The sequence below is a fragment of the Crassostrea angulata genome, chromosome 2 (assembly GCF_025612915.1).
Source record: "Crassostrea angulata isolate pt1a10 chromosome 2, ASM2561291v2, whole genome shotgun sequence".
Taxonomy (NCBI): Eukaryota; Metazoa; Mollusca; class Bivalvia; order Ostreida; family Ostreidae; genus Magallana; species Magallana angulata.
In genome coordinates, this window is record NC_069112.1 from 58,066,971 (window position 1) to 58,187,404 (window position 120,434).

At 33.6% G+C, this 120,434-nt stretch overlaps 5 protein-coding genes, 1 long non-coding RNA gene and 3 pseudogenes across 6 annotated transcripts; 4 read left to right on the top strand and 5 right to left on the bottom strand.

Annotated features, from left to right (window-relative positions):
• Positions 1-17,815: 17,815 nt before the first annotated feature.
• LOC128173724 (uncharacterized) lies at positions 17,816-19,274 on the top strand. The gene is made up of 3 exons (XR_008242548.1): positions 17,816-18,191; positions 18,824-18,879; positions 19,051-19,274. It is a non-coding gene; the product is annotated as an uncharacterized LOC128173724 (long non-coding RNA).
• Positions 19,275-36,017: 16,743 nt separating this feature from the next.
• On the bottom strand, positions 36,018-36,395 carry LOC128174564 (tigger transposable element-derived protein 6-like). Its single transcript, XM_052840085.1, has one exon. It carries the CDS (start codon positions 36,393-36,395, stop codon positions 36,018-36,020), a length of 378 nt encoding a protein of 125 aa, XP_052696045.1.
• Positions 36,396-50,121: 13,726 nt separating this feature from the next.
• On the bottom strand, positions 50,122-51,298 carry LOC128173702 (uncharacterized). Its single transcript, XM_052839371.1, has 2 exons — positions 51,196-51,298; positions 50,122-50,917 (listed from the first exon to the last, which is right to left on the bottom strand). Exons 1-2 carry the CDS (start codon positions 51,262-51,264, stop codon positions 50,381-50,383), a joined length of 606 nt encoding a protein of 201 aa, XP_052695331.1. The 5' UTR covers positions 51,265-51,298; the 3' UTR covers positions 50,122-50,380.
• Positions 51,299-56,670: 5,372 nt separating this feature from the next.
• LOC128173705 (uncharacterized) lies at positions 56,671-58,211 on the top strand (annotated as a pseudogene).
• Positions 58,212-63,675: 5,464 nt separating this feature from the next.
• On the bottom strand, positions 63,676-66,937 carry LOC128174565 (uncharacterized). The gene is made up of 3 exons (XM_052840086.1): positions 66,932-66,937; positions 66,366-66,470; positions 63,676-65,737 (listed from the first exon to the last, which is right to left on the bottom strand). The coding sequence occupies exons 1-3, from the start codon at positions 66,935-66,937 to the stop codon at positions 65,390-65,392; spliced, it is 459 nt and encodes a 152-aa protein (XP_052696046.1). The 3' UTR covers positions 63,676-65,389.
• Positions 66,938-71,791: 4,854 nt separating this feature from the next.
• Positions 71,792-73,543, bottom strand: LOC128173711 (uncharacterized; annotated as a pseudogene).
• A 4,164-nt stretch (positions 73,544-77,707) lies between these two features.
• Positions 77,708-83,289, bottom strand: LOC128173707 (perlucin-like protein). The gene is made up of 4 exons (XM_052839374.1): positions 83,149-83,289; positions 82,771-82,856; positions 82,470-82,557; positions 77,708-77,925 (listed from the first exon to the last, which is right to left on the bottom strand). Exons 1-4 carry the CDS (start codon positions 83,207-83,209, stop codon positions 77,708-77,710), a joined length of 453 nt encoding a protein of 150 aa, XP_052695334.1. The 5' UTR covers positions 83,210-83,289.
• Positions 83,290-86,316: 3,027 nt separating this feature from the next.
• On the top strand, positions 86,317-88,005 carry LOC128174566 (uncharacterized; annotated as a pseudogene).
• A 3,741-nt stretch (positions 88,006-91,746) lies between these two features.
• LOC128173717 (uncharacterized) lies at positions 91,747-97,327 on the top strand. Its single transcript, XM_052839383.1, has 5 exons — positions 91,747-92,073; positions 93,944-94,043; positions 95,495-95,671; positions 96,486-96,731; positions 96,984-97,327. The coding sequence occupies exons 1-5, from the start codon at positions 91,747-91,749 to the stop codon at positions 97,196-97,198; spliced, it is 1,065 nt and encodes a 354-aa protein (XP_052695343.1). The 3' UTR covers positions 97,199-97,327.
• Positions 97,328-120,434: the final 23,107 nt, after the last annotated feature.

Genomic DNA, 120,434 nt, shown 5'->3' on the forward strand with positions numbered 1-120,434 from the left:
TAATGTAACATTGTTTTTGCAGAAGCGAAAATTGAAAAATTCCTTTAAGACACACCTCCACTATGCGTCTCTAAGCTACAACTTAAAGGCGGGAATAGACGAGTTTTTTTCCAGGCGTGGAAAAACAGGAACATTCTTAGACAACCGAAAGGAGATCTGAAACACACACATCTCATCTCCTGGACTAAAAGTAACGAGAATGTGAAGAATCAATTGTTACATGATGTTATCTGCGGTGATATTTCAGTCAGGGGGTTTAAAGATCGATGTTCAATAGAATCATTTCATGCATATCTTTTACAATTTTATGCTATGCTATGGTATATGATTTTAATGATATGCTATGAGATTTGTATGCCATGCTAGGAGATTTGTATGCTATGGTATTTGAAATTGAAGTGAACCTTGTCAGTATCTTTTCATCACTTTCATCTCAATTGACGTACAACTCATCAACTAATATTCTCTTGTATATTTGTTAACTCGTTCTTGCGATCACTGATACCCATAGACAAAATCTTATTGCTAGCGCTCTCGAGCGCTACCAACTACGTTAGTCTTTTTTTTTTTACTGGAATACACATGTTCGACTCCATAGTATGGAATTCTGGGAATACTGTAGATAAACTGTACCATTTGAATTCCGTTTTCTCATCTTCACATGAAATTTTGTGTTTTATTGAAAAAGTAGCTTAGGTCTTAAAATGCGAAGTTATTTTAAATATTATAAAAATTGCTAATCATTCAAGCTCGGAAAACAACATTTGATATGTTTTCCGAGCTTGCCGGAAAGGCCCGAGAAGATACGATTGCTACACAACAGTACCAATGGTTCTTTAAAATATTCACATCGAAATTGAAACATAATGATTAAGGCACAGTTAAAAAGCTATGCCATTGCCGATGTTAAGCCTTCTCTTGATTCTAAATTGAGACCCCATTTCAGCACAATTCCAGCACACCACTGTGCCTTCTTTTTGTTAATTAATCGATTCAGGAATTCAAACCAATGGTTTTATAAATCTGCTTCTGTGTTTTAGGATGGCGCCGGCGCTCGTCATCAATCTGTTTAAAAGATAAGCTTGTATAGTTCAAGGTCTGAATTCTTCATCAGTTTTTGTACTAAACTTCCCCCACAATCTTCCGGTGATGATAATCGCTTCCTCTTCCTGTAGCACTACCTCTTGATCCCTGGATACTACTAAGGTATGCTCTAACTTTTCACCTGCAGTGGTGTCTGTTTGCAATCTTCTCTTCTTGGCTTTCTCTTTCCGGTAGATGTCTCTGGCTTGTGTCACCGGATCGAGGGGCATTTACCTGTCTCCTGGTGGCCTGTACTTGGTGTTAGCCACCCGAACCGGTAGAGGTTCCACCGTACCCTTATGTCTGAAGTTCCCATGACGGGTTACCTGTTCGGCACTGGAATACGGGCACCCTTCAAAAGGACACCTGTATAAAGAGACATGTGGTATTCTCTCCAGTGCATCCTGCATGGTATTCCACCCTCCTACCGGTCCAGTTCTATCAATCCTTCCCCACTAACATAGAGGACCAGTTTATTGTTTTAACTTATCTGCAAATTATGCACTGGATGAAAAATCAAGTTTCAGGAAAACTGAAACTATATGGAAACTTGATGTTGATGTTTCACTTATATTGTTTTTAATTAGTTTCCATATAGTTCCAGTCTGCGGAAACTAAATATTTCATTTCCAAGTGATTTCCACATTGTAAAAACATTCTAGAAATTCTGATAAAGGCACAACTATAATACAAAATAGTGTCAGTAAATTTCAATCTAGTATCAGTCTGCGGAAACTTAGACCAAGATTCCAAATAGTTTCCGCATTCAGGAAACAAACCTGAAATCTTGATAGATGCATAATTAGTATATCTTAAGAGTTTCAGCAAATTTCAATACAGTTTCAGACTGCGGAAACTAATAAAGTGATTCCAAATAGTTTCTGCTATGCAAAAACTATTTATAAAAATAAAATATCATTTTTAATTAATGTCAAACAGAGAGGTAATTATGTTTAAATCAAATGTACTGAGATAATGCTTTCTTTGATAAAATCAAATGTTTTTTCACTACATCTGTTTAGAAAACAAAAGTTTTATCAATATTCTCATGTTCTTTGTTCCGTTTGCTATTGAGTTTATAAATAAAAGGGAAAAAATCAATTATACATTTTAAATATTTAATATGATCCTACTAAGTTAACAAAGAAGTCATTGATACATGGACTCATTTCACATATGTTATTGGTTTTTATAGCATATTGATATAACAGAATATGATAAGAAATGATGAAAATATAAAATTCATAAAATTTGTGCATTATAAAGTTCTTTTCACATACACATGTATCAGCTTCTGACACACATTAACTAAAATATTTAAAAAAATGTAAATGTGAAGGAATAAAAAAAGTATTGTTCAAATCTATCAGAGGATAATGCATTATATATTAAACTGATAAAGATAGATTGAAAAATATGATTGTTGCCCAGCTCTTGCTACGTGTAGACCTCCTTTTTCAAAAGAATAGAATCAAATCACTAAGAATAGAAAAAATTACATAGTTAAAAGCACTATTACCTAAAGGTTATAAGTTACATGTAACTAGATATAAAAAATCTTATTTTGAAGCCATCTAAAAATAACATACAACAATATAGCAGTTAAATTTGTTTAAACTATTAAGACTCAACAAATTTTAAGTTATCACATTTTACAAATACATCATTATCACTCACCACTGTAAAAAGATCTGCACAAAAACAATGTATTGTAAGAAAAAATTAGTGCAACAACTGAGTTGCTGGGAGACTGAAAGTGGATATATTTAGCGATATGCCCTGTGATTTATTTACATATAGGTACACAATATTTAAATAGCTTAATCCTCATTTCAGTGATACAATAAAATTATTAATATTCTATCTCTGGTTTGATTCCTTTTCCAATTTAGAATACTCACAAAAATGAAATTAATTTTAAATTAATCTGAATGATTTTCACTTCACTGTTTTTAAGAAAACACATGGCGTGGTAATGGCGACACAACAATGAACTTTCTAACACAATGATTCTTTAAGGTGCAAGCACACTTTCCCAGTATCCTCTGAATCGGTATCTAGGATGCAGGCCCAACATTCTGCTCTGCCAACTAGTGATAGGATGGAGGTAACCAAGATCTGCATTTGTTTTCCTGAACCAATCTACAACAGCCAAAAGATGAACTTTAATACAACAATTTACTTCGATTGAATGCATCAGATAGTGTAAAACTTTTCCTGGCCTAATATCACCGAAATCAGGATCAAGCTTGGAATCATCTTCTTCCAATTTAGGCATCAGCATCTTGTAGTTTTTGCACCTGGAATTAGAAAAAGAACCATACATTTCATTAGTCCAATAGACAGTGCTGTACTTTTTGGCTACCCTTGCTATTGCATCACCTGGAAATGAAGTTTCATATAAACACTCATACATTTTCTTTAGGTCATCACGCTCTTTCTGGCTCATGGTAACCAATGTATAGGCCTCCTGCTTCACCTGCAAAAGTGACAAATCAGTCCATACAAGAGGGTCTTGTCTGTTGATTGGTTCCTCTGAAGCCACTTGTAGTTTTGGAGTTGGAATTTTTGGGTTGTCAAGTTCCTCTCTACAAAACTCTGTAAAAAAATATCAGAAAATTCCCCTAACTCTTTGTGTTTCATGTCAGTGGCAAATCCAATCTGCAGAAACTTTCGCTTTATCTTGATTTCAACTGAGCGTTTGTTGGTTGGGAAACCATTAAATTGTTCAAAACTGAGAGCCCAAAACCCATAAATACTGCCATAACACGCAATGTTTCTTTAAGATGACCATGTAGATGTATGTTAATATTATTAATTACATTAATATTAATTTACCCTTAGGATAAGATAGGAATATAAGGTATATATCACATTTGCAGACAAGGCAAGAAGTTAAAAAATATATAAATATAATCAATAAATCATGATTTTTTTAAGTATACAGTCATATAACTGCAGTGATGTGTGCATGAACATTTTCATAACGCGTTAACACGTGTTACTCAATTTGTATGCCCACGCCGCTGCAGTTATGAGACTGTATAAGTATTTCAAAATATCATGATTCAATCCTATTATAGCAGTCACCAAAATTCCTTAAAACTTCAACTCTTCACTTTTGATTTGACTTTACATTATTTTTGCAGATTGTTATTCAAAAGATAAAAATTTCATTTAAAACTTATTTGTTGTAAGTTTTCTGCATTTGATTTCCCAAATTCTATAAGTATAAATTGTTGTTGAGTTCTTTTTTAGAATTTGAAAATAATGGATTGATAACTAATATGGGAGATTATTAGATTGATTTATGAGCAAACTTTACTGCAAAAGACAAATATTTTGTTGTTTTTAAATTTTTAAAATTTAGACTTTTTTATATTGAAACAAGTAAAAGGCATTGAGATTCACTATGGTATGGGGCGTTCATTGAATAATGTTAACCAATTACAATATATGCATGTCTGCAATTTTGCACACATACCTTACAACAGATAGGGCATTCATTAGCCATTTGAACATGGTTTTCATCATAATTATCTCTGTTGTTAAACTGAAATATGTGGAATCTGTATTCATTAATGGAATCCCCAACAAGACTCCCGTATTTATCTTTCACATAAACAACATACATAAGGAACACAGGAAGAAACAAGGAGAGAATATACATTAATATACAGGATATTTTGATACATGTAAAAATCATTTTTGTCATGGGTTTGTTGTTGGGTAAGAAAATTGACCCATATCCAGTGTGATTCATACTCAGTCTGAATAAAAATGTTATTGAACATTGATAAACTGTGATGATATGTCTGAATTGATTTTCATATGCATCATTTGATATTAAAAATGGGGAAAATCTCAAGAATACATAAGAAAATCACATATGTCCCAGCTCTATAGAGATACGTGGACATATCAATTGCTGAAAATATAAACATTAAAATATCCATCGATACAAAGTGGACACAAACCTGCCCTTTTTGTTACCACATGTATGAAGGAAGTCAATATTGTGAAGGACAATTGAATAATATCTATTTCCAAGTTTGTGATGGATAAAAAATAAACATTTCTAAACATGAATATGATCATGTGTCAGAGAACACCAGAATAAATTTTTTTTAATAATTTAAAATATGTTTATACAGGAACATATATCAAAAATAAAGGAAAATTCAGATTACAAAATACAAAAATGTTATTTGATATTCCGGTTCCATGGAGACACGTACAACCCTGTCATAATGGTGTCGCATGAATTAATGAAGTTAATATTGTCATCCGAATGACAAGTAAAATGTGAACTAGCATTGTAGTAAACCTTTCTTGTGAAATGGAAAAGTGACATCTTTTTAAAACTCAAAATGCAGGGTTGAATTTCGACGAGTTACTCGGCAACTCACTAATTGAATACAAAGACATGGGAAGATAAAATAAGAAAATAAAAATGTCCCAGCTCTGTAGAGACACGTGGACATCATTAATTTTTAAAAAAAAAAACATAGTCATAAAATATCCAATTTTGAAAGTGAGTGACATGTCTGATAAAATAATATGACAATGTATCATTCAGTTAATATATTGCCATACAATGTTTATTTGTCCCCCGCCGCAACGCGGTGCGGGGACATAGAAATGCCGGGCGTCCGTCCGGGTGTCCATGTGTCCGTGGGTCCGTCCGTCACACTTTTTTGTAAGCGCTCTCATGCCTACAAATTTTGACGGATTTTCATTAAATTTATACCAAATGTTTATACAACTATTATCTTGGTCAAGTTCGAAAATCAGCATTGGTTGATACTTTTTGTTGGAGTTATCGAACTTTGACCACAATAATGACTCTGTTTTATGAAAAAATTGACCTTGTAAGCGCTCTCATGCCTACAAACTTTGACGGATTTTCATTAAATTTATACCAAATTTTTATACCACTAATACCTTGGTCAAGTTCGAAAATCAGCATTGGTCGATACTTTTTGTTGGAGTTATGGGACTATGACCACAATAATGACTCCGTTTTATCCAAAAATTGACCTTGTAAGGGCTCTCATGCCTACAAACCTTGACGGATTTTCATTAAATTTATACCAAATGTTTATACCACTAATACCTTGGTCAAGTTCGAAAATCAGCATTGGTCGATACTTTTTGTTGGAGTTATCGAACTTTGACCACAATAACTAGAAAACTGACCAGTCAGGAAGGGCCCCGCTATGACAATTAATATAGAGAAGTGAAAAAAACTTTGAATTCCATCCTCTTTATATTAACAATGATGAAAAATAAATGCCCGGCAGAAGATGTAAAGAACTGGAATATATAGGATCTCGTGATTTGTAGTTGGATATGATTTTCATCCAACAATTAAAGTGTTTTTTTCTTGAGCCTTAGTGAGGGGATAAAACACACAAGTTGGATAAAAATCATATTATACTACAAATCATGAGATTCTATTTATCCCATATTTTATACACCGCAATCAATGTTTACACTGTTTATAAAACTCTACATTATTTTTACTTCATTATGCCTAGGCAAATCCCATTGTAGAGTCACAACTGTGGAATATCAAAAAAATATCCAATGAGTCATATCCACGGGATAAAGTGGGTTAACATGGGATGAAATAAAAATTTTTAAAAAAACAAAGAATTGATACCAATGCAATGATACCTAGGCTTTGCCTCTATTCAATAAAACTATCATAAATCATTGTGTACGGTATTTTAACCAGAAAAAATATGAATATTATATTTCAAATCCATATTTCAAAGAATGTACACAATACTACACATCATTCAAAATTGACCTTAACTTCAAAAAAAAGTTCATTTGCAGACACAGGCAGTGCAGTAATTAATCTCAATGTGACAGATAAAGATAAAGCTTAGGATTTTCTTCCTGTGGAAGGTTAATTAATCCCAAAGGACAAATATTGCACAGCCTTCCATGTATACAATGGTAACATTCTCAGCAGTTATCTCTCTTTGCCCATTCATTCTCAGCAGTTATCTCTCTTTGCCCATTCTTCTTATGCATAGCTAGGAATCTACCCCACCACCCCAGCTCCAAACCAGAAGACATAGAGAACCAAACTTAGCATCAAAATATGTATTTCTGCCTACTGAACTACCATACCAAATTTGAACTTGATTGGGCAACCATAAAAAAAGTTATTAGAAAAAAAACAGGAAATTTGTGGACGGAAGAGTGACAGACGGACGGACGGACAGAAGGACGGACGGACAGAGTGATTACTATAGGGCACCCGCAAATCCTTGCGGGGCCCTAATGACTCCGTTTTATCCAAAAATTGACCTTGTAAGCGCTCTCATGCCTACAAACTTTGACGGATTTTCATTAAATTTATACCAAATGTTTATACCACTAATACCTTGGTCAAGTTCGAAAATCAGCATTGGTCAATACTTTTTGTTGGAGTTATGGGACTTTGACCACAATAATGACCCCAGTTTATCCAAAAATTGACCTTGTAAGCGCTCTCATGCCTACAAACTTTGACGGATTTTCATTAAATTTATACCAAATGTTTATACCACCAATACGTTGGTCAAGTTCGAAACTCAGCCTTGGTCGATAGACTCGATACTAGTATACTGCTTGACCGGCGGGGGACCCAGGAATTATATTCTTGTTTTGTTGGTTATGATGAAGGAAACATGATCCATTTTCATGCTTGATAACAAAAACAAAATCCTAAGGTTATATAATTTGCAAATTGCAATAAAATACATTCAAAACATGAAGATATCTATGTACAACATAATATATCACAAATAAAGAATGAGAAAAACAAAGGAAAGAATACACTGAAAAGAACCGTCAATGTACAAAATCTAAATAAAATGTATTCAAATATTGAAGATATACACGTGCAACACCATATATTACCTAAAGAAAACGGGAAGAAATAAGGAGAGAATATACATTAATATACAAGATATTTTGATACATGTAAAAATCATTTTTGTCATGGGTTTGTTGTTGGGTAATAAAATTGACCCATATTTAGGTTGATTCATACTCAGTATGAAAACAAATGTCATTGAACATTGATAAACTGTGATATGTCTGAATTGATATTCATATGCATCATTTAATATTAAAAACAGGCAAAACATCAAGAATACAAAAGGGAATCAAATATGTCCCAGCTCTATAGAGACACGTGGTCATTAATAAAGTGATATAGCCGAAACAACCCTGTCATAATGATTTCCCCATGTATGATGCAAATAAATATTGCCATCCAAATGATAAGCTATATCTGTATTATGTATTTCTTGTGGAGGAAACTTAATCCATTTCCAACCCTGATTACGATTTTGGATGTAGCTGTTCGTAAATATATACAAATCACAGTTGAAAATTGTTGATGCTGCTAAAATTTCTAATTCGGTTGCCCATGTTCTATTTTTTCTCATCAATTCTATATGGTGTTGATATTGATTAGCTCCATTTTCCAGCCATGTTTGGAATGTTTGTTGGTGATTTAGAAGGAAATCGCAAATGATGAATCTAATTAGTCGATGATGATCTTCTGACCCCAATATTTCCTTGCTTATTGCACGAAAAAAACAATTTCCATCTGGCTCTGTTGCATCAATGGTAACATTTTGAGTTACAGATTGTAAATTTCGGATTATGCCAATATATCTGAGATCATATAATGCTGGATTTCTTATTTCATCTGATCGAATATCAACATGTAATTTTTGTGCTATTTCTTTCCTTTTTAAAAAAGATGTCGTATTGAGCTCACGCACAGAAAGGGGATTGTAATTTTCATCGATGATGCTAACGTTCTCTTGGATATTGATATGTGAAGAGACATTTTTGTTTGTTTGAGATCTTTTGGTCGTTTTCTTTGTTTTACGTTTTGGATTTACGGTTGATTTATATACTCTTTTTTCATCATGTGATTTTGCTATTACATCATCATCCTTTTCTTCATCATTGATGGAAATGTGCTTCCCAGAAGGTACGCTATTAGGTTTTGTTGGAATACAGGAGTAAATTGCATCATGGTCAGAGTAATATGTTGGAATTATCCCCGAGAAATAATGAATGATTTCATTGTTTATATAAATATGGTCCAACAGAGAGCCAGAAACATGGGTAGCACCAGATATAATTTGCCGAAATTGCCTTTCAGAACAGAATTTGCTTACTACAGAGTCTCTCTTTTGTAAGAAATCAATATTAAAATCTCCAATAAGCAAACATAAACCCCCCTTTGTTTGACATTTGTGTAATACTAATTGCAAAGTATTTTTCAAAGACGTCATATTGACATGATTTGGTCTATAAAGGGAAACAATTGTGAGCGGTGGCATTTCATCGTTGAAGACTTTAACGACAAGCATTTCAGAAGAGTCCTGATCTGAAGAACCAATTATTTCAGATTGTATGGTATTTTTATCGTACATTGAGACTCCACCTTTCTGGTTACATTTTGTGCATATTTCTTTTGAGCACTTTTGAGATTTTTATAGCTGTCTTTTCTATCTTTCCTATACATGTAAAATCCAGATATTTGTAATGAATTATCCTTGTCTTGTTTTGACAACCATGACTCTGAAATGCAAATTATATGTGAAGATAACAAACATGCATCGTTTTTAAGATCTTGTGAATGACATTTCAATGATCTTATATTAATGTGAGAAATTTTCAGAAATTGAATTTCATCAAAGTCTTGAATTCTCGAGCTTGTAGTAAACGGCATTTGGGTTCTCAGTCGTTTCATTTCTGAATGAACCAGTTGACTTGTTTTTATTTTAGTTTTATCAAAACTAGTAAGACATAATCTATCTATGTCCTTGCATCGACTCAAGGCTACATAGGCTTGACCTAGTCTGAATGGTCCGTCAAATGATACAACTATTTTGTCTGTAGTGATTCCCTGGGTCTTGTGTATTGTACAAGCAAATGCTAGATTTAGAGGAAATTGTGTTTTCGATAACTCAACTGTAGAATGTTTTCCAATATTAAAAGTGTAAAATGTAAAATCTAAACGTCTACGATCAACATAAAATATTCCGGGTCAAAGTTCAGTAATAAGAAAAATAACTGAATTAAATAAGAAATCAATTCTAATCATTATAACTGAGATATATCCAACTTTTAAATAGTTCTGTCCTTAAGTTTTGGTAATAAAAATTAAACTTGCTTTATTAGCGTCTCCGATCAGAGTGACCCACGGAGGGGACGCTATCTAGATCGGAGACCCGCGATTCCCTGCCCAGGTACTGACCAATCAAAATCTTTGTTCAAAACTAATTTCTGAATAGGTAATTCTATTTAATTTGGTGATCACGTGATGTATTTATTTATTCTAAACTGACCGAGGCTCGACTTAGAACCTGACGCTACAGGATAATCCCCTAACAAAAGGTCTAATGGATGGCACTTACTCTCACCACGGAATTAACAAAAGATTAAAGCGAACCTAAAGAACAACTACTAACAGATGAACACCTAATAAATCTAGCAGCTAGAATGAACTAAACAAATAAATGACATCTCTATATATTGGTTACGGATTAACTTGAAACATTCGTGAAACCATAGTATCATTTTACACCTTTTACTTATCAAATAAAAAGATGACACCAAGAACATTCTTCCTTGTGGGAAGAACAGCTGTCTAAACAAATCTTTCCCTTCAATTAATCCGTCTCTTAATGAATAAAAAAGGAACTTATACAAATACATGTATCATAAAAACAACAGACAATGTAAACAAAAAAAAAATATAAATGAAATATTAAATTCTTTTGTACACAAAGGTCATTAAGTTATAACTGTCCTTTCTGACATTTATTATTTTTCAAATAATATCTGCAATATGACTACTTTCTCCCTTGCTATAACTGCTTTCGTCCCTAAAAGCTCAAATTTAAAAGAACATAACCAAAAACATAAATCAACTAGAAAACTGACCAGTCAGGAAGGGCCCCGCTATGACAATTAATATACAGAAGTGAAAAAAACTTTGAATTCCATCCTCTTTATATTAACAATGATGAAAAATAAATGCCCGGCATAAGATGTAAGGAACTGCAATATATAGGATCTCATGATTTGTAGTTGGATATGATTTTCATCCAACAATTAAAGTGTTAAACTGAGGGGTAAAAATATAAGGGTGCAGCTCATGGAATGAGAGTTTAATTTGATTACATTTAAAAAAAGAAATATGAAAATTATAAGTAACAACTGTATTTTTAAAATTTCAAGATAATTCCTGAATGTCCAAAAACTCTAAATAGTAACCTTGTATCTGCATAAAACAGAGATAACCTCATATCTTATAAAAAAAAACTAAATTAAATGTGTATTTAAAACAGATTTAAACAGGTGTTTTATAAAATGCAAGCCTTCAGTGAATGCAAATACATTGTATCACCCAGGGTTGACCTCAACTTCAAAACAAACATCAGTTGCAGACAAAGGTGTTCATTAATCTTCATATGACAGATAGAGATAATCCTCTAAATTTTCTGCAGCAGGCAAGATAATTAATCCCAGGGGGTTAATTGTTCTGCTCACTTATCCTTTCCACTAAATTTACAATAAGATTTGTTTTTTTTTCAGAAATGACAGAATGGGGTTATTATCTGATTACCTGTTAAAATTAACAGCATTAAGGCAGAAAAAAATAAAATAAATTATAATTAAAAAATAAAATAGTGAAAAAGGATATCTTAATATATATCTTGATTTTAGAATTCAATAAAATTATCATAAATCATTGTGTACGGTATTTTAACCAAAATAAAGTATGAATATTATATTTTAAATCCATATTTCAAAGAATGTACACAATACTACACGTCATTCAAAATTGACCTTAACTTCAAAACAAAGTTCATTTGCAGACACAGGCAGTGCAGTAATTGATTTCAATGTGACAGATAAAGATAAAGCTTAGGATTTTCTTCCTGTGGAAGGTTAATTAATCCCAAAGGACAAATATTGCACAGCCTTCCTAGTATACAATGGTAACATTCTCAGCAGTTATCTCTCTTTGCCCATTCATTCTTATGCATAGTTAAGGAATCTACCCCACCACCCCAGCTCCAAACCAGAAGACATAGAGAACCAAACTTAGCATCAAAATATGTATTTCTGCCTACTGAACTACCATACCAAATTTGAACTTGATTGGGCAACCATAAAAAAAGTTATTAGAAAAAAAACAGAAAATTTGTGGACGGAAGAGTGACAGACGGACGGACGGACAGAGTGATTACTATAGGGCACCCGCAAATCTTTGCGGGGCCCTAATTAAAGGTTCAGCTAAAGTTCGAAATATTTTTCTATCACTCTTTACAGCACTAGCTATTTTCCTCAAACTGAGATGTGCTTTCTGATCATTTGCTAACACTTGTGATATAGAATGGTTGTAAAATTTGAAGTCTGGAATTGTCATGTTGACTGGATTAGGTAAGAATGAATTTCCAAAAATATGGCCTAATTTAGACTCGTCAAAAAATTCTTGTTATAATGCCAAATTAACTTGGTGAATAACTGAAAAATTATCTGTTGATAGATAACAATCTACTAAACGTGGGGCATAATTTAATGATTCTGTGGATAACGAACATCGACAAGGAATCTATATGACACAAAAAGCACAGCCTTTCAATACCTTCTTCTCCTCATGACAATCTGGAATAACAGTAGGGGTGTTGTATAACAGAACTTGTGTAGCTGTAAGCTCAATGATATCAGAGCTTAACAATGTAGGTATTTACCTAAAATTACAAAGCTCCTTAACTTGTTTGATATTGTTTGCAAATAAAGCCATAGTGCAGTCTGGAATAGTAATATGATTCAAGGGAACATTAAAATTACACATCCTTACAGAACCTTGTACACAATTAGAAAGATCCTCAGTACTCCAAGAGACAAAATAATCATGATGACTGGTTATAGCAAAATAACTGGAAAGAGATAAAAGTTGGGTGGCCTGCATCTTTTCTGTTACATTCTCAGAAGTTGGTACAGGTAAACTTAGGACCTTATACAGTTGAAGGGGGGTACTTTGGGATGAAATAGGGAATTTAACTGTAATGTACAACTCGTTTTTGATTCTGGCAAAAAGGAATTGTCCATTAGAATAGTAATAGGATGGATCGGTGTGTACCAGATAAAATTTCTGGTAAGATTTTCTAAGCTTATGATTGATTTCCGCAAGAGAAATCTACCAAACATGTGTTTTGAAATCAAAAAGGGAGAAATGTTTCCTTCCAAAAGACTTTGAATTGCGTTTTCTAACTTATCTAATTTTGACTTCAGTGTTGTGGCTTTATGAACTTGAGTAATTAAAATTTCTGACACATTAGCAAAAGAATGGTATAATTCAAAGAGATCCATAAATTCCATTAAATAAACATACATGCATTTCATTCTAGTACACAGACATACTTACATCACCTAATAGTCAGAGGAAAGAAATCACATTAGAGTTCATTGGGGAAATGCGCAACTTTTCACATGCCGCCTGTGGACAGTATTATTTCTGCAACAAATATGCAAATTGACCAGTGGCGAGGAGACGTTTAAAGGTAATTTTAAGAAAGTCAAATTAAAAATTTGCTCAGCATCACTTCCGAACTTTTATAAGCAGCATCTACCTTCCTATTTCCCACCAATTTTTTTTTTTATTTGCAATTTATAAATTCTTTACATAGACATTTATACATACACTCATACAATCTCAACAAGAATATACAATAAATAGCTTGAGGAATATAGTTGATACAACGCACAGAAAAGAAAGTATCCGAGTCTAATCTTGAAAAATATTTCTCCACAAAGTCCATCTTTTGTCAAATATTTTCATTTCAGAATTTTTATAAGATATACATTTTTCAATTTCATATTTCACTTTTAAGTAATATTATAAACCAGATAAACATGGAAGTTTGTTTTGTTTAGAGCAATAAAAAATGAACAGTTTTCCATATAAAATAAGGAAAATCACAACCATGTTTGTATCTAGAAGAGGACAATTTCCAGAAATGACATTTGATATATTGAAACAAACTCTTTCTGAAGTAGTATTATAAATGTGAATACTAAACTGATTCTACATAGCTAATGAATGGGCACAACTAACAAAAACATGCTCAATAGTTTCAGTAGAATTCCCACAGAATGTGCAATCATCGTTATCAGTAGCTTTTATCTTCCTCAGATAATTTTTAACTGAGAGAATTCTGTGTAAAATTCTATTCTGGAACCATTGAGCAGCAGAATCTTTGGTCACATTAAAACATATTTTGAATACATCTTTGGTGGGTTTTTTTCTAAATAACCATTAAGTGACATTTCAGATTTCCATCAGACAACATAAGCTGGAGTTTTGTCTTTAGTGTTAATATTTTTATAGATAATATTGGTACATAAAAGAACAATGGCTCATAATACAATGGTATAACTGGATCAATAGTATAACAATACATTTCTTTGGTGAAACTTAAAAGTCTTAAAAACTTTGCAATGGCACTTAAAATGCTATTATATTGCATTGTACACACATGACTAATGTTAAATTTGTTTTCAAACATTTCTTTTGGTAGAAGAGTTCCATTACTATCTAAGAAATCATTAATAGTTTTTACACCATTTTCATACCAGTATTTTATAAACAAACTTTTCTTACCAACCGTTATCTTAGAATTGTACCATACAGGAGATGAAGTAGCCTTGTAAGAATTTAGCAAGTTACCAATATATGATGCCAGTACATACAATCATGATTTTAAAACATCAACCCAAATGTTGTTGGTTGTCTTATCTAAAAGTTTCTTAATAAAATCATCACCAAAATCCAGAATTTTTCTGACAGCAGGGTCACCATGTATTGCATATGAAATATGAATCCATGATTGTTCATGATTTACCACCAAACTTAACAACCACTGAGAAACAAAAGTATATTGTCTTTAACATATAACAATTCAGAAAATATTGATGAATAACATACATCACATTTTATAAACCGTCGACAAGAGATAGTTAGTAAAAATAATATATTAAAGAGAGTACATAATGAAATCAAAGTACTGAAAGTACTGACACGAGTTGATGATCCAGAACAGGCATTGATTGGTGATTTTATTCGTGTTCTCAGTATGCAGAATTTGATTATGAATTACATGTAAGTTAGTAATGAAGTTTATAAGTACAGTTGTATAAAACTAATTACAATGAAATTCCAAGAAAAGTTGAAAGTATACAGCCTTCGTCAACTTGTCGCATTTTAAAAAAAGAGGCCCATAGGCCACAGTGTTCATTTTAAAAATAGGCAATTCATCTTTAAATAAAATATTATTTTAAAAATTGCACAATTTCAGAAATAGACAAATAAAGTTTTATGAAGGATATTTAGTTCTTTAAATTCTGATATTGGTTTTGGGTGTTAAGGTATTCTTTCAGAACTTTAGTTAAAATTGTGATTTTTTTTCTTTGACTCGCACATACAAAAAAAACCCCAGTTATTAAGTGAACAATTTATTTTAGTCAGTAACAAGAATTTTGTATAAGAATCTGAGTAGTTTGTATAAGCATTGGAGCATTTGGTACATGAGGTAATATTCATGTAAAAATATAAAAAAAATGTTTACACATAAAACAAGACAACTGAAAAAAAAAATGAAAAAGTGACAATAATAATGACAAAATGTAAACAAATACTGTTATGGACATTGGTTACCAAATAAAAACATAATGAAAGAAAGACGTAATATATGGAAATGTATTGTAAAAACTGACACAACATGGACATGAAATTGACAAGCACCTGTGTATTGTTGAAGCTTTGAGATATAAAGGTAATGTGTTTAAATTTTCAGGAAATGTTTGTAAAGGTATATTTGGGACATCAAAATTTATATTAACCTTTATAGTATTGGAAGAAAAATAAAATGATCACAACAATTTTTGTAATGAAAGATAAACTTCAAAAACTACACACACTAATACTTTACAAAATATACATCTTGGCCTTCTACATAAATCTGTATAATTGGGCAAGCAGTTTCATTAAATGGCACCAATTTACGCTAAAATTCTTAATATAGTCAAAATAATTTTGTTTGCCATGTTAAGCAAATGTTTTAAAATACAAAAAGGTTATTGAAATAAAAGTGAGATTTGAGACATCCCAAAATTTATGTAAACCTTCACAGTTTTGGAAGAAAAATTTAATGATCACTAAAGTTTTTGTGATGAAATAAAATCACAAAAACTCTACACACTAATACTTTAAAAAGATTTACAACTTGACATTCTACATGTAAATAAACTTGTAAAATTGGGCAAGCAGTTTTTACACAATTTACATCAATTTACACAAAAACTTCTAATAATGGTACTGCCAGAAAACTTTTTGGTTTTTTAAGCAATGTGTTTTAAAATATAAAGATGTTGTCGAAAAATAAGTGACATTTGTGACATCAAAAAATTCATATTAACTTGTGCAGTCTTGAAAGAAAAATAAAATGATCACAAAAATTGTTGTAATGAAAGATAAACATCAAAAACTACACACACGAATACTCTACAAATACTCTACAAAATTTACATAAAACTGTATAATTGGGCAAGCATATTCATCAAATGGCATCAACTTCTAATACTGTCAGAATAATTTTGTTTAGTGTTAAGCAATATGTTTTGAAATACAAAAATGTTACTGAAAAAAAGTGAAATTTGAGACATAAAAAGTTAAATACTGAAATATGATTGGTTAAGACACAGTTCCTAATCCGTTCTATTACCCTCAGCGTTAGCAACGTACTTAGCAACGAGTAACATTACAAATTGTTACATGCGCGAAAATTATGCGCGTACGGTTCGCTGTAGAATTCACATTATTCCTATATATTTACATTCTCCAGTGTCTTTGCCTGTGATAACACTACGTTTCGATTTTGTACTATAAAACCCATAACTTCAATTGACGCCAAATTGAGGCGCCAGCGGGGTTTGCTTATTTATATCTAAATATTTAATCGTACGGTGGCTTAGAGTTATATAAATATAAGTAATAAGGAATCATTCGTTGAATATTATGAGGTGATAATTTCGGTCGGAGCGTGATCAAATCTATCATAAAGCCCTTCGGGCTTTATTGGATTTGATCACGCTCCGACCAAAATTATCACATCATAATACTGAATGATTCCTTATATAAAAGCAGTAAAATTTTCTTAAAAATTAAGACATTCAGTATAACAAAATTAATAGTGCCTGTTTGGGAGGATAACAGTTGCAATTGACACCCCTCTAAAACCATTGTCAACCTCCGCTTTGCGTCGGTTGACGATGCTTTTCTTGTGGTGTCAATTTCAACTGTTACCATCCCAAACAGGCACTATTTATATATGTTTGAAAAAAAAAACACTAACTATTCACCTTAATTGATGTTTTCAATGTATTGGAAACTGAAGTTTCATCATTAAATGATGTTACTACAACATCAGTAAAGCAGAGGTATTTGCCAACTCCTGATGTTGATGTCAAGTCCCTCCAAGGGACAATTTGACAGTGTCTGTGTCATCCTTTATTGTTAAAGATTTTACCTGGACATCGTTGCCCTTAATTTTAACTGTTTTTGTGATGTCCATCTGTAAATAGCATAAAACTGTAATTCCATTTCACATAAAAAAAAAATATGAACGTTCTCAGCTATGTTAAGGAAGGTCTAAGAATTCTACCACGTGTGATTTAGAAAAATTTGCATAAGCCCCGCCCCTTATTCATGAGATTTTACGAGATATGGGTATTTCGGTAATTAACAAACATCTACCAAAATGAATATGATTAATGATTGGGTTTGAATGGTTCAAGAAAGGTGTACTGAAATAAAATCATAAACTATTCTTTATATCTCGCGAAATCATGAAATTCCTAAGTCGTCTGATGACGTGTCGAGGTTGACTACGTCACATCGGCGCTTGCAGCTGTGATCAGAATAAACATGTGGACTTCAGTGATATATCTCGGAATTTAACTCGTTTACAACCAGCGTTGACAAAAATCGGCATAGGATTCAACTGAACAAGGTATGATTTATCTGTACTTCCCCTAGATATTGTTTTATTTACCTAATATTGTTGGATGGAACGGAAACGAAGTGAAATTCCTCGGCTTCGATTTTGTTTACTTGTTTACATTTGTTTTTCATGTAATATTGTGTTCAAACATCAGTTTGGTGACTCAGTCAGGCAAAGTAATTGTTCTGCATTTCGCTAGTTTTGATCATAAAGAGCATTGAGGCTCATTGTAGCTTTTTACTGGTCTCATATCGCGATAATATTAGATCGCATTTCCTCCATGTTCAAAGTACACAATAAAAAGTCCATGGCCAAACACTGTATGTGCTAGCACTACAAAGATTACTGTGAGGATCTGGAATGATTATAGACAAGATTGCAATGTTGTTTAAGTAAATCGAAATGTGTTATTTTATTCAGTTTTCTTTTATGAAGATCTAATTAATTTTATTTAAGACAAAATTAAAGTGTGTTCAAACTGAATTTCCACACATTTTAGAGAATAAACATTTGATTATGCCTGTTGTAATATCACTGACATTGAAACCGCCATTAATATGCCCAATAATTGAGTATTGTTTCATTTTCATGTTATCTTTAACACAATAGCTAGCTATTTATGACACATTATTCATTTTCAGGGTTACTTAGGCAGTAGATGGTCCACTGAAAACACTTGTTGGGATGTTGATAAAAAGTAGGTACTATATAAATATTTCTTTTACTCACTAACTTCAACTTCATGTGTAGTTTGTTGTTTTTAAATATCATTTTGATAATGATACTAATGTAACCTATTATAATAATTTGCATTGATATCTAATCTATTGAAATGAAATTTGGAATTGATATATATTCATCATTTCAGGTATTGGTTTTCTGATCAACTGGACTACCTCCTAATATCAAAAAGACAGAAGAGAAGAACATGTAGTGTGCAAGAAGAATTGTCAATTTCCATAAATTCCACATTATGACTGAAAAATACTAAAAATCAGAAAACACTAGTCTTCTTGAACAGTTTGTCACAGAAAATCAATCTCTATAGTATTTGTAAAGTTGATTATTAAAATAAATTCTTGGTTATATTGATATATTGTTTCTTCTTGCTTTCTTTAATTAGTACTAAAATATCAATTATAATACAAGTAAACCTGATTATACATTAAAAGAATTCATTCACCAGCATAGTAACATAAATCATTATGAAACATAGGCCTAAATGTGTAAATTACAAACTCATCACTTACACCCCCCCCCCCCCCCCCCCAAATAGAGGCAACTGATGAAATTATTTTCTTCTAATTTCAACAATTTTGTAATGATGATTGGTGTGAACAGAAACAACATTTTAACATTATTTTAGTGAAATTCACAGCGTTTAATTATTTTAAGAATGAAAATTAAAATCATGATCTTAGTCAGTATTGCGTTTGAATTTCACGCAAATGACGCTGAAAGTGAAATGGGTCAGATAAAATGCAGTAGTGCAAGGGCATACACTTGATCAAATATATTGAAAATTTCCATGTCTTACCATTGTATCCCCATTATATCAAAAAGTGCTGGGAGCTGTATGAAATCGCTACGCATTTGATATAAATAAGCGTTAATTGCGGGAAATCCCTGTAAATTGCTGTTCATACACTGTTTACATTGAATTTAATAATTGTTCTTACTTGAATATTTTAAGCTCCCAGCACTTTTCGAAATTTTGAAGGTTCATTTTACAAGTTAGAAACAGAAATAACTATATTTGTTTATGTTATGCCCTTGCACTTTGCATTTTTTCGTATTATTCCTGGTTCATCTATTTTTAGCAGTATCACGTGACAGGGTATTCCCAAGAGACTCAAAAATTGCTCATGCGATAACAAATTATTTAATTTGTATAATCGATAAAATATCACTTTGTTTAACAATTTTTTGGAGTAGAATACCAAGATTGTTCAAAGGCTAACATTTCATGTGATAAATATCGCTATTTTTTTAAGGACGCCCTTAACATAGCTGAGTTAAAATTTATTACATTATTCTACTTGTCAAACGGAATGATAATTTTACTAATTAATATAAATTAATATAAATTGATATATTTATTAAATAACATAAATTCATACTTATATATAACTGTTCCCTTCACTGACACAAGGGACTTAATCGGGGACCTTTTGACCTGTTTTATGGTCAAGGTTAACGTTTCAGCAGGTGGGGTTGGCAATCAATGCCCCCGAATTTCAGTAGGAACATCAACATCAGAGGTTTTCATGACCTTGGTATTTTCGGTGATGATTATTCCTTCTGTAGGCTCAGTTTTATGTATGTAGTGCATCACTATCACTGATGTGCCTTCAGCAAGATTTGCTTTCTTGTCCCCATGGCCATGCTGTGGTCTGCAATTCCAATGACACAGTATTCTTTTTTCTCTCCACTCTCTACTTGATATCTAGCGGTACTGCTTACTCCACAAACTTTTACCTTTAATGGCTGAGAGTATGGTTTGTTCCCTTTGCTAGCCTTTAACTTGGCTAAAGTCAGCATCTGTTACAATGAAAAATACAATCTGAGAATTGAATAGTATATGTTTTATTCTTTTGAATTTTTAATATACATAGCTTTATGGGTTTTTTCCCAGTTGATTTTTAACTTCAAAAGGAAAAAAAAAACAAAGGCTTATGGCCTGAATAATATGATTCTTAGGTACTCCAAGTCAGTATTTTGTCATGCAGTACATTTGTATACATATGGTCTAAAGCAGAAATATAGTCTGTGGTGCTACTTGTTTTCAAATATTGAAGATTAAACTTATCAATCATGTATTTTACAAAATAATCTTCAGCTAATTTGTCCAAATTGAAATCGCCAGCTAAAACTTTTGAATTAGCATTACTTGTGTGAGTGGTCAAAATACAATTGATTCTTCTTCTCACAGTTTCTTTATTTGTCTTTGGAGGGATGTACAAAAATATAATAGTAATAATTTGTTCTCCGACTTTAAAATCAACTGAACTTCTTTAAAAAGATTTTCCCTCAAATTTGCCACTTGGCATGTGATTGTGTTTTAGCTCACCTGAGCCAAAGGGTCCGTTGTCTGTCGTTGTAAACTTTTCACATTTTCATCTTCTTCTCAAGAACCACTGAGCAGATTTCAACCAAATTTGGCACAAAGCACCACTAGGTGAAGGAGATTCGAGTTTGTTCAAATGAAGGGCCACGCCCTCTTTCAAGGGGATATAATTGAGAATTATTGAAAATTTGTTGGTATTTTTCAAAAATCTTCCTTTCAAAAACTATTAGGCCTGAATAGCTTAAACTTGTGTGGAGGCATCCGCAGGTAGTTTAGATTCAAGTTTGTTCAAATCATGGTCCCCGGGGGTAGGGAGGGGCCGCAAGAGAGGGATCAAGTTTTACTTAGAAATATATAGAGACAATCTTTAAAAATCTTCTTCTAAAAACTATCAGTTTCTATGGAAACACGTACACATTAGATGAGTGGAAACAACCCTGTCATAATGGTGTCGCATGAATTAATGAAGTTAATATTGTCATCCGAATGACAAGTAAAATGTGAACTAGCATTGTAGTAAACCTTTCTTGTGAAATGGAAAAGTGACATCTTTTTAAAACTCAAAATGCAGGGCTGAATATCGACGAGTTATTCGGCAACTCACAAATTGAATACAAAGACATGGGAAGATAAAATAAGAAAATAAAAATGTCCCAGCTCTGTAGAGACACGTGGACATTATTAATTTAAAAAAAAAACCATAGTCTTAAAATATCCAATTTTGAAAGTGAGTGACATGTCTGATAAAATAATATGACAATGTATCATTCAGTTAATATATTGCCATACAATGTTTATTTTGTTGGTTATGATGAAGGAAACATGATCCATTTTCATGCTTGATAACAAAAAAAAATTCCTAAGGTTATATAATTTGCAAATTGCAATAAAATACATTCAAAACATGAAGATATCTATGTACAACATAATATATCACAAATAAAGAATGAGAAAAACAAAGGAAAGAATACACTGAAAAGAACCATCAATGTACAAAATCTAAATAAAATGTATTCAAATATTGAAGATATACATGTGCAACACCTTATATTACCTAAAGAAAACAGGAAGAAACAAGGAGAGAATATACTTTGATATACAAGATATTTTGATACATGTAAAACTCATTTTTGTCATGGGTTTGTTGTTGGGTAATAAAATTGACCCATATTTAGGTTGATTCATACTCAGTATGAAAACAAATGTCATTGAACATTGATAAACTGTGATATGTCTGAATTGATATTCATATGCATCATTTAATATTAAAAATAGGCAAAATATCAAGAATACAAAAGGGAATCAAATAGGTCCCAGCTCTATAGAGACACGTGGACATTAATAAAGTGATATAGCTGAAACAACCCTGTCATAATGATTTCCCCATGTATGATGCAAATAAATATTGCCATCCAAATGATAAGCTTTATCTGTATTATGTATTTCTTGTGGAAGAAACTTAATCCATTTCCAACCCTGATTACGATTTTGGATGTAGCTGTTCGTAAATATATACAAATCACAGTTGAAAATTGTTGATGCTGCTAAAATTTCTAATTCGATTGCCCATGTTCTATTTTTTCTCATCAATTCTATATGGTGTTGATATTGATTAGCTCCATTTTCCAGCCATGTTTTGAATGTTTGTTGGTGATTTAGAAGGGTATCGCAAATGATGATTCTAATTAGTCGATGATAATCTTCTAACCCCAATATTTCCTTGCTTATTGCACGAAAAAAACAATTTCCATCTGGCTCTGTTGCATCAATGGTAACATTTTGAGTTACAGATTGTAAATTTCGGATTATGCCAATATATCTGAGATCATATAATGCTGTATTTCTTATTTCATCTGATCGAATATCAACATGTAATTTTTGTGCTATTTCTTTCCTTTTTAAAAAAGATGTCGTATTGAGCTCACGCACAGAAAGAGGATTGTAATTTTCATCGATGATGCTAACGTTCTCTTGGATATTGATATGTGAAGAGACATTTTTGTCTGTTTGAGATCATTGGTCGTTTTCTTTGTTTTACGTTTTGGATTTACGGTTGATTTATATACTCTTTTTTCATCATGTGATTTTGCGATTACATCATCATCCTTTTCTTCATCATTGATGGAAATGTGCTTTCCAGAAGGTACGCTATTAGGTTTTGTTGGAATACAGCAGTAAATTGCATCATGGTCAGAGTATTATGTTGGAATTATCCCCGAGAAATAATGAATGATTTCATTGTTTTTATAAATATGGTCCAACAGAGAGCCAGAAACATGGGTAGCACCAGATATAATTTGCCGAAATTGCCTTTCAGAACAGAATTTGCTTACTACAGAGTCTCTCTTTTGTAAGAAATCAATATTAAAATCTCCAATAAGCAAACATAAACCCCCCTTTGTTTGACATGTGTTTAATACTAATTGCAAAGTATTTTTCAAAGACGTCATATTGACATGATTTGGTCTATAAAGGGAAACAATTGTGAGCGGTGGCATTTCATCGTTGAAGACTTTAACGACAAGCATTTCAGAAGAGTCCTGATCTGAAGAACCAATTATTTCAGATTGTATGGTATTTTTATCGTACATTGAGACTCCACCTTTCTGGTTACATTTTGTGCATATTTCTTTTGAGCACTTTTGAGATTTTTATAGCTGTCTTTTCTATCTTTCCTATACATGTAAAATCCAGGTATTTGTAATGAATTATCCTTGTCTTGTTTTGACAACCATGACTCTGAAATGCAAATTATATGTGAAGATAACAAACATGCATCGTTTTTAAGATCTTGTAAATGACATTTCAATGATCTTATATTAATGTGAGAAATTTTCAGAAATTGAATTTCATCAAAGTCTTGAATTCTCGAGCTTGTAGTAAACGGCATTTGGGTTCTCAGTCGTTTCATTTCTAAATGGACCATTTGACCTGTTTTTATTTTAGTTTTATCAAAACTAGTACATGTAAGACATAATCCATCTATGTCCTTGCATCGACTCAAGGCTACATAGGCTTGACCTGGTCTGAATGGTCCGTCAAATGATACAACTATTTTGTCTGTAGTGATTCCCTGGGTCTTGTGTATTGTACAAGCAAATGCTAGATTTAGAGGAAACTGTGCTTTCGATAACTCCACTGTAGAATGTTTTCCAATATTAAAAGTGTAAAATATAAAATCTAAACGTCTACGATCAACATAAAATATTCCGGGTCAAAGTTAAGTAATAAGAACAAGAGGACAATTGGCCTTAACGGTCACCTGAGTAGCATATATCCAATACACAAACTTGTCATGGAGTCTCATATATGCATCTAATTAATTAGGTTTCATACTGGAGTAGAAAAATTATAAATTTGTAATGACAACCACATTTAATTCAAAAAGAACTGTGAAACCTATAATTTTGGTGAAAAACTAAAAGATCTGGTCTACAAAATAATGAATTTAGTTTTCCTTTCAGATGTGTGGGAGTAAAGAAGATAATTTTTTAACGTTATATGCATTAGCATCTATACATCCGTTTTGGCCCTGCCCTAGAGTCAAAACCCATACCCCAGGGGACATGAAAATTAAAATTTCAGTAGAGGACTGGTAAACATAATTGTTAGTCGGTTTTTTTATACAGATGTGTGAGAATAGAGAAGAAGATTTTTAAACATTATATGCATTAACACTTAATTGCCATATTGCCCCCCCCCCCCCTCATGTCCTGAACCCCTGACCCAGGGGCCACGAATTTCACAATTTAGGTAAAGGAGATTGTGGATATCATAACCATGTATTCAGTTTTTTGCCCACATTTGTGGGAGTAGAGAAGAAGATTTTTTAAGATTTAAATCATTTTTACTATATGGCCATATTGGCCCCACCCTAGAGCATGAACATCTAACAAAGGGGTCATGAATTTCACAATTTTAGTAGAGAGCCTCATGGACATCATAATCATGCATTTAGTTTTTAACAAATATATATGGGAGTAGAGAAGAAGATTTTCTAAGATTTAATACATTTTTACTATTTGGCCATATTGGCCCCACCCTAGAGCCTGAACCCCTAACCGAGGGGTCATGAATTTCACAATTAAAGTAGAGGGCTTCATGGACATCATAACCATGCATTTAGTTTTTAACAAATATATATGGGAGTAGAGAAGAAGATTTTCTAAGATTTAATACATTTTTACTATTTGGCCATATTGGCCCCACCCTAGAGCCTGAACCCCTGACCCAGGGGTCATGAATTTCACAATTTAGGTAGAGGGCTTCATGGACATCATTATCATGCATTTAGTATTTAACAAATATATATGGGAGTAGAGAAGAAGATTTTTTAAGATTTAATACATTTTTACTATTTGGCCATATTGGCCCCACCCTAGAGCCTGAACCCCTGACCCAGGGGTCATGAATTTCACAATTTAGGTAGAGGGCTTCATGGACATCATAACCATGCATTTAGTTTTTAACAAATATATATGGGAGTAGAGAAGAAGATTTTCTAAGATTTAATACATTTTTACTATATGGCCATATTGGCCCCACCCTAGAGCCAGAATCCCTGACCCAGGGGCCATAAATTTCACAATTTTGGTAGAGGGCCTCATGGACATCATAACCATGCATTCAGTTTTTTCCTCACTTGTGTGGAAGTAGAGAAGAAGATTTTTGAAAATTTGGCTTTTTTTTGCATATTTGGCCCCGCCCGTGGCACCCCAGGGGTGGTAGAGCCATAAATTTCACAATTTAGATTCTTCTTACCATAGAGAAGCTTCACACCAAAAATGGTAACGATTGGCCTGGTAGTTTTAAAGAAGAAGTTAAAAATGTAAAATTGTTAAAGCACGACGCACGACGCACGGCGCACGACGCACAACGCACGACGACGGACGAAGACCAATTGCAATAGGTCACCTGAGTGACTCAGGTGACCTAAAAATAACTGAATTAAATAAGAAATCAATTCTAATTATTATAACTGAGATATAACCAACTTTTAAATAGTTCTGTCCTTAAGTTTTGGTAATAAAAATTAAACTTGTTTTATTAGCGTCTCCGATCAGAGTCACCCACGGAGGGGGCTATCTAGATCGGAGACCCGCGATTCCCTGCCCAGGTACTGACCAATCAAAATCTTAATTCTTTGTTCAAAACTAATTTCTGAATAGATAATTCTAATTAATTTGGTGATCACGTGATGTATTTATTTATTCTAAACTGACCGAGGCTTGACTTAGAACCTGACGCTACAGGATAATCCCCTTACAAAAGGTCTAATGGATGGCACTTACTCTGACCACGGAATTAACAAAAGATAAAAGCGAACCTAAATATCAACTACTAACAGATGAACACCTTTTAAATCTAGCAGCTAGAATGAACTCAAACAAATAAATGACATCTCTATATATTGGTTACGGATTAACTTGAAACATTCGTGAAACCTATCATTTTACACCTTTTACTTATCAAATAAGAAGATGACACCAAGAACATTCTTCCTTGTGGGAAGAACAGCTGTCTAAACAAATCATTCCCTTCAATTAATCCGTCTCTTAATGAATAAAAAAGGAACTTATACAAATACATGTATCATAAAAACAACAGACAACGTAAACAAAAAAAATATAAATGAAATATTAAATTCTTTTGTACACAAAGGTCATTAAGTTATAACTGTCCTTTCTGACATTTATTATTTTTCAAATAATATCTGCAATATGACTACTTTCTCCCTTGCTATAACTGCTTTCGTCCCTAAAAGCTCAAATTTAAAAGAACATAACCAAAAACATAAATCAATTAAAGGTTCAGCTAAAGTTCGAAATATTTTTCTATCACTCTTTACAGCACTTGCTATTTTCCTCAAACTGAGATGTGCTTTCTGATCATTTGCTAACACTTGTGATATAGAATGGTTGTAAAATTTGAAGTCTGGAATTGTCATGTTGACTGGATTAGGTAAGAATGAATTTCCAAAAATATGGCCTAAATTAAGATTCGTCAAAAAATTCTTGTTATAATGCCAAATTAACTTGGTGAATAACTGAAAAATTATCTGTTGATTGATAACAATCTACTAAACGTGGGGCATAATATAATGATTCTGTGGATAACGAACATCGACAAGGAATCTATATGACACAAAAAGCACAGCCTTTCAATGCCTTCTTCTCCTCATGACAATCTGGAATAACAGTAGGGGTGTTGTATAACAGAACTTGTGTAGCTGTAAGCTCAATGATATCAGAGCTTAACAATGTAGGTATTTACCTAAAATAACAAAGCTCCTTAACTTGTTTGATATTGTTTGCAAATAAAGCCATAGTGCAGTGTGGAATAGTAATAAGATTCAAGGGAACATTAAAATTACACATCCTTACAGAACTTTGTACACAATTAGAAAGATCCTCAGTACTCCAAGAGACAAAATAATCATGATGACTGGTTATAGCAAAATAAATGGAAAGAGATAAAAGTTGGGTGGCCTGCATCTTTTCTGTTACATTCTCAGAAGTTGGTACAGGTAAACTTAGGACCTTATATAGTTGAAGGGGGGTACTTTGGGATGAAATAGGGAATTTAAATGTAATGTACAACTCGTTTTTGATTCTGGCAAAAAGGAATTGTCCATTAGAATAGTAATAGGATGGATCCGTGTGTACCAGATAAAATTTCTGGTAAGATTTTCTAAGCTTATGATTGATTTCCGCAAGAGAAATCTACCAAACATATGTTTTGAAATCAAAAAGGGAGAAATGTTTCCTTCCAAAAGACTTTGAATTGCGTTTTCTAACTTATTTAATTTTGATTTAGTGTTGTGGCTCTATGAACTTGAGTAATTAAAATTTCTGACACATTAGCAAAAGAATGGTATAATTCAAAGAACTTGTTATTAAATGCATTGGTCATTTTCAACATGAAATTTGAATTGTCTTTGATTCCCCTTATTAAATTCTTAATTCTGTTGTCGGTTAAAGAAATGAATGATGATAAGTGGGCACTATGTTGTTCCAAAGCTTTAGCCATTTTCTCAGTCTTAGTGTTTAAAGCATTTATGTGACCTGCTAATATATTAACATCATCCATGGTTGCTGTGCCGAATATACTTTTTGACAGGGATCCAATAAAGGGTAATCATGCTCTAGCTTGCTTCTTTTTTTAAATCTGGGTTTGAGGGATCATGGGTTCGAATGTTCAAATCGGTTTGATTAAGATGAGCTAAGGTTTCTTCATGTAGACCATGGATAAAGTTAACCATATTATCAAGTAAAGTACAAGAAGATTCTCTTACTCTATTTTGTACATTGCAAAAAGGTACCTTGGACAATTGAAAACGTTTTGGTAGTTCATCATGAAAAGTTTGCAACCAATTTTCCTTGGCTAACTAAAGTTTCGATTCTTCCTTGAAAATTACACCATAATTGATTCTTTGAATGATGATATCCATGGTGGGCTCTATTGGGCTTGGGGTGACGAGTGCACAGAGGGACAGGACGAGGAGCATGCCAAACATGTAATGCTGAGTTCCAAAATTTCCTATAAAGACATTGAAATGGGAAAAGACTTTCAAGAATGCGGTGAAGTATATTTTGAAAACGTGAACCGCGGTATTCGAGCTTTCTAGCACTAATAACTTGTAATTTCTTACAAAGATGGAGGTCTACCATACCACATAAAAACTCTGTATCGTGCTTAACTCAATATATGACTTTTAATTTTGGCCAGACATTAAAAATACCCAAATTAACCTTTCTGAACATAAAGAAAAAATGAAAAATGAAATTTAAAATGTTCAGTCTAAGTCAATATAAAGAATTTTAAATATGCTCCTGTATATAATTACTTAACTTAAAAAATGATCTTTCCACGATTCATGATTTTTTATCTTTGTTATGTTATGGCCTAGTATATGATAAGATACCTATATACTTTATGAAAAGTCGTTGAAATGCGCGAAAGCACTTTTCGCAACAGTATTCGCACCAACCTTTACTTGAAAAAATTAGTAAACTTGAGAAAATTGTCAACAGGTCAAAGTCAACTTACACCTGAACAAGTCATTCAAGCTGTGGTGAATGGCAAGTTATTCGGTATTTGACCATATGGATTATCGTTTGGATTCCAGTCATGTTTGTTATCATAAAGATACAAATATCTTCATGAATTTACAGTAAAGTAGACATAAAATGAAAATAAAATATTATAACTGGGTTTGTGTACTCAAAGTAGTATCAACAACTTAAAAATTAGAACAGTTGTTATTTATAGATCATGAACAGTGAAAAAAGGTAAAATCCGCCCATCTGCCCCATATTTTTTGCAAATCAGGATGAGAATCTAAATATTAATTATACATGGCCTTAATTTTACACCCATGTAACTTTTCTTGCAGTATAAAAGCACAGTTTTGTCAAAGAGATCCATAAATTCCATTAAATAAACAGACATGCATTTCATTCTAGTACACAGACATACTTACATCACCTAATAGTCAGAGGAAAGAAATCACATTAGAGTTCATGGGGGAAATGCGCAGTTTTTCACATGCCGCCTGTTGACAGTATTATTTCTGCAACAAATATGCAAATTGACCAGTGGCGAGGAGACGTTTGAAGGTAATTTTAAGTAAGTCAAATTAAAAATTTGCTCAGCATCACTTCCGAACTTTTATAAGCAGCATCTACCTACCTATTTCCCACCAATTTTTTTTTTTATTTGCAATTTATAAATTCTTCACATAGACATTCATACACACACTCATACAATCTCAACAAGAATATACAATAAATAGCTTGAGGAATATAGTTGATACAACGCACAGAAAAGAAAGAATACGAGTCTACTCTTGAAAAATATTTCTCTACAAAGTCCATCTTTTGTCAAATATTTTCAATTCAGAATTTTTATGAGATATACATTTTTCAATTTCATATTTCACTTTTAAGTAATATTATAAACCAGATAAACATGGAAGTTTGTTTTGTTGAGAGCAATAAAAAATGAACAGTTTTCCATATTAAATAAGGAAAATCACAACCATGTTTGTATCTAGAAGAGGACAATTTCCAAAAATGACATTTGATATATTGAAACAAACTCTTTCTGAAGTAGTATTATAAATGTGAATACTAAACTGATTCCACATAGCTAATGAATGGGCACAACTAACAAAAATATGCTCAATAGTTTCAGTAGAACTCCCACAGAATGTGCAATCATCGTTATCAGTAGCTTTTATCTTCAGATAATTTTTAACTGAGAGAATTCTGTGTAAAATCCTATTCTGGAACCATTGAGCAGCAGAATCTTTGGTCACATTAAAACATATTTTGAATACATCTTTGGTGGGTTTTTTTCTAAATAACCATTAAGTGACATTTCAGAGTTCCATCAGACAACATAAGGTGGAGTTTTGTCTTTAGTGTTAATATTTTTATAGATACTATTGGTACATTTTTGATAAAAGAACAATGGCTCATAATACAATGGTATAACTGGATCAATAGTATAACAATACATTTCTTTGGTGAAACTTAAAAGTCTTAAAAACTTTGCAATGGCACTTAAGGTTTCTCCACCCTCGATGTTTTTATGGTTTAATCTGTGTAATTTTTGTTTAAGTTTGATGATTAATATGCAAACAATCAAATTAAAGTTAAATATTGGTATGTTGCAAATATTTTGTTCATGCTGTAGGAGCTAACACAAGTACACTCTCAGGACAGTTAAAGCAACGACTGCTCTCTTATCAAACATCACATTTATTTTAACTAATTTCGATATAATAAAGCAATTTTTAAAAGAAATTAATCCTTTATTTTAAGTGTTTTAACATTTTAAGGCCATTTAAAATTGCCAGTTTGAAAGCTATCACATTTACAGTGCATTTTTATACGATTTTTCAACCATGAATAAGTACAGATTGGCAACATAAAACGTCTATAACTTTTGAAATAATGGTTCAAACTCACTGAAAATTGGTACATTTGTAATTCATTATATATCCTATCGAAATCTGCAAAGAAATGTTTACCTTGCCTGGTAAAAAATTATGAATTGTGGTCTCTGTCAAGTTTGCCTATATACGGTTTTATCAGTTTTTCATTGAATTCAGCGATTTCAACTCAAACTACTCTCTATGAATTGTTAAACATTGGTGTCATTTCACTTTACATAGCTTAAAATGTGTTAAACACAAGTATAAATCAAGAAATATTGGCAAAACTATGCACCACATAACACTATTATTATAACCGATAACGGTAAAATATTCCAGATTGCTCACAATGACGTCACACGACAATCGAAAGACCTTAAAATGCTATTATTATAGCATTGCATCATGATTTTTTGAAGTATACACTCTCATAACTGCCGCGGTGTGTGCATACAAATTGAGTAACGCGCGTTAGCGCGTTATGAAAATTTGTATGCACACACCGCGGCAGTTATGAGAGTGTATACTTCAAAAAATCATGATTTAATGCTTATATTTACATTTTTTAACTTCTTGCCTTGTCTGCAAATGTGAATTATACCTTAAAATTCCGATCTTATCATAAGGGTAAGTTAATATTAATGGAAGAGCCACAGTAACAGCCACGAGCGTGCACTTTGATTTCGCTTGTGACGTTGCAGTTTACAGCGTTCAACGTTTGTGACGTCATAATAAAACTCGTTAATTTGACCTTTGACTACTTGTTGCATTTAGAGGCATTTGAAGATCACAGAATTTAATGGAAAAACACAGTAGAATGTAAATATATTGCATTGTACACACATGACTAATGTTAAATTTGTTTTCAAACATCTCTTTTGGTAGAAGAGTTCCATTACTATCTAAGAAATCATTAATAGTTTTTACACCATTTTCATACCAGTATTTTATATACAAACTTTTCATACCAACCGTTATCTTAGAATTGTACCATACAGGAGATGAAGTAGCCTTGTAAGAATTTAGCAAGTTACCAATATATGATGCCAGTACATACAACCATAATTTTAAAACATCAACCCAAATGTTGTTGGTTGTCTTATCTAAAAGTTTCTTAATAAAATCATCACCAAAATCCAGAATTTTTCTGACAGCAGTGTCACCATATATTGCATATAAAATATGAATCCACGACTGTTCATGATTTACCACCAAAACTTAACAACCACTGAGAAACAAAAGTATATTGTCTTTAACATATAACAATTCAGAAAATATTGATGAATAACATACATCACATTTTTAAAAACCGTCGACAAGAGATAGTTAGTAAAAATAATATATTAGAGTACATAATGAAATCAAAGTACTGAAAGTACTGACACGAGTTGATGATCCAGAACAGGCATTGATTGGTGATTTTATTCTTGTTCTCAGTATGCAGAATTTTATTATGAATTACATGTACGTTAGTAATGAAGTTTATAAGTACAGTTGTATAAAACTATTTACAATAAAATTCCAAGAAAAGTTGAAAGTATACAGCCTTCGTCAACTTGTCGCATTATAACAAAAGAGGCCCATAGGCCACAGTGTTCATTTTAAAAATAGGCAATTCATCTTTAAATAAATAAACTAGAGGTACTGTGAGCAAGCTCACAATTGATACCCCCCGCTAAGAAAAAAATCATAACGCGTGTATTTTTGCTATTATAGAAAATATTGGATGAATCTATTTCACTGTCAATTTTCTAGAAATAAAAACTGCTTTATTTTTGAAAACTGTTAATTTTTAGCTTCTAATAGTTCCATTAATACAAGACATGACACAGACAGAATTTAGCTTTTCTGAAACAATGACCTGAACATCATCATACCACCAACACATAATACATGTACATGAGGAGCCGTACATGACTAGTTCAGTTTTGTTCAATGACAGAAAACAACTCATTACTACAAACCGATTTCCTCCACATTTCCATTTTTGACCTTACATAAACATGTCAAAGGCATTCTGATCTTCAAGTTGCTCACTAATTCTTCTTCTTTGCAGTGTAATGCCAATATCTTTTGACACTTTTCAACTTCAAAAGTTGTATACTTATCTTCTTCTACTTGAATAAAAATAGAGAACGCATTATCTATGCAATAATGGTGCCCTCTACGCTCGATCCGGGTGGCTCACATTCCTGTGTCAAAAACAAATTACCGGTAATGTACAAGTTGTAAAATGCAAAACAATAACTAAAAATGATACAACTCTCTGTGCATACAATGCTTGAAATAAACAATAAGATAATTACATTCAGAATTTTCTTCTTATTTAGAATAACTTAGTTACTAATTGATTTAATAGTTGTCTATATAAATGCAATAATAATACAAAGTATACATTGCATATATCATTTTCTTCAAGGTTAACAAATAATGTAAAAAACTTGGGTTAAAAAGAATAGTAATACATATTGTTATACTTTCAAGTTAAATACTGAAATCTGATTGGTTAAGACGCAGTTCCTAATCCGTTTTATTACCCTCAGCGTTAGCAACGCACTTAGCAACGGGTGACATTACAAATTGTTACATGCGCGAAAACTATGCGCGTACGGTTCGCTGTAGAGTTCATGTTATTCCTATATAAAAGCAGTAAAATTTTATTAAACAATAAGACATTCAGTATAACAAAATTAATACTGCCTGTTTGGGAGGATAACAATTGAAATTGACACCCCTCGAAAACCATTGTCAACCTCTGCTTTGCGTCGAATGACAATGCTTTTCTTGGGGTGTCAATTTCAACTGTTACCCTCCCAAATAGGCACTATTTATATAATATGTTTGAAGAAAAAAAATACCACTAACTATTCACCTTAATTGATGTTTTCGATGTAGTGGAAACTAATGTTTCCTCATTAAAGGATGTTACTACAACATCAGTAAAGCAGAGGTATTTGTCAAGTCCCTCCAAAGGGAGACTTTGACAGTGTCTGTGTCATCCTTTTTTGTTACTGATTTTACCTGGACATCGTTGCCCTTCACTTTAACTGTTTTGTGATGTCCTCCTGTAAATAGCATAAACCTGTAATTCCATTTCACTTAAAAAAAGATATGAACGTTAAAATTTATTACATTATTCTACTTGTCAAACAGAATGATAATTTTACTAATTGATATAACTGATATATTTATTAAATAACATAAATTCATACTTACAGATATAACTGTTCCCTTCACTGACACAAGGGACTTAATCAGGGACCTTTTGACCTGTTTTATGGTCAAGGTCAACGTTTCAGCAGGTGGGGTTGGCAATCAATGCCCCCTGTCTTTGAATTTCAGTAGGAACATCAACATCAGAGGTTTTCATGACCTTGGTATTTTTGGTGATGATTATCCCTTCTGTAGGCTCAGTTTTAGGTACATGTATGTAGTGCATCACTATCACTGATGTGCCTTCAGCAAGATATGCTTTCTTGTCCTCATGGCCATGCTGTGGTCTGCAATTCCAATGACACAGTATTCGTTTTTCTCTCCACTCTTTTCTTGATATCTAGCAGTACTGTTTACTCCACAAACTTTTACCTTTAATGGCTGAGAGTATGGTTTGTTCCCTTTGCTAGCCTTTAACTTGGCTAAAGTCAGCATCTGTTACAATGAAAAATACAATCTGAGAATTGAATAGTATATGTTTTATTCTTTTGAATTTTTAATATACATAGCTTTATGGGTTTTTTCCCAGTTGATTTTTAACTTCAAAAGGAAAAAAAATCCCAAAGGCTTATGGCCTGAATAATATGATTCTTAGGTACTCCAAGTCAGTATTTTGTCATGCAGTACATTTGTATACATATGGTCTAAAGCAGAAATATAGTCTGTGGTGCTACTTGTTTTCAAATATTGAAGATTAAACTTATCAAACATGTATTTTACAAGATAATCTTCAGCTAAATTGTCCAAATTGAAATCGCCAGCTAAAACTTTTGAATTAGCATTACTTGTGTGAGTGATCAAAATACAATTGATTCTTCTTCTCACAGTTTCTTTATTTGTCTTTGGAGGGATGTACAAAAATATAATAGTAATAATTTGTTCTCCGACTTTAAAATCAACTGAACTTCTTTAAAAAGATTTTCCCTCAAATTTGCCACTTAGCATGTGATTGTGTTTTAGCTCACCTGAGCCAAAGGCTCAAGTGAGCTTTTTCTGATCACAATTTGTCCGTTGTCTGTCGTTGTCGTTGTAAACTTTTCACATTTTCATCTTCTTCTCAAGAACCACTGGGCAGATTTCAACCAAATTTGGCACAAAGCACCACTAGGTGAAGGGGATTCGAGTTTGTTCAAATGAAGGGCCACGCCCTCTTTCAAGGGGATATAATTGAGAATTATTGAAAATTTGTTGGTATTTTTCAAAAATCTTCCTTTCAAAAACTATTAGGCCTGAGTAGCTTAAACTTGTGTGGAGGCATCCGCAGGTAGTTTAGATTCAAGTTTGTTCAAATCATGGCCCCCGGGGGTAGGGAGGGGCCACAAGAGAGGGATCAAGTTTTACATAGAAATATATAGAGAAAATCTTTAAAAATCTTCTTCTAAAAACTATCAGGCCAGAAAAGCTCAAATTAAAATGGGAGCATCCTCAGATAGTGTAGATTCAAGTTTGTTCAAACCATGGTCCCTAGGATAGGGTGGGGCCATTATTGGGGGATCAAGTTTTACATAGGAATATAAAGAGAAAATATTTTAAAATCTTCTTCTTATAAACTATTAGGCAAGAAAAGCTCAAATTAAAGAGGAAGTATCCTCAGGAAGTGTAGATTCAAGTTTGTTCAAATCATAGTTCCTGGTGGTATGGTTGGGCCACAATGGGGGAATGGATTTTTACATAGGAATGCAATGACTCCGGTCATCCAGGCTTTCTTGTTGGCCAGGTATTCCACAGGAAATGACAGCACGTTCTTGAAGCATCGGGGGTTGGCAGATTTCCCGATAATTAGAAGAGGCAGATTTTCAGTCCCGTCCATATTGGCGCAAACCATGGCTGTTAGGCGATCTTTGTTCTTACCACCAAGACAGTTGACATTCTTGAATTCCAGCGTCCTATCAGGCAGCATGCGGAAGAAGATCCCAGTCTCGTCGGCATTAAAGATGTCTTGAGGGGCGTAGTGGGTCAGCAGACTGTTAGGCTTTTCTTTCCAGACTGTCATCTCATAAGACTGCGTGTCAACGGACTTTTCTTCTCCGCAAACTCTCTTAAATGTGATGCCTTGTCGGGATTTGAGGCCTTGAAATCTGTCTAGTCGAGTTTTCCGGCAAATTACTCTGCTATTCTTCAATGTGACTGCGTATTCTTCAATGTGACTATTCATTTATATATATTCGCATGACATTTAGCGATCCACTTAATTTAGCGGAAGCCGCATTTCGCCATAGCGGAAAATATACACAACCAAATGTATTAATTTTAAAGTAAGTTCTAGGAGTTATGAATCAGGAATTTAAGGGCCATTAGCTTCCATTACTTTTAATGGCTAATTATGTAAAAAAAAAATGGTTCAATGTACTAGATATTCAGAGAGCTGTCCCAAGAAAAAAATCAGAGATAAATCATTTTAAAAACCCAATTAAGTATACAAGAGGCTGTGGACAGATCGAAAACAGAGAATTCAACAGTTATTGGAAGTTGAAGGAATTGATTTTCACAACATTAATGTAATCATGCTACAAGTACTATTTATATCATAAGATATCTAATTACATTTAGAATAACATTAGAAATATATCCTAGTAATAATATATGGGATGTAATAATCAAAAGTGAGCGAACTACAAAGATTTTAATGGCTTATTATGTAAAGAAAGAAAACGTTACAATATATTAGATAATCAGAGAGCTGGAGAATTTTTTTTTTCAAAAAACACTAAGTATAGAAGATGTTGTGGAAAAACCAAAAAACGAAAATTTTAACAGATATTTTATTGGAAGTGGAACGAAATGAATTTAAGAAAAGCACGCAGCTACCCAGAAAAATATTTCCCTTTTAAACTTAAAAAAAAAACAGTTTAAAGCTGCTTGATCCAATTTTATATAAAATTTTCTGAATGCTTTAAAAAATGGTTATACTAAGTATTTGTGTAATAAAAGATATTGCAGTTGTTTTCCTATATCTATAATTAGTTTAAGACATTTCGTCTAAAAACTACAAAACGCCTGCATCAGAGTAACTGTTATTCAACACATGTAATATAATGTCCATAAGCTATAATTGAATTTTACTTAATATATAATTATTGAGAAATAAATTTAATACCTACTTTTATTTTTAATGAACTAGCCTGGAATAGCAAAAATGAGAGTAAGGTGGTGGACATGCTTTGGCAGAACGAAGTGAATGGGAGTTCGCATCCAAATATAATTATTCTTGCATTGAAAAAATGATTTTGATATTTTACATGGCAGGAAAACGTCAAAACCCACCCCATTCAGGAAACTGTAAAATATCAAAATTGTTAAAAAAGCCGGAAAAACGTCAGATATTTCAGACTTATTTACTTGGAACTTATTTAGGATATACATAAGATTTGACGAATGCTGATTAAATAAATTTAGTCCACTGATTTCTTAAATGCGCGATTTTAATTATTTGATACACATTTAAATATTGTAACTGCGTTTCTGCAGGATAGTTCTTTTTTATTGAATTAATATTATGCTTATTTTTATGACTTAAAAGCAAATTTACATGTAGAAATATGTTTAATGCCTTTTTAAAACATTACATATTTTTTGTTGTACTCGTAAATGAAAAGTTGGTCATAGTCCGTTGTGTTATACGCGTTTTTATCGAGACTTTATTATCTTCGGAAACTTTCGGAGTTTAACTTTCTTTTCAAACCGATACGGGACATACTAAAGACCTCAAACACGAAAGACCTGAATGAAATGACATTTTATATAAATGATGTATTTGAATTAATTTTAATAGTTAAGGATGACGTTTACTCAGAACGAAAAAAAATTCCACTGATGATAATGAAAAACCAACTATTGTGTGTTATAGACCTTTTATTGTAGTGATAATTTTCATTTTTAAAAATGTAGGTCAATAACCTACTTTTTGAGTCAATGGCCATTGTATATTTTTGGAAAATTAAAGGAAAATCCCTGAAAATTTTACACTATGATTGAGATTTTCTTAATTATGAAAATAATACAAATTGCTCAACACTTTTGAAAATGAAATACTATTTATGAATGGCAATGACATTGAATACATACCAAGCATTAAGTTTTCGTTCAAAATGTTAATATTCCAGTCCGAATTTCCTCTATCACTTTTCAAATTCCTACTTATATTGATCTCATTTTGTTGGCATATAATTTATATGAGGTCAATGATCAAAATTTTGAGATATGGTGTCTTTTCTTGTTTTTAAGCATATTTCAATATTTTTTAAATTCGGGCCATACAGTTATTATAATGAATAAATGAGGTAAAACTAACAGAAAATATACAAAATTATATAGACTAAAATATAAAATCTGAACTTTTAATATTAGAGTACTTCCAAAAACATTTTAGCAGAAAACAAAATCTGCAAAATTTAGTCCGAATTTCCTGTTTGGCTAAAAGTCTATTTTTGATTTGGCATAATTCCATAATATAGTAGAACTATCGAATGTTATGTCAATAATAATTCATTTCACAGATACTTTTTGTGTTTAGAACAAATTTTACTCATGACATTGAACTTTATAACAATCCGAATTTCAGAACTCAAACCCTGAGTAAACAACACCCTTGATAGAAGATGTTGATTTGTGCAGTTGTGAGCTGCAAGAACAATCCAGAATATTACGTTGGTGTGAGTTACAGTTTTCCTTATGTACAGAAGAGGAAAGATCTTTATTCGAAGTGGATACGCGCAGTAAACAAAGTTAACATGGTTTCTACTTCTTCCCCAAAAGACAAATTATGGACACCGAAAAAACAATTCTGTCTTTTGTTCTGAACATTTTACTCCGGACTCCTTCACAAGGAACCCGTACATAGTCGACTCTATGGATCTTACGGGATTTAGAGTGGGATTAAACCCCGAGGTCTATCCCAGCCTTCTTCTTGATCTGCGAGCCGCCATCCCATGCATCAAACCAGCATTCAAGAAGAAGGAAATGCAAACAGTATGTATTACACTTATGAATTTTAAAAATGTTGATTAATAAAAGTCGTACAATTATTTTATACCCTGCTCTCATGGCTACCATATCATCCTATGCAGGCATTTGAGTAGCAAATGTTGACACCACAGCATGTGCACTGTCATCTTCGCTAGCCAAGGGTTTTAATTTATTAGGTCACCTGAGTCACTCAGATGACCTATTGCAATTGGTCTTCGTCCGTCGTCGTGCGTTAACAATTTTACATTTTTTACTTCTTCTAAAAAACTACCAGGCCAATGGTTACCATTTTTGGTATGAAACATCTCCATTGTAAGAAGAATCTAAATTGTGAAATGCATGGCTCTTCCACCCCTGGGGTGCCACGGGCGGGGCCAAATATGCAAAAAAAAAAAAAGCGAAATTTTCATAAATCTTCTTTTCTACTTCCACACATGTGAAGAAAAAAATGAATGCATGATTATGATGTCCATGAAGCATTCTACCAAAATTGTGAAATGCATGGCCTATGGCCATATAGTAAAAATGTATAAAATATTAGAAAATCTTCTTCTGTACTCCCATTTATATTTGTTAAAATGTAAAAAAAAGCATGATTATGATGTCCATGAGGCCCTCTACCAAAATTGTAAAATTCATGACACCTTTGTCAGGGTTGCAGGCTCTAGGATGGGGCCAATGGCCATACAGTAAAATGTATTTAATCTTAGAAAATCTTCTTCTCTACTCCCATTTATATTTGTTAAAAAAAAATGCAATATTATGATGTCCATGAGGCCCTCTACCAAAATTGTGAAATTCATGACCCCTGGGTCATGGGTTCAGGCTCTAGGGTGGTGCCAATAATGCCATATAGTAAAAATGTATTAAATCTTAGAAAATCTTCTTCTCTACTCCCATATATATTTGTTTAAAACTAAATGCCTGGTTATAATGTCCACGAATCCCTCTACCAAAATTGTAAAATTATTGACGCCTTTGTTAGGGGTTCAGGCTCTAGGGTGAAGCCAATTTGGCCATATTGTAAAAATGTTTAAAAGAACTATATATGATATTAGTCAAATTTGGCCCCCAAAATTCGCAATTTTTAAAATGATTCAGATGCATTAATTTGTTGTGTTATTTTATAAAAGAATTGACATGAAATATGTTTTTCACCTGTTTATTTGATTTATATGCACTCACTGGCAGTATGTGACGTCAGTAGTGACGCTATTTTCATAATTTCATCAAAATCAACCAAAAATTGACATTTTTCTGATCTTTTTTCGAATGGGAAATATAGATCGACTCTTTGAACAAAAACGAACTTTTTATCACTTATAAGTATTGGAAGGATACATCTTTGGTGAAAATATTTTGTTTGTTCAAGTAGTCGCTCAAAGTTTCCTTAAAGAAAAACTGCCTCAAAACAGGCCGTTTTATGCTAAAAATGAGAAAATTGCGGGAAAAGGTAAACTTGATGATGTCATATTTTTAAATTGTGGGCACTTAAATCAAAATGAAAATTGTGAAAAAACCTCAAATGTATATATTTGTACAAATGAAACAAAGAATTACCGTAAAATGACAATGTTCATTTTAGGGGGCCATTTTAGGCTCAAACCATATATAGTCCTTTTAAAAAATCTTTTTCTCTACTCCCACGCATGTGGGCGAAAAACTGAAAAAATGGTTATGATGTCCACTAACTCCTCTACCTTATTTGTGAAATTCATGGCCTCTGGGTCAGGTGTTCAAGACATGAGGTGGGGGGGGGGCAATATAGTGTTAATGCATATAATGTTTAAAAGTTTTCTTATATATTCTTACACATCTGTATTAAACACTGATTTATAATTATGTTTACCAGGAAGTCCTCTACTGAAAGTTTAATTTTCATTTCCCCTGGAGTATGGGTTTTGACTCTAGGGCAGGGCCAAAATGTATGTATAGGTGTTAATGCATATAATGTTTAAAAAATTTCTTCTTTACTCCCACACACCTGAAAAGAAAACTGAATTCATGATTTTGTAGACCAGATCATTAAGTTTTTTGCCAAATTTATAGGTTTCATAGTTCTTTTTGAAAGGTTTCAGGCAGGGAGGTGGTCGTCATTACAAATTTTTCTACTCCAGAATGAAACCTAACTAATTAAATGCATATATGAAACTCCTCGACAAGTTTGTGTATGGGTTATATGCTACTTAGGTGACCGTTAAGGCCAATTGACCTCTTGTGTTAATTAAAATATCTTGCAGGGTGCCATACCACAAAATATTTTCATCATAGAAGACTGAAAGAAGACAAAATAAGGAAGGCCAACCATTTTGTATAGCATATGCCCTGACCAGTTCCACGAAATTTGCTTAAGTTTATTGTGTCATCATCCAGGATTCCTTAATGGAGAAAATAAAGAAAGAAAATTTCCTTCTGATAACTATCTACCAGTCCATTGATGATGTGCCAATAAGGCTCACAAAAGAGACAAAAGTATTTTTTTTTAATTAATATTTTGTACCCACCAACAATTAAGACCTTCTTAGCATTACTACGAAATAATATGTTTGGTGCATTTTAGCTCACCTAAGTCAAAGACTCAAATGATTCTCTGTTCTCTTTTATTATTGTTGTTTTCGTCGTAAATATATCAAATATCCCTTTCTCCAGAACCATTGCACCAATTTCAAGCAAACTTTGAGAAAATGTAGTGTTAATCTCTGCAATTTTAAGACCTAGCAACTTGAAGTTCATCATGTATTTTTTTAATTTCAAACATCACTTTTTAAAGTACATGCTTATTACAAACGTTATAACAATTGATTTATTAGTCCTATCAAACAAGCTTTTAGTTTATCTAGTTCAGCGTTCAACCCCATCATTTATGGTTACAATCAAATTACATGTTATATCAAGACGGGCTTGGCCCCTCTGATTGGTATCATCATCAGAGTGTTGTAACCCCTCTTGTTCCCAACATTTTAAACATATTTAAAGTACTTATTATATCTACAGCTCTTGAAAACGGGAAGACCCATGTTAAACCAAGAAGTCATCAGAAAGTGAAGGGATCCTCTTCCCATAAGAGTTTCCTAAGTTGATCACAAGAGGAAAGGAGATCGGGTTTCTGTAAAAGGAACTATTATCAAGGTAGACAATTTTAATTAATATTGAAATAAAAGGGTTCTATTGTGATTGTCTATGCTAACAAAAAATACAATTCATAGTTTCTATATTTCCCCCCGCAAACAAACAGATGTAATGGTGACACTTGATGGCTCAAACTACAATCCCTCGAAACCAATAAACAATTTCTTACAATTTGTATTGAATTCTTGATAATTGATACAAGATGACAACAGCATAGTCCATAATGTTGATCATTAAGCAAAAAATCAGCTATTGCTGCTCATCTCCCTGTTTGATGCCAACCCTAAGATTATAAGCTGTGCTGTATAAACTTTAAGTTCTCATTCCTCAATTATTTTTTTTAGTTTCATTTATTAAAACTTGAGTTATGAAGCAGATTTTAGTACATATATTTTTTGACACATGATTTTTGAATGTTTGATAGAATATTCACTTGTGGACAGGTGACTTCTATTTTGGAAACCGAAAAAAGCAAAAGAAGATTGATTTAATTGGAGGACGACAAACTAATACAAAATTAACTATGGGGACAGAAATCAAACCTTAATCCATTAGATAGAGAAACTGTCTTGTTATTTTGGAAAATCAAGAAAATTGATTTTTTATTAATCTTAAAGAGCTTTATTGTAACCAACCACTACAACACAACTGTAAGTATTCACGGGGTCTAAGGACAAAACTGTGGTGTGAGGGGGGGTTAAGCGCTTAATCTAAATTAGATATCTGAAGACCATACTTGTAGCTCTTGTACTTAAGGAAATCAAACAATTTTTTTTTAATCTAAGGTCGCTTTTCGGTTACCTGCCCCCAACCAATCTAAGTATTAAGGGGTCTAGGGACAAAACTGTGGTGTGAGGGGACGAGGGGCGGGGGGGGGGGGGGGGGGTGCTTAATCTATATTGGATATGTGAAGATTATCCTCGTTGCTCTAGTTCTTAGAAAAAGTAAATTGAATTGAATTTTGCAATCTTAGAGCGCTGTTTGGTAATCTTCACAAACTAATCTAAGTATGTTTGGGGTATAGGGAAAAAATAGGATGTGAGGGGACATAGGGGCCTAACCTTAATAGGATATGTGGAGACTGCCCTCGTAATTTTTTTACTTTAAGAAATCAAAGTGAATTTAGTGTTTTTAATCTTAGACCGCTATTAGTTAACCAGCCCAAACCAATCTTAGTATTTCAATTGTACTTGAAAAAAAACTTCTCTTGTTCCAGGGAACCTCCCGTATAAAGGGTTTGTCAGGACGCGTCATCCCCATCCTCGGAAAAAGTGTCTGGTTCTGAATTACAATTACAAACAATATGAAATAAAACTGAAATTCTTATTTAATTCACATTTATTTGTTTTGGACAAAATATAATCCTGGTGTCAATAAGTTTGATTTAAATGAGGCACTTGCTTTCTTTTTTAATAGGAAACTAGTGGAAGCATAGAGTATATGAGAATAAAGATGAAAAATGACTGATAGAGAGAAAACTAAAACTGTTTTGGTACTCTGAATTTGATCTGTGAACTTTGTTTCAAACCTATTTGATGTGTATAATACATATTTGAGAAGGTTATTGGTTTTTTTTAATATAAATATTTATATAAATAAACTAATTATTTGAAAAAAAAATATGATCTAATTTTACAAGACTAAGAATCCGCGAGTTTTCAAAGCTAGAGATACTTTGCATAAAAATGTTGGGTATTACCATTCGACAAATGTAAAACGATGAAAATGCGATATCTACAATATCTTTTCTTCCCATCCTGCTCAGCAATTAACAAAATTATTTTTTTTTAAAGAAATCTTATTTTATGTTATTTTAGACTAAAAATGTTTGGTTAGATGCCAGGCCGATTATAATTCACTCAAACCCGAGAGCCCCTTTGTTAAGACGGGTATGTATGATTCATTACATTTTATCTCTAAAATGAAATAACAAAACAACATGTAAAAAATTGACTAAGTAACATTGTTTAAGTTACAAATGTTCATTCAAAGAAATAACTGAGATAAACTATGTTAAAGAATTTATACGTATACATTTTCTATAGGTAAGAAGGAGAATATAATTTACAGAGACGGAGGAAGGTGGGGAGGTGAGCACTCCGTTTGATTCACCGGCACGGATGCAGGCGCCTGCAGACGCGGTAAATATATTTTAAAATTCAAATCAAAACTATATAGTAGCAGACCTTGCATTTATGCTGGTGTCGTTGACATTATTTCTTATCAAAATATTCCACGCTGCAGTTTTCACATTTAAATAATTTACCTCTGTGCTCAATGTAGACATGTGCGGTGCGATGAGATGAAAACTTGAACGTCTAGTCGCAGTACAAACATTTGAATTCCGCTTTGCACACCCTAACGTGACGATCATAGTTGTCTTTTCGATTCAGAACTTTTTCACAAATATTTATTAACAGTAAAATTGAGCTAGGTACAAATTTGGTAATTTCCGGGCAAGCTGAAATAAAAAAACCCCCAGAATGTTTCGGGTTATAAATTATGATATTATGTAACATATGGATATATAAGTTGTTCAGTTTAAAGTGTTAAGTTTTATCCAAAAGTATCAAGAAATATTGAAAAACAAAAGAAAAACCTGAAATTTTTGGCAATAAGCTGTACAGTGTCAGCGTAGGTATAAAGAATTTCCCTCATAAATACTTAAAGTTCAAAATGGTCTTGGTATTTTCCATAACAAAGTGTGGATAGATATGAGCTAATTTTTAAAGTTTTATGCAAGATTTATCATGACATCTGTTCCTTATTGTCAAGATATATTGATTCTGTTTCTGTTATGCTGATTTGATCAGAGTTATAGCTGTTGTAAATGAGGTGAGCGATGTGGTTACTGGGCCTCTTGTCAACTGTTTTGAAATTATATGTGAATTATACTCATATCTTTGTTTTTTAATTTAGGTCAAACACATCAATTTTGATTAATGATAAGATGCTTTCCTGCTCAACAGAGCAGCTGAGGGACATTTTCCCAGGTGGAGTTTTTTTCAGAAGCAAACCTGTGAAGGGAAGAAAGAGGAGGAGTGTTGTTACAGTTCTGTAAGAATAAGTTCTATTTTGTATATGTTTTATGAATATATCGTGGTTCTGATTTCTTGAGCATTTATGTGTGTAAGTGATAACATTTGTTAATTGCTGAGCATGATGGGACGAAGCAACCTGCTGTTGTTGTTGTTGTCAATGATGCAAAAACTTCATTTAATAGATGGGGAATAAGAGAATCATTGTCGTAATATAGTTTTCTACAGTAGTTTTGAAAGAATGTTATATTGCAAATGTGTTTATTCAGTGGTGAGCCTCATGATATTTCCTGTTTTGCCAATTTTCTGGATTGCTAGGAAGTGCATTAGTCTTTTTACTGGGCTATATATGCTTTACTTCACAGTAGGGCATTCTTGGTTTACTACTGTAGATAGAGTGTATTGTGTCAACTTCATTTTATCATCTATACATGAGCTGAAGTTTTGTGGTCATTTTTAGTTCAACCTGTACTTGAATGCAAAAATTTAACAGTATAGCGTATATCTTTGAGTGATGTCAGTAATTTCTAAAATTAAAATAGCTATTTTTATTATGAACAACCTTCCTGGCCCTTTCTGTCAAGTTTGGAAAACAGCTTCATATATGTTGTTCTAGCTTGGTTGAAAAAAAACCGACAATAGCTATAAAACAGAGCCATTGTTTCTTGTGCATCATCTCTTTCTCACGTCAAAATTGACATTACAGTTTATACAGGAATGATATAAACACAGTTGTTCAGTATTATCTGTTTTGTTGTAAAGCACAAACAGATTTATCATTCTGTTATGACAAAATCATCACAACATTAATTTTGTGCACTCATGAAAATTATTAATTGTTTGGGATATTTAATGTAATGGGTTTGAAATCTGAATTTTTGTTTTTATGATGGCTACTGTGAGTGTTAGCTCACCAGCCCGTGCATTGAGTTCAATCGGATGAATATTATGACCAGTTTCATAAAAAAATGCAGTCTGAAAATCTTATCTGAACTGACAATCTGTGGATTTCATCGATTTGCTGCAGTGAATCCAAGTCCAAGCAGCTTTAAGGATTTTTTTTAACAGGAGTTCACACATGCATGGTTAATCTTTTGTTTTTTGTTGAAGGAATATTTAGTTGATGATTGTGGTTCACATGTATTACCTAGTTTTTCATCTTTAAAGTTTTGAAGCAGAAGCAGCATCATTAATGAAAAATTAAGATAAATATATATATGATAATTGTTTTAATGATTTTTCATTGGTTTTACCATGGGAGAATATGACGCGTGAAAACTTCTGCATTAAAGTTGCATTATTTTGTTTATAATTTTAGGGAGGAAGATGTCGCAGCCATGGTCGTTGAAGAAGTGGATACGATTGTAGCTGTAGTTGGTGAGGACAAAGCTGTTGGTGAGGACAAAGCTGATGATGAGTTACTTGCTGAGGACAGGGCAGATAAGGAAGTTGATAATGAAGCAGGGGTGGTTACAGAGGACATTGATAATTTACTTCTCAAGTAAACATTGATTCTACGGGTCTGCTATTGACTACTCACACTTGTTTGAATTAGATGCTTTTGAGAACATGTCAAATCTGTTATCTTTAAAATGGATTTAGGGGTCTCTTCTGTTCTGATTTGAACATGTATGTCATTTTAAGATTTTTTTCCAGATTTTGCTCAAACACAAATTTCTCTTTAAATGGAAATGTTTAAATTTGGTTCTAAATACACAGTAGTATTTTGTTTTGATGTTTGTAGTTTGTCCATTTCTATCTTGGGAAAAAGCTTTTCAAAATTGAAACTGTTTGATGTTCATTTATTTTAATGGGTGGTTTTTTTTTGCAGTTTAGGGTGAGCTTTATTTTAATGTGTTTATTTAGGGTTAATTTTTGGATGTTGGTTTCTTTTGAATGTTGTTTTAAAATATGAAGTTGAAATTTTTAAAATTCAGCAAGTTCTGGAATGATTATATATAAGCTCTTCCCAGGTGTTCACACCGGAACTTACTTTTCACTGCAATTGCATGTTGGATTGAATTTTGTACATCAATAAACTAAAGTTTTTATTTTGGTATGTAAGGCTTCATGAGATGATATTTAGTTGTTTGTTAGTATTTAAAGATTTACTTTTTCTGCGATCTCATGTTGGATTGAATTTTGTAAATCAATAAACTGAAGTTTTGGTTTGTGTATGTAAGGCTTAATGAGATGTATATTTCATTTTTGTTTGTTAGAATTTAACGTTTTTTAAGAACAATGATCTGTTTGTGCCATGTTCAAGATTTAGCTCATATTCATCTTATTTGACTGGTCCCTTGTTTGAGAAAGTTTGTGTTAAGTATAGGTTTTACATTACTTTGTGTTTTTCATGATGAAATTGTTAAGAGAGGTAAATGTCGTATTGTTTGCTTTTTTGGTCTCAATGAAAATTTAGCTTTTCATTCGTAATTTGCAAATTCTTTTCCTTACTTTAAAGATACATGAACATTTTTATTTTGTTTTTTTTTTGTTTTGTGGAGAAGTTTTGTGATTGTCATTTGATAGGGGTTTATTTAAAAGAAAGAATGTGAAATGTGGGAAGATTGGTTTGATTGTTAATGGATGTATTTTGGATAGGTTGAAAGCCTGCTTGAGTTGAAATATGTTCCATAAACTAACCCCATTTACCAGCATTGATTCCACACTTACAATCCATATCAGTACCCCGCATACTTTGACAACAGACATCATTACATCACATCATACATGCACCGCACACAGCAGTACACTGTCTACTCGACCCACCATTCTCTGGCTTCAGAGTGCACATTACACGCAGACTATCATCATTTCTACTTTTAATTACTAACATTTTAATACATCACATTCCGTCAACATCAATACTGATAGTCACATAGAACATACTCCGTAGACAGAGGAGGTAACGGATACCACCCAGCCAGGTACAACGACCCACCGGAAAAGAGACAGCGACACAATCCGTAAAAAAAGTACACAATTTGACAAACTTTACTTCTTGTGGTTGTTGACATTATTTCCTTTTGTATCAGCATGCGTGTGGTTTTATAAAATCAAGCGAAATCAAAAGAAAGCTAGAGAAAACCTAATGCATATGTCTGATGACGTCAGCTTGGAGGCTTTTTCGGCGACTAATTCTCATAAAGAAATTTATCTCTGACGATTTTGTTTTTCTGTATTAATACCATGAAATAAATTGGTTTAAAAATTTTCGCAACGATTTCTTAGATTACACTTTTTACAACAAGGAAACGTTATATTGTTTGATTGCATGTTTTCTTTTCGTACAGTGCATGATTTATAAACTGTTTCTTTATTTTTTTATATCATTACTACATTTGCATTGCATGAGGTGAAGTTGCATGATCCGGTTGTTCATATCCATGTAAGTAAATGTGTGAGGTATTCTTGTAAAAAATATTGTTTTAATTGATATTATTTTAGTAACTGAAGCTTATAACATGGGTGTGGCGGCGCTCACCCTTGTAGTGGTGCGCGCACTCCTCAAGCGCTACAACGTACAGTGCCGGGCCCCAGTGCGGAGGCGTCCGCGCCCCAAGGAAGAGTGTAGACTGGAGGAGGGGTCCCGGTCCCAGTTTTTCCACAACCCACCATCAGCGGAGGAGGTCTGAAGGTAAATGATAATTTAATTAAAATTCATTAGATAGTTATATATCTTACTTGATCATACATTATGTAAATATCAGTAGAAATGGTACATGTAATATTTATGGTTATAACACACAGAATATATGATAGAATATTGTTTTAGGTCGAAGAGGTGGAAATGACTACTCATAAAACAAGTGTCCAAACAAGTGCCCCAGAGGAAAAGGACAACTCCCCCCTTAGCGCAAACATGCGCTGCAAGTAATCATAAAGTAAGTACTTTAAACCATTAATATTACAACATATAATTTAGTGTCCAAGTTAGTTTTGTTGGGGTATTTTTTTCAATTTTTTTTTTTGGGGGGGGGGCATATAGGACCTTCGCTTAAAATAATTATTCTGATTTTATTTCATTTGATGCTTTCACTATACTATTATTCTGATTAAATTTTTCAATTTTCTTTTTCAGATGACCAGTGAAATGTGCATTGTTCAAAACATTTCAATAGATCACAAAATTTTGAAAAAAAAAAATTTGTTTTGTTTCATTTAGGAATATTAAAAGGAAACCTTTAAGTGTAAAAAAAAAGGTCATATGTTTCAATGATAAAGCTTACTGGTGTGTAAACAGGTTTTAACATGTGTCAATGACACCATCTCTTCATACGTTAGACCAGATGGATTCGTCAATGAATACAAAGGTAGTATACATTAAATACGGATATGACAGATTAGTGGGGATCACTGCTGCGTATAGGTTTTTTTTTTAAACCAAACAGAAAAATGAGTTATAAAACAGCACTTATTAAGCTGACAATTTTTCAAACTAGGCCTATTGTACGTTAATAGAGACCATCGTCAGTAAAAAGAAATAGTCAATACAATATTTTACTTTATTCATGTGATTGTTCAATTCAACGATATTGTTCGTAATATCTAATCGGTTTTTTAAAAAATGTTTTAACTAGCAAAAATAAAGAAATAAAACATATCATTATTCGTCATTTAACTACCACAAACTTGCAACCGGATAAATGTCTGGCAAATTAAAAATAGAACCAATTCAATAAAGATATATAATTTCCGGAATTTCTTTTTATTGTGGTAGACAATGAAATTGTATAGAATTTATTAACATTTCTTTTATTGTGGCAGTCAATAAAAATAAATTAGATTTACAAACATAGATACATGTACATGTGCTCACGACATAAACCGGTTTTTATCTCGGGCATTATGCCACGTTAAAGTAATCGTCGAGTTTTGACTGCTTTGATTTACTGGCGTGTATGAAATTTTCAATTTCACACAGATAAGTAAAGAGACGTTCTGGGGCCTTGACACTTCTTTCAAGACATTGCCTCAACGAATGAATGGAGTTAATGCCATCGTCCGGATTTGGAAGATCTGTCGATTCTACGACTTCGTCATCATCGTCGCTATCGGCGCTGTTTGGTTCAGAGTTAATGCCAAGAATATCGTTGACGATGTCATCTTCGGATCTTGTCTCAACACTTATCACGTTCTCGTCCACACGAACAATATCTTCAAATGACCCGTTTAATCTCTGAGCATAGAGTGCTAACGGAACATCATCATCTTCATCGAATTCATCATCAGGATCTAAGTTGACTTCAACGCTGTTGTCCTGAAAACCCGCTTTTCTAAAACAGTTTGATATGCACGACACACTTATATCACTCCAAGCCGACTTCAGGAATCTAATTGACATCAACACGTTGATATTGGGCTCAATTTTCTTCTCGTCGCACTGAAATTAATTAATTTAATCAATTTAAATTGTTAGATAATAGTCAGGTTTATTTATCAATTAAAAATGTAACATTATGCTGGGATAGACACACGTGACGAATCAAATCCATAGACCCGGGATACATAACGGTACTTGCACAAGAAGGAAATAAAAGAAATGTTTGTTTATCAATTAATGACAGTAACGTTATGCTACGATAGGCACAGGTAACAACCTACATCGAGTGCCCCGGGATATAAACCGGTACTTGCACACGAGGAAACAATAGATCTTACCTGCAATATGTATTTTATCAGTCGCTGGCGATACTTGATTTTCAGGTTGTTGATTATGTCCTGGTCCATCGGTTGCAACAAGCTTGTTGTGTTAGGGGGAAGAAAATTCAGAGTGATGGACTTCAGGTTGAGCATTTTCGGGTGGGCGGCGCAATTATCGACAAACAAAAGCACCTTGCGTTTATCCCTCAGAAACCTACGATCAAGATTTCGAAGCCATTCCTCAAAAATGAAACTAACCATCCAAGCCTTTTTGTTGGCTCTGTAGATTACGGGCAAAGATTTTATTCCCTTAAAACATCTTGGGTTTTCGAATTTGCCTATTACCAGCAGGGGTAATTTTTCAGTACCGCTCATGTTCGCCGCGACCATAAGAGTTAATCTCTCCTTTGATCTTTCCCCCCCCCCCCCCATGACACTTTTCACCTTTCATTTGTAGGGTTCTGTCGGGTAGAAGTTTATAAAAAAGTCCAGTTTCGTCAGCATTAAAGATATCATTCGGACAGAAGTTTTGTATAATTTGGGGGAGTTTTTCTCTCCATTCGTCAACGATTTTAGGATCTACGACCGCACTCTCACCAGTTATAGCTCGGCACACGATCCCGTGTCGAGTTTTAAAGCGATCCAGCCATCCCGTATTCGCTTTAAAAGTGTGATCTCCTAATTTCTCAGCAAGGTCCTCTGATTTTTGAAGCAGTAACGGACCGCTTATAGGAATGTTCTCATGTCTTTTTTCTTTGAACCACTCAAATAAGGCGGAATCTACTGTCTCGTGCGGTACGGACCGATACCGATGGCGTTTCCGTGATGGACTCATTCCTGTTGATTCGTAATTTTGTACGATGTCATCTTTGTTTTTCAAGATTGTGCTCAGTGTGTTTGGTAAAATTTCAAACTTTGCAGCGACGTCTTTTTTAGGAAGGCCCCCCTTTTCAACCTCTTGTATAATCTCATACTTGGTCTCTAGCGTAATTGCTTTCCTTTTTCTAGACGGCGAGGACATGTTGAAAATGACGATAATCAAGTAAAAACTAACCGTATATATCACCGTGAACATATCTCAAATTAGACTTAGTGTACTGAGAGGAACAATGAACACAACTCAAAACTCCTAAATTCCTTGCAAGTCCGTGAACACTTTACTATTTACATCACTACACAAGATAAATTTAAAATTCTTACGTACATTTTTTAATAAATTTTGTTGAAAAAATATATTCAATATAGGAATATTCCCATATCTTAAATGAATTTTGTAGTGAAAAAAATTCGTTATAGGAATGATAAAAAAACGTTCAAATTTCATCAGCGGGGATCTTAAAATTACTTCGTTATAACCGTAAATTCGTTATAGCCGTGTTCGTTATACGCGACAATTTTATAAAGGATTATATAAGGACTCTGCCGGGACTTGAAAAAAAAATTCGTTATAGCCGTAAATTCGCTATATCCGTGTTCGTTATAAACGAGTTTTGCTGTACATGTAGTTTCTAATTTGTATTTGAATTATGCTCATTTTAATAATATGAATTTTTGGACTTTTTCGACCATTATGTCGTGGAAAGATAAAATTAATTCAATCAAACTATGTATCAGTAATAGAAAAATTTCTCGAAAATTGTATGGATCCAAGCAATATTGAATTCTAGTCTCGTTTAACCAAACGCTCGGCTGACACCGTAAACTCCGACAATCAAGAGAGACTATATGCTTGTCGGAGATTTACGGAGACAGCCGAGCGTCGAGTTGAACGAGACTATATTGAACTCTGGCGTAGGAATACATACGACTACAAAAAATATCTAAATTGTTCGTACCATTTAAAATCTGACTTTTTTCAATGTATTTATTAATACGCTTCCTTGAAAAACAATGCTTTAGCATACAATACATCGAGTTTATCAATTATTTTCAAAAACTAAGTCTTGTCAGCAGCGATGATTTTTGCTGAGGTCCAAACACTGTTTCACTTTCGGTTTGTCTGAGTAACTGCATAGGAGAATTAATTAAAATCTCTCAAAAATTGTATGGATCCAAGCAATATTGAATTCTAGTCTCGTTTAACCAAACGCTCGGCTGACACCGTAAACTCCGACAAGCAAGAGAGACTATATGCATGTCGGAGATTTACGGAGACAGCCGAGCGTCGAGTTGAACGAGACTATATTGAACTCTGGCGTAGGAATACATACGACTACAAAAAATATCTAAATTGTTCGTACCATTTAAAATCTGACTATTTTCAATGTATTTATAAATAAGCTTCCTTGAAAAACAATGCTTTAGCATACAATACATCGAGTTTATCAATTATTTTCAAGAACTAAGTCTTGTCAGCAGCGATGATTTTTGCTGAGGTCCAAACACTGTTTCACTTTCGGTTTGTCTGAGTAACTGCATAGGAGAATTAATTAAAATCAACTCCCAAAAATGGATTTCGAGCTACCATATCATTACCAGAAATATTCAATACATAAAATTAACTTTCAATTTTGAACAAATCATTTCAGGTTCAAGGTGCACAACAGAAAATATATGTGCTGAAAACATCGGAGAAAAGACAAAAGCCTGGAGATGGGACCGAATATGGAATCACAAATGTGCTGTCAAGCACAACAAATTTCACCATGAGCTGTATGTGTCTTTATAACACCTCGCAAAATTCCAACACAAAATGCCAATTGCTGTGAGGCTTCAGCCAACGTGACATTGACAAAAGTATCAGGATAACTGATACTGTAATTACTGATCTTAAAATTATTAAATAGACAAACAAATGCTAAGATATATCCTGATAAAACTATTTAAACATATAATTTCGTCTCGTACCAACTTAAAAAAGTATGATACATAGAATTGTGAGCCTACTAAAACATTCTATAATGATTCAGACACATCTGCATATATGCTATATAAGTAAAGTAATGTGTATCAGTAATACAAAATGCACAAAATCAGCCGAAGCCGGTATTTTGATAATGTTTGAACTGAACGAACTTTCTGCATGAAAATTGCAAAGTTTTGTTCAATGTGATAAACTCTTTTCATATGCATAGAAATAATCTCTGTGTTTTTTGTAACCAGATGATGAAGCTTATGCCAAACAGTGGTGTTTTTGTTTTTCCAAAAGACATCAGGTTAGCTGGAAAGAAAGGAATCGGAACGGCATTTGCTCGATACCTGATGTCTGTTTTTTACACAAATGAAGAGTTGGTCACGAGGGGCAATCTTATGTGAATGAATGGAGAGGATGGTGTAAACCAACAGATAGTGAACACCATCATTGAAATGTATCTGTTCACTCTCGCTAGGACATCTGGCTAAATCTGAGAAAGTTTTGTCTTTAAGCTGGTTCAAATTGTGACTTTATATTTATCGATATTATAATTTTATAAATAATTTTTTACCCAAATTTGTTATCTACCAGCGAAGAGCAATGGGTTCACTACGGACCTGTAAGTCATGAGTTCAAATCTCCCTGGTATTTTAAAATGTTTACTGTTCCAACAATTTTAAAAGCTTATTTATCGTTTAATATATTAAGATTTGAAACTTCTAAACCAGTTAAAGTATTTTAATTATACGTATGTAATGTACTTTAATCAACACTCATATAGACGAGATGTCCACTACCTCCTTAAATGAGAAAGAACATAATTATGCTATATTTAAAACTATACATTCATGTAAAAAATAATTATAATAATAAAACTGTTGAGCTAACGAGCAATTTAAAATCTCTTGATTAAATCTAGAACAAAAAATTATGTTTAAACAAGGTATTTAATCATCATCGAAGATGAATGCATCAGAATGAAAATATGTTAATAATTTTTTTACAGTATCTTTTTCACAACATTTGCTGTCATCAAAGGAAAGGTAACAGAAAGTGCAAAAGTACTCCATGAGAACAAAGATCAGTGCTCTTATTTCCCCTGAGATCAACATGGACAATTAAATGAGAAATTATTTAACATGAAATTTTCCGCGCTCGTGCTCGGACCTCTCTAATTTATAGCTAGTGGATATTTGGTGTCTTTGATGTTTTTGTTTGTTTTTTCTCTCATCAGATTTATGAAATTTTACCATCGAAACGGAGTTATTCATCATGCTCACATTTACAAACTGAAAGCGGTATTATTATTAAATGTTTTGAATCTATGACTAACCGTTCTAATGATTTTTTTTTCTGTATCATAGGACTTAAAATTGGTAACCAGTTTGATTCTTCTCTACCAGAGCTAGTACAATTTAAACCACCTGAATAACAAATTATAAAGATTGCTCTAAAGCTCTTCAATCAGGTACATTGTGTCCAATTAATAAACATGTACGTATACTTTAAAACTACTCTGAATACTATTTACATCCCCATGAACTCCTTGTTCGATTTCGACATTTTAAAATGCAACTTGTGACTTGGGCAATAACTAAGACTAGAAACCTGAAAACAATTTGAAAAGGGGTACTAAATCGCGCACGTGTATGACCAGAAAAGGTGGATGAACACTAAAATGAGGAAGTTGTCTCAACTAACAGGTATGTAATTGCATTTTTTTGTTTGAAAAATTACCTTTAAATATTTGCACTTCTTGTATCAAATATTTTCAAATATATTTGGCATTTCTTTTTAAGGTAGGCGATTACGAAAAATTATAAGATATGTTTAAATCCATTATGTTCTGGATATAAAGAGGCCAGGCATTACGAATCCATAGAAAGCCGTTCAGAACTTCAGTTGAGAGACGCATTTACAACATGTAACAGACAGCTTTCCAAATAAAGAAAAAAGACTATCTTGAAAAATGACAATAACAGACTTTCAACCATCTCAAAAATTCATAAATCAAAATACAAATTCAATGCAGACCAACACAAACCTCTACAAAGATAGAGGTAGGATATGGAGCCTAGGAGTGAGCATTCTCTGAATAATTATCAACATGTGACTGTCTTATTGATATTGTTAATGTCTATTAAATATAGCATTGTATTTAATTGCCTTTAGTTGAGTATGAAACGGGAAAATTCAAATGTATACGAATTGTGAAATATTAGCATGATAAAACGAGTAAATTAGCTATAATATTTAACTTATTTTTCTTATATGGTATTGCTGGCATATCAGCGTAACGTACGGAGTTAGTGAAATCGTTGCATGGGTTTTTTGCGTATTTTAATTTTTCAAATATGTTGTATATACTTTGAATATTAAATTTTCGGTGTTTTATACGATCTTAAAGAGACAGTACGGCGCATGTTATAAAAAAACCGACTTGAAAAAAAATCCGATCGGGTTCGGTATTTTTTGTACTACTACTTTGGAATGTATAAACTTTCAGAAAATTACAAAGTTCTCAGTAATTACGTATAAACTATCACATATTTACATCGCAACGTGCTACGAAGTCTGACTTCTATACTATTACGCATGCGCATTTCCTGTAAACAAAACACATGCAGGGCTCGCGAAAATTCTCCTGTACATGTTGTTTTCTACTTCTCTCGGGTAATAACTGTTCAAAGTTTTTAAAATAACAACATTTATTTTTTTGTAAGCATGTATTATGCGTGCTAATCCTAGGAGTTGACTACAACCTTAAAGGATTTGCATTCACTGATAACACAGAGATAAATGCAGCCTGCTGAGTCCAGAACCTAGCGTTAATGAGCTTTGGCCATGACGTCAGAGGTTCACCAGCACTCCCCCACTGTTATCAAACATCACTCTCCTCTCTGTTATCAAACACACAGCAATTCATTCAAGCAAGTTTAAAATAATGGAAACACTGGAAGATGAAAGGACTGCGAACGATAGCACTGTCCAACCGCCTAACTAAAAGTCATTTTTGGAAAGTTGTCTAATAACAGTTAATTTTTTTTAATAATGTAAACATTTATGTATATTTTCGTTTATTAAAAATGATTTGGTCAAACAAAGAGAGAAAACTTTGTATTTTGGGTTAAAATAGCTCATATCATAATAGAAAATAACAGAAAACGGAAATGTTTTTTAAACCCCCCCCCCCCCCCCCCCCCGTGAAACAAAAAATTTTTTTGAGGGGTTTTAATTATTATTGTGTAGCATTTTTTGTTTACCAAAGGGGTTGTTGTTTCACGGGGGGGGGGGGGGGGGGGGGGCATATGTCTACAGACCGCAATACATTCCCAAAAAAGACTTTTGATTTGTACATTTTTGAAAAATAATTAACAGACATGAATTAATATGACATTTTACTTTAATATATATCGTAAATATGTTATTATTAAGTTTTTATGCACATATTGGCCGCTAAATAATATTTTCCTCACTCATAGAGACCGATTTCAATGAAATTTTTTTTTGACCCCGTGTTAGCAAAACTTTAAATAACAATTTGATTACAATTTTATTTTAATATAAATTGATTAGGATTTGATTATACTTTTTAGTAGAAAACTAAGTTTTTCTATATCTGACAGGAATTCCGATATATTTGGATGTAAAATGTAAGCGGGAAACGGGCGTTAACGTTCGCAGTTCTTCCAAACGTTGATCTTTCTGATGCTGAAAACATTAGACCGTATCAGTTTGAACCTTTGGCCAACACAATTGAAACTCCAAGAAGTGCTAAACCAGATAATGATAGTTTTGATGTAGAAGACTTTCAGGATAGACTAGTCAATACTAATTGGTAAGTTAATTCTTCTGATTTTCATCAGTTTTAATTCAGATAGAAAATAATAATTATGACAATAATATACAGAAAATCTCATAATATATAAAACAAGATTTAATTTCTTAATTTTAGGTGTGAATGTGGCATATGCATTTCCATGGCAACTCAACAAGAGTGCATTTGTTGCCGGGAAATAGCAGCAATTAGTGCAGAAGTTGAGGCAGGGGCCCACCAATGCATAACAGAAAGTCCAATTTTACAGACAATTGTCTAAATCGACACGTTTTACAAGTTTCAATGTATGAATATTTACAAAATGTGGGACAAATCGATGACAATCAACCATCTCACCAGTAAGTTCTGTGAATTTATAAATTTTTCAGAATATATGTACATTGACATTAAACACAAAAAAACACCCAGTTTCTATATGTTATTTGTTTCCAGAGTATACAGACATCTTGCCTATTGACGGTTTGTCAGGTGGATATGGCACTTCTTAGGAAAAACCAACAGAAACAAATTACCTGCATGTGTGGTATCCCAAATAAGAGAGGCATTTCCATCAGAACAATATTGTGGTTTTAGATATGCCAGATGCAAAACAAACAGAAAAGGCACATATCACAATATCAGTCCTATACTTAATAAATAGTAAGACATTTCATCTTGTTTGTGTAGCCAGTGGTCGAAATAAGTCAAGCTTGGGTCGTTGTTATATATTTATTAAAACATAATAAACCTGAAATTTCGTAATTAAACAAATAACACAGAATAGACACAAATGACAAGACAATTAGACACAGACAAACATACACATTAGAAAACGAAATGAAACAGTAATATTACAATTTAGAATGACTTTAATTTATTAAATGAAGTCTAACCGGGACAAACAATCCTAATGCTTAGGTATATTGCTTTACAGCTATAGTTCTGACCCGTTCAAGGGCTAGGCGGAGAGTGCCAGTCCGGTTTTAGATTTTGGCGGGGAAGGGTTCATGCAGAGTTAGTCATGTGACCCTATTGTCCAGTCTTGTCATCGTCCACGTTACAGATATTAAACTCTCATACATAACCACTCACTCTAAACACGTATACCAATCAAACACGCTAGCGCTGTAATTTAATATACAAATTATATACCTGGTTACATTTGTATAATGTAGTTTTGTATAGTGTTCATAATTTATCTTCTTGCATATCTTGATGAATGCCTGCGAATTAAAGCTGCCTTCTCGAAATGTTCAAAATTCTGAGTGAGTGACACTGGTATCTTCATTTAGGACAGAAATATCCAGTGCACCTGATCTATATGATGGGCACTATGAATTTCTACGTCACATAGTCTAAAAAATGGAAAAAAAAAATGCACTAAACAAAATTTATAGATATTTATAATACATGTCTAACGTGTGTCCAGCCGAGCGGTTGCTATTATTTATTTAGACACATACCCGGTTACACTCGGGATTCTGCAGAACCCTTTATTATAAATTGGCCTGTTGTCTTTCAGGCTAATAACAAACTGAATCAATATATTTACGCTGATTATTTTAATAAATTTACTTAATCAAGATATTTACGACGATTGGTACTTAAATCAAATTTTAATTTCACAGGGATTTACCTTAACCCAAATCAACCACAAGTTTTCCCTTGTTAAACATAGTCCAATGTCCCCGACCACTAGCCCAGGCTACCAAACTACTCCTTGACCGATGCCCCCAGACAATTGGCCTTACCAAGGGTTCTGGCTACTGAACTGAGGTCTCTAACCAGTTGATTTCCCCAGCTCCCTTTGACACTGGTGTACAGGCTTATTCGGCCTTTATCGCCAAGTGCCAAAGCTACGGTGGTTGATCAACTGGCGCAACCTATACTATAAGGCTTCTTCAGCCCTACGTAGGCTTTAATCTAATATGGCCTATTCCGCCCTATTACATAGCCGTTACTTCTCAGTCTGGCTACAGTGATTACACTCCTGATACTGCCGACTACCGCTGTTTATATAGTCTCGAGACATTCCATTTTTACTTCCAAGGGGGAACAGGCTATTATCATGGAAATACCCTGTACTACCCTATTTTCTTTAATTGGTACGACCTGATTCGTCACATCACCCCTCCCTTAAAGTCAGACGTCCCGTATGAAAACAACTATTTTTTTATTTTTTTTATTTTAATTTTCTAATGTTTTTAATACAAACAAACACATCAGAATATCTGATTCTATGTCAATTTACTCACCATAGTCATACCGACTTTTATATATACATGTAGATACTTGAAGTACACCTTGGAGATCTTTAGGATCACATTTAGTACCCTCACACTGAGCTTCTGGTTCGGGTGCTGCTTTTCTTCTGCCAGCATTACTTTCATCAAAACAATGCTGTCTTTTGAGATGCCTTTTCAATTTCTTAGAAATCGTTGTGTTGTATAGGCAGTAAGTACAATGCAAGGGTTTCTTGTCGCTTTCACCCTTAAAATCAACTAGTGCGCTATGTCGACGTCTTCTGTTACCTTTCATTTTGTCAACTGGTTTAACTTTTCTAGCTTTCCTGGTTGGATGTTTTACTATGTCTCTGTACAAAGAAATGATTTTAAGCATGCATGTACGTTTACTCATCTCGACCAACATCGCCTTCTCCCTTATTCGACATTTTGGCCAATTTCAGTGTTCTGGTACACCACTTTTGAGTCTGCTTTCACTTTAAACAATTCTACTGCTGCTTTGTTTTCAACAAGATGGCCGTTGGCCGTAGTGTACTGATCACTAGCATCTTCTCTCCATGTCGACTGTGCAGTGCCATGGGAATGCGATTGTCCTTTATTCAAGGTGCATATTTTCTCTGATGCTATTAACTCACTTCGAGGTGGACCATTTACTCTGAAGCATCCGAATTTTCCTTCCCACACCATAGGAATTCTATCATCATTAAATGACAAGATACTTTGTTTTGCATCTATGATCATACCCAAACTTTTGATCATATCCACTCCCAATATGCCTTCTACCTGAAGATCGGCTACCAAAGCCAACGTCATAACAAGATGATTCCCAATCTCCATCTCAACACTGACTTTACCTTCTACGGCCAATTCATCACCATCTGCAGTGAAAGCTTTCATACCAGGTTCTTTGACCTGAATTTCACAATAGTCTTTGATTGCCTTTATTGACGCTGTAGATACCATTGTGACTGTGGCCCCTGTGTCCACTAACATCTTCACTTTAACGCCATTAATCATGACATATATGAACATTCCCGGTTCATGAGAGCATGAAACAAGTCTTCCAGTCAGATGACCATTTGACCCCTTATATTCATACTTTTTCACAGTATCCCGCTCTTCTGAAGTGTTATTACCTTGTGTACTCTTGACCTTTTCTGGACAGTTTTTTTTATAATGTCCTCTCTTATGACATCCGTAACATTTTACTGCATCCATTGCTTTACCTGGTCCAGGTGAGTATTTGAAAGGCTTCCGATCAGACGGGCCTTCGCCCTTTCTGAGCTGTTGTATTTCCTTTTTCATATCTGCTACATTCTTTTCTATTGCTGCCATCCAGTCCTTCAACTCTATCTTGACAGATTCCTCACCAGCTGTTGTATCAGTCATCAACTGGTGTTGGTAGGCCCGATAACCTCGTTTGTCTTCTGCCGTAAGGTATGCCTCCAATTCTACGGCGTGCTTTATGGCATCATTTAAATCCCTTGAACGAGCTTGTTTGATTCTTATCCTCATGTCCGAGTCGGGCAAAGCATCCAGGAATTGTTCCATGGCCAAGGTTTCCCGCACTTCAGAAGGGGCTTTTGGATAGGCAAGATTGGCCAGTCGTCTAACAGCTTGTCCTAGTTCTGGGATGGTCTCTGATGCTCTTTTCCGCCTTTCCCGCAGTTGAACTCTATACAACTCTAATTGGTTGGGCGGGGCAAATCGTTCTTCTAATGTCTGAACCACATAGTAATAATCAGTGTTATCACCTGGCAAATTTCCAAGGACAGCTTGAGCTTGACCACGAAGAGATGCTGCGAGAAATAAACCTTTCTCCTCTTTTGTCCACCCATTAAGTTTACCAACGGTATTAAAATGGGTCTTATAGTCCAACCATGAACCACTTCCATCATAGGTTTCCGCTTTGACCTCCCGTCTATTAAACCTCCGAGTCTCCGTCTCTTTTCCTTGGACAGTTGGTCGACGATAACGCCTCTCAGCGACATTACCATTATTCACCACAGGTCCAATGCCGTTCCCATTTGTTTCATTCCTTGTATCCATTTCCTCATTAAACCTTACTTTGGGACGAGTATGGTCCAATTGTCTATCGGGTCTAACATCAGGAAAATGATCAGCCAAATGGCTCCTGGGAATGATCGAAGAAGGTCGACCACTGGCAATTCCCGAGTCATAGTTATTACGAATCTCCATTTCGCGAGGCCTTGGCGTTGAATGCATGACATTTCCTTGCTGTCGGATACTTTTCTCTAGCTCTCTTATTTCCTCATGTAGAGCCGTCAAATCTCGTTCCAAGTCAGCAGTTGCCATTATTCACAATAAAATATAAACACACTAAACCTTGATTAAAGTACCAGAAAATATCAGAACAAACAAAAATCAATTTCCCTAATCTGCAGAATCCCACCGCTGCCACCAAAAATTATGTAACGTGTGAGCGGTTGCTTTTATTTATTTGGACACGTACCCGATTACACCCGGGATTCTGCAGAGCATTTTATTGCCTGTTGTCTTTCAGGCTAAAAACGAACTGAATCAATATATTTACGCTGAAAATTTACTTAATCAAGATATTTACGACGATTGGCACTTAAATCAAATATTAATTTCACAGGGATTTACCTAAACCCAAATCAACCACAAGTTTCCCCTTGTTAAACTTAACCAATGTCCCCGACCACTAGCCCAGGCTACCAAACTACCCCTTTACCAATGCCCCCAGACAATTGGCATAACCAAGGTTCAGGCTACTGACCCGAGGTCTCTAACCAGTTGATTTCCCCAGCTCCCTTTGACACTGGTGTACAGGCTTATTCAGCCTTTATTGCAAAGTGTCAAAGCTACGGTGGTTGATCAACTGGCGCAACCTATACAATAAGGCTTCTTCAGCCCTACGTAGCCTTTAATCTAATATGGCCTATTCCGCCCTATTACGTAGCCTTTACTTACTCTATTTACTCTATGTTCCTAGAGATTTTCTCAGTCTGGCTGCAGTGATCACACTCTCTGCTTCTGCCGACTACCGCTATTTATATAGCCTCGAGACATTCCATTTTTACTTCCAAGGGGGAACAGGCTATTACCATGGAAATACCCTGTAATACCATATTTTCTTAAATTGGTACGACCTGATTCGTCACATCCAGAAGGGCGGACACTAGAAAATTTTCAGAAAATTAAGAAATCTCCGTTTGATTTTGAAAGATGCCAGTTTAAAGAAGCGATAAACAGAAAAATTTAAAGACTTAGGCGAGGAATATCTGTTCCAGAAAGCGGTGATGAGGAATCGGACCAAGAGTAGACACAGGATAGAAATCGACCATTCAGTAAACTGAATGGTGACTGATTTACTACGGAATGGTCCCTGTACTTTTCCATCAGCAGTCAGTTACAATTCAGTGACCATTCAGTCAACTGAATGGCAGAAACCATTCAGTGACCATTCAGTGACCATTCAATTAATTTTCAGTGACCATTCAGTTACCTTTCAGTGACCATTCAGTTACCTTTCAGTGACCATTCAGTTACCTTTCAGTGGTCATTCAATTACCTTTCAGTGACCATTAAGTTACCTTTCAGCGACCATTCAATTACATTTCAGTGACCATTCAGTTATTTTTTAGTGGTCATTCAGTGACCATTAAGTTACATTTCAATGACCATTCTGTTATTTTTCAGTGACGATTCAGTCACTTTTCAGTAATCATTCAGTCATCTTTAAGAAACAATTCATTGATAATTCCGTCATCTTTAAATAACAAGTTTGTCACCTTTATGTAACTATTAAGTAACCTTTTTCTGATCATTCAGTCATCTTTAAATAACCACTCTATCACCTTGAAATAACCATTCATTGATGGTTCAGTTATCTGTCATTTACGGTTCATTTCTACTTTGGTGACCATTTAATTATGTCCCAGTATTTATCGTATTCCATCATTGTCATTCAATCACCTTAATTATTGATCAGTGACAATGCAGATTAACAGTATTTATGCCTTTGTATTCAACTTTTTTCAACGCAAGTCATTGATTTCATTAGAATTTAGTGTTTCCTTTTTTCTCTTATTCTTGTGGTAATAATCATACTCTGTATTTAAAGCGTTTATTGCAAATAATTGCAAATGCTTCCAAATTCATATATAAACAATAAGCATCATTAATAATTTATTGAAATTTATATAAAAAGGTTAGGCCACACCAATACAATTTCTTGTTCGTCAAAAATTTAGTGAAAAAGGACACAAGCGGGCAGATTGAATAATAAAATTTAAAATTTTTCAATTTGGTAGCGAACATTTTTAGGTATTAATAAATAAGTTTGAGCGGAAGCTTATATTTCTTCTACTTGATTCTAATTAATCAAATTAAATTAGTTCAAAATGCTAAAAATATAGCGGAGATAGAACATAGAACAGTGTAAAATTTCCTGGATGCAGGAAATTAATATTAATATTATTGTATACTTTTATTTAAACATGAGAGCGCAGGTCTGACAAAGAAGAAATTATATTGGTGTGGCCTTAAATCATGTTTACAAAACTATTTACACAACATACACATTCAATATATGTTATGGCAAAATGAATATCAAATGCATATTCTCTATTTTAAAACATGAACCATCCAATAATATTGCATAATATTTCATAAATAAACCTCGAAACTAGTTGAAGTTGTGCAAAATATTTCCTCTTTACAATCAAATCAGATTTTATGAAAAAAAGTCACTGTTCAAGGTAAAAGTTAATAAGCTGAAAAAATTTATATTTAGGTAAAGTACTTTTCATAAGTTGATTACAGGAACAAAAAGGACTGAGAGAGGGTAAGGTATCTTACAAATTAAAAACAGGTTTATCAAGTCTAAAATAGCTACTATTAAATAAAAATTAAATATAAGACAAATTAAATAAGCATAATTGATACCAGTATATTTCAAAATAAATAACCATAATTGTTCATGCATTTATAGCTACTATTAAATGATAAAAGGAAATATAAAAACAAAAGCAGTAAGCAACAAAAATGTGTTAAATAAATATACATCGAGAACAAGGGCCATCTTTCTACGTTGTGTTTAAAGACTATGAAAATTTAACACATTTTGCACAAATTCCTTAACAAAATACTGAAAAGATATCATAAGAAAATACCTACTTTAAACAATTTTTTACTTTAAAATTTTTAAAATTTAGATCAGTCTGTCTTCAAAAACAACTTATAAAAAATGGCTTTACAAATAAAATAAATACTTATGAAAACATTTATAATTTACATTTTCACTTTCACACTCTAATCACTATTTTCATCCTCCCTTCGAATGAACTTTGGGCAGTCCTCTGGTGATGTCCGTTTTGATGGAATGGTAAGGATCCTACGACTCCTCAACTGCCTCCTGTGCTGAGGGCTCAGGTTTTCTTTGAGTTTTGCCTCCAGTTTGTCCTTGAGGGTCTTAAAAGTCTGTTTCTGCCATGCCAGGCGCTGGACAATAAAATGTCGAAACTCTCCATTATCGTCATAGTCTGACTCCTCGGACGAAAAATACTCGGGTGTCATCACTTTGGCAATCTTTTCCCTAGCTACACCCTCTAGAGCTTCTTCTTTCACAGATCTCAAAATCTGCTGAAGTCTTGCAGCTCTCTGACAAAAGAATTAAAACATGAGTAAAGAGGCGCATTCAATAATATTTTGTAATATTATAAATATACTACGTTTAGCTGTGTATTTTATTTTTGGCAGAATGTGGCTTCCACTAAATCAGGTACATCGCTAAATGCCATGCATATCTGTATAAAAATAGTCACATTCAGGAATACGCTAATTAAAATATGCACCAACTTGTTTAAAAACTAATGTCTGCCAAATATAATAAACGCCATATAATATGCTTACAGTAATATGAGTTACATAAAATATTATATAAATGTACCAACTATTACAAGTTAAAAATTCTGTTCATATGGTACCACATGTTTCTAAAATGAGGATGAACTTGTCAGTGACAGGGTTTTGAAAACTGCAGGTATTTCAAATCTAATTTTTCTCCTTAGGAAAGTACTTAAGGAAAGAGTTCTGGCCTTGTGATATAATTAAGAGCTTTCCTCTTACAACTAATGCCATTAGATACTATACTAGATAGTATACTAAGTATACTATCTCTTATATGGCAGAAAGATCAACAATATAAGCTTTAAAATATTAATGTATTATATTTATCATCTAGGTTGCAATTAATTATAACCTTAAGAATTACACAAAATGTACATACTTCCCGTCTCCTGCTTTGCCTTCGGCTCCTTGTCGCATGATCTTTATCTTTTCCACTTTCTTTCCTTCTGGCCTGGTCCCTTAGAGAAATATGTTTTTGATGCTCCTGAAAAATACAGGTACATTTTTAATGTAAGACTTTAAAACATTTTTTACGATTTGTTTGAAATAACTGATGCAAACAAAGAAGAGCAGGGTCTACATAAATGAGACATATAATGTGTAAATCAAAAGAATATATGTTTTTGAATGCATTAAAGTATTACTAAATGTCTGATAGCTTTCAAATCCTTGTATAAAAAAAAATTCAGTGATTATTCTTAATTTTGTTGTTAATATCTGGTAACTTAACATTGTAAATTTAATTTGTACCTGAAAAAGTTAAGGAAATATTTTATTCAAAAAATATACAATCATATAGGTTTATGCATTTGCAATTATCTAAACTATAAAATACTTTCTTTTGTCATTCATGTTGGGTATGAAGGTAGCTACAATGCAGGTTTCTGCAATGATCGCTATTTTCTTAACCAGCATAATTGAACACAGAAACCATTTCATTGTTACATTCATATCTTAGTAAAATTACTAAATTATTGTTGATGTTTGTAGTACATTAGCAAAATGATATAGCCAAGAGTCCAAGACATTTTTTATGGAAATACGACTCTGACAATTTCAAATGGACATCATCATCCTTGGGACTTTTCTTAGACTGCTGAAGGTTAGAACTGGATTGTGTATATTTTAGCCCTGTAATTATCAATGAAATTATGAATCTTTTTTTTTAAGAAATAGAAAGTACTTAGTGAATGTAAATACTGAATACATTTGTAAACGTTTCAAGTCTCTATCTCTGACGGTTAATGAGAAGTAGCGATAACAAGCATTTTGTACAATAGGGGCAATAACTCTGTAATTGTTACATTGTAAGGGTCAGAGGGCTATATTTTAAAATGTCTTAGAATGTCCTACTACATCCATGAAAAAGTATTTCTCTACAACCCTAAACAAAAGAGATCTAAAAACTCATTAATTAAGAGATTTCCAGATGACTTTGACCTTTATGTCATTTTGTTCGGCCACGGTTTAATCCCAAGTGGTCCGAAGTCTCTATGATAAATAATAAAAAAAAAGTTGGAAGTGATTTTATAGAAATGTAAATACTTTCAGGGGCAATAACTACTAGAAGGGGGGCTCAGATCCTTTCGGTATGAATAGATTGGAGAATCCTCTAAGTGTACTGAAGTCATTGGTAAAAGTTCAAAGTTTCTACTCTCTTATGGTTTCAGAGGAGTAGCGATAACAAGCTTTTCGTAAATAGGGGCAATAACTCTGTAACTATTTAAAGGAAGGAGCCAAGGGGCTATATTTTAAAATGTCTCAAGATGTTCTACTACTTCCATGAAAAAGTTTTTCTCTACCACCCTTAACAAAAGAGGTCTAAAGACCCACTAATTAAGAGATTTCCAGATGACCTTGACCTTTGACCTTTATGTCATTTTGTTCGGCCAAGGTAGACGCTTCAATCCCAAGTGGTCCGAAGTCTCTATGACAAATAATAAAAAAGTTGGAAGTGATTTTATAGAAATGTAAATACTTTCAGGGGCAATCACTACTAGAAGGGGGACTCAAATCCTTTCGGTATGAATAGATTGGAGAACCCTCTAAGTGTACTGAAGACATTGGTAAAAGTTCCAAGTCTCTATCTCTAATGGTTTCAGAGGAGTAGCGATAACAAGCTTTTCGTACACAAGGGCAATAACTTTGTAAGTTCTGGGAGTTATCAAGCAAAGGGTCATTTGGTACCATAACTTTTAATGGCCAATCACATAAAGAAAAACTTGTTTCAATATCTCTTCAAATAAAAAAGCTGTCCCTGGAAAAAAAGAGAAGAAAAAAAATAAGAATAACTAGTAGACTAATTGTTTATGGAACAATTAGGAGGTCTTTACACCATTAATTGGTTGTGTTGTTTTGTTCTAATCAATCGCAGGAAATCGGTAAATTAAAAAAAAATCAAAAAATCTACACAATGGGGTATCGATCAGAGAACCCTTCGATTGGTAGGAGAGAGCGTTACCCCCTAGGCTATGTCGCTTGTTACTTTAAAGGGGATAAAAAATGTAAAGTTGTGTAGTGAATTTGGATGAGGATGGAGAAAAGAGATCCAGCGCTCTTCTATCCATCTCAAATTGATACCCAATGTTGTGGAACCTTTAAAATAGATAGGCGACTAGCGATTGGTTGAGGTGACAGTATTTGTTGATCAGTTTATTAATAAAAATCAGTGCTGCTTGTAAACAATGTGGCCGAATAGCGTTGGCTAAGAAATGAACATGCCAGGTCAAACTATGGTCGCGAGCGGCTATTTGAAGGTGTCGGAATGTCACGTTGGATTAAGTGTTGAGCATTTTTCTGTTGATTTGAATGCACGTGCTTAGAAATCTACTAACTGACATGCATTTTTGGATTACAAGTACGGAAAATCTGAAATGAATCAAGGCCTGTCATGTATTTGAGCCAAGTCGGGAAATCAACAAACTGAGAGAAAATGTAAACAAAATTCATATAAAATCGGGGTCTGGAAGGGAAGAGTTATCTTTCGTTGAACTTCAACAAATACCGTCACAGGTTGCTGATAAAAATGCAACAAAGATTTTCAGTGAAATTTTAGCATGAATTTATTAGAAACAAATATCGAAGCGTTGAAATTTTGTTAATTATTTAAAAAAAAATTTATTTTTTTTTTTATCAAAAGTACGAGGGTTGTCCCAAAATAATGTAGACAGGACACATAATTTATAATCTGTTCACTACAATTTCATTAGACTTCTGTGATATCTACAATGACCCTTTGGCAAACAATGCTGAAAAGTTCAAATCTGTACTTCATTTATTTCTCGAGAAAATGAATAATTAGTAACAACAAGTTTTGTCAGGCGGCGCAATGTGCGACGTCGAAAATTTCCAGTTTTACGCTGTTGCTAAACCCTCCACATCGTTCACGATAACATTTTACGTTTTATTTCCGAAAATGTCTTATTTTTGTTTTTATCAAAAGTACGAGGGTTGTCCCAAAATAATGTAGACAGGACACACAATTTATAATCTGTTCACTACAATTTCATTAGACTTCTGTGATATCTACAATGACCCTTTGGCAAACAATGCTGAAAAGTTCAAATCTGTACTTCATTTATTTCTCGAGAAAATGAATAATTAGTAACAACAAGTTTTGTCAGGCGGCGCAATGTGCGACGTCGAAAATTTCCAGTTTTACGCTGTTGCTTAACCCTCCACATCGTTCACGATAACATTTACGTTTTATTTCCGAAAATGTCTTATTTTTTTTTTTATCAAAAGTACGAGGGTTGTCCCAAAATAATGTAGACAGGACACATAATTTATAATCTGTTCACTACAATTTCATTAGACTTCTGTGATATCTACAATGACCCTTTGGCAAACAATGCTGAAAAGTTCAAATCTGTACTTCATTTATTTCTCGAGAAAATGAATAATTAGTAACAACAAGTTTTGTCAGGCGGCGCAATGTGCGACGTCGAAAATTTCCAGTTTTACGCTGTTGCTAAACCCTCCACATCGTTCACGATAACATTTACGTTTTATTTCCGAAAATGTCTTAGAAAAAATATTATCTTTGAACATGTACTCTGCGTGCACATTCAATATATATTTCTAGTTTTGTTTTGTTTTTAAATATTTTCTAAGTACAAACGAACCGTCGGCTCCAAACTTGCCCTGTATTACTTGTTGTCTAACGTCCGTCTTACCGAAATGTGTCGTTCAACATTTTGACGTCCATTGATATCGTTCGGGGTTTCTTTTTTCCACTTATTGTCATCATACTTGTTAAAATATTTTCAATGTTGTTTAACTACTTATTCACAAAACGCATTTCTCATCGATTTTGTTAATTTCATTTACTTCCAAAGCCGCTTAGGATTTATTTCATGGTCTTTACAATATTGTATCAGCTACTGCTCGCCGCCTAAAACGCTGACAACGTCATTTTATTACCAGTTAACTTTTCAACTTGTTACAAAACGCGCTAAAAAATATTTAATAGTTTTGTTATAGCCAAAACATTTAATTAGTAAATAAAAGAATTATTATCAAATATCAGTGTATGTTTTATTTGAATTTTTACATTCGAAAAGTACTTCTCCGCCCAATTTTCAATTCATTATGTTGATTTAACATTTTGTTTTTGACATTGCGCCGCATGTCGAATTTCTGAACTAACATGCTTTCATTTCACTAATTTAATCTCAAACAATATTCAATTTTAAAACATTGTTTGAATGCAAATTTCTTGAAACCTTTGTGGCACAAATTTCATCTTCCTTTGTCTTCGATTAACTGAATAACGCTACTTGTCTACGCTAATTTGGGACAACCCTCGTATATAAATATTGTCTACCGTAATCATAGTACTAAGTAATTACTCGTACTTTATGTCGTACGTTATAAAAGTTATACCGCTGTATGAGAGCGATAAACTTGTATTTGTTTTTTTTTAATGTTAAAGCTGAATACCGCTTATAAATCGGGACTGTCAAAGGTATATATTTACATTTGCAAATATGTTTCCTCATATGAACCTATAGAAAATTCTGTATGAACGTTTTCGTGAAGTCACAATGGTCATAGCACGCGCTTATATATGTCGCTTGGAATATTTTAAACATAAAATTTTGGTAATTTTAACAAATCTAAACGATTTGTCTTTTTCAAACGTAAATATAAGAAATAAACAGCAATGTTAAAAAGTTCACCGGGATATGAAGTTGGTTGGTACGCGATCAAATTTACTGAGAAGCCCTTCGGGCTTCACAGGATTTGATCACCTGACCAACCAACTTCATATCCCGGTGAACTTTTTAAATTGCTGATTATTTCTTAAAAAATAAACTCTTCGATTTCGTTACATCAGATTACACCTACAACTTGTGGCCAACGTATTACCTTTCTTTATCTTCTTAGATTGTGCATTTATTTCTTTGTATTTTGGAAGTATTTTGTCTGCATAGGTAAATAATGTATATGCCTTTTTATTTGATATTTGATGATTTTCTCCTGTCTTACAAAAAGTGCGTGAATATGAAAATTTCATCGCGATCAATTGACATTGCGAGACAATATGCATATTTTCACATATGAGACCTCCATAGCGAAATGGTTTGTCGGGATAGAGGCGATTCAACAGAAATATGGTGGACAATGCTTTTTACGAGCAGAATTCAGCAATAAATATTTTTGCTAACAAAATATTATAAGAAAACTGTAAAAGATTTTTAAAATATTTATATTTCATAATTTCTTCGTCTGTTCTCCTCTATAATATAATCTCCATCTCTCTCTCTCTACATTTCTCTCTACATTTCTGTCTACATTTCTCTCTCTCTCTCTCTCTGTACATCTCTATCTCTCTACAGCTCTCTCTAATCTCTTTCTACATTTCTCTACCCCTCTCTTCCTTTCTGTCCATCTTTCTCTAATCTTTCTTCGATTTCTTCGCAAAGTCTCTGTAATTAAAAAGATATTGTTTTTATGAAACTGATTTGTGTAGCGAATACAAAAAATACTGAAGAATCATTAATATAAAATATTCACCAGGGAACTACAGAAGTTATAGTTTTAGTTGACTTCTCATGTTATGGAACGTGTTAATTTCCAGTTATGGTAAATATAATTAATGTTGGAAATACAATATGTGCTGATACTAATTAGAAGAATTATTTAAAAAAAAAAACAAACTTGCATCTCGCTCACTTCCGACATGCATCTCTTTCCCTTCACATTAATACTTTCATAGCAGTTTTTGGGAAAGAGGTACTTCAACTGCTCGTTAGTAGTTGTGAGCAGAACCCCATTTACTTCGATCAAATTGCTAAAAATGAAAGTGATAATCATTGAGAATAAATATTATAAAATATAGTTTATCAAAGAAATGAATTATAGGAAGATTGTCAAACTAATTTGTTTTGAATAAAAACAAGCATTCCAATAAGATTGACTTTAATTTGATGTGTGTTTATTAACTGAAATTTTTATATACTGATTTATTTTAGTTGCAAAAAAAGTGATTTGACTGAAATTTTATTTTCGGAAAAATATTAAACTTAAGGCTTTGTTAAGTCGTATCAAGAATCATTCGGATTAAAAGGTTTAAGGTTCTTCAAATGGTTGTTTAAAAGTTTCAAACATAAAATGATTTACAATCTAATTGACGGTAATATTTTTTAGGAACGGTTAATGTCTTAGGATATGATCATTTTTTCTTATTTATAATTCATTACCTTTCAAAAGATACGCTCTCTACCACTCCTTCGAAGTCCTGAACTTCGAGGGCATCTTCAATGATCTAAAGGAAGTAAATCATGTTGAATATTATTAAAAATATCATGTTGAAATAAAATGATTAAAAAATATTAATGAGTTTTCAAGGGAGAAATGGTGAATAAGATGTTAGATATATACATTTGTTTAAATATACAGATTAATGTATTATAAACCTACCAAAAATAATGACAAATCAAAGAGAAATCTTATAATCTCAAAGAATGCTATAAATACTGCATGTAAACAGTTGAAACAAATACTAAGGGTTTATTCATTAGCGTGCCAGCTAGTTTTCAATAAATACTATTTAAGTTGTCTTCGATTTTATTTTCGACTGATTTTTTTTTAGACACAGAATTCTTAGATAATGAATTGTGAATCAAAAAGGTCATGTATATTTAGAATTAACTTCCTGATTAAATATTAACTGTTTATAACAGTAGTAACATTCAAAATTTGAATTACTTCAAAGGTGGTGTCCGGTGTGGAATTGTAACAGCGTTGATGGTAAAAGTCGTGTGTGGGGACGATGCATTTTATTGTGTAGAGTACATCGTTTCTGAGGCTAAAAGTGATGGCCTTGTCTCCCCATAACGTTAAGACACAGACTCCGCTGAACCCCGTAGGATGTTGTTGACGCCTCTCCCTCCCTGAGGATGCACAAAGGTTTACGTTTAATAATGAAATGCAATATTATAAGTCTTAAAAACAGCAAAAAAAATGTAATGCAATTACAGTCGTTATGGCAACTGGAGAAAGTGCTATTCGTATCCCATTTGATATCGAGGCGGCGTCCTCCATGCTCAGCATGGGTGGGTTTGTAAAGCCATTGCGGAGGGCCTCCTCTGCCTCAGAGAGAAAAAAGTTTGTGTCCATAATCTACAATATATATATATATATATATATATATATATATATATATATATATATATATATATATTTGTGTGTGTGTGTGCTATAATATAGTTTTAAAAATGTTGAAATAAAATTTTTCCATTTAAATACTTTCAGGGTATGTAAAAATATTTGTCATTGATCTGCTATTTACTTTTCATGGCTCAGTCCCTTCTTTCTGACCCTGTTCTCCAATTCCACCAGACCATAATATTTACATTCTGTTAAGATAGGGGCTAAAGATCCTCTCTCCTCCAGTAAGGTTCTCTCGTCAATTTCACCATTTCCCGAGAAATTTAGAATAAAGGCAAAATGTTTAGGGTCTCGATCCAAGAAATATGAAGCCGCGTTCGCAGATTTCAATGTTATCAATTTTGACAGTTTTGATGGTATTATGACCGGTAGAAATACACAAGTGGGTATGTCGAATAACAATTTATTAATGATCCAAACTTGTCGTTTCTACATTCTATGCAGTCGGCATGGACAATACAAGGTCCAGTCTCCAACTAATGATCATTGTGGATAACGACTAATTTATACAGGTCTAAATAAATAGAGTTACTCTTGACACATATAATAATTAATTTAAAGGATTACTCAAGATATATAATTAGTTAAATAACAGGTGACATCTTAATGTCCGGCGGTGAAGGTCTAATTAGAAATAATTAGCACTAAATTAAAGAAACAGTATGCCACTCTAAATAAGTGTTTCTCACACGGTGACAGTATTCTGGTTAAAGTCTCTTTTGTCGTTTTGAATTTATAACCTCCCACATCTAGTTGAATGGTTTCTCTTGGCATTTTTTCCAAGCTATCCATCACTTTATTTTCTTCCTCTTCTTTCTCAAACTGATCGTCCCCTTCATCGTAGAAACTTGATCATAATCCTTGCACATTATAGGCGATCGTGACCTTGACATAGAAGATGATGACGGCATTGGTCTTGGACTACAAATTTTGGTAAATTCATCGGAAGTATTTCCTTATACCATATCTCCATTTTTCTCTTGCTAATTTTCCTGATGACCGATTATTATACCCCCGCAAACGAAGTTTAGGGGGGTATATTGGTTTCACCCTGTCCGTCTGTCTGTCCGCCCGTCTGTCCGTTTGTCTGTAGACGCAACTTTGTCCCCCCTATAGAATTTTTTATTACTGCATAGAACAGTTTGAAAACTTGTACATATGTTGAACATCATCTGAAGATGTTCACCTGCAATTTTATGACAGTTTTCATTTTCCTCATTCTATATATTGTACACTAATATTGAAAAGTAAGGGAGGTAATCCTTACATATTTTATTAATTAATTAATAGTATTAAAACACTCTAAAATATATTATATAAATACATCCAGATTTGAGTGTTTTTGTCTTTATTAATAAAAAAAATATTTTTTATAAGTATTCTATCAACTGACAATGCCAAGTTTTTGTTTGTCTGAATGATAAATTCTTAGGAGCTAATAAGAACATCAAAGACAAGTGTAGCTGAATTCATTTGTCCCAAGGGAGCCATTATCTGAGCCATGGTTCAGATAGAGCATGTGTTTAAGGGAAATCGATAATCTGTAAAATGGGTGATGGTTTTGGGGCTATTTTAAACCTGTTTCATATAAACCAAAAGTTTCTATCATAAGGAAATAAATAATATCATTATTAATAAAGAACTTAAACTATTTTAAGAAGTTGTTTAAAGTTGTAATTTAAGTAAAATGATGAAGTGACCCAATTGTGCATTAATTTAAATGAAATTCAAAAGTACTGATATGATTGTAGTGTTTTTAAAATTAGTTTTAATATTAAATTTTCTTTTTTAAACATTTTTACATAATATGGTAATTATGGTTATGTTTTGGGAGTTTATTAAATTTAACAAGCTCATAAAAGAAAATCATAGTCCTATGGGATCAATTTTCAAAACACTTTGCTTACAACTACAATTTGCACCTCCAAACACTCGAGAGTTTATCAAAGGGGGTAACTAGGTACCAAGAAATGCTTCAAATATTGAATATATTATGAATTTTTAGGTCTGTATACTTTTTACGTCTTTTATTTGCCCACCAATAATTTATATGTTTTTTAATATTCACAAATTCGTCTTTCATATTAGATTGTCACACTTTATTAAGATGGCTGCGATTATTTGTTTTTTATCTTTTAAAAAACTAACAAAACTAGAAAACTGACCAGTCAGGAAGGGCCCCGCTATGACAATTAATATAGAGAAGTGAAAAAAAAACTTTGAATTCCATCCTCTTTATATTAACAATGATGAAAAATAAATGCCCGGCAGAAGATGTAAAGAACTGGAATATATAGGATCTCGTGATTTGTAGTTGGATATGATTTTCATCCAACAATTAAAGTGTTTTTTTCTTGAGCCTTAGTGAGGGGATAAAACACACAAGTTGGATAAAAATCATATTATACTACAAATCATGAGATTCTATTTATCCCATATTTTATACACCGCAATCAATGTTTACACTGTTTATAAAACTCTACATTATTTTTACTTCATTATGCCTAGGCAAATCCCATTGTAAAGTCACAACTCTGGAATATCAAAAAAATATCCAATGAGTCATATCCACGGGATAAAGTGGGTTAACATGGGATGAAATAAAATTTGTTAAAAAAACAAAGAATTGATACCAATGCAATGATACCTAGGCTTTGCCTCTATTCAATAAAACTATCATAAATCATTGTGTACGGTATTTTAACCCCAAAAAATATGAATATTATATTTCAAATCCATATTTCAAAGAATGTACACAATACTACACATCATTCAAAATTGACCTTAACTTCAAAACAAAGTTCATTTGCAGACACAGGCAGTGCAGTAATTAATCTCAATGTGACAGATAAAGATAAAGCTTAGGATTTTCTTCCTGTGGAAGGTTAATTAATCCCAAAGGACAAATATTGCACAGCCTTCCATGTATACAATGGTAACATTCTCAGCAGTTATCTCTCTTTGCCCATTCATTCTCAGCAGTTATCTCTCTTTGCCCATTCTTCTTATGCATAGTTATGAATCTACCCCACCACCCCAGCTCCAAACCAGAAGACATAGAGAACCAAACTTAGCATCAAAATATGTATTTCTGCCTACTGAACTACCATACCAAATTTGAACTTGATTGGGGAACCATAAAAAAAGTTATTAGAAAAAAACAGGAAATTTGTGGACGGAAGAGTGACAGACGGACGGACGGACGGACAGAGTGATTACTATAGGGCACCCGCAAATCCTTGCGGGGCCCTAATTAACCCAATATAAGAAATTTTGGAATTAAAATTATGATATCTAATAGGTTTAAAATTTAAATAATTAAAGTAATATAATGATTTTGAACTCAATTTATAGGAAAAAAACAAACATGTTTTAACAATTTTCAAAACTATAAATATATTTAAACACTTCATTTCATCCTAAATACACGTTTTTCAAAATTGACAATAAGGCGGAAGTTTGTTCTCAGTTCCCATAGCAACAAAGGACCCTTACAAAAAATTAATTTCACATATCACAATCAATGACATATCCTTACAAAAAATATGTCATAAAGTTGTTTTTTCCTCTTTGCGTGGCCAATCTATTTTGAGACAGCGATATATTTTTTTAAATAAAAACGTTTAAGTTCACTGATTTGGAAAGAAAAATATTGAGATTTTTTTTAAAGCTGGACCAAAACAGAAATTGGCGATCTTTTGTCCAAATTCCTTTACCTGTGTAATAAAGAAACACTTTGCAAATTCTATTGCAATATTATTTAGATAGTGTCTTATTTTACCTCTTTGCACTTGAAAAATAACCCTACTGCACCTGGTAAAATGTTTAAATGTATATGTCAAATGAGTCTATAACTACTTTTACACAGTTGTTAATAATTATGACCAAGGATAGTCAATCTATATCTAGTATGAGTTCGAACCCAAATTAAATTTTGTAAAGAGTTAAACATATTTTAGACGTTTGCTCTACCAACACACTTAAATGAACAATATGTATCTTGTACGTGTAGTTAAAGCACTGCAACAACATTTTTAATTGTATTATTTATTTCTTGCAGATATAATTATACTTCGCTGTACAGTGATAGTCAACCCAGCCAGCGTATTGGAAATGGATAGCGGCACAGTGCTCATTTTTCTGCCAATCGTTTGGTTCTCCTTTATGCCAGTTTTGATAACCAAGGTCCTCTGCATTTGACATAGTCACATAATGTCCTTCCTTCTGAATGTCACTGTACCCTAACCATACTCCTTTAGCATAACCTAAAATTGTATAAAAAGGGATCGCCGTTGATATGCTTTTTTGCTCACCTAAGGGTTTTAAACTGAGATGTTTACTTCAACGTTTAAAATGTAATCAAAGGCTTTGTTTACAAAGCAAAGAATTTCAAGATTTGTAACTCGCTTTACAGTTGCTTATTAAAAATGCCTTTCTACAGCATTGTAAATATTAAAATCGGAAAAATAGGTGTTGGCCAAAATCGTGACAATGCCCCTTTCAAATCTGAGATAATACGATAATAATAACAAAGAAATACGTGGTTAAATTAGTTTATAATTCCATTCCAGGTATTCCATTATTTCACAATCGAGGTTCTATGTTTAGAGCAGCCATGTTAGATGTATTCATATGATAAACGGGTCGATCTGACAAATATGAATTTGTTTGTTGTGCAACAGTTCGTGCGAAAGTAATCTTTGAAACATCCAAAACTCATTGGTGCCGATTTTGTAAAGTAAATTGAGGTTAAATATTTCAATGCGTCGACAGTTTTCACATTTGACGTTGGTGTTGGCTTGTTTTGATTTTATTTTAATTTTCATTATTTATGCTTTGTAACTTAGGAATCTATCGTCTGTATTTTGTAATTTTTATGTAACTAATCAAACATAGTCTTCGGCAAATAAGACAGTTGACTGTTTACCTGCGCAAAGTAAGCAACATCCTAATTCATTCTATTGGTAATTCGGTACAATGTTTTGCGCAATAGTATATTAATGCAAAGTATTTTGTTGAGATGCTCAGCTTTTTCTCGAGTTCAGAATAAACAGAGTTTAGTATCGCTGACGTATTTGTTTCATTTTTAAGAATAAATGCATGTTTCTGTTTACAATTTCTATTTACTGACCATATTTGAGTGTTAAGCTTAAAATTGTAAGCAATATACAGACCTCTGCTCACAACTCCTAGTTTGTACACAGATATGAGGCCATTTTTTTTACATTTCAAATGCTGAATTGGGAATACCAAGTTTAAAATCTTAAGCCGAATGTAATAAACTTATATGAACAAAATATGACTCAAACCTAGCTGAATTGTGAGATTCATGAATGTATCTTGCTTATACTTCTGCGATTGACTCTGAAATTTTAGTTGATCATTAGAAATGTCTCGCTTAACCTTCAATACTTGTACAAAAAAAATTGAAAGATGATGTGCTGTAAATTCTTTCTGGAGCCCCCTCTTTATACTATGAGTTATAAAAAATCTACATCAATTTTGAGAGTTTTTCATTCACAATTAAAATGACACCGATAAAACAGTTTCCATAGTTCTGACACATTTCTGTGACGGGGATAAAGGCATTACCGCTATTTCTAAGAAAATATTACAGCAGAAAATCATCCTGGTTTGTAGCCATTTGTTGTTTTGATCAGAGAAGACAAAATGGATAGGCCTCAGTAAAATAAAGTGATATACCCTCAATGCATTGAGTGTATATGCTCTTTAACATATCACATGACGACATTTTTCATTCGAGTGTATTTATCAATTAAGTGAGTAAAGTTATAAAAGTCACACGAGTTCATGCCAGACAAACAAGTCATTTTTATGGGGAATTAAATTTTTGAATGTTTTTAACTTGAGAAGCTCAGCGCATTTAAATACAATTTTCTTCTTCACATCTATTGGAATTTTTAGGTCACCTGAGTCACTCAGGTGACCTATTGCTATTGGTCTTCGTCCGTCGTCGTGCGTTGTGCGTCGTGCGTCTGTGCGTCGTGCGTCGTGCGTTAACAATTTTACATTTTTAACTTCTTCTTGAAAACTACCAGGCCAATCGTTACCATTTTTGGTGTAAAGCATCTCTATGGTAAGAAGAATCTAAATTGTGAAATTCATGGCTCTACCACCCCTGAGGTGCCACGGGCGGGGCCAAATATGCAAAAAAAACCAAATTTTCAAAAATCTTCTTCTCTACTCCCACGCATTTGAGGAAAAAACTAAATGCATGGTTATGTTGTCCATGAAGCCCTCTACCAAAATTGTGAAATTTATGGCCCCTGGGTCAGGGGTTCTGGCTCTAGGGTGGGGCCAATGTGGCCATATAGTAAAAATGTATTTAATCTTAGAAAATCTTCTTCTCTACTACCATATACATTTGTAGAAACCTAAATGCATGATTATGATGTCCATGAAGCCCTCAACCTAAATTGTGAAATTCATGACCCCTGGGTCAGGGGTTCAGGCTCTAGGGTTGGGCCAATATGGCCATATAGTAAAAATGTATTAAATCTTAGAAAATCTTCTTCTCTATTATCATATATATTTGTCAACAACTAAATGCATGATAATGATGTCCATGAAGCCCTCAACCTAAATTGTGAAGTTCATGACCCCTTGGTCAGGGGTTCAGGCTCTAGGGTTGGGCCAATATGGCCAAATAGTAAAAATGTATTAAATCTTAGAAAATCTTCTTCTATACCCCCATATATATTTGTTAAAAACTAAATGCATGATTATGATGTCCATGAAGCCCTCTACCAAAATTGTGAAATTCATGACCCCTGGGTCAGGGGTTCAGGCTCTAGGGTGAGGCAAATATGGCCAAATAGTAAAAATGTATTAAATCTTAGAAAGTCTTCTTCTCTACTCCCATATATATTTGTTAAAAATTAAATGCATTGTTATGATGCCCATGAGGGCCTCTACTAAAATTGTGAAATTCATGACCCCTTTGTTAGGTGTTCAGGCTCTAGGGTTGGGCCAATATGGCCATATAGTAAAAATGTTTTAAATCTTAGAAAATCTTCTCTACTCCCACACATGTGGGCAAAAAAAAATGAATACATGGTTATGATATCCACAATCTCCTTGACCTAAATTGTGAAATTCATGGCCCCTGAGTCAGGGGTTCAAAACATGAAGGGGAGGTGGGGGCGCAATATGGCAATATAGTGTTAATGCATATAATGTTTAAACATTTTCTTCTCTATTCTCACACATCTGTATAAAAAAACTGACTAATAATTATGTTTACCAGGAAGTCCTCTACTGAAATTTTAATTTTCATGTCCCTTCAAGGATGGGTTTTGACTCTAGGGCAGGGCCAAAATGGATGTATAGATGTTAATGCATATAACGTTAAAAAATTATTTTCTTTACTCCCACACACCTGAAAGGAAAACTGAATTCATGATTTTGTAGACCAGATCTTTTAGTTTTTCACCAAAATAATAGGTTTCACAGTTCTTTTTGAAACGTGGTTGTCATTACAAATTTATAATTTTTCTACTCCAGTATGAAACCTAATTAATTAGATGCATATATGAGACTCCATGACAAGTTTGTGTATGGGATATATGCTACTCAGGTGACCGTTAAGGCCAATTGGCCTCTTGTTAAAAATAAAATACAATAACTGTTATGATATATTTTTTAGATACATTAACTGGTAAGTAGTTGAGAAATGTACCTATATGCTCTCATATATTTTGAAGGCTTTTTAAAGTGGGAGGAGAAGGGAGAACGAAAATAAAGGGAATCGGAAGTTAACAATGTACCCCTACCAAAAGTTTAGTTTTATATCTTGCATAGGATTTTCTTATTTCGTTAAAAAAAGTCCATCAAAGTACAATGTCAAAGATTATATATATGCAAAAAAGTGTAAAAATCGAAAACTTTACCATATTATTTTTATGTTACCTGATTCTGCGGAGGGTCCATGTGTCTCGATATCCTTTTTTAAACGTTCATATAAAGTTATTGATGCTCGGGTGAGCGATGTGACCCCAGGGACCTCTTGTTTTATAATACGAGAGCGCGGGGTCCGAAGAACAAAAAGTTACATTATATTGATGTGGCCTAATCTTATTAATAACCACAAAGAGGTACACACCACATCAATGACTTGTTTAAGACACTTTGTCAAATTAAAGATTTGATACATTGTGGATTATAGTCGGGTTTTGCTGTGAAAAATAGTTCTGGATGAAGGCAGATGAAATCAAAGTACTGCAGTACTGACGGTAGTTGATTTTATCGATTATCATTTATTTTAAAATCAACTTATCTTGCATGGCAATTAGTTTGTAGTCTGTATTTGAATTACGCACTTTCTTATATTAATATGAATCTTTTTTAGATTTTTTTTTGCGACAAGAATTTCGAGAAACACCATATAAGTCATGTTGTCTAAACTTTAAAGATTTTTTTTCCGTAATCCCTCTATACAGTGTGATCATTGTGCATAATTTAAAACAATAAACTAAGAAAAAAGTTTGCTTAATCAAAAACACTGCCAACAAATCCTAATCAGGCTGAAATCGCATTTTAGGTGCAGAAAGATCAAATTTAATTGGCAAAAACTCAGAGGGATGAACACTGACCTTCCATTATCTTTATATTCTTTAAGTGAGTTTTGTCTGCAGATTCTCAAGAAATTCTTGATACAAGAATATTGAGTAGAAAGATACCTTAATGAATAGTTATAGATTTCCATCAACTAGTATAACGATTACATTGAATTCAACCATAATGACTTCATCAAAGCTTGTAAGCCGTAGATGTAATATCACAACACTACCTCTATGTTTTATTTGTAAATCCACCCATGCCTCTTCTCTTTTGTTGTGGAATTCTAGCAGATTAGCACCAATAGAGATACACGATATCTAAATAGGACATTATTTCATATTTAATTAAAGAAGGAAGTAACACTATTAACTATTATTTTTATTCCGTTATAATGACAAAATATTAGAAAATGTTCAAAGAAACATTATTTTACTGGAAATAGAAAATAATCGGTTTTCCGTAATACAATTATATGTACATACAGAAAATATAAATTATACAATATAGATATAACAAACGTATAGTCTCACCATAGCGTCCTTAAAAGTCGCGTCTATGGATGAAAAATAATAGCAATTGCTCTTAAACTGAGCCCATCCGTTTTGACAGTGTCCACCTAAATTAACAAGTTTCAAAAAAGTTTTTTTTAAAAAGATTAAATCAATCTATATATCGGCATCGAAAAAGAAAACAGGCAATCGAGATGATTTTTAAAACAGAATTTCGAATTCTTTTAAATTTAAAACATTTTACTGATGTGTACAGTTATTATAGAAATGAAAAAAAACAGTTTAATAAATACAGTATTTTTTACTTAAAAAACAAACAAATACTCTTCAACCGGCCCTAAGATGTCTTTTTTCTTCCTTCTAGTTTTCCGTGAAATCGATGTATCATTTTTAACATACCTGATGTTGGCTGTACCAGAGCAACAGTAAACACCAAAAGTAGATACCATGGACTATCCATTTCGCAGTTCTGTTACACTTTTGGATATGGATATAAAACAGTTGAATTCAATAACTATTCCAAAGTTAGGGAAGTTTTTTACCCTTGCTACCTTGGTTTTATACATGTACTAATGTTGCATGTCCAAATGAACAGCTTGGTTTTAAATTACAAATAAATTAACAAGTCAACATATGTTTGGTAATATTACAATACTTTCTACCAACAAGCGTTTATCACGCAAATATTGATTTGCAATCACTAACGTTATTATGTGTCATACAGAGAGAAAATTTAATGCATTTTTAGTAAGTGTTATTTAGTATTTAGTAATGGAAGTGACTGTATTTTTCTTGGTTAATAAACGAATATATCATTTCCAAATGAACTTGTTAATCTGAAATAAAAGAAAGAAGAGCCTAATGAGCCACATGTCGCTCACCTGAAAATTAGTTCTAGTATTACTCCATCTTGAAAGGGTTCATTATGAATTATTAAAACAAATTGAATAACTCGATATTTCATGATTATGCCATAATGTAACAATACATAAAAAATCTTACTTTTTGGGGACATTATTTCATGCGATCTAAGATGCTTTAACTGACTTTATATCTAAGGCATCCAAGCGTTATAAAGAAAACACAGTTGAAAAATTAACTGTTAAAAAAGGTCACTGTGACCCCATTCGGGGATATGAAGATATATGGATGCTTACAAAATAACTAAGGTTAGCATGGTATTTATTGAAAACAATAATTTTAAACAATTTTAATATATCTTTTTATGAACATTTAGTATTTTGTACAATTTAAAAAAAAAACAATTCTTATTGGGATCACTTTTTTCAATCAGGTTCGGTTCAAATTTTATAAATTTTGAATTTTTGAGCTTTTTGAATTCTTTAATAAAATTATATTGTTGACTAGTGCGATATGTGACTATTTGTTATTCTTTCGATTTTCTACATATATTTAACAATTAAAACAAATAACAATAAAAAGCTTCTGATATATTTTAATCAAAGGAGCCCGAACCCAAGTTAAAGCGTTAAAATATGCTATAGCAGTCAAAATGATTTTCTTATTACTACGAAAACAGAGAAAAATTACTCATTAAATATTTGAAGGCGGATATTGGTCTCTGTTTCCTATTCGATAACATATTCTTATCAATCCATCATATAATATACAAGTTTGTTGAGGACATTAATGTTGCATTCTCATCAGTTCTATGAAATTTTCATTGGCCTGTAGAACACAGAGAATATGTGTAGGGGGTGACAGCTAGGGTAACCCTTAAGACTAAGACTTGAAACCACAGAAATCAACTAACTAAGCCCATGTTGGGCTGAAATTAAAAATTAAAAAAATCAATTATCTGTGCAAACATGTGCATAGCAAATGTCTGCAAATGCATGGATATTTGTTGAAAAGAAAAACACTGAAAGTGCAGTGTAATAAGTAAAACGTTACAAAATGGCAGTACAAAAACCAAATCTGCATATCAGGTCATAATATCTTAAGTAAAAAAATAGCACATATCAGAGAGAGAGAGAGAGAGAGAGAGTAGCAAACTGCAGTACTTCCCTGAGACCAACATTTCCCCTTCTACCACCTACAAAACAGTTTCCGAATAAAATGGATAAATATATTTCTATGTATTAAAACATAAAAAAATAGATTTCTTAAGGAAGCATTGTGGTATACAAATGTTTGTTGCAAATTGTGGTTTTGTCCTCCTTAACAATGTTCCTAATTTATCATACGCAGTGCTAATAAGGCTACACGTCGCTCTGATATGCTAATGAAGGGATAATGAGATACATGTATGACGTCATAATACATGCCCCGCATCTGTATTTCCATATATGGAAAACACACTGAAAACAGTAGTTTTGGCAAAATATACGGTTGATTTAATACTTCATGGGAAAACCTATAACAACGAATTACACATATGTGTTTATATAAATTTACAACAACGAGAATGTACGAAGAATTTCTATATCACATCTGTCGCATGGGTGTGAATCTGCGTCCCGAAAGCGCTCTTCAGACGCCGTAATTGATGTAAACACGTGTAGCTGGTGTTCCCGATGGTAACGATCTTTTGATGATTTATCAGGTATGTAGAATAGATATACAGTGTATTTGTAAGAGACCAGATGACTAAGTAACTATTTTACTGTGTTTTTATACAGTGGATGAATTTCTGATCAACTTATTGTGTTGTTTCAGAAGAGACTGCATTGTTTACATCTATACTGTACAATGTACATGTAGAAGTTTATTGTCGGTCCCTGAAATTGTCACTCATTTTCTTAAGAATGTTCAATCGACTCGATCGAATCAGTTTATAGAATATGTACAGATAATACTATAGCTTTACACTACACTCAGTCTGACTATACATGCAGCTGTTTGTATGTAAACAAAGTGAGACTGTGAAAACAGCTGATCTGGTTTCCTGAAAATCAGTACAGTACAGGCTAAAGGATTATATACAGCTGATTTGATTTTCTGAAAATTAGTTGACCCGTTCATTAACAGCTGATCAATAACATGTTTCTTCTGTGGTGAAAATTCTTCTATGACAGTTTATTTATTTAATTTTTTTTACAGATTATATTCATCCAATTGATATAAAATGTTCATGCACATTAATTATCATTACTAGCTTTTTATATCACTCAGAACATAACACTGTCTGAAATCTTATAATATACAAATATAACTGAATTGCATGTGACATCACTTCATCTGATTTCTCTAAATGAGGAATTTATATATGGACATGGTATGTTTGTTTAGAATGTGCATGTAAAACTTTCAAATAATAGTTTAAGTGTTTTTCGTTTTACCCATTCATGCAAATTAGACCTTAAACAGAATGCTCAAATTGCTGTTGACATGTAGTCCTATGTATGTGTGTATTTAAAGTGATAGTGTCTACGGTTGTGGTGTTTTTTAAGAGTTAAACTGCAAGTAAAACCCATAAGCGTGGATAAAAACATGAAAAACAATTCAAAATGTGTTCAATTCACACTCTAAATACATATTTTGTCCGTAAACTTGCCGTTCAGACTATCCATCGATCTCATTAATTATGCATCGTGAGCTTTTCCGATGATTGCCGAGCGCTATTGTGAAGTCCCGGATTGCAACACAATGGACGACGAGGTAATAGCACATGACAGTTGTAAAACATTTCTCATCTGTTTGTTATACTATTTTAAATGATTTTTTTAAATAAAGATACACCCTATACTATAAAATTGATCTTGTGTAGTTTTTAGACGAACACACAGTCAAAACGTGGGCTTTCTATGATTTGAGCAAAATATATCGGAAAGGGGTTCCCAAGGGGTTTTTCGTGAAACAAATAAAAACGTCGATTTTACCTCTTTTTTTTGGCCTTTTCATCTTGTTATTTCTTTAATGGTTTACATAATTATAAGAATGTTCATTAAATTACCAATATAACGTTATGACTACATAATACCTGTACGTGTATAGAACTTGCGTGTACTGTATAACGTTGAATCTAATAATTTACTGCAGGTCAATTATTATATTATGCGAGAATTTCAAATGATTTGACTGCGTTAGAAAAGCACAACATTTTGATATTTTCATAAATCACAAAAATAGACACTGTACTTACCATGCATATGTTATGTTTTTCATGCATACATTTTTTTTCAACTTTGACTTCACATATACATGTATACGTATTTATCATTTTCGGTAGATATCTGTCTACTCTAGCAGTACGAGATCAAGATCGCCACTAGCTGAGGCATCCACAACAAGTCCCGGGCAAGGGGAACAGCAGAGGAAGATCCAGAGGCAGGGGAAGATCTAGAGGCAGGGCAAGGGGGAGTCAATCCCGTGGAAGGAGTAGGGGTAGAGGTCCACTAGGCATGACCTCATCCGGCAGCGGAGGGACGAGAGGTTATCCCAGCTAAAGGTATATATTCTTACATATTCTTACATGTATATAACACGTGTATATTTCAGTGGGGTAATACATCAATGACTTAAGTTTACAAATGAGATCACTTATTTCCAGTCTCAAGTCGAGCAGATGTCGGCGGAGGGACTGAGGGAATTAGTGATGCAGGTCTGTGAGAGAGACCCATCACTAATTCTTGACGTTGTCCACCACACGTCACAGGAGCGGGGTCGTGGTGGCTACCACCCACTGCCAGACAGCGACTCTCCATACTGGTATGTTTGCGGTCATTGTCGTGAGATGCCAACAGAAGAGGAGAGAAAGTGCTGCAGACAAACTCCTGTGAATTGCATCTCCTCACAACCGGTATTTTTTTTCTTCATATTATGAAATTCATAAAAAAATAAGATAAGTATGTACTTAGATGCAATTCAAATCTACCAAAGGTGCTATCATTTCAGGATTTTGACTTCATAGTGCTTGATCCTTTGGTTTTATTGATGGTTCGTAGGTACAGGCAAGTATTAATTCGCTGCTACACTGCCCGGGCTTTAAAAATGTGGGCCAGTCATGATAATGTGAATACAGAAAAACTTTTTTATGTACATTTACATTTTATATAGTATTGTGACCAGTACTTTTTTTATTGTAGACAGGATATCCTAGCCGCTGGAGAGGACCAGGATCTTAACAAGAGCAACCGACACGCTGCCTACAGACCGTTTATTCTTTGGCGGCATGGGCATCTAGGGGCTGTAAATCGCCATGTTATTCCTAGTTGTTGTGTTTGGAAAATCATAAATCAATATCCATCCAGTTTCGGCCAATACAGAGGTTTTGTTGGTTGACGTTTGGATTGATACCTGATTTTCCAAACACAACAACAAACAACATATGGAATGTTGTAATTTTTGGTTTGTTGAACATTATCATCCATAAACATCACAATTCAGTATGTTATTATGTTGTTTATCTTAATAAGTTGAATTGTATTGTGGCAAAGTCACCAATTTACAGCAATTACATGTAAAACAAATAACTTTTATTGATCAGCCACAATGTTTGCCTCAAATAATTCAAAATCAAATAATATATAAGTTTGGAATCCTTTCCTTGTTTAATTTCAATGTATTAAATGAGAACACCCAAGATGCATTAAATACAAATTGCACACCTTGTTCATGAAAACATATAATTGCACCCAATTTTTTAAAATGATTGACCCAATTTTAGACCCAAAAGTGTGTCTAAGTTTTACAGTCAAGTATCACTGCACGAAAAGTCGCGTTTAATTTCACCTTAAATGCATTTACGAGCTTTATAGGTATTATATTAAGAACAACACCATACCTTTGTATTACAAATTGTATTATACACCAATATCACAGTAAGTAAAGCAGGAATTAAAGAGAAGTGCCTCAACACATTCTTTCGCCCTACATTTATACTAGGTAATAGTCTAACATAGTCAGGCTCCTATTGGGCATATATTCGGCTCCAAATAATAGGACTTCCTGCTACCAAACGGGATTAGGGATTAAGCCACCATTGGGTGTTAGGCACCAAGCAATATGACCTCTGCACATAACATAATAAGGCCTCTGCTTAAGACACCCAATGTCGTTAGGATGCCATTAGGCTGCCTAGTGACTATTGAATTGTTATATGTTAAAGGCAATATACTTTTGTTTCTCAGTGGTTGTTAAGTTTTATGGTAAATAGGCAGGTAGATGCTGCTTGTAAAAGTTAGGAAGTGAAGCTGAGCAAATTTTTTATTTGACTTTCTTAAAATTACCTTCAAACAATAATAATACATTGTACTGTCCACAGGCGTCATGTCAAAAGTTGCGCATTTCCCCCAGAGCTTACAGACAACCTTTCTTGAACCCTGCACCGACACTAATGCGATTTCTCTCCTCTGGCTATTAGGTGATGTTAGTATGTCTGTGTACTAGAATGAAATGCATGTATGTTTTTTAAATGGAATTTATGGATCTCTTTGACAAAATTGTGCTTTTATTCTGCAAGAAAAGTTATACGGGTGTAAAATTAAGGTCATATATAATTAATATTTAGATTCTCATCCTGATTTGCAAAAAATATGGGGCAAATGGGCGGATTTTACCTTTTCCACTGTTCATGATCTATAAATAACAACTGTTCTATTGTTTTAAGTAGTTGATACTACTTTGAGTACACAAACCCAGTTATAATCTTTTATTTTCATTTTATTTCTACTTAACTGTTAATACATGAAGATATTTGTATCCTTATGATCACAAACATGACTGGAATCCAAACGATAATCCATATGGTCAAATACCAAATAACTTGCCATTCACCACAGCTTGAATGACTTGATCAGGTGTAAGTTGACTTTGACCTGTTGACAATTTTCTCGAGTTTACAGATTTACTGAAGGTTGGTGCAAATACTGTTGCGAAAAGTGCATTCGCGCATCTCAATGACCTTGTAAGCTCGTTTTTTGAGATATATCGTTGCAAGTTTGGTTTTAATTTGCCTCTTTTTAAGAGTTTGTCGTTTTGAACATGGCGAGTCAACCAACAACAATGCCCGTGCCAGTAACATCCATGAAACTGCAACACCGTGTCAGTTGCTTCGTCGTATCCGTCGACTGGAAAGCGTCTTATTTTCTATTCCTTACCCGAATTGAGTTTGTGTTTAATGGTTTTGTATTTCCCACAGTAAGACAACCAATCCAACCAGTCATATGCAATGGTATATTTATCATATATATACATGTAATAAATGCTGCTGCATCTCTGTTTCTTCTTGGGCGGCATGTTCGCTTTCAACTTTGTCAACTATACTACAAAAGCGTCAAAAATGGGCGGTATAGGCCCCCTCTGACTCGCACGAGCACTTGTACCATAGAACGCACAATCGCACGTCCAATCGCATTGGCGCACGTTCAATCGTCCGATCACCTGATCTCTCGCGCGATCCTATCTTATTATCCTTGATGAGTCGCTTTAGACGCAAGATATATTGCAAGATATAATGCATTTACAACGCACAACGCTTGCTTAGATCTTGTGAATTACGTACAAATACTTTTTCAAATGCGATTATGTCGGCAGCAGTTTACGATTTATATCTGAATTTTTTTCGGTCGCACGAATATTTTGTCGCTTCTGCTCGTGCGCCAATTGTGAAAGAGGCTTAAGGGAAGGGGGTATAACAATGCGGGCCTTGTATAGAATAACTCCATCTAAAGGGTGGAGGTTTTTTTCTGAACTGGAAGTATTCTCGTAGGGCAGGGGAGAATTTGTGCCTGGATTCAGGCAAGCCTGATTCGATAAGCTTAAGTAGCTGATGCATGTTGGTATCGCTAGTAGTGGCTATGCGGACTCTGTCCCACGTGACTGATTGAAGGGATAAAGTTGAGTGTTGTGCTTGCTGCAGCGACTAAGTTGTCTTCCATATTGTCGGGGTCATCGTCAGAACCTATACTAGCAAGAAAATGAGATTTTAGAAGGGCATGGCTGATAGAGGCTAAGTCATCAGATAGGTGCAGTTGTTCTGGTTTTCCTGCTGGGTGGCGCGAGAGGCGATCAGCTGCAGGTTGCCCCACGCCTGGGATATGAGTGACGCGAAATCGATATCGCAGGGTTTTCTCCTCAAAGTTTCAAAGTCGGGAATTCGGAATATCCTCTAGGGATCTGTCTCCAAGTATTTTTAAAAAAGGGGTTTGTGATCAACAGTGATGATGAGATTGTCTCATCCAAGTATAAAGTATGGCCTTATCTAAAGCATCTGCAAACGCCAGGGCATCACCCTCTATGTGTGCATATCTTGATTCAGCTTGATTGATGAATCTACTCCCGACAAGTGTGAATTTCTAGCTTGATGTGCAGCAAAGTTGATCTTGTCCAGGGCATGTGTAATGCTTTTGAAACAGCCAAAATCTGAAGCCAGTTTATGCCTAGTCTGTGGCAAAAAACATAAGACGAGTTCAAGGATCCAGGGGTTTTTTTTTTGTTTTTTTTTTAAACCCCGTCATTATTTAACCCCAAGGACTAACAGGTAATTTTTAAAATCTTTTTTTAAAACAAAATGACACCCCAAATCAAGTGCCAAGAGTTCAGCCTGCTGGTTTATGGGATGGAAGAGCAGTTTTTTTAAAAGTAAAACATGACGGACCAGGGAAAAACAATATACCCGAACTTTCTTTAGAAAGTGCAGGTATAATCAGGGAGCTGATACTTTATACCTGTATAGATGAAGCTGTATTGTGAAACTTCTAAAACCAATTAGTTTGTTGCATCACTGAGTTTTTCATTTCACATATTATTTAAAGTAGATATTTACAAGTGGTTTTGTTTAACCACTATGAGGTTTATTGATCAAAGTAAATGAATACGATATTGTCATTGTCACCTTCGCATGTTTTCTGATTATTTATGAAATATTCATTTTAACTTTTCATGCTTACCATAAGTCTACATATCAAGAACGTTTTTTAAAAAAAATCAATAGTAATACAAAATCTAACTGGCCCCAATTTTTTTCTAAAGTGCGCGATTCAAGTTCGTCAAGGTACGAAAAACTACTTTAGTTTACATGAAACCTTATCTTACATGTACAATACAATTCAACTATGTAAAATCTTCAGATATCCGTGGTTTTTATACAGTATCCTTGTGTCGTGTTATGGCAGCCTTAAAACGGGCTTCTCTCTACTTCAGCATGGGCACAGACTGGACGGGAAAGTAATCCAATCCTACGCTGAAATCAGTTTCCTGGACTGTGTGACTGAATGCCTGGTTACACCGCGGTGTAAAGCTGTCAACTATTTCAAAGGGGCTAATTTCTGTGAAAGCAATTACGAAAATAAGACGACAGCAGAGACAAGGTACATGGACAGTGCTGGTTGGGTATACAGTGAAAAGGAGCACTGGCCAAAGGTAAATGTGTTAGAATCCTTATTAACAACTATCTTTACTGTGTCTCAAGATATTTATGCAGCAAGACACATTTTCTTAGATTATTCGATATTATAAACAAATCAGGGGTCAAAAGATGTTTATTTAATAGTATGAAAATATCGGAAGATTTCTCTATACAAACGCCTTTTCTAGCTTGTAAGTTTTTAATACATTGCTTAAAAAATCATAGCAACAGACATGAAAGTACCATGTCCTATTTTAAATCTCCGTAAAAAACCTATATTTTAGATTTTTCCCAATTTCATTGATTTCAATTGCACTTCTTACACAGGTATGTGTATTTTTGTGATCGGTTCCTGTAAAAACTTGAAGTTTGGTTTAGTATTTATATAACAATTTATTCAGTTTTATTTCAATTCATTTACCTTAAGAGATGCAAATATACATAAAATACAGTTCGACCTGTTTATTCAAGAATGCACATTTCGTCTCACGAGGAAGAATTTCGATCGAACGTTTCATTCAGTAATGCAGTTGACCTCGATGAACTGACCTCAATCATAAGAAGATGCTCCATGAACTGACCTCGATCTATTGATGTTGCATAATAGTAGCTATGAAGACGGCTTGATTTATAAAGAGAGTTACGTTATAATGCGACCTCAATAGCAAGTTTTGATGGCATTCAATGTTTTTCAGTCGCATTAATTTTTTTTAATACAACGTACTCTTTCTTTGTGTACGTGTTAATGCTCTTTTAGAGCCCTACTCAGTATTCTGAAGAAGAAGAAGATACGTTAACATTTAATCATTACGTTAAAAATATAAAACTAGACCAGGAGTTTACGAACGGCTTTCCCAAAATTTATTTCAAAATTAAAGTTGACGGTTTATAATGATGAAATTATGGTGTACAGATTCAAAATATTCTATATTTTTTAAAAATACAATACTTTATAAATTATTTTACATCAAATTAATCATGTTGATTGGATCTTGCTAACAATATATCATTATTGCCGATCATTCCTTTAAAAGGAATACTTGTTATTAATATCGTCAAAATATGCGGCATAAATATCTTGGGACAGAACAGAGCTTGATTATGCATGTAGTGTATGGTCTTTGCCACTATTTTAAAATCATATAGATCTTTTGAACTTATTTATTTTCTTGACAAGATAACCCGAAATATCTTTTAAACATTCAATTGTACAACTGATTTTAAAATCTCCGTTGTGGTTTGAATTGTTTCTTGAAATTTACTGTGTTTGACAAACTGTCCGACAAACATGCTCGCATATATTTTCCATCCATTATTGCAATTACCAAATGAGAAAAACTGGTTCTCTGCTAATTTGAAGTGTTTCAGATGTTGATTCAGATTTCACTTGGTAATTATATCTGCCCGAATAAAAAAAAAACTTTACAAAAAAGGATGCTTTTAAAAATCAACCAGGATCCTTTACGTTTCAAATGTTAGGAAAAAAGTGGTGTAGTCATGTTGTTAAAGTGAGAGTTTTAAATAGACGATAACAATAGCATAAAAGAAACTATTTGTTTTTGTAAAAGTGAATATTATGGAATGCCAAAAACAAACAAGATTTTTTGGTAAATGAATACACAATTTTTCTGTTTATTTTTCGCGTCAAATGAAAACATAAAAATTATTCGACAAGCAATAATGCAGGTTTCCATAAAGAAAATGAAACTTCATACGCATAAAAGATTTAGGAGTCATGGAGGTTTTTGCAAATTATAACGTCACATTTACTTTATATGATTGTATTTACGCAAATCAAAACGAAACAAGCAGCAGCTCCAGAGACTAAGTGTGTAGAAGCTATTACAAAGACTGATGATTCAAGAGCTGTATTTTTTCTGATAGGATCTGGCTGGAGCTTGTTTAAACTCAACCTGTCAAATCAGCGAGAAATGTAGACACAAGAGATATTCTGAAGACAAATTCTTTGAATGTGTTTTGTCAGGTAAAATTATAATATTCTTTGTCTTAGGTACAAATAAAAATCAACACGAGTTAAATAATTTGGCAATTTTTTAACCACAGAAAGTTGTGTTTTATAAAAGAATTTACTATCCAATACCAAATTTATAAATGCCCATTTTTTTTAAAAATGTGATCTTTGTTTTATCTTCATATACTTGCAGATATAAAAATTGTTTTATACAAATTGTACTATATAATTTATACCAGATAAAGATTCTTACAAGAGACTGAATAGGTTGACGACTATTTCGCATGATCTTTTAAGAAAGAAGCTCTGATGTATGATAAATTGTTATAATATTCCTAGTGTCAATCTATGATCAATAAGTATTTGAAATATCATTGTACTTCTGACTCTAGTCTGGGATATTTTATTAACCTTGATATTTATCTACAAAATTTCAACGTTAAAACTTATCGTTTACGATATACCCCTTTTTAGCTCACCTGAGCTGAAAGCTCAAGTGAGCTATTATGATCACATTTTGTCTGTCGTCCGTCTGTCTGTCTGTAAACTTTTCACATTTTCAGGAATGTATAGAGTAAATCTTTAAAAATCTTCTTCTCAGAGACTAATCAGCCAGTAAAGCTAAAAGCTGTGTGGAAGCATCCTCAGGTAGTGTAGATTCAAAGTTGTGAAAATCATGACCCCGGGGGTAGAATGGGGCCACAATGGGGGGTCAAAGTTTAACATAGGAATATATAGGGTAAGTCTTTAAAAATCTTCTTCTCAGAAACTAATCAGCCAAGAAAGCTGAAACTTGTGTGGACGCATCCTCAGGTAGTGTAGATTCAAAGTTGTGAAAATCATGACCCCCGGGGTAGGGTGGGGCCACAAAGAGGGGGGTCAAAGTTAAACAAATAATATATAGAGTAAATCTTTAAAAAATATTCTCAGAAACTAATCAACCAGGAAAGCTGAAACTTGTGTAAAAGCATTCTCAGGTAGTTTAGATTCAAAGTAGTGAAAATCATGATCCCCAGGGGTAGGGGTGGGGCCACAATGGGGGGTCAATATTTAACAAAGGAATATATAGGGTAAATCTTTAAAATTCTTCTTCTCAGAAACTAATCAGCCAGATGATTCTTTATAATTGTTAAGACTTTGGCCCCAGGACAATTTGTTGGCATCACAAGAAGGTTCAGAGTTTGATGTAGGTTTATATCCCATATATTAACTTTTGTTAAGGATCTTTTTGAGAACTGCAATACTCAACATATGATATGACTATAAAATCATCCTGTTAGAAAACGGACTAATGATTATAAACATAAGAATTTCCAGGGGGATAATGGATTTTATTTATACAGGATCTACATGTATTATTGTGCATTGTCCATATAGTTTGTATTATGTCTCCATTAAGCTGATTTTATCATACCTGTTGTTCCCCAGGTGAGCGATGTGGCCCATGGGCCTCTTGTTTTAAGATTGTGGAATACCCGATAAAAAAGGAATAGATTTGAGTAAAGCAAAACGTGAGGACGCCATTGGTATACACAGGAGGATACACGCCTCGTGTTCTGACGGATATTCCCAGTCTGGTTCGGGGCGACTGATCTGTCAGTCAAACGGAGAGTGGAAATACGACATTGTCTGCAAAGAAGGTTAATTATTAATGTTTTATTCTTGTTTTAATTGCATAGTACTTTTTCATAATATCACAAATGCTGAATAACGTTTACGGCGCCAGCAATCTCATCACTTATGCAAAGTGCAATGAATTTTAAATCAAGCATCATGTTTGCAATTAGTGACTTAAATCAAATACTCAAAGTACATATACCTGGGCTTATTTTCATGATATGCAATTACTACAAAATAAAGAGACAGATCGATTCATTATTAACGGATTAACTGAGGTTATAAGCATGTTTAAATATATTTTTATTGACGTTGCAATACTGAGTAAATCGTGCGGGGGTAAGAAATTTAACACCCTTATTAAGATTAACTGTTTTATTATATATGTACATAAGACATAATGGAACATTTACTTGAAAATTATGTGTGGATATCTAGCACACATGAAATCGATTCCTATTTGCAGTTGAAAATATTACTTTCTTTAGCTTCTGTACAATAATTGTAACTTATGTTTTACACGTTTAAAAAAAGAAGGATTTTTTAACTTTAAGCGTACAAACTAGGGGTGTATCAATTATTCAGTGCACAAGTCCATATTGAGCAGCATACTTATGTCAACACACACACACACACAGAAAGGAAGAGAGACCAATTATATTTGTTATTTTTCTCCACACAATATTAAACTGTACACATCAAGGAATTGGGTCTTCAATTTTTTAGTATTTGAGTAATAGCTCTAAAAGCCAATAACTTTTCTATTTTTTTACGGTCAGTGTATCATAATTTTCTCAATGTTATCACTAAGTATCTACATTGTTGTTATGCTGACAGCTTCTTCCAACCTTGCATTGAATAAACCTGCAACACAGTCATCAACGTTTCCATGGCCTGAAGGAGGACTGAACTTCTCTGCCAAGTTTGCAGTTGATGGCAACAACGGAACCCACTTATACGAAGACAAATGTACACACACAGAGGTTGGAGACACAAACCCGTGGTGGTTGGTGGATCTGCAGGCTATTTATACAATTAAATCTGTCAGAATATTCAATAGAGGAATGGACAAGTGGGGAGTAGGTAAGGGCACACAGTAACACTGTACAACGAGCTACCGGTATAGTCTACAAGTAACGACATTGTAAAACGACGTCAAGTACAGTATTAGAGCTTTGATTACATCCGTGAAAATAAAACGGGGAATACTCCTTTATCTCTTACTATTTTTTTAGCAAGGAGAAAAAAAACAAAGAAAATAATGGAATTTATGCACTTTTCTGAATTATTACTTTACAATTCACAAATAATATATGTGGATTTTTTTTTAATTAGATGTGTCAGACAGGCTACGGAATGTCACCGTCATTGTAGGGCTAACAGAATCAGATGTCAACACTTCCTGTGGTTTCTTTGCTGGTCCCGGTACTCTGTCACAGCTGGTCGTCATCGACTGTCCGACATTACCACAGGGGAGATTCGTAAAGATCTCCATAATCACTGAGTATCTCACTCTTTGTGAAGTTGAAGTGTTTGGATATTCTGTCTAATTATTATTGCTGATATCTTTTATCTGAATGACTCTCTTTCCTACCAATCAATCTGTAGTATATAGATGTTTAGGTGTACATATGTTTAGTTTTGTGACAAAACTCTTTATTTAATGATTGCTTTTTTTAATTATAAGACTGCGTGCAGTTGATACAAAATGTAAAGCTTTTTATAAAATATTATCAGGATATTTGATTCAATATTTCATAATTAACTTGAATAATATTCAAACAGTATGTGTTAAGTTTTAATTTGTTGCTGTCTTGTTTGGGCAGTGATGTTGTTTACCTTTTTAACTGCATGTTTCGAATTGTTGGCTATAACAGTATCAAACAATTTCAAAATTGATCTCCTTTCAATTTAAAAAATAATGTAATTTCTTCCAGTCACTTAAAGTGAAAGACATTAGTCACCACGTACGTGTGCATGTATATAAAATCAATTTCAATTTAGAGTTTCATTACTGTCCGCTCCTAATAAAATTCAGCCGCTTTGTTTTTGCAGGGTTTTTTTTATTTCAATTTCATAGAATAAGTTAAGAAAAGGGATTAAGTAAAGTTTTGGAAACAGTACATATAAAAATTCAAAAAGATATTGTTCAACATTTTTAGCATGGTATCAAGTTAAAGTGAAGAAGTGTTAATTCCCGTGCTTGCGCGAGATATCAAGTAGTTCTTCGTAAAATGTCAAAGTAAATAAAGCATTTGTTTTTAAATTAATATATGCGCTTAAAACAAGCAAGTTCTACTTGGCTGGATGCAAAAATATCTACTGATCAAAAATGTCTCATATCTTTAACTTCTAAAATGTTTATCTTCTTTCCTGATACAAATGATTCCCCATGCGCGGTAGTTCGAGACAGAAAAGGTCAAAATACATGTACTCGCCGACAATTTAACAAAAAATTGTTTACCTAAAATGTTTGTTTACAATGTTAAAAAGCTTAATTTTAAAGACTATATAAGGATAAAATAAACCGTATCCAAAAAAAACAACAACAAAAAAACCAAGGTACAAACTAAAGACCTTGTATGAATATGTATAACTTAATAAAACTAGAAAACTGACCAGTCAGGAAGGGCCCCGCTATGACAATTAATATAGAGAAGTGAAAAAAAACTTTGAATTCCGTCCTCTTTATATTAACAATGATGAAAAATAAATGCCCGGCATAAGATGTAAAGAACTGCAATATATATAAGGTGGTAAAAAAAAAATTTATGAAAATTATAAGTAACAACTGTATTTTTAAAATTTCAAGATAATTTAATTCCTGGATGTCCAAAAACTCTAAATAGTAACCTCGTATCTGCATAAAACAGGGATAACCTCATGTCTTATAAAAGAACTAAATTAAAAGTGTATTTAAAAAGGATTTAAACAGGTGTTTTATAAAATGCAAGCCTTCAGTGAATGCAAATACATTGTATCACCCAGGGTTGACCTCAACTTCAAAACAAACATCAGTTGCAGACAAAGGTGTTCATTAATCTTCATATGACAGATAGAGATAAGCCTCTAAATTTTCTGCAGCAGGCAAGATAATTAATCCCAGGGGATTAATTGTTCTGCTCTCTCATCCTTTCCTTCTGAATTTACAATAAGATTTTTTTTTTCAGAAATGACAGAATGGGGTTATTATCTGATTACCTGTTAAAATTAAGAGCCTATAAAGGCAGAAAAAAATAAAATTAACTAGACACGATCTCGTTGCGAGCAACGAGGAGGTCTTCCGTCTGATTTAGAAATTGAGATTTATGTTCGATCTTGATTTTGCTATTTAACAGCTATGCATGATTTAAAACAGGAAAAGAGGATCTTCATTTTAAGTGCCTGATACTATTTTGTTTCAGGTGTAAGAGTTTTGTTCAACAAGTGTTTAGAAATTCGTCACCGTTCTTGAGATATCTCAGAAATAATATTTTAGGGGCCGGACCTTATCTCCTTATTGGGGCCGCTGAAAAAAAATTGTAAGGATACATTATTTTGAGCATCTTTTCTTTTATACTACATTTTAAAATATTTTTTTCTTTTTGAGATATAGGTTATTACATTTTTGGACTTTTGACCCCTAAAAATCCTTAATTACGTAACACATGAGGAAAATCATTATAATGTTAGGCTACACAACTGTTAGATAACATATTTGCTTGTATAATCTATTACGAAATACCCCTCGGTAAAGAACTATAGGAAAAAGACTTTAGAGCCCTCTTGGTCCCTAATATTAGGGGCTAGCCCCTTTTTCATGGTATCAAATGAAAGGTCATTTGATTATAAAGACATTTTATTCAACAAGTGTTCAGAAATCCGTTACCATTCTTGAGATATCTCAGAAAGAATATTTTAGGGGCCGGTCCCTTATCTCCTTATTGGGGCCGCTGAACCAAATTTTTTAGGCTGCATGTTGTTAAGGACATCATTTTGAGCATTTTTTTTTATACTGCATTTCAAAATATTTTTCCGTTTTGAGATATAGGTGGTCAAAGATTTGGACTTCTGACCCCTTAAAATCCCTAATTACGTAACATATGAGAAAATCGTTATACTGCTTGGCTTCATAACTGTAAGATAAACATATTTGCTTCTATAATCTATTACAAAATATCCCTCAGTAAAGAACTATAGTAAAAAGACTTTAGAGCCCTTTAGGTCCCTAATATTAGGGGCCAGCCCCTTTTTCATGGTATCAAATGAAAGGTCATTTAATTATAAAGACATTTTGTTCAACAAGTGTTCAGAAATTCGTTACCATTCTTGAGATATCTGAGAAAGAATGTTTTAGGGGCCGGTCCCTTATCTTCTAATTGGGGCCGCTGAACCAAATTTTTTAGGTTGCATGGTGTTAAGTACATCATTTTGAGCATCTTTTCTTTTATACTGCATTTCAAAATATTTTTCCGTTTTGAGACATAGGTGGTCAAAGTTTTGGACTTCTGACCCCTTAAAATCCCTAATTACGTAACATATGAGAAAATCGTTATACTGCTTGGCTTCATAACTGTAAGATAAACATATTTGCTTCTATAATCTATTACAAAATATCACTTGGTAAAGAGTTATGGGTAAAAGACTTTATAGCCCTCTAGGTCCCTTATTTGAGGGGCCAGCCCCTTTTTCCTGATATCAGCACAAAGGTCTTGTAAATATAAACTTTTTTTACATTACATGTTTTAACAAAATATTTTCCAGAAAAGAGATAAAGAGAGAAAAGCACAAAAATTCACGACGCTTTTTTAATGTCAATTTTCGAGCCATAGCGAGCTTTGGCGCCAGTAGTGCTAAACATACAAAACAACAATCATGCAAAATTTCAATTTTTCCTTTACCTACCATAAAAATTTGAGCTTAATATCTCTTATAGTTTAGGAGAACAACAGAAGACAAAATACCCCTATAAAAATTAGAAAAATCTCAATATCTCAAAAACGGATATGACATCATCAATACAAAAAATGTCCAATCAAGTTTAGACCACTATCTATCACATCCTAAAATTTGATTAAAATCGGCCCAGCCGTTTCTGAGAAATTGCGTGCACAAAAAAGGCAGAAAAATAATAATAACTAGATTCGAGCTCGTTGCGAGCAACGAGTGGGTCTTCCGTCTGATTTTTGAATAGATTAGATTTAACTTATCAATTCAAAGATAAAATCGTAGATCTAAGCGAAAAATAGAGAAAAAAAATTTGCGGCGCTCGGGGCTTGAACCCGGGTCGCCTGGGCCATGTCCACGACTATATCGACTGAGCTACTCGGACTCTCGCTTCAGGACTTTGACGCTTAATTTCTGGAGAATGCCTTGATCGATTTTAAAACAAAATACATATTCTGAATCAGTGAAAGGGTCACTATCAGGTGTAAAAATTTCAAAGAAAAATGTTAAAAAATAAAAAAGTCGAAAAATTCAATTTTTCAAAATTTCTTCCGGTGACGACCGGAAGTGACGGCGGACATTCTCTATACCGAGGTGCACCAGGAAATTGATAGATCTATCATCTCTGAAATTCTCAGCTCTCTATCTTTGCTCATTTTTGAAAAACCTGAGAGACAAAATTGACTTTTTAAAATCGTAAACGGACGATAACTTCCGACCGGAAGTGAATTTTCAAAATCTGTTTCAGCGGTATAAATTTCAGATAACGAGGCTTCAGTCCTGAAAATTTGAGAGAAATCGATCGTCCCATCTCTGAGAAATCGCCTGCACAAAATTTGTAAGACAAAAAAAGAATAATAATAATAACTAGACACGATCTCGTTGCGAGCAACGAGGAGGTCTTCCGTCTGATTTTAGAAATTGAGATTTATGTTTGATCTTGATTTTGCTATTTAACAGCTATACATGATTTAAACAGGAAAAGAGGATCTTCATTTAAAGTGTCTGATACTATTTTGTTTCAGGTGTAAGAGTTTTGTTCAACAAGTGTTTAGAAATTCGTCACCGTTCTTGAGATATCTCAGAAAGAATATTTTAGGGGCCGGTCCCTTATCTCCTTATTGGGGCCGCTGAACAAAAATTGTAAGGTTGCATGTTATTAGGTATATTATTTTGAGCATCTTTTCTTTTATACTGCATTTCAAAATATTTTTTCTTTTTGAGATATAGGTTATCACATTTTTGGACTTTTGACCCCTAAAAATCCCTTATTACGTAACACATGAGAAAAATCACTATAATGTTAGGCTACACAACTGTTAGATAAACATATTTGCTTCTATAATCTATTACGAAATACCCCTCGGTAAAGAACTATAGTTAAAAAGACTTTAGAGCCCTCTAGGTCCCTAATATTCGGGGCCAGCCCCTTTTTCTTGGTATCAAATGAAAGGTCATTTGATTATAAAGACATTTTGTTCAACAAGTGTTCATAAATTCGTTACCATTCTTGAGATATCTCAGAAAGAATGTTTTAGGGGCCGGTCCCTTATCTCCTTATTGGGGCCGCTGAACCAAATTTTTTAAGTTGCATGGTGTTAAGTATATCATTTTGAGCATCTTCTCTTTTATACTGCATTTCAAAATATTTTTCCGTTTTGAGATATAGGTGGTCAAAGTTTTGGACTTCTGACCCCTTAAACGCCCTAATTACGTAACATATGAGAAAATCGTTATACTGCTTGGCTTCATAACTGTAAGATAAACATATTTGCTTATATAATTTATTACAAAAAATCCCTCGGTAAAGAGTTATGGGTAAAAGAGTTTAGAGCCCTTTAGGTCCCTAATAATAGGGGCCAGTCCCTTTTTCTTGATATCAGCAGAAAGGTCTTGTAAATATAAACCTTTTTTACATTACATGTTTTAACAAAATATTTTCCAGAAAAGAGATAAAGAGAGAAAAACACAAAAATTCACGACGCTTTTTTAATGTCAATTTTCGAGCCATAGCGAGCTTTGGCGCCAGTAGTGCTAAACATACAAATCAACAATCATGCAAAACTTCAATCTTTCCTTTACCTACCGTAAAAATTTGAGCTTAATATCTCTTATAGTTTAGGAGAACAACAGAAGACAAAATACCCATATAAAAATTAGAAAAATCTCAATATCTCAAAAACGGATGTGACGTCATCAATACAAAAAATTTCCAATGTTCAGACCACTATCTATCACATCCTAAAATTTGATTGAGATCGGCCGAGCCGTTTCTGAGAAATCGCGTGCACAAAAAAAGGGGAAAAAATAATAATAATAAGAATAGGGAAAAAGAAACCGAAGAATAACAAGAAGGTCTTCCGTTGGAAACGGAAGACCTTAATAATAGGGAAAAAGAAACCGAAGAATAACAATAAGGTCTTCCGTTGGAAACGGAAGACCTTAATAAGAAAAGTGAAAAAGAAACAATAGAATAATAGAAGGGTCTTCCGCTGAAGACGGAAGACCCTAATAATTAAAGACTGTTTTTGCCTAAATCTTAATGTACGAGTGTTTTCAACTTGTACTACAGTCCAACAACCCCTTTATGTTGAATATTTTAGTAAGAAAATAAAAAAAAAAAAATTAAAAAAAAAAAAAAATGGAGAGAAAGAAATAGAGAGAAAGAAGAAATTTTAACTCCGGCGAGGCCTTTGCAGGTGTCATAACAGTATTTCAGCAAAGGTTCACGTCAAAACATGGCTGACGCGAAATAATTCCCGAATTTCTCTTTGAATTTGGGGCGTTTCCGCCCGGGAGAGGAGCTGAATTTTTGTATGAGATGAGGAACGATGTGTGAGATGTCTGACTACACAGGTTTGGTAACAGTGCGATGTCATTTGAAATATTGATGCGTGTTTTTGTCTGGAGGGGGGTGAAAAGACCCGAGCTTGATTTTCGTCGTAAATAAATCGAAAGTAGAATTTTGAGGTGTGGATCTCGGATTCGGTTAACGACAATTAGGGGAAGTCAAGTCCTAAAACAATGACTGATGCATTTTACACATGTATTTCAGTGTTGAGATTTTTTTTCGTGTCGTTTATTATTGTGTTTGACTGTTTTATTTCAACAGGATTGATAAAATCATTATAAATGTAGAAATAACGAAATCAGTAACACGTAATTTTATTCGGTAAAAATTTGATGACAGTAATTTCCACAGTTCTAACATTCATAAGTAGTTCACACGCTATCGTAGATACAGACTAAACGGAAAACAAGAAATATACATGCAACAGAAATATTACGCGGCTGCTTACATCCCTTGTACTGTGTACATTTTAAGTCCTCGTACAGGCTATACTTGCCGCTTGATTTCAGGAATTTCTTCTGAATTGTTCAATCCGCTGCATATTTGGCAGATAATAAGAATGGGGTCCAAGGTACATTTACACAAAATTTCATTAGGATTGAGTGAAGGGCTCGAGAGTTAGAATTTTTTTCTAGAGTACATGTGAAGCACGCCAATCAAAACTCAAATGTCAAAAAATTCATAACTCTCTTAAAAGTGAACGAATTGGTCTGGTAATTAGTACAGTAATCTAGAATGGTACTAGGTTGAAAATAAAGGTCCAAGATGAAAGATTCAGTCAAATCAGTCCAGAAAAACTTAATGATTTTGTGAATGGGGGGGGGGGGGGGTCGGTCAGTGCGTGTAGTGTGTAAATTTTATTTCCGCGTATAGGCTATAAGCGACGTTTGATTCTTCTTAATTGTTCAATCCGCTGCATATTTGACAGACAATAAGAATGGGGTCCGAGGTTTATATTCACGAATTTTCATTAGAATTGAGTGAAGGACTCGGGAGTTAGATTTTTTTTGTACAGTACATGTCAAACACGACGATTGAAGCTCAAATGCCAAAAAGTTCATAACTCTGTTAATAATGAACGAATTGGTCTGGTAATTAGTACAGTAATCTAGAATGATACTAAGTTGATATTAAAGGTCCAAGATCAAAGATCAAGTAAAATCGGGTCAGAAAAACTATATTATTTTATGAAGGGGGGGGGGGGGTCGGTCAGTGACTTCTATATTAAACGGAGAATATTAAATTCTAAATATCACATATTACACAATTTTTAAACAAAATACATATGTTAGAACAATGTATAAGCGTTGTTTTAAAGATGTAACTTTTGATTTTTTTCAACATGTTAACTTTATTTCAGTATGAATACATAGCTATGGATCTCAATACTCAAATACGGGGAAAAGCGATATTATTGTAACTTCTTTTACTAAATCAAAACAGAAAAGAACAGAATCCATCATTTTAAAGATAAAAAAAAATCAGATCTAAGCACAAAAAGAGGGGGAAAGAAATTCGGCACTCGGGGCTCGAACCCGGGTCGCCTAGGCACATGACCACGACTCTAACGACTGAGCTACTCGGACTCTCGCTTCAGAACTTTGACGCTTAATTTCTCGAGAATGCCTTGATCGATTTTGAAACAAATTACATATTCTGAATCAGTGAAAGGGTCACTATAAGGTGTAAAAATTTCGAACAAATATATTAAAAAATAAAAAAGTCGAAAAATTCAATTTTTGAAATTTCCTTCCGGTGACGACCGGAAGTGACGGCGGACATTCTCTATACCGAGGTGCACCAGAAAAACGGTAGTTCTATCATCTCTGAAAATTTCAGCCTTTTATCTTTACTCGTTTTGGAGAAACCCGACAGACAAAATTGACTTTTTAAAATCGTAAACGGACGATAACTTCTGACCGGAAGTGTTTTTTCAAAAAATAAAAATTATATATCAGCTTTAGCTAAAAACACGTTTATATTGAAAATTTGAATGGAATCGACCGAGACATCTCTGAGAAATCGTCTGCACAAAATCGGTAAGAAAAAAAAAGAATTATAATAATAAGAATAAGAAAAGTGAAAAAGAAACAATAGAATAATAGAAGGGTCTTCCGCTGAAGACGGAAGACCCTAATAATTAAAGACTGTTTTTGCCTAAATCTTAATGTACGAGTGTTTTCAACTTGTACTACAGTCCAACAACCCCTTTATGTTGAATATTTTAGTAAGAAAATAAAAAAAAAAAAATTAAAAAAAAAAAAAAATGGAGAGAAAGAAATAGAGAGAAAGAAGAAATTTTAACTCCGGCGAGGCCTTTGCAGGTGTCATAACAGTATTTCAGCAAAGGTTCACGTCAAAACATGGCTGACGCGAAATAATTCCCGAATTTCTCTTTGAATTTGGGGCGTTTCCGCCCGGGAGAGGAGCTGAATTTTTGTATGAGATGAGGAACGATGTGTGAGATGTCTGACTACACAGGTTTGGTAACAGTGCGATGTCATTTGAAATATTGATGCGTGTTTTTGTCTGGAGGGGGGTGAAAAGACCCGAGCTTGATTTTCGTCGTAAATAAATCGAAAGTAGAATTTTGAGGTGTGGATCTCGGATTCGGTTAACGACAATTAGGGGAAGTCAAGTCCTAAAACAATGACTGATGCATTTTACACATGTATTTCAGTGTTGAGATTTTTTTTCGTGTCGTTTATTATTGTGTTTGACTGTTTTATTTCAACAGGATTGATAAAATCATTATAAATGTAGAAATAACGAAATCAGTAACACGTAATTTTATTCGGTAAAAATTTGATGACAGTAATTTCCACAGTTCTAACATTCATAAGTAGTTCACACGCTATCGTAGATACAGACTAAACGGAAAACAAGAAATATACATGCAACAGAAATATTACGCGGCTGCTTACATCCCTTGTACTGTGTACATTTTAAGTCCTCGTACAGGCTATACTTGCCGCTTGATTTCAGGAATTTCTTCTGAATTGTTCAATCCGCTGCATATTTGGCAGATAATAAGAATGGGGTCCAAGGTACATTTACACAAAATTTCATTAGGATTGAGTGAAGGGCTCGAGAGTTAGAATTTTTTTCTAGAGTACATGTGAAGCACGCCAATCAAAACTCAAATGTCAAAAAATTCATAACTCTCTTAAAAGTGAACGAATTGGTCTGGTAATTAGTACAGTAATCTAGAATGGTACTAGGTTGAAAATAAAGGTCCAAGATGAAAGATTCAGTCAAATCAGTCCAGAAAAACTTAATGATTTTGTGAATGGGGGGGGGGGGGGTCGGTCAGTGCGTGTAGTGTGTAAATTTTATTTCCGCGTATAGGCTATAAGCGACGTTTGATTCTTCTTAATTGTTCAATCCGCTGCATATTTGACAGACAATAAGAATGGGGTCCGAGGTTTATATTCACGAATTTTCATTAGAATTGAGTGAAGGACTCGGGAGTTAGATTTTTTTTGTACAGTACATGTCAAACACGACGATTGAAGCTCAAATGCCAAAAAGTTCATAACTCTGTTAATAATGAACGAATTGGTCTGGTAATTAGTACAGTAATCTAGAATGATACTAAGTTGATATTAAAGGTCCAAGATCAAAGATCAAGTAAAATCGGGTCAGAAAAACTATATTATTTTATGAAGGGGGGGGGGGGTCGGTCAGTGACTTCTATATTAAACGGAGAATATTAAATTCTAAATATCACATATTACACAATTTTTAAACAAAATACATATGTTAGAACAATGTATAAGCGTTGTTTTAAAGATGTAACTTTTGATTTTTTTCAACATGTTAACTTTATTTCAGTATGAATACATAGCTATGGATCTCAATACTCAAATACGGGGAAAAGCGATATTATTGTAACTTCTTTTACTAAATCAAAACAGAAAAGAACAGAATCCATCATTTTAAAGATAAAAAAAAATCAGATCTAAGCACAAAAAGAGGGGGAAAGAAATTCGGCACTCGGGGCTCGAACCCGGGTCGCCTAGGCACATGACCACGACTCTAACGACTGAGCTACTCGGACTCTCGCTTCAGAACTTTGACGCTTAATTTCTCGAGAATGCCTTGATCGATTTTGAAACAAATTACATATTCTGAATCAGTGAAAGGGTCACTATAAGGTGTAAAAATTTCGAACAAATATATTAAAAAATAAAAAAGTCGAAAAATTCAATTTTTGAAATTTCCTTCCGGTGACGACCGGAAGTGACGGCGGACATTCTCTATACCGAGGTGCACCAGAAAAACGGTAGTTCTATCATCTCTGAAAATTTCAGCCTTTTATCTTTACTCGTTTTGGAGAAACCCGACAGACAAAATTGACTTTTTAAAATCGTAAACGGACGATAACTTCTGACCGGAAGTGTTTTTTCAAAAAATAAAAATTATATATCAGCTTTAGCTAAAAACACGTTTATATTGAAAATTTGAATGGAATCGACCGAGACATCTCTGAGAAATCGTCTGCACAAAATCGGTAAGAAAAAAAAAGAATTATAATAATAAGAATAAGAAAAGTGAAAAAGAAACAATAGAATAATAGAAGGGTCTTCCGCTGAAGACGGAAGACCCTAATAATTAACGACTGTTTTTGCCTAAATCTTAATGTACGAGTGTTTTCAACTTGTACTACAGTCCAACAACCCCTTTATGTTGAATATTTTAGTAAGAAAATAAAAAAAAAAAAAATTAAAAAAAAAAAAAATGGAGAGAAAGAAATAGAGAGAAAGAAGAAATTTTAACTCCGGCGAGGCCTTTGCAGGTGTCATAACAGTATTTCAGCAAAGGTTCACGTCAAAACATGGCTGACGCGAAATAATTCCCGAATTTCTCTTTGAATTTGGGGCGTTTCCGCCCGGGAGAGGAGCTGAATTTTTGTATGAGATGAGGAACGATGTGTGAGATGTCTGACTACACAGGTTTGGTAACAGTGCGATGTCATTTGAAATATTGATGCGTGTTTTTGTCTGGAGGGGGGTGAAAAGACCCGAGCTTGATTTTCGTCGTAAATAAATCGAAAGTAGAATTTTGAGGTGTGGATCTCGGATTCGGTTAACGACAATTAGGGGAAGTCAAGTCCTAAAACAATGACTGATGCATTTTACACATGTATTTCAGTGTTGAGATTTTTTTTTCGTGTCGTTTATTATTGTGTTTGACTGTTTTATTTCAACAGGATTGATAAAATCATTATAAATGTAGAAATAACGAAATCAGTAACACGTAATTTTATTCGGTAAAAATTTGATGACAGTAATTTCCACAGTTCTAACATTCATAAGTAGTTCACACGCTATCGTAGATACAGACTAAACGGAAAACAAGAAATATACATGCAACAGAAATATTACGCGGCTGCTTACATCCCTTGTACTGTGTACATTTTAAGTCCTCGTACAGGCTATACTTGCCGCTTGATTTCAGGAATTTCTTCTGAATTGTTCAATCCGCTGCATATTTGGCAGATAATAAGAATGGGGTCCAAGGTACATTTACACAAAATTTCATTAGGATTGAGTGAAGGGCTCGAGAGTTAGAATTTTTTTCTAGAGTACATGTGAAGCACGCCAATCAAAACTCAAATGTCAAAAAATTCATAACTCTCTTAAAAGTGAACGAATTGGTCTGGTAATTAGTACAGTAATCTAGAATGGTACTAGGTTGAAAATAAAGGTCCAAGATGAAAGATTCAGTCAAATCAGTCCAGAAAAACTTAATGATTTTGTGAATGGGGGGGGGGGGGGGGGTCGGTCAGTGCGTGTAGTGTGTAAATTTTATTTCCGCGTATAGGCTATAAGCGACGTTTGATTCTTCTTAATTGTTCAATCCGCTGCATATTTGACAGACAATAAGAATGGGGTCCGAGGTTTATATTCACGAATTTTCATTAGAATTGAGTGAAGGACTCGGGAGTTAGATTTTTTTTGTACAGTACATGTCAAACACGACGATTGAAGCTCAAATGCCAAAAAGTTCATAACTCTGTTAATAATGAACGAATTGGTCTGGTAATTAGTACAGTAATCTAGAATGATACTAAGTTGATATTAAAGGTCCAAGATCAAAGATCAAGTAAAATCGGGTCAGAAAAACTATATTATTTTATGAAGGGGGGGGGGGGGGGTCGGTCAGTGACTTCTATATTAAACGGAGAATATTAAATTCTAAATATCACATATTACACAATTTTTAAACAAAATACATATGTTAGAACAATGTATAAGCGTTGTTTTAAAGATGTAACTTTTGATTTTTTTCAACATGTTAACTTTATTTCAGTATGAATACATAGCTATGGATCTCAATACTCAAATACGGGGAAAAGCGATATTATTGTAACTTCTTTTACTAAATCAAAACAGAAAAGAACAGAATCCATCATTTTAAAGATAAAAAAAAATCAGATCTAAGCACAAAAAGAGGGGGAAAGAAATTCGGCACTCGGGGCTCGAACCCGGGTCGCCTAGGCACATGACCACGACTCTAACGACTGAGCTACTCGGACTCTCGCTTCAGAACTTTGACGCTTAATTTCTCGAGAATGCCTTGATCGATTTTGAAACAAATTACATATTCTGAATCAGTGAAAGGGTCACTATAAGGTGTAAAAATTTCGAACAAATATATTAAAAAATAAAAAAGTCGAAAAATTCAATTTTTGAAATTTCCTTCCGGTGACGACCGGAAGTGACGGCGGACATTCTCTATACCGAGGTGCACCAGAAAAACGGTAGTTCTATCATCTCTGAAAATTTCAGCCTTTTATCTTTACTCGTTTTGGAGAAACCCGACAGACAAAATTGACTTTTTAAAATCGTAAACGGACGATAACTTCTGACCGGAAGTGTTTTTTCAAAAAATAAAAATTATATATCAGCTTTAGCTAAAAACACGTTTATATTGAAAATTTGAATGGAATCGACCGAGACATCTCTGAGAAATCGTCTGCACAAAATCGGTAAGAAAAAAAAAGAATTATAATAATAAGAATAAGAAAAGTGAAAAAGAAACAATAGAATAATAGAAGGGTCTTCCGCTGAAGACGGAAGACCCTAATAATTAACGACTGTTTTTGCCTAAATCTTAATGTACGAGTGTTTTCAACTTGTACTACAGTCCAACAACCCCTTTATGTTGAATATTTTAGTAAGAAAATAAAAAAAAAAAAAATTAAAAAAAAAAAAAATGGAGAGAAAGAAATAGAGAGAAAGAAGAAATTTTAACTCCGGCGAGGCCTTTGCAGGTGTCATAACAGTATTTCAGCAAAGGTTCACGTCAAAACATGGCTGACGCGAAATAATTCCCGAATTTCTCTTTGAATTTGGGGCGTTTCCGCCCGGGAGAGGAGCTGAATTTTTGTATGAGATGAGGAACGATGTGTGAGATGTCTGACTACACAGGTTTGGTAACAGTGCGATGTCATTTGAAATATTGATGCGTGTTTTTGTCTGGAGGGGGGTGAAAAGACCCGAGCTTGATTTTCGTCGTAAATAAATCGAAAGTAGAATTTTGAGGTGTGGATCTCGGATTCGGTTAACGACAATTAGGGGAAGTCAAGTCCTAAAACAATGACTGATGCATTTTACACATGTATTTCAGTGTTGAGATTTTTTTTTCGTGTCGTTTATTATTGTGTTTGACTGTTTTATTTCAACAGGATTGATAAAATCATTATAAATGTAGAAATAACGAAATCAGTAACACGTAATTTTATTCGGTAAAAATTTGATGACAGTAATTTCCACAGTTCTAACATTCATAAGTAGTTCACACGCTATCGTAGATACAGACTAAACGGAAAACAAGAAATATACATGCAACAGAAATATTACGCGGCTGCTTACATCCCTTGTACTGTGTACATTTTAAGTCCTCGTACAGGCTATACTTGCCGCTTGATTTCAGGAATTTCTTCTGAATTGTTCAATCCGCTGCATATTTGGCAGATAATAAGAATGGGGTCCAAGGTACATTTACACAAAATTTCATTAGGATTGAGTGAAGGGCTCGAGAGTTAGAATTTTTTTCTAGAGTACATGTGAAGCACGCCAATCAAAACTCAAATGTCAAAAAATTCATAACTCTCTTAAAAGTGAACGAATTGGTCTGGTAATTAGTACAGTAATCTAGAATGGTACTAGGTTGAAAATAAAGGTCCAAGATGAAAGATTCAGTCAAATCAGTCCAGAAAAACTTAATGATTTTGTGAATGGGGGGGGGGGGGGTCGGTCAGTGCGTGTAGTGTGTAAATTTTATTTCCGCGTATAGGCTATAAGCGACGTTTGATTCTTCTTAATTGTTCAATCCGCTGCATATTTGACAGACAATAAGAATGGGGTCCGAGGTTTATATTCACGAATTTTCATTAGAATTGAGTGAAGGACTCGGGAGTTAGATTTTTTTTGTACAGTACATGTCAAACACGACGATTGAAGCTCAAATGCCAAAAAGTTCATAACTCTGTTAATAATGAACGAATTGGTCTGGTAATTAGTACAGTAATCTAGAATGATACTAAGTTGATATTAAAGGTCCAAGATCAAAGATCAAGTAAAATCGGGTCAGAAAAACTATATTATTTTATGAAGGGGGGGGGGGGGGGGGTCGGTCAGTGACTTCTATATTAAACGGAGAATATTAAATTCTAAATATCACATATTACACAATTTTTAAACAAAATACATATGTTAGAACAATGTATAAGCGTTGTTTTAAAGATGTAACTTTTGATTTTTTTCAACATGTTAACTTTATTTCAGTATGAATACATAGCTATGGATCTCAATACTCAAATACGGGGAAAAGCGATATTATTGTAACTTCTTTTACTAAATCAAAACAGAAAAGAACAGAATCCATCATTTTAAAGATAAAAAAAAATCAGATCTAAGCACAAAAAGAGGGGGAAAGAAATTCGGCACTCGGGGCTCGAACCCGGGTCGCCTAGGCACATGACCACGACTCTAACGACTGAGCTACTCGGACTCTCGCTTCAGAACTTTGACGCTTAATTTCTCGAGAATGCCTTGATCGATTTTGAAACAAATTACATATTCTGAATCAGTGAAAGGGTCACTATAAGGTGTAAAAATTTCGAACAAATATATTAAAAAATAAAAAAGTCGAAAAATTCAATTTTTGAAATTTCCTTCCGGTGACGACCGGAAGTGACGGCGGACATTCTCTATACCGAGGTGCACCAGAAAAACGGTAGTTCTATCATCTCTGAAAATTTCAGCCTTTTATCTTTACTCGTTTTGGAGAAACCCGACAGACAAAATTGACTTTTTAAAATCGTAAACGGACGATAACTTCTGACCGGAAGTGTTTTTTCAAAAAATAAAAATTATATATCAGCTTTAGCTAAAAACACGTTTATATTGAAAATTTGAATGGAATCGACCGAGACATCTCTGAGAAATCGTCTGCACAAAATCGGTAAGAAAAAAAAAGAATTATAATAATAAGAATAAGAAAAGTGAAAAAGAAACAATAGAATAATAGAAGGGTCTTCCGCTGAAGACGGAAGACCCTAATAATTAACGACTGTTTTTGCCTAAATCTTAATGTACGAGTGTTTTCAACTTGTACTACAGTCCAACAACCCCTTTATGTTGAATATTTTAGTAAGAAAATAAAAAAAAAAAAAATTAAAAAAAAAAAAAATGGAGAGAAAGAAATAGAGAGAAAGAAGAAATTTTAACTCCGGCGAGGCCTTTGCAGGTGTCATAACAGTATTTCAGCAAAGGTTCACGTCAAAACATGGCTGACGCGAAATAATTCCCGAATTTCTCTTTGAATTTGGGGCGTTTCCGCCCGGGAGAGGAGCTGAATTTTTGTATGAGATGAGGAACGATGTGTGAGATGTCTGACTACACAGGTTTGGTAACAGTGCGATGTCATTTGAAATATTGATGCGTGTTTTTGTCTGGAGGGGGGTGAAAAGACCCGAGCTTGATTTTCGTCGTAAATAAATCGAAAGTAGAATTTTGAGGTGTGGATCTCGGATTCGGTTAACGACAATTAGGGGAAGTCAAGTCCTAAAACAATGACTGATGCATTTTACACATGTATTTCAGTGTTGAGATTTTTTTTTCGTGTCGTTTATTATTGTGTTTGACTGTTTTATTTCAACAGGATTGATAAAATCATTATAAATGTAGAAATAACGAAATCAGTAACACGTAATTTTATTCGGTAAAAATTTGATGACAGTAATTTCCACAGTTCTAACATTCATAAGTAGTTCACACGCTATCGTAGATACAGACTAAACGGAAAACAAGAAATATACATGCAACAGAAATATTACGCGGCTGCTTACATCCCTTGTACTGTGTACATTTTAAGTCCTCGTACAGGCTATACTTGCCGCTTGATTTCAGGAATTTCTTCTGAATTGTTCAATCCGCTGCATATTTGGCAGATAATAAGAATGGGGTCCAAGGTACATTTACACAAAATTTCATTAGGATTGAGTGAAGGGCTCGAGAGTTAGAATTTTTTTCTAGAGTACATGTGAAGCACGCCAATCAAAACTCAAATGTCAAAAAATTCATAACTCTCTTAAAAGTGAACGAATTGGTCTGGTAATTAGTACAGTAATCTAGAATGGTACTAGGTTGAAAATAAAGGTCCAAGATGAAAGATTCAGTCAAATCAGTCCAGAAAAACTTAATGATTTTGTGAATGGGGGGGGGGGGGGGGGGTCGGTCAGTGCGTGTAGTGTGTAAATTTTATTTCCGCGTATAGGCTATAAGCGACGTTTGATTCTTCTTAATTGTTCAATCCGCTGCATATTTGACAGACAATAAGAATGGGGTCCGAGGTTTATATTCACGAATTTTCATTAGAATTGAGTGAAGGACTCGGGAGTTAGATTTTTTTTGTACAGTACATGTCAAACACGACGATTGAAGCTCAAATGCCAAAAAGTTCATAACTCTGTTAATAATGAACGAATTGGTCTGGTAATTAGTACAGTAATCTAGAATGATACTAAGTTGATATTAAAGGTCCAAGATCAAAGATCAAGTAAAATCGGGTCAGAAAAACTATATTATTTTATGAAGGGGGGGGGGGGGGGGTCGGTCAGTGACTTCTATATTAAACGGAGAATATTAAATTCTAAATATCACATATTACACAATTTTTAAACAAAATACATATGTTAGAACAATGTATAAGCGTTGTTTTAAAGATGTAACTTTTGATTTTTTTCAACATGTTAACTTTATTTCAGTATGAATACATAGCTATGGATCTCAATACTCAAATACGGGGAAAAGCGATATTATTGTAACTTCTTTTACTAAATCAAAACAGAAAAGAACAGAATCCATCATTTTAAAGATAAAAAAAAATCAGATCTAAGCACAAAAAGAGGGGGAAAGAAATTCGGCACTCGGGGCTCGAACCCGGGTCGCCTAGGCACATGACCACGACTCTAACGACTGAGCTACTCGGACTCTCGCTTCAGAACTTTGACGCTTAATTTCTCGAGAATGCCTTGATCGATTTTGAAACAAATTACATATTCTGAATCAGTGAAAGGGTCACTATAAGGTGTAAAAATTTCGAACAAATATATTAAAAAATAAAAAAGTCGAAAAATTCAATTTTTGAAATTTCCTTCCGGTGACGACCGGAAGTGACGGCGGACATTCTCTATACCGAGGTGCACCAGAAAAACGGTAGTTCTATCATCTCTGAAAATTTCAGCCTTTTATCTTTACTCGTTTTGGAGAAACCCGACAGACAAAATTGACTTTTTAAAATCGTAAACGGACGATAACTTCTGACCGGAAGTGTTTTTTCAAAAAATAAAAATTATATATCAGCTTTAGCTAAAAACACGTTTATATTGAAAATTTGAATGGAATCGACCGAGACATCTCTGAGAAATCGTCTGCACAAAATCGGTAAGAAAAAAAAAGAATTATAATAATAAGAATAAGAAAAGTGAAAAAGAAACAATAGAATAATAGAAGGGTCTTCCGCTGAAGACGGAAGACCCTAATAATTAACGACTGTTTTTGCCTAAATCTTAATGTACGAGTGTTTTCAACTTGTACTACAGTCCAACAACCCCTTTATGTTGAATATTTTAGTAAGAAAATAAAAAAAAAAAAAATTAAAAAAAAAAAAAATGGAGAGAAAGAAATAGAGAGAAAGAAGAAATTTTAACTCCGGCGAGGCCTTTGCAGGTGTCATAACAGTATTTCAGCAAAGGTTCACGTCAAAACATGGCTGACGCGAAATAATTCCCGAATTTCTCTTTGAATTTGGGGCGTTTCCGCCCGGGAGAGGAGCTGAATTTTTGTATGAGATGAGGAACGATGTGTGAGATGTCTGACTACACAGGTTTGGTAACAGTGCGATGTCATTTGAAATATTGATGCGTGTTTTTGTCTGGAGGGGGGTGAAAAGACCCGAGCTTGATTTTCGTCGTAAATAAATCGAAAGTAGAATTTTGAGGTGTGGATCTCGGATTCGGTTAACGACAATTAGGGGAAGTCAAGTCCTAAAACAATGACTGATGCATTTTACACATGTATTTCAGTGTTGAGATTTTTTTTTCGTGTCGTTTATTATTGTGTTTGACTGTTTTATTTCAACAGGATTGATAAAATCATTATAAATGTAGAAATAACGAAATCAGTAACACGTAATTTTATTCGGTAAAAATTTGATGACAGTAATTTCCACAGTTCTAACATTCATAAGTAGTTCACACGCTATCGTAGATACAGACTAAACGGAAAACAAGAAATATACATGCAACAGAAATATTACGCGGCTGCTTACATCCCTTGTACTGTGTACATTTTAAGTCCTCGTACAGGCTATACTTGCCGCTTGATTTCAGGAATTTCTTCTGAATTGTTCAATCCGCTGCATATTTGGCAGATAATAAGAATGGGGTCCAAGGTACATTTACACAAAATTTCATTAGGATTGAGTGAAGGGCTCGAGAGTTAGAATTTTTTTCTAGAGTACATGTGAAGCACGCCAATCAAAACTCAAATGTCAAAAAATTCATAACTCTCTTAAAAGTGAACGAATTGGTCTGGTAATTAGTACAGTAATCTAGAATGGTACTAGGTTGAAAATAAAGGTCCAAGATGAAAGATTCAGTCAAATCAGTCCAGAAAAACTTAATGATTTTGTGAATGGGGGGGGGGGGGTCGGTCAGTGCGTGTAGTGTGTAAATTTTATTTCCGCGTATAGGCTATAAGCGACGTTTGATTCTTCTTAATTGTTCAATCCGCTGCATATTTGACAGACAATAAGAATGGGGTCCGAGGTTTATATTCACGAATTTTCATTAGAATTGAGTGAAGGACTCGGGAGTTAGATTTTTTTTGTACAGTACATGTCAAACACGACGATTGAAGCTCAAATGCCAAAAAGTTCATAACTCTGTTAATAATGAACGAATTGGTCTGGTAATTAGTACAGTAATCTAGAATGATACTAAGTTGATATTAAAGGTCCAAGATCAAAGATCAAGTAAAATCGGGTCAGAAAAACTATATTATTTTATGAAGGGGGGGGGGGGGGGGGGGGTCGGTCAGTGACTTCTATATTAAACGGAGAATATTAAATTCTAAATATCACATATTACACAATTTTTAAACAAAATACATATGTTAGAACAATGTATAAGCGTTGTTTTAAAGATGTAACTTTTGATTTTTTTCAACATGTTAACTTTATTTCAGTATGAATACATAGCTATGGATCTCAATACTCAAATACGGGGAAAAGCGATATTATTGTAACTTCTTTTACTAAATCAAAACAGAAAAGAACAGAATCCATCATTTTAAAGATAAAAAAAAATCAGATCTAAGCACAAAAAGAGGGGGAAAGAAATTCGGCACTCGGGGCTCGAACCCGGGTCGCCTAGGCACATGACCACGACTCTAACGACTGAGCTACTCGGACTCTCGCTTCAGAACTTTGACGCTTAATTTCTCGAGAATGCCTTGATCGATTTTGAAACAAATTACATATTCTGAATCAGTGAAAGGGTCACTATAAGGTGTAAAAATTTCGAACAAATATATTAAAAAATAAAAAAGTCGAAAAATTCAATTTTTGAAATTTCCTTCCGGTGACGACCGGAAGTGACGGCGGACATTCTCTATACCGAGGTGCACCAGAAAAACGGTAGTTCTATCATCTCTGAAAATTTCAGCCTTTTATCTTTACTCGTTTTGGAGAAACCCGACAGACAAAATTGACTTTTTAAAATCGTAAACGGACGATAACTTCTGACCGGAAGTGTTTTTTCAAAAAATAAAAATTATATATCAGCTTTAGCTAAAAACACGTTTATATTGAAAATTTGAATGGAATCGACCGAGACATCTCTGAGAAATCGTCTGCACAAAATCGGTAAGAAAAAAAAAGAATTATAATAATAAGAATAAGAAAAGTGAAAAAGAAACAATAGAATAATAGAAGGGTCTTCCGCTGAAGACGGAAGACCCTAATAATTAACGACTGTTTTTGCCTAAATCTTAATGTACGAGTGTTTTCAACTTGTACTACAGTCCAACAACCCCTTTATGTTGAATATTTTAGTAAGAAAATAAAAAAAAAAAAAATTAAAAAAAAAAAAAATGGAGAGAAAGAAATAGAGAGAAAGAAGAAATTTTAACTCCGGCGAGGCCTTTGCAGGTGTCATAACAGTATTTCAGCAAAGGTTCACGTCAAAACATGGCTGACGCGAAATAATTCCCGAATTTCTCTTTGAATTTGGGGCGTTTCCGCCCGGGAGAGGAGCTGAATTTTTGTATGAGATGAGGAACGATGTGTGAGATGTCTGACTACACAGGTTTGGTAACAGTGCGATGTCATTTGAAATATTGATGCGTGTTTTTGTCTGGAGGGGGGTGAAAAGACCCGAGCTTGATTTTCGTCGTAAATAAATCGAAAGTAGAATTTTGAGGTGTGGATCTCGGATTCGGTTAACGACAATTAGGGGAAGTCAAGTCCTAAAACAATGACTGATGCATTTTTACACATGTATTTCAGTGTTGAGATTTTTTTTTCGTGTCGTTTATTATTGTGTTTGACTGTTTTATTTCAACAGGATTGATAAAATCATTATAAATGTAGAAATAACGAAATCAGTAACACGTAATTTTATTCGGTAAAAATTTGATGACAGTAATTTCCACAGTCTAACATTCATAAGTAGTTCACACGCTATCGTAGATACAGACTAAACGGAAAACAAGAAATATACATGCAACAGAAATATTACGCGGCTGCTTACATCCCTTGTACTGTGTACATTTTAAGTCCTCGTACAGGCTTATACTTGCCGCTTGATTTCAGGAATTTCTTCTGAATTGTTCAATCCGCTGCATATTTGGCAGATAATAAGAATGGGGTCCAAGGTACATTTACACAAAATTTCATTAGGATTGAGTGAAGGGCTCGAGAGTTAGAATTTTTTTCTAGAGTACATGTGAAGCACGCCAATCAAAACTCAAATGTCAAAAAATTCATAACTCTCTTAAAAGTGAACGAATTGGTCTGGTAATTAGTACAGTAATCTAGAATGGTACTAGGTTGAAAATAAAGGTCCAAGATGAAAGATTCAGTCAAATCAGTCCAGAAAAACTTAATGATTTTGTGAATGGGGGGGGGGGGGGGTCGGTCAGTGCGTGTAGTGTGTAAATTTTATTTCCGCGTATAGGCTATAAGCGACGTTTGATTCTTCTTAATTGTTCAATCCGCTGCATATTTGACAGACAATAAGAATGGGGTCCGAGGTTTATATTCACGAATTTTCATTAGAATTGAGTGAAGGACTCGGGAGTTAGATTTTTTTTGTACAGTACATGTCAAACACGACGATTGAAGCTCAAATGCCAAAAAGTTCATAACTCTGTTAATAATGAACGAATTGGTCTGGTAATTAGTACAGTAATCTAGAATGATACTAAGTTGATATTAAAGGTCCAAGATCAAAGATCAAGTAAAATCGGGTCAGAAAAACTATATTATTTTATGAAGGGGGGGGGGGGGGGTCGGTCAGTGACTTCTATATTAAACGGAGAATATTAAATTCTAAATATCACATATTACACAATTTTTAAACAAAATACATATGTTAGAACAATGTATAAGCGTTGTTTTTAAAGATGTAACTTTTGATTTTTTTCAACATGTTAACTTTATTTCAGTATGAATACATAGCTATGGATCTCAATACTCAAATACGGGGAAAAAGCGATATTATTGTAACTTCTTTTACTAAATCAAAACAGAAAAGAACAGAATCCATCATTTTAAAGATAAAAAAAAATCAGATCTAAGCACAAAAAGAGGGGGAAAGAAATTCGGCACTCGGGCTCGAACCCGGGTCGCCTAGGCACATGACCACGACTCTAACGACTGAGCTACTCGGACTCCTCGCTTCAGAACTTTGACGCTTAATTTCTCGAGAATGCCTTGATCGATTTTGAAACAAATTACATATTCTGAATCAGTGAAAGGGTCACTATAAGGTGTAAAAATTTCGAACAAATATATTAAAAAATAAAAAAGTCGAAAAATTCAATTTTTGAAATTTCCTTCCGGTGACGACCGGAAGTGACGGCGGACATTCTCTATACCGAGGTGCACCAGAAAAACGGTAGTTCTATCATCTCTGAAAATTTCAGCCTTTTATCTTTACTCGTTTTGGAGAAACCCGACAGACAAAATTGACTTTTTAAAATCGTAAACGGACGATAACTTCTGACCGGAAGTGTTTTTTCAAAAAATAAAAATTATATATCAGCTTTAGCTAAAAACACGTTTATATTGAAAATTTGAATGGAATCGACCGAGACATCTCTGAGAAATCGTCTGCACAAAATCGGTAAGAAAAAAAAAGAATTATAATAATAAGAATAAGAAAAGTGAAAAAGAAACAATAGAATAATAGAAGGGTCTTCCGCTGAAGACGG

Excerpts from the sequence above, each read along its gene's own strand:
- LOC128174564 (XM_052840085.1), bottom strand. The coding sequence starts at position 36,395 with ATGACAGTCTGGAAAGAAAAGCCTAACAGTCTGCTGACCCACTACGCC.
- LOC128173702 (XM_052839371.1), bottom strand. The coding sequence starts at position 51,264 with ATGGACCAGGACATAATCAACAACCTGAAAATCAAGTATCGCCAGCGA. Across the intron at positions 50,918-51,195 it reads TGATAAAATACATATTGCAG|TGCGACGAGAAGAAAATTGA; the intron begins GTAAGATCTATT and ends AATTAATTTCAG.
- LOC128174565 (XM_052840086.1), bottom strand. Across the intron at positions 65,738-66,365 it reads GGCAAAGCAGGAGACGGGAA|AGAGCTGCAAGACTTCAGCA; the intron begins GTATGTACATTT and ends TTCTTTTGTCAG.
- LOC128173707 (XM_052839374.1), bottom strand. The coding sequence starts at position 83,209 with ATGGATAGTCCATGGTATCTACTTTTGGTGTTTACTGTTGCTCTGGTA. Across the intron at positions 82,857-83,148 it reads TCTGGTACAGCCAACATCAG|GTGGACACTGTCAAAACGGA; the intron begins GTATGTTAAAAA and ends TTGTTAATTTAG. Across the intron at positions 82,558-82,770 it reads CGACTTTTAAGGACGCTATG|ATATCGTGTATCTCTATTGG; the intron begins GTGAGACTATAC and ends TGTCCTATTTAG.
- LOC128173717 (XM_052839383.1), top strand. The coding sequence starts at position 91,747 with ATGTACAATACAATTCAACTATGTAAAATCTTCAGATATCCGTGGTTT. Across the intron at positions 92,074-93,943 it reads AAAAGGAGCACTGGCCAAAG|GATCTGGCTGGAGCTTGTTT; the intron begins GTAAATGTGTTA and ends TTTTTCTGATAG. Across the intron at positions 94,044-95,494 it reads CTTTGAATGTGTTTTGTCAG|ATTGTGGAATACCCGATAAA; the intron begins GTAAAATTATAA and ends TCTTGTTTTAAG.